The sequence below is a fragment of the Phyllobates terribilis genome, unplaced genomic scaffold, assembly GCF_046119375.1.
Source record: "Phyllobates terribilis strain yellow unplaced genomic scaffold, ASM4611937v1 Scaffold_4__5_contigs__length_816908805, whole genome shotgun sequence".
In the NCBI taxonomy this organism is placed as follows: domain Eukaryota; kingdom Metazoa; phylum Chordata; class Amphibia; order Anura; family Dendrobatidae; genus Phyllobates; species Phyllobates terribilis.
The window spans coordinates 673088958-673233136 of record NW_027362764.1 but is presented as its reverse complement, the minus strand read 5'-3'; the positions used below and the strand labels follow the sequence as shown (position 1 = coordinate 673233136).

At 48.1% G+C, this 144179-nt stretch overlaps 3 non-coding genes and 12 pseudogenes across 3 annotated transcripts; all 15 read right to left on the bottom strand.

The window, feature by feature from the left end:
• Positions 1-52457: 52457 nt before the first annotated feature.
• LOC141268568 (5S ribosomal RNA) lies at positions 52458-52577 on the bottom strand (annotated as a pseudogene).
• Positions 52578-53198: 621 nt separating this feature from the next.
• On the bottom strand, positions 53199-53317 carry LOC141269634 (5S ribosomal RNA; annotated as a pseudogene).
• Positions 53318-54261: 944 nt separating this feature from the next.
• Positions 54262-54381, bottom strand: LOC141267175 (5S ribosomal RNA). Its single transcript, XR_012321188.1, has one exon. It is a non-coding gene; the product is annotated as a 5S ribosomal RNA (ribosomal RNA).
• A 621-nt stretch (positions 54382-55002) lies between these two features.
• On the bottom strand, positions 55003-55111 carry LOC141269958 (5S ribosomal RNA; annotated as a pseudogene).
• Positions 55112-56052: 941 nt separating this feature from the next.
• On the bottom strand, positions 56053-56172 carry LOC141267912 (5S ribosomal RNA; annotated as a pseudogene).
• Positions 56173-64840: 8668 nt separating this feature from the next.
• On the bottom strand, positions 64841-64960 carry LOC141267396 (5S ribosomal RNA; annotated as a pseudogene).
• Positions 64961-65581: 621 nt separating this feature from the next.
• Positions 65582-65700, bottom strand: LOC141270313 (5S ribosomal RNA; annotated as a pseudogene).
• Positions 65701-66673: 973 nt separating this feature from the next.
• On the bottom strand, positions 66674-66793 carry LOC141268444 (5S ribosomal RNA; annotated as a pseudogene).
• Positions 66794-89876: 23083 nt separating this feature from the next.
• Positions 89877-89995, bottom strand: LOC141267419 (5S ribosomal RNA; annotated as a pseudogene).
• A 942-nt stretch (positions 89996-90937) lies between these two features.
• Positions 90938-91057, bottom strand: LOC141268774 (5S ribosomal RNA; annotated as a pseudogene).
• A 6162-nt stretch (positions 91058-97219) lies between these two features.
• LOC141269159 (5S ribosomal RNA) lies at positions 97220-97338 on the bottom strand (annotated as a pseudogene).
• A 943-nt stretch (positions 97339-98281) lies between these two features.
• LOC141268970 (5S ribosomal RNA) lies at positions 98282-98401 on the bottom strand (annotated as a pseudogene).
• A 1624-nt stretch (positions 98402-100025) lies between these two features.
• LOC141270427 (5S ribosomal RNA) lies at positions 100026-100144 on the bottom strand. Its single transcript, XR_012321663.1, has one exon. It is a non-coding gene; the product is annotated as a 5S ribosomal RNA (ribosomal RNA).
• A 942-nt stretch (positions 100145-101086) lies between these two features.
• LOC141269308 (5S ribosomal RNA) lies at positions 101087-101206 on the bottom strand (annotated as a pseudogene).
• Positions 101207-101827: 621 nt separating this feature from the next.
• Positions 101828-101946, bottom strand: LOC141267009 (5S ribosomal RNA). The gene has a single exon (XR_012321028.1). It is a non-coding gene; the product is annotated as a 5S ribosomal RNA (ribosomal RNA).
• Between the last annotated feature and the right edge of the window lie 42233 nt (positions 101947-144179).

The window sequence follows — 144179 nt, the reverse complement described above, 5'->3', positions numbered from 1 at the left end:
CATACTTCCACTCCTCAGTGTCTGGCTGTGACGGCATCCAGATGAGCCGACAATGAACTCGGCTCACCTCATGTACGTCACTGACAGCGTGGGAGAATTCTCCTGCACTCAGCGCTTCAGCGTGAGAATTTTCCCACGCTGTCAGTGACGTGCATGAGGTGAGGTCATGTCCCATGAACTCGGCGCACCTCATGCACGTCACTGACAGCGTGGGAGAATTCTCACGCTGAAGCGCTGAGTGCAGGAGAATTTTCCCACGCTGTCAGTGACGTGCATGAGGTGAGCTGAGTTCATTGGACATGACCTCGGCTCATCTGGATGACGTCACAGAAAGACACTGAGGAGCGCAAGCATGCCTGCGCTTCTCAGTGTCCGCGGGATGACAGGCTGGATGGCAGCGTTCTGCTGCGGTCCAGCCTGTCATCTCGATGTAGCAGAGCTGAAGCTGTCCTGGGAACCATGGAAAGGTAAGGATGAGGTTGCTTTATTATTTTACTTTTATTGCAGGAGATCGTTGGCTTCAGCTGGAATGGGTGTGGCGGTAAGTATGGTTTAATTTAGAACAATAAAGAATTGTGTCTTTATTTCAATTAAAGGACTTTTTTCTGGGTGTTTGTGTTTTTTTTAAATACTTTACTAGAAATTCATGGCGGTCATGTCTAATATTGGCGTGACCCCATGAATTTCGGGCTTAGGGCCAGCTGATAATGCCAAGCTGGCCTTAACCCCTTTATTACCCAGTGAGCCACCGCACCAGGGCCCTGGATGAGTTGGGTACAGCGCCAGAAGATGGCGCTTCTATGAACGCGCCATTTTCCGGGGCGGCTGCGGACTGCAATTTGCAGCGGGTGGGACCCAGAAAGCTTGGGTCTCCCTGCGCTGCAGATTCCAGCCCCCAGCTGCCTAGTTGTACCTGGCTGGACACAAAAATAGGGCGAAGCGCCACACATTTTTTTTTTTAATTATTTCATGAAATTCATGGAATAATTAAGAAAAAAAGGGCTTCCCTATATTGTTGTGTCCGGCTAGGTACAAATAGGCAGCTGGTGGTTGGGGGCAGCCCGTTCCTGCCTGCTGTACCTGGCTGGACACAATTATAGGGCGAAGCCCCACATAATTTTTTTTTAATTATTTCATGAATTTCCTGAAATAATTAAAAAAAAATTGACGTGGGGCTTCACACTATATTTGTGTCCAGCCAGGTACAGCAGGCAGGAATGGGCTGCCCCCAACCACCAGCTGCCTATTTGTACCTAGCCGGACACAACAATATAGGGAAGCCCTTTTTTTCTTAATTATTCCATGAATTTCATGAAATAATTAAAAAAAAAAAAACGTGGAGCTTCTCCTTATTTTTGTGTCCAGCCAGGTACAACTAGGCAGCTGGGGGATGGAATCTGCAGCGCAGGGAGGCCCAAGCTTTTTGCCCTCCCCCCCCCGCTGAAAATTGCAGTCCGCGGCCGCCCCGGAAAATGGCGCGTTCATAGAAGCTGGATGCTGTACCTGGCTGGCATACAAAAATATGGCGAAGCCCACGTCAAAAGTTTTGGGAAAAATTTATTAAAAAATAAATAATAATTTAGGGACTGCATCTTTATTAAGTCCTCAAATGTCATTTAGTGTTAAAATAAAGGATTTATTTAAAAAAAAAATGGCGTGGGATCCCCCATAATTTTAGTCTCTAGCGGAGGTTAAGCAGACGGCTGGGGCAGATGTTTGAAGCCTGGGAAGGGGGTAAAACCCACGGAGCTTCCCAGGCTACTAATATCAGCCCCCAGCTGAATACCTAGCCTTTACTAGCTATTAAAATGGGGGACCCCCCAAAAAAAAATGACGTGGGGTCCCCTCTATTTTAATAGCTAGCAAAGGCTAGGCAGACAGCTGGGGGCTGATATTAATAGCTCAGGAAGGGTGCCATGAATATTGGCCCCCTCCCAGGCTAGAAACACCAGCCGTCAGCCGCCCCAGAAATGGCGCATCCATAGGATGCGCCAATTCTGGCACTTAGCCTCGCTCTTCCACGCTGCCCTGGTGCGGTGGCAGGGGGTAATAGTGGTGGGGTTCATGTCAGCGCCAGCTGCCATGAAGCCCAGGTTAGTAATGATGGCCGTCTATATGACACCCCCATTACTAACCTACAAAGTGTTAAAAAGAAAAAACACACTACACCCAGAAAAAAATAATTTATTTGAAATAAAACACCATTTTATTTAATTCTTAGTTTACTAAAAAAAAAATAGTTACCTGTCCACGTTCCTGCGCTGATCTCCCATGCACAGCTGTCACATCTGGAGATGGTGACAGCTGTGCATGGCTGCTGTAAGCTCACGCTGCCGGGAACACGTCCGCTCCCGGCAGCGGGAGCCACTGACTGAGGTCACCGGAGTGCATTCAGGCAGCGCAGCTCCGGAGACCTCCTTTACGGCAGTGCTGTACCGTGGGAATTTCTCACGATACAGCAGTGCCGTAAAGGAGCTAACCGGAGCAGCGCTGCCTGAACTCCGGTGAACCCTTACGGCCCCGTCATTCTAGCGGCGGCAGCGGTTCAGAGCGGTCACATTCTATGTGGCTGCTCTGAACTGGAGATCTTCGTGGGACACTCGTGGACTGCTACGGAGGGGTAAGGATAAGGTTGTGGTTTATTATTTTATATTTTATTACAGGAGATCGATGGCTTCGGGGAATTAGGTGTCTTGGTGAGTATAGGTGTAGTTTTTTATTTTTTACTTTATTTTAGGTGGCGATCGGCGGGGACAGGTAATGTATGAACTAATTTCTTTTAGGTAACCACTGGCCACCAATGACATGTATCTAACATTTATTGGGGACACAGTAGGGCAATTTAAATAGCAGGATCAGGCTGATGGGAACTACTGCTCCCATCGAGCTGATCCTGCTGGCAGGAGTGGACGGGGGACAGACATAGGCCGATGGGAGTAGTAGTGTCACATCGGCCTATGTCTGCCCGCACACACACCCGCACACATCGCACAGACACCGCACACACACCCCGCACACATCGCACAGACACCCCGCACACACACCCCGCACACACACCCGCACACACACACACCCGCACACATCGCACAGACACCGCACACACACCCCGCACACATCGCACAGACACCCCGCACACACACCCCGCACACACACCCCGCACACACACACACCCGCACACACACACCCCGCACACACACACCCCGCACACACACTAATCATGACGGGTCCGGGAGGTGAGGCTGACCTGTGCGGCCGTGGGAAAGTTGATGTGAGTTCATGCAGTCAAGCATGAACTCACATGAACCCTCTGAGGGCACCGCGGCTACTTCAAATGAACAGCTGATCGGCATCACCTGATACCTCAGCTGTTCATTTGAAATAACCGGCGGGAAAGCGCAGCACAGAACGGGAAAGCCGGCGGTGAAGTCTTTTCACTGCCGGCTTCCCCGCCCGGGTCCTTCGCTCCCCGCTCCTTGGTGCTGTGCTCCCCGCCCGGTCCTAATTTACGATCGGGATGGGAGGTGGCGAGGGGAGCGGAGGATCGGGGTGGGAGGCTGCGGGGAAGCAGTATGGGGCTGCGTGATTGTTTAAAAGCCGGCGGCTTTTTACCGCGCGCCGGCTTTTAAACAATCAGGAGAATTCTCCCACGCTGGGATGGCATTCTGATGACAAGCTGGATCGCAGCTGAGCGCTGCCATCCAGCTTGTCATCCTTCAGAGACACTGCAGAGCGCAGGCATTATGGGAACTTCCGATTCCGGTATTCGATATTATAAAAGTATCGGAATTAAGTATCGGAATTCCGATACAGTGAATATCGGCCGATACCCGATATTTCAGTATCGGAATGCTCAACACTAGTTATAAGCCATATCAGCCAGTGCAAAGATCCATCTCTCCACAGAATGAGTTAATTCTCAGTCAGAACTGTGATTCTCTGAAAAGGAAAAAGACTGAAACTGATGGACAGAGACAGGTGAGACGACCAACTCACAGTGACGTCATGGAATGTGGACAGAAGAACAAGCAGTTCTCTGAGGTTTTGAAGGATAGAAAAATGTCTTTCCTAAATAGGGCGTTCCTGGAGATATTTGAGAGAGACAGAAGATTTGGTTTAGGGAGTGGCTAAGGAAAAACTGTAATTATAATGTTGTATCAAAATGTAATACAATGTCTCAATATTTATTTATAATCTTATACAGTAAAATTGTAGTTACATAGTTTCTAATAGTTCATATATATATATTATATATATATATATATATATATATATATCACTTGTCTAAGTAGAGATTGCATATAATTGTATTTATATATACGTTTATAAAATATATATATATATATATTAATTAATAAATTAGAACTTCATATATATAAATTTAAGTAGCAATATTTTGAATTACATTAGAACCAACCAATATATGTATAAGATATTTAAATAATTCTGTTTCTGTATGAATTTGATATTTAATTTTATTTTCTTATATTTCCTTAGAGTTTTCATTCCAAAGCAGGATTTGATCAAAGAACTCTAAAATGGATTTATTTCTTTATTCACACAGGAAGTGAAAAAATTGCATGATTCTATGTGTATAACATTTTAAAATAATAACAATATATCTAGTTGAACTATAATATATATGTAATACTTATTAATTCTTTTGTGTTGCAAATATTTTCTGTGCATGAAGTGTTCATGCAAATTAAAGTAGCTTTACAGCATGACGTGTGACAGCTGCGGCCTTTGAACTTTGAGCTAATAGTATAGGATCCCATTCATTCTATTTTCAACTGATGTAACTTAAGACCGGGCAGCCAGTGAAAAAAGAATCTAAGACAAGAGTTTTTTCAAGTGTCTGAAATTCCAGTGACTTACTCTCATATTATATAATATGTACTTGGGGAATATTCAAAGAAATATAAAGATATTCAATTGATATGGCAATGCGCATTAATAAATTGGGATACAACAATTTTGGGTTAAATATATATATCTAAAACTTCATATGTGGAATGTTTGAGTTGAACAGATCTGTGAATGTCAGAGTGAAGGTGACAGATGAGTAAATCAGCAGCTGCTAAGTGTGATTGATGTGACAGAGGCCTCGTATGTTTGTATGTTTTAAAAAAAAAAATGTTTCTTTATGTGAAGGTACAAAAATATATTTAATTCTGAGGAAATTATAATACATAATTAGGTATTACAGTGCCTACAAGTAGTATTCAACCCCTTGCAGATTTAGGTGGTTGACACATGCGGAATTGGCATTGTGACATTTGTACTGTAGATCAGCCTGGAAGTGGGAAATGCACTGCAGCAACTTTTTTTTTGTTTTTTTGTTTTTTTAAAACGTTAAAAGTTAATTCAGAGTGTCATTTATTATTCAACCCCTCAAACCACAAGAATTCTGTTTGGTCCCCCTAAAGTATTAAGAAGTAGTTCAGGCACCAAGAATAATGAGCTTCACATGTGTGGATTAAAGATCTCTTTTGCCAGCCTTTTCTGACTATTTAAGACCCTCCCCTAACTTGTGAACAGCACTCAGACATGGTCAACATGGGAAAGACAAAAGAGCATTCCAAGGCCATCAGAGACAAGATCGTGGAGGGTCACAAGGCTGGCAAGGGGTACAAAACCCTTTCCAAGGAGTTGGGCCTACCTGTCTCCACTGTTGGGAGCATCATCCGTAAGTGGAAGGCTTATGGAACTACTGTTAGCCTTCCACGGCCTGGACAGCCTTTGAAAGTGTCCTCCCGTGCCGAGGCCAGGCTTGTCCGAAGAGTCAAGGCTAACCCAAGGACAACAAGGAAGGAGCTCCGGGAAGATCTCATGGCAGTGGGGACATTGGTTTCAGTCAATACCATAAGTAACGTACTCCACCGCAATGGTCTCCGTTCCAGACGAGCCCGTAAGGTACCTTTACTTTCAAAGCGTCATGTCAAGGCTCGTCTACAGTTTGCTCATGATCAGTTGGAGGACTCTGAGACAGACTGGTTCAAGGTTCTATGGTCTGATGAGACCAAGATCGAGATCTTTGGTGCCAACCACACACGTGACGCTTGGAGACTGGATGGCACTGCATACGACCCCAAGAATACCATCCCTACAGTCAAGCATGGTGGTGGCAGCATCATGCTGTGGGGCTGTTTCTCTGCCAAGGGGCCTGGCCATCTGGTCCGCATCCATGGGAAGATGGATAGCACGGCCTACCTGGAGATTTTGGCCAAGAACCTCCGCTCCTCCATCAAGGATCTTAAGATGGGTCGTAATTTCATCTTCCAACAAGACAACGACCCAAACACACAGCCAAGAAAACCAAGGCCTGGTTCAAGAGGGAAAAAGTCAAGGTGTTGGAGTGGCCTAGTCAGTCTCCTGACTAGAGATGAGCGTTGTTCTACTCGAACTGTTCGCCAATCTCAAATTCGAGCTGTTTTGGGCGGTGTTCGAGCCGTTCGGCGAACACGAACAATTTGAGAAAAATTCGGCTGTTCGAGGTTATGTTCGATAACTGTTCGTGCACCAAAATCATAACTGGATTTTTTCTCAGTAATGATGAAAATTAATGTTAATACGCAGTTTGAGTGTACAGCGGGGTGGGGGGAGGGGCAGGGGATGGATCTCTGCAGGAACAATGAAGATCTCCATTTTTTTTTCTCTTTCCCGCATTTACAGTGGGGAGGTACAATCTGTCAGCCTATCAGCAGCACACACACGGAGCGAAGTGTTTTTTTTCACACAAGCAAGGGCATGTGTCATTGGCAGTGTATGTCACATGTCCTTGCCCTATAAGACCAAGCCATTTTCCCCGTCGCCACCATTTTCTCACTGCTGCAGCTGCGTGTTAGACGGCACCGCTGTTGCTGTGTGCGCTATACCTTGTTAATTTCAAGCCAATTTTCGCACAAATATACAGATAGCTTGGGAGTAGGGAATAGTTGTGATTGCAGTCCTTTTAAGGGCTAGGTTACAGCATTTCCTACGACTTTTATCAGGCAGGTCTGTGCTCTTAAATAGATAGGTTGTGGGAGTAAAGACTAATTGTAATTGGAGTCCTTTTCAGGACTAGGTTACATCAGTTCCTATCAGTTTTTGCCAGGCAGGTCTGTGCCAGTGCTGTGCAAGTTTTTTTCACAGCATTTGGCTGAATCTAGCAAAGCTAATCCTTTTTGGCCAATTGCAGAGTGTGTTAGTCAGTGGAGTAGCCTATCTGTGTTGCAAGATATACCACCTGTGTATAGAATACCAATTTTTTTACTGCACCTAGTGAAGTAAAATCTTTTGGGCATAGCATCATTCTATTAGTCCATCTATACTGACCTCCATCAGGTTGCAAACTGAATCTAATTTTTTTCTGCATCTAGCTCTGAAAAAATATTTGGCCTTCTAGCAGTGTGTGGGACTTGTTCTATTAGACCACCTATACTGACCTCCATCAGGTTGCAAACTGAATATATTTTTTTCTGCATCTACCTCTGAAAAAATATTGGGCTTCTAGCTGTGTGTGGGTCTTGTTCTATTAATCCATCTATACTGACCTCCATCAGGTTGCAAACTGAATATAATTTTTTTCTGCATCTAGCTCTGAAAAAATATTTGGCCTTCTAGTAGTGTGTCGGACTTTCTCTATTAGTCCATCTATACTGACCTCCATCAGGTTGCAAATTAAAAATAATTTTTATCTGCATCTACAGTACCTCTGAAAAAATATTTGGGCTTCTAGCTGTGTGTGGGTCTTGTTCTATTAATCCATCTATACAGACCTCCATCAGGTTGCAAACTGAATATAATTTTTTTCTGCATCTACCTCTGAAAAAATATTGGGCTTCTAGCTGTGTGTGGGACTTTTTGTATTAGTCCATCTATACTGACCTCCATCAGGATGCAAACTGAATATATTTTTTTCTGCATCTACCTCTGAAAAAATATTGGGCTTCTAGCTGTGTGTGGGACTTGTTCTATTAATCCATCTATACAGACCTCCATCAGGTTGCAAACTGAATATATTTTTTTCTGCATCTACCTCTGAAAAAATATTGGGCTTCTAGCTGTGTGTGGGACTTGTTGTATTAGTCCATCTATACTGACCTCCATCAGGTTGCAAACTGAATATATTTTTTTCTGCATCTACCTCTGAAAAAATATTGGGCTTCTAGCTGTGTGTTGGTCTTGTTCTATTAATAGATCTATACTGACCTCCATCAGGTTGCAAACTGAATATAATTTTTTTCTGCATCTAGCGCTGAAAAAATATTTGGCCTTCTAGTAGTGTGTCGGACTTTCTCTATTAGTCCATCTATACTGACCTCCATCAGGTTGCAAATTAAAAATAATTTTTATCTGCATCTACAGTACCTCTGAAAAAATATTTGGGCTTCTAGCTGTGTGTGGGACTTGTTGTATTAGTCCATCTATACTGACCTCCATCAGGTTGCAAACTGAATATAATTTTTTTCTGCATCTACCTCTGAAAAAATATTTGGCCTTCTAGTAGTGTGTGGGACTTTCTCTGTTAGTCCATCTATACTGACCTCCATCAGGTTGCAAACTGAATATATTTTTTTCTGCATCTACCTCTGAAAAAATATTGGGCTTCTAGCTGTGTGTGGGTCTTGTTCTATTAATCCATCTATACTGACCTCCATCAGGTTGCAAACTGAATATAATTTTTTTCTGCATCTAGCTCTGAAAAATATTTGGCCTTCTAGTAGTGTGTCGGACTTTCTCTATTAGTCCATCTATACTGACCTCCATCAGGTTGCAAATTAAAAATAATTTTTATCTGCATCTACAGTACCTCTGAAAAAATATTTGGGCTTCTAGCTGTGTGTGGGTCTTGTTCTATTAATCCATCTATACAGTCCTCCATCAGGTTGCAAACTGAATATAATTTTTTTCTGCATCTACCTCTGAAAAAATATTGGGCTTCTAGCTGTGTGTGGGACTTGTTGTATTAGTCCATCTATACTGACCTCCATCAGGTTGCAAACTGAATATATTTTTTTCTGCATCTACCTCTGAAAAAATATTGGGCTTCTAGCTGTGTGTGGGACTTGTTCTATTAATCCATCTATACAGACCTCCATCAGGTTGCAAACTGAATATATTTTTTTCTGCATCTACCTCTGAAAAAATATTGGGCTTCTAGCTGTGTGTGGGTCTTGTTCTATTAATCCATCTATACTGACCTCCATCAGGTTGCAAACTGAATATAATTTTTTTCTGCATCTAGCTCTGAAAAAATATTTGGCCTTCTAGTAGTGTGTCGGACTTTCTCTATTAGTCCATCTATACTGACCTCCATCAGGTTGCAAATTAAAAATAATTTTTATCTGCATCTACAGTACCTCTGAAAAAATATTTGGGCTTCTAGCTGTGTGTGGGACTTGTTGTATTAGTCCATCTATACTGACCTCCATCAGGTTGCAAACTGAATATAATTTTTTTCTGCATCTAGCTCTGAAAAAATATTTGGCCTTCTAGTAGTGTGTGGGACTTTCTCTGTTAGTCCATCTATACTGACCTCCATCAGGTTGCAAACTGAATATATTTTTTTCTGCATCTACCTCTGAAAAAATATTGGGCTTCTAGCTGTGTGTGGGTCTTGTTCTATTAATCTGTCACGGGTGTGTCGCCACGAAGATCGTCACGATTACACAGCCTGACTTCTCGCAGCTGACTTTTTGGTGCTTTGTGTTTTTCGGCAGTGAGGGAGTTAATTCTCTCTCTCTCTGTGCTAGACGAGGTCCAGCCTCGCCCAGCTGCAATCAATGCTGCTGTAGTGAGACTCCTTCAAATGCCTGCTGGTCTGTTAGGGAAGTGTCGGTGAAAGCATTTCATGCAGACTAACAGAGCGGATCGTGGTATTTGGAGTTTCAGAGATAAGTGTATTTGGAGTGTTTTTTCCCTTCCTTGCTTTATCATTTATCTCCTTTCCCGTTGGTGTTCCCTCTGTTGTAGTTGTGTAGTTTTTGTATGCAAGGTGGTTTTGGTTTTTCCCTTGTACTGTCTCGTTCGTCTTAGTACTGTGTGTGGGCATATTATTACTTGTCCCCTTTTGTTGTGATCGGGGTCCTTCTCAGGACTAGATTACTTAGGTGCAGGGATCCTCAGGAGGTAGGGGTTACGCTGGCGGCCTGGACCTCTGTACCTTTAACAGTACCTCCAGGTTGAGGGATTAGTCAGGGCCCCAGCTTAGGGTCAGCTTAGGCCCCCTACCTCCAGTATACAGAGACAGTGTGACATAATCCATCTATACTGACCTCCATCAGGTTGCAAACTGAATATAATTTTTTTCTGCATCTAGCTCTGAAAAAATATTTGGCCTTCTAGTAGTGTGTCGGACTTTCTCTATTAGTCCATCTATACTGACCTCCATCAGGTTGCAAATTAAAAATAATTTTTATCTGCATCTACAGTACCTCTGAAAAAATATTTGGGCTTCTAGCTGTGTGTGGGTCTTGTTCTATTAATCCATCTATACAGACCTCCATCAGGTTGCAAACTGAATATAATTTTTTTCTGCATCTACCTCTGAAAAAATATTGGGCTTCTAGCTGTGTGTGGGACTTGTTGTATTAGTCCACCTATACTGACCTCCATCAGGTTGCAAACTGAATATAATTTTTTTCTGCATCTAACCCAGCCAATAGTTTTGGCCTAATACCACAGTTTGGCCACTCAGCTCTGCTCGGTTACCATCCATTGTTTTTTTGTGCAAACAACTCCAGAGTTGTGAATTAGTTAACCACCAAAATGAGTGGAAAAAGGCCTGCTGCTGGTGGAAAGGGGAATAGGCGTGTTGGGAAGGGGAAAAAAGGTTGTGTCCGTGGGGTATGTGTTAAAGCAACAGTAACATCTGCAGAAGAAAGACCATCTTCCAGCCAAACTAAAATGTCTACTTCTTTTAGCGGACAATGTGATAAGATCCCTTTCTTACGGCCACGCCAATCGCTACAAATTCCAGATGAGGCACAAAAACAGCAGGTGCTTCAACGGATATCAAGTGCTCCTTTAAGTGGGCTCTCCTCCACATCAACTTCAACATCACAAATACTCCAGTCCTCAAAGGTGTCACCCAAATCGCACTTGCTTCCTCACAGCTCCCAAATCTCCAGCTGCCCGTCTGAGTATGAGGTAGAACAGATGGTTGAGTCTGCAGAGCTGTTTACTCATACTATAGCCTGGGAATCAGAGGTCGACTCCAGCGCTTCTGTGAATCCAGACGAGGAAATGATCTGCACTGATGCCCAGAATCTTTATGAGTCGGATCCAGGACCAGACGCAGAAGGTTCTGACCATAATGTAGACCCTCATTCCCAAACTGTAACTCCTCTTGGTGGAGACAATGAGGAAGACGATGATAAGACTCAAATACCTGATTGGAGCGACAACTTTAGTTTTTTGTCAGGGCAGGAACAGGTTGGCTCTGAGGACGACGGGTGTGATAACACACAGGGTGATGATGATGAGGTTGGAGATCCCACTTACTGTCAACCCACAGTCAGCCAAGAGATGAGGTCAGCAGAGGAGGTGGAGGAAGATGCTAGTGACGACGAGGTCAGGTTGCGCCTTCCTGGACAGAGACGTAGTACTGGAAGCACGTCAACAACTGCATCCTCAAACACAACTCTGCCTCTCACCACAAGTCGTGGTGGCTCTTCAGGTCGCATGGGTGCTAAGCCTTGCATAGCCTGGGCATTTTTTCAGATCGAAAAAGATGACCCAACTCGTGTTATCTGTAACATTTGTCAGCAAAAGCTAAGTAGAGGCCAAAAAATACATAGCTTGAGTACTTCATGCATGAACCGGCACATGGACATGAAGCATAAGTTGCAGTGGGAAGCTCAGTGTGCTACAATTCGGCCTAGCCGGCCGGGCCAACCACCGTCTGCCATATCTTGTGCATCCGCGGCCTCTTCATCCTCTGTGACTGGGGGGACAGCAGTCACACCTGTTTTGGGGCGCAGACCTGCCACCTCTTTACCCGCAACAGCCAGCGTGATTGGCAGGTCATCATTTTCTTTGGAGGTGGTAACACCAGCTGGTGTTGAGCGCTGTCCGACATCGATAGCACCACCTTTGGATCAAGGCAACCTAACATGTCCGCCTGCATCTTCCTCACAGACCGGCAGTTTGCCGGGGACACCCTTATCAACCCCGTCTAAGCACAATAGCCAGCCCTCGGTCCCTCAGATGTGGACAAGTAAAAGACCATTTCCTCCTAGCCATGAGAAAGCTAAGAGGTTGAATTTCACCATCTGCAAGCTCTTGGCTACAGAAATGCTGCCTTTCCGCCTGGTGGACACAGAGGATTTTCGAGACCTTATGTCCGTCGCAGTGCCCCAGTACCAGATACCCAGTCGGCACTACTTCTCAAAGAAAGGTGTGCCTGCGCTCCACCAGCATGTCGCACACAACATCACCGCTTCTTTGAGAAACTCTGTGTGTGACAGGGTGCATTTCACCACAGACACTTGGACGAGTAGGCATGGACAGGGGCGTTACATGTCGCTGACTGGGCACTGGGTAACTATGGTGACAGCAGGACAAGGGGCTGCTGTCCAAGTCTTGCCGTCCCCACGAGTTGTGCGTCAATCCTCTTTATGTCAAAGTTCCTCCACTGCTTCTGCCTCCTCAACCTCCTCTCGGGCTTCCACCTGCACCCAAAGCCTGTCTGGTCATGCCACAAGCTTTCTAACTGCGCAGAAGGGATCCTGCACACCTCCTTACTATGCTGGCAGTAGGGCTCAACGTCATCAGGCGGTTTTTACATTGAAATGTCTGGGAAATGTGAGTCACACAGCTGAGGAGTAGTGTTGAGCCACCCCCGTAGTGTTCGAGTTCGGTTCGGTTCGTCGAACACCCGTGTGTTCGCCGAACTGTTCGTCGAACTGTTCGTCGAACACCTTCGAACACCGTTAAAAACAATGGCAGGCAAACAAAAACACATAGAAACACATAGAAAACACCTTCAAAGGTGTCCAAAAGCTGACAAACTGCTCAGAAGACATAACTAACACATGGAAAAGTGACAAGTACATATAGTCATGTGAAAATAAAAGAGGTGGAGGAGTAAAAGGAGGGGGAGACACAGATATAGGCATGTCATGCCCTTCTAAAATCCAAAAAGTGAGAAGCCGACACGGCCAGTCCGCTCCTGCCCGTGCCACCTCCGTGTCGCCGGGTTTGTGCCAGAGCCGCGGTGAACCCTGACGGCCAGCCCCCCTCTCCCAATACTGGTGCCTGTCCGCTGGTGGGTCGAGCGAGCCCCCCTGTGGTGGAGGCCGCTCTAAGCTTTTTAATTTAAATTGTCTCTCTAATTTGAATGAATACACTTTAAATCCATTTACAAGGATCTATTGGAGGGCAAGTCTCATGCCAGCAGCCGCGTAATTCCAGCTCCAGTAGAGTCCACTAAAGCTGCTGCAGTTAAAAAGCTTTTATAAGGATCGAGCTCGGCTGTCCACCGCAAGGCATCCTAATGCCAGTCCCAGCCCCTATGCCTTGGGGTGCCTCCTGATGCTCTTCACTAAGTATCCCATGGTCCCGAATCATTTCCTTTGAAAAAATTAAGTGTCTAAACTACAGGTGGTGTAGCTTGCTTAACAGCCGGGATAATCCGCTGACTAGCAGACACTGCTACTAGGCACAAAGTATTTCCTGGGCTAGATGCAGTTAAAAATTTGTAATTAGATACTCTCGTTGGATGCTGAGAAAGCATTCCATAGAGTCTCCTGGCACGCCATATATGATTCTCTTAAAAAGCTTGGGGTAGGGGTCTAGGGGACCCTTTTATAGCCAAAATCACGGCCCTGTATCGCAATACGTCACCTAGGCTGAAGATAAATGGAACTGTAGCACCCTGAGGGCTCGGTTGCTACAGACGTATTGCACCTCACCCAGAGGTGTGATATCTCACTCTCAGGTAAGGATGGAGTGTGGATCAGAACCCGACACCTGCATGCATTACACCACATTGCCGTGGGGCAGGGCGACCAATATGCCCCTGAGATGGGCACGACAGTCCCTGTCCCTGGCTGGAGTGGGGGGAGGGAACACTGAGGAAGGGGAACCCTGTAGTGCAGGAGCAGGGAGGAAGCAGTTCCTGGGTGCATTGAGAAGGGAGTATAAAAGGTGGGCACCATCTTAGTTCAGTGCAGAGAAGTCTGAGCAGAAGTGGCAGGGAGCAGGGGCTCTGCATGAGCTCTGCTCCGGAGGCGGGCCTAGTAACAGAGGCCCAGGCCTGGAAGAGGGAGAAGGAAGGAAGAGGAGCGGAGAAGGCTCCAGGAACGAGGAATGAAGGGATCCCAGGGGTGCGGACGGGCGAGTCGCCACCGCACGCCCGAATCCACCTGCGTGGAGGGGTCAGGCCAAAGGGGGATACCGGTCCCCGAACTAGTGGAGGCAGGAAACGACCCTCAGCTAGAAACCGGAGGCTCTGACATTTTATGTGGCGCAGCCCCTCGCTACACCCGCTAGGAAGGCACCACATAGGGTCAGGGAAACTGGCGCCAAGTTTACCAAGAGGAGGCCCGAGGCATCCGGACAGAAGTGTTGGTAAGAAAGGCCAGACAAAGGACACACAAAGGGGGTCCTGTGAAGTGCTCCAAAGTTATCTGGGAGTTGTCTGAGCCCCTCACCTGGTGAGCACAGTACGACGTGGGCAGCCGTTACCTGCAGACGTGGTCTGGATAATAAGAACTGTGAGTAAAGGCCCTGGACTGCATCACTGACTCCGTGTCGTTACTGCTGCTGCCCTGCACCATCACCCCCATCCTCCGCATACACTGCCCTGAGGCTATACTCCTCCCGTGGGGAGTTATGCTACGCTCTGCTGCACCCACAACACCAGCCTCAGCGGTCTGCCCTGTAGCAGCGGTTCACTCTGACCGCAATCCACGGGTGGCGTAGTCGGACATTTAAACATCAAAACCACATAAATAGTTCCGCCACTGGTTTGACCGCCCTGAGCCACGGAACCGGGTCGCCGCCACGAAGACTACAACCACCAGCATCCACCAAAAAGGGTCCGGCTCCGGGTGTCCCAAGGCCCAGGGGGTGCGTCAGAACATTTTCATCACCTTTCACAATCACCAATGGGACAAGGCAGGGATGTCCTCTGTCCCCTCTCTTATACATCCTAGTGACGGAGCACCTGCTCTCATCAATTCGCCATAACCCCAATATTAGGTGGATTGAGGTGGGAGGCACCGAGTACAAGTGCTCTCTATTTGCTGATGATGTCCTAGTATATATCACTCAATCACATATATCCATCCCTGCTGTTATGGCTGAAATAGATCACTTTGTTACATGGTAAAATTTTAAAATCAATGCAGCGAAGTCTGAGGCCCTCGATGTCTCCCTCCCCAAATCCATATAGGATTCCATCCAGTCCAACTTTCCCTTTGCCTGTCCCTCACAGGGTATCAAATACTTAGGAATTCCTATTCATAGAGACCTCTCCCATCTATGTTATCTTAATTTTGGGCCCTTTATTGAACAACTCCATACAGACCACGGTTGGCAAGTTAGAACTGTAAGATTCACTACGTGAACCGCTGGTGTTTTGTGGAAAAGCACATGTACACTGCGTTCCAAATTATTATGCAAAAAGTGTTTAGGAGTGATAAGGGAAGAATTTGTTTGTTTGTCAGTTAAACTCATTGATGGTGATGTGTGTCAGGGCTCTTTATATCACTGTAAGCAATTGCAGACACCTGTGCTAATTAGTTTGGCAGGTGTGTCCAATGAAAGGCAAGACTACTTAAGAAGGCTCTCTCACATTATTAAGCAGCCTACATTTTCTGCCAAAATGGGAAAGAAAAAGGATGTGTCGGCTGCTGAGAAGCAACAAATTGTGGAGTGTTTAGGTCAAGGCATGACTACAATCAACATTGTGCGATGATCAGGATGAAGTGTCTTGGCAATCAAGAAGTATGTAGCTGATTCACAGTACACACGTGTGCGTGCTGATAAGGGCAAATTGAGGACTCTTTCCTACAGGCAATTACGTCAGGTTGAAAGAGCAGCGGCAAAAAAGCCTTGTCATAGCAGCAGACAAGTTTTTGAAGCTGCTTGTGCCTCCAACGTCCCCCGAACAACAAGATGCAGGGTCCTTCAGAGGTTTGCAGCTGTGCATACGCCATCCTGTCGACCTCCTCTATCCACTTCACACAAGCAGAAACGGCTCCAGTGGGCCAAACATTACATGAAGACTGATTTCAAAACAGTTTTGTTCACGGATGAGTGCCGTGCAGCGCTCGATGGTCCAGATGGATGGAGTAGAGGGTGGCTGGTTGATGGACACCCCACGCAAACACGGCTACAGCGCCAACAAGGAGGAGGTGGAGTAATGTTTTGGGCTGGAATCATGGGGAGAGAGATTGTCGGCCCCTTTAGGATCCCTGAAGGCGCTAAAGATGAACTCCATAATGTATGTGGATTTTCTCAAACAGCACTTCCTGCCATGGTTCAAGAAGAAGAACCGTGTATTTCACAGCAAGATCATTTTTCTGCATGATAATGCACCATCTCATGCTGCACATAAAACATCTGCATCTCTGGCTGATATGGGCATAAAAGGGGACAAACTTATGGTGTGACCCCCATGCTCCCCTGACCTCTACCCCATTCAGAACCTTTGGAGCATCATTAAAAGGAGTGTCTATGATGGCGGGAGGCAGTTCACATCTAAGCAACAGCTCTGGGAGGGTATTCTGTCCTCATGCAAAACAATTGAAGCAGAAACCATCCAAAACCTGACAAATTCAATGGACGAGAGAGTTCAGAAGCTCCTTTCGAACAAGGGGTCCTATGTGAAAATGTAACATCACCTAGAATAAAGTTTTGAGTTGAAAACTGTTTGATTTCAGTTTCTAACAACCTGCTAATGCTTATAATTTCAAAAATGACCATTTTTTTGGTCTTTATTAAAATGAAAAGGTTGATCGAAAAGTTTGGGGGATCTAAGCGTGTGGCAACCCAGTAGTCATGATTACTTCGAATTCTGACAATATGAGGGTCATGCTGCAGGTAGTGCAGCAAGAAGGCACTTATGTGTCTTGCGCATCTCGGAGCCCCAAAATTATTTTCCGGGCTAGATGCAGCTAAAAATTATTTTTAATTTTAAATCTGGTGAAGCTTTAGTATAGATGGCCTAATAGGATCAGTGCTGCACACTGCTACAAAGCCCAAATTATTTTCCAGTCAAGATACAGATAAACATGATTAGTAATTTGAAAGCTTAAAACGGTTGGTAGGGTGATTTTAACCAATCATCAAGCTTTTACTCTCCCCAGGATGACACAGGGGTAGAAAAGTCGTTTCGGATCCATGATTTGTTCATCTTTATGAACGTGAGTCTGTCTACATTATCAGTGGAGAGCCGCGTGCGCTTATCTGTCAGCACACCACCAGCAGCGCTGAACACACGTTCAGACAGAACGCTGGCTGCGGGGCATGACAAGATCTCCAAGGCGTAAGTGGCTAGCTCCGGCCATTTATCCAGATTGGAAGCCCAAAAAGAGCAAGGGTCCAGTGACACAGTCGTGGCTTCAATGTTTACTTGGAGATACTCCTGTACCATCGTCTCTAGGCGTTGACTATGTGTCAGACTTCTTGTCTCCTGTGGCCTTGCAAAGGATGGGCTAAAAAAGTGGTGAAATGATTCCGCAAAATTGATGTTACCAGCAGATACTGTGGTTCTGTTACGGTTTGAGTGCTGAACACTTGACGGTCCCACGGTTGGCAAGTTGGAACTGTGAGATTCACTACGTGCACCACTGGTATTTTGTGGAAAAGCACATGTAAGATTCTGCAACAGTCTCTGCTGATACTCCTGCATGCGTGCATCCCTTTCTATGGCAGGAATAATTTCTGCAAATTTACTTTTGTACCGGGGATCTAACAGTGTGGCAACCCAGTAGTCAGGATTATTTCTAATTCTCACAATTCGAGGGTCATGTTGCAGGTAGTGCAGCAAGAAGGCACTCATGTGTGTTGCGCATCCAGGAGCACCAAGTCCCTGTTGTGTTGGTGGCGAGGTAACAATCATGCTTCCTTCCTCTGTCCTCTCCCCCCAACCTCGCACAACAGAAATGTGATCAAGGTCTCCCTCATCTGATGAGTCTTCCATCAGTTCGTCCTCCACTTCTTCCTGGGCTCCTGCACCTTCCTCACTAGTTTGGCTGCTACCATGCGCCCTGGTAAAACCATCTCCCTCACCCTCACATGCCTGCCGCCTTGGTGCTGCCGACCGTCTGGACCTTGCAGATGTTAGCCCTTCCGCATACAACTCCTCCTCCTCTACTTCCTCCACCTCCTCTTGTGCCACCACCTGACTCCGAATTCTGTTTAACATGTGCTCCAGCATGTAAATCACCGGAATAGTCATGCTGATAATGGCATCGTCAGCACTAAACATCTTCGTCGCCATTTCAAAACTGTGCAGAAGGGTGCATAGGTCCCTGATCTGAGACCACTCCTCCAGCGTGATTTGCCCCACCTCTGAATCTCGTTGGCCCAGGCTATACGTCAGAACGTATTGCACCAGGGCTTGTCGGTGCTGCCACAGTCGCTGCAACATGTGCAGAGTTGAATTCCACCGGGTAGGCACATCGCATTTTAGCCGGTGAAGTGGCAGGCCCAACGACTTCTGTAGAGATGTAAGTCGCTGAGCTGCGGGATGCGAAAGGCGGAAGTGAGCACACAGCGACCGTGCCCTCTGCAGAAGGCCATCTAGTCTGGGATAGTGGGCTAAAAATTGCTGGACAACCAGGTTCAACACGTGAGCCATACAAGGCACGTGTGTGACATTGCCCCGGCGAAGGGCCGCACGCAGGTTTGCAGCATTGTCGCACACGGCCTTCCCTGGTTTCAGGTCCAGTGGAGACAACCATTCATGAAATTGGTTCTCCAGAGCTGACCACAACTCCTCAGCTGTGTGACTCACATTTCCCAGACATTTCAATGTAAAAACCGCCTGATGACGTTGAGCCCTACTGCCAGCATAGTAAGGAGGTGTGCAGGATCCCTTCTGTGCAGTTAGAAAGCTTGTGGCATGACCAGACAGGCTTTGGGTGCAGGTGGAAGACCGAGAGGAGGTTGAGGAGGCAGAAGCAGTGGAGGAACTTTGACATAAAGAGGATTGACGCACAACTCGTGGGGACGGCAAGACTTGGACAGCAGCCCCTTGTCCTGCTGTCACCATAGTTACCCAGTGCCCAGTCAGCGACATGTAACGCCCCTGTCCATGCCTACTCGTCCAAGTGTCTGTGGTGAAATGCACCCTGTCACACACAGAGTTTCTCAAAGAAGCGGTGATGTTGTGTGCGACATGCTGGTGGAGCGCAGGCACACCTTTTTTTGAGAAGTAGTGCCGACTGGGCATCTGGTACTGGGGCACTGCGACGGACATAAGGTCTCAAAAATCCTCTGTGTCCACCAGGCGGAAAGGCAGCATTTCTGTAGCCAAGAGCTTGCAGATGGTGAAATTCAACCTCTTAGCTTTCTCATGGCTAGGAGGAAATGGTCTTTTACTTGTCCACATCTGAGGGACCGAGGGCTGGCTATTGTGCTTAGACGGGGTTGATAAGGGTGTCCCCGGCAAACTGCCGGTCTGTGAGGAAGATGCAGGCGGACATGTTAGGTTGCCTTGATCCAAAGGTGGTGCTATCGATGTCGGACAGCGCTCAACACCAGCTGGTGTTACCACCTCCAAAGAAAATGATGACCTGCCAATCACGCTGGCTGTTGCGGGTAAAGAGGTGGCAGGTCTGCGCCCCAAAACAGGTGTGACTGCTGTCCCCCCAGTCACAGAGGATGAAGAGGCCGCGGATGCACAAGATATGGCAGACGGTGGTTGGCCCGGCCGGCTAGGCCGCATTGTAGCACACTGAGCTTCCCACTGCAACTTATGCTTCATGTCCATGTGCCGGTTCATGCATGAAGTACTCAAACTATGTATTTTTTGGCCTCTACTTAGCTTTTGCTGACAAATGTTACAGATAACACGAGTTGGGTCATCTTTATCGATCTGAAAAAATGCCCAGGCTATGCAAGGCTTAGCACCCATGCGACCTGAAGAGCCACCACGACTTGTGGTGAGAGGCAGAGTTGTGTTTGAGGATGCAGTTGTTGACGTGCTTCCAGTACTACGTCTCTGTCCAGGAAGGCGCAACCTGACCTCGTCGTCACTAGCATCTTCCTCCACCTCCTCTGCTGACCTCATCTCTTGGCTGACTGTGGGTTGACAGTAAGTGGGATCTCCAACCTCATCATCATCACCCTGTGTGTTATCACACCCGTCGTCCTCAGAGCCAACCTGTTCCTGCCCTGACAAAAAACTAAAGTTGTCGCTCCAATCAGGTATTTGAGTCTTATCATCGTCTTCCTCATTGTCTCCACCAACAGGAGTTACAGTTTGGGAATGAGGGTCTACATTATGGTCAGAACCTTCTGCGTCTGGTCCTGGATCCGACTCATAAAGATTCTGGGCATCAGTGCAGATCATTTCCTCGTCTGGATTCACAGAAGCGCTGGAGTCGACCTCTGATTCCCAGGCTATAGTATGAGTAAACAGCTCTGCAGACTCAACCATCTGTTCTACCTCATACTCAGACGGGCAGCTGGAGATTTGGGAGCTGTGAGGAAGCAAGTGCGATTTGGGTGACACCTTTGAGGACTGGAGTATTTGTGATGTTGAAGTTGATGTGGAGGAGAGCCCACTTAAAGGAGCACTTGATATCCGTTGAAGCACCTGCTGTTTTTGTGCCTCATCTGGAATTTGTAGCGATTGGCGTGGCCGTAAGAAAGGGATCTTATCACATTGTCCGCTAAAAGAAGTAGACATTTTAGTTTGGCTGGAAGATGGTCTTTCTTCTGCAGATGTTACTGTTGCTTTAACACCTACCCCACGGACACAACCTTTTTTCCCCTTCCCAACACGCCTATTCCCCTTTCCACCAGCAGCAGGCCTTTTTCCACTCATTTTGGTGGTTAACTAATTCACAACTCTGGAGTTGTTTGCACAAAAAAACAATGGATGGTAACCGAGCAGAGCTGAGTGGCCAAACTGTGGTATTAGGCCAAAACTATTGGCTGGGTTAGATGCAGAAAAAAATTATATTCAATTTGCAACCTGATGGAGGTCAGTATAGATGGACTAATACAACAAGTCCCACACACAGCTAGAAGCCCAATATTTTTTCAGAGGTAGATGCAGAAAAAATTATATTCAGTTTGCAACCTGATGGAGGTCAGTATAGATGGATTAATAGAACAAGACCCACACACAGCTAGAAGCCCAATATTTTTTCAGAGCTAGATGCAGAAAAAAATTATATTCAGTTTGCAACCTGATGGAGGTCAGTATAGATGGATTAATAGAACAAGACCCACACACAGCTAGAAGCCCAATATTTTTTCAGAGGTAGATGCAGAAAAAAATATATTCAGTTTGCAACCTGATGGAGGTCAGTATAGGTGGACTAATAGAACAAGTCCCACACACTGCTAGAAGGCCAAATATTTTTTCAGAGCTAGAGGCAGAAAAAAATTATATTCAGTTTGCAACCTAATGGAGGTCAGTATAGATGGATTAATAGAACAAGACCCACACACAGCTAGAAGCCCAATATTTTTTCAGAGCTAGATGCAGAAAAAAATTATATTCAGTTTGCAACCTGATGGAGGTCAGTATAGATGGATTAATAGAACAAGACCCACACACAGCTAGAAGCCCAATATTTTTTCAGAGCTAGATGCAGAAAAAAATTATATTCAGTTTGCAACCTGATGGAGGTCAGTATAGATGGATTAATAGAACAAGACCCACACACAGCTAGAAGCCCAATATTTTTTCAGAGCTAGATGCAGAAAAAAATGATATTCAGTTTGCAACCTGATGGAGGTCAGTATAGATGGATTAATAGAACAAGACCCACACACAGCTAGAAGCCCAATATTTTTTCAGAGCTAGATGCAGAAAAAAATTATATTCAGTTTGCAACCTGATGGAGGTCAGTATAGATGGATTAATAGAACAAGACCCACATACAGCTAGAAGCCCAATATTTTTTCAGAGCTAGATGCAGAAAAAAATTATATTCAGTTTGCAACCTGATGGAGGTCAGTATAGATGGATTAATAGAACAAGACCCACACACAGCTAGAAGCCCAATATTTTTTCAGAGCTAGATGCAGAAAAAATTATATTCAGTTTGCAACCTGATGGAGGTCAGTATAGATGGATTAATAGAACAATACCCACACACAGCTAGAAGCCCAATATTTTTTCAGAGCTAGATGCAGAAAAAAATTATATTCAGTTTGCAACCTGATGGAGGTCAGTATAGATGGATTAATAGAACAAGACCCACACACAGCTAGAAGCCCAATATTTTTTCAGAGCTAGTTGCAGAAAAAAATATATTCAGTTTGCAACCTGATGGAGGTCAGTATAGATGGACTAATACAACAAGTCCCACACACAGCTAGAAGCCCAATATTTTATCAGAGGTAGATGCAGAAAAAAATATATTCAGTTTGCAACCTGATGGAGGTCAGTATAGGTGGACTAATAGAACAAGTCCCACACACTGCTAGAAGGCCAAATATTTTTTCAGAGCTAGATGCAGAAAAAAATTATATTCAGTTTGCAACCTGATGGAGGTCAGTATAGATGGATTAATAGAACAAGACCCACACACAGCTAGAATCCCAATATTTTTTCAGAGCTAGATGCAGAAAAAAATTATATTCAGTTTGCAACCTGATGGAGGTCAGTATAGATGGATTAATAGAACAAGACCCACACACAGCTAGAAGCCCAATATTTTTTCAGAGCTAGATGCAGAAAAAAATTATATTCAGTTTGCAACCTGATGGAGGTCAGTATAGATGGATTAATAGAACAAGACCCACACACAGCTAGAAGCCCAATATTTTTTCAGAGCTAGATGCAGAAAAAAATTAGATTCAGTTTGCAACCTGATGGAGGTCAGTATAGATGGACTAATAGAATGATGCTATGCCCAAAAGATTTTACTTCACTAGGTGCAGTAAAAAAATTGGTATTATATACACAGGTGGTATATCTTGCAACACAGATAGGCTACTCCACTGACTAACACACTCTGCAATAGGCCAAAAAGGATTAGCTTTGCTAGATTCAGCCAAATGCTGTGAAAAAAACTTGCACAGCACTGGCACAGACCTGCCTGGCAAAAACTGATAGGAACTGATGTAACCTAGTCCTGAAAAGGACTCCAATTACAATTAGTCTTTACTCCCACAACCTATCTATTTAAGAGCACAGACCTGCCGGATAAAAGTCGTAGGAAATGCTGTAACCTAGTCCTTAAAAGGACTGCAATCACAACTATTCCCTACTCCCAAGCTATCTGTATATTTGTGCGAAAATTGGCTTGAAATTAACAAGGTATAGCGCACACAGCAACAGCGGTGCCGTCTAACACGCAGCTGCAGCAGTGAGAAAATGTTGGCGACGGGGAAAATGGCTTGGTCTTATAGGGCAAGGACATGTGACATACACCGCCAATGACACATGCCCTTGCTTGTGTGAAAAAAAACACTTCGCTCCGTGTGTGCGCTGCTGATAGGCTGACAGATTGCACCTCCCCACTGTAAATGCGGGAAAGAGAAAAAAAAATGGAGATCTTCATTGTTCCTGCAGAGATCCATCCCCTGCCCCTCCCCCCACCCCGCTGTACACTCAAACTGCGTATTAACATTAATTTTCATCATTACTGAGAAAAAATCCAGTTATGATTTTGGTGCACGAACAGTTATCGAACATAACCTCGAACAGCCGAATTTTTCTCAAATTGTTCGTGTTCGCCGAACGGCTCGAACACCGCCCAAAACAGCTCGAATTTTAGATTGGCGAACAATTCGAGTAGAACAACGCTCATCTCTAATAGACACTCCTTTTAATGATGCTCCAAAGGTTCTGAATAGTGTTGAGCCACCCCCGTAGTGTTCGAGTTCGGTTCGGTTCGTCGAACACCCGTGTGTTCGCCGAACTGTTCGTCGAACTGTTCGTCGAACACCTTCGAACACCGTTAAAACCAATGGCAGGCAAACAAAAACACATAGAAACACATAGAAAACACCTTCAAAGGTGTCCAAAAGCTGACAAACTGCTCAGAAGACACAACTAACACATGGAAAAGTGACAAGTACATATAGTCATGCGAAAAGAAAAGAGGTGGAGGAGTAAAAGGAGGGGGAGACACAGATATAGGCATGTCATGCCCTTCTAAAATCCAAAAAGTGAGAAGCCGAGACGGCCAGTCCGCTCCTGCCCGTGCCACCTCCGTGTCGCCGGGTTTGTGCCAGAGCCGCGGTGAACCCTGACGGCCAGCCCCCCTCTCCCAATACTGGTGCCTGTCCGCTGGTGGGTCGAGAGAGCCCCCCTGTGGTGGAGGCAGCTCTAAGCTTTTTAATTTAAATTGTCCCTCTAATTTGAATGAATACACTTTAAATCCATTTACAAGGATCTATTGGAGGGCAAGTCTCATGCCAGCAGCCGCGTAATTCCAGCTCCAGTAGCGTCCACTAAAGCTGCTGCAGTTAAAAAGCTTTTATAAGGATCGAGCTCGGCTGTCCACCGCAAGGCATCCTAGTGCCAGTCCCAGCCCCTATGCCTTGGGGTGCCTCCTGATGCTCTTCACTAAGTATCCCGTGGTCCCGAAGCATTTCCTTTGAAAAAATTAAGTGTCCAAACTACAGGTGGTGTAGCTTGCTTAACAGCCGGGATAATCCGCTGACTAGCAGACACTGCTACTAGGCACAAAGTATTTCCTGGGCTAGATGCAGTTTAAAATTTGTAAGTAGATACTCTCGTTGGATGCTGAGAAAGCATTCCATAGAGTCTCCTGGCACGCCATATATGATTCTCTTAAAAAGCTTGGGGTAGGGGTCTAGGGGACCCTTTTATAGCCAAAATCACGGCCCTGTATCACAATACGTCACCTAGGCTGAAGATAAATGGAACTGTAGCACCGAGGGCTCGGTTGCTACAGACGTATTGCACCTCACCCAGAGGTGTGATATCTCACTCTCAGATGAGGATGGAGTGTGGATCAGGACCCGACACCTGCATGCATTACACCACATTGCCGTGGGGCAGGGCGACCAATATGCCCCTGAGATGGGCACGACAGTCCCTGTCCCTGGCTGGAGTGGGGGGAGGGAACACTGAGGAAGGGGAACCCTGCAGTGCAGGAGCAGGGAGGAAGCAGTTCCTGGGTGCATTGAGAAGGGAGTATAAAAGGTGGGCACCATCTTAGTTCAGTGCAGAGAAGTCTGAGCAGAAGTGGCAGGGAGCAGGGGCTCTGCATGAGCTCTGCTCCGGAGGCGGGCCTAGTAACAGAGGCCCAGGCCTGCAAGAGGGAGAAGGAAGGAAGAGGAGCGGAGAAGGCTCCAGGAACGAGGAATGAAGGGATCCCAGGGGTGCGGACGGGCGAGTCGCCACCGCATGCCCGAATCCACCTGCGTGGAGGGGTCAGGCCAAAGGGGGAGACCGGTCCCCGAACTAGTGGAGGCAGGAAACGACCCTCAGCTAGAAACCGGAGGCTCTGACATTTTATGTGGCGCAGCCCCTTGCTCCACCCGCTAGGAAGGCACCACATAGGGTCAGGGAAACTGGCGCCAAGTTTACCAAGAGGAGGCCCGAGGCAGCCGGACAGAAGTGTTGGTAAGAAAGGCCAGACAAAGGACACACAAAGGGGGTCCTGTGAAGCGCTCCAAAGTTATCTGGGAGTTGTCTGAGCCCCTCACCTGGTGAGCACAGTACGACGTGGGCAGCCGTTACCTGCAGACGTGGTCTGGATAATAAGAACTGTGAGTAAAGGCCCTGAACTGAATCACTGACTCCGTGTCGCTACTGCTGCTGCCCTGCACCATCACCCCCATCCTCCGCATACACTGCCCTGAGGCTATACTCCTCCCGTGGGGAGTTATGCTACGCTCTGCTGCACCCACAACACCAGCCTTAACGGTCTGCCCTGTAGCGGCGGTTCACTCTGACCGCAATCCACGGGTGGCGTAGTCGGACATTTAAACATCAAAACCACATAAATAGTTCCGCCACTGGTTTGATCGCCCTGAGCCACGGAACCGGATCGCCGCCACGAAGACTACAACCACCAGCATCCACCAAAAAGGGTCCGGCTCCGGGTGTCCCAAGGCCCAGGGGGTGCGTCAGAACATTTTCATCACCTTTCACAATCACCAATGGGACAAGGCAGGGATGTCCTCTGTCCCCTCTCTTATACATCCTAGTGACGGAGCACCTGCTCTCATCAATTCGCCATAACCCCAATATTAGGTGGATTGAGGTGGGAGGCACCGAGTACAAGTGCTCTCTATTTGCTGATGATGTCCTAGTATATATCACTCAATCACATATATCCATCCCTGCTGTTATGGCTGAAATAGATCACTTTGTTACATGGTAAAATTTTAAAATCAATGCAGCGAAGTCTGAGGCCCTCGATGTCTCCCTCCCTAAATCCATATAGGATTCCATCCAGTCCAACTTTCCCTTTGCCTGGCCCTCACAGGGTATCAAATACTTAGGAATTCCTATTCATAGAGACCTCTCCCATCTATGTTATCTTAATTTTGGGCCCTTTATTGAACAATTCCATACAGACCACGGTTGGCAAGTTAGAACTGTAAGATTCACTACGTGAACCACTGGTGTTTTGTGGAAAAGCACATGTACACCGCGTTCCAAATTATTATGCAAAAAGTGTTTAGGAGTGATAAGGGAAGAATTTGTTTGTTTGTCAGTTAAACTCATTGATGGTGATGTGTGTCAGGGCTCTTTATATCACTGTAAGCAATTGCAGACACCTGTGCTAATTAGTTTGGCAGGTGTGTCCAATGAAAGGCAAGACTACTTAAGAAGGCTCTCTCACATTATTAAGCAGCCTACATTTTCTGCCAAAATGGGAAAGAAAAAGGATGTGTCGGCTGCTGAGAAGCAACAAATTGTGGAGTGTTTAGGTCAAGGCATGACTACAATCAACATTGTGCGATGATCAGGATGAAGTGTCTTGGCAATCAAGAAGTATGTAGCTGATTCACAGTACACACGTGTGCGTGCTGATAAGGGCAAATTGAGGACTCTTTCCTACAGGCAATTACGTCAGGTTGAAACAGCAGCGGCAAAAAAGCCTTGTCATAGCAGCAGACAAGTTTTTGAAGCTGCTTGTGCCTCCAACGTCCCCCAAACAACAAGATGCAGGGTCCTTCAGAGGTTTGCAGCTGTGCATATGCCATCCTGTCGACCTCCTCTATCCACTTCACACAAGCAGAAACGGCTCCAGTGGGCCAAACATTACATGAAGACTGATTTCAAAACTGTTTTGTTCACGGATGAGTGCCGTGCAGCGCTCGATGGTCCAGATGAATGGAGTGGAGGATGGCTGGTTGATGGACACCCCACGCAAACACGGCTACAGCGCCAACAAGGAGGAGGTGGAGTAATGTTTTGGGCTGGAATCATGGGGAGAGAGATTGTCGGCCCCTTTAGGATCCCTGAAGGCGCTAAAGATGAACTCCATAATGTATGTGGATTTTCTCAAACAGCACTTCCTGCCATGGTTCAAGAAGAAGAACCGTGTATTTCACAGCAAGATCATTTTTCTGCATGATAATGCACCATCTCATGCTGCACATAAAACATCTGCATCTCTGGCTGATATGGGCATAAAAGGGGACAAACTTATGGTGTGACCCCCATGCTCCCCTGACCTCTACCCCATTCAGAACCTTTGGAGCATCATTAAAATGAGTGTCTATGATGGCGGGAGGCAGTTCACATCTAAGCAACAGCTCTGGGAGGGTATTCTGTCCTCATGCAAAACAATTGAAGCAGAAACCATCCAAAACCTGACAAATTCAATGGACGAGAGAGTTCAGAAGCTCCTTTCGAACAAGGGGTCCTATGTGAAAATGTAACATCACCTAGAATAAAGTTTTGAGTTGAAAACTTTTTGATTTCAGTTTCTAACAACCTGCTAATGCTTATAATTTCAAAAATGACCATTTTTTTGGTCTTTATTAAAATGAAAAGGTTGATCGAAAAGTTTGGGGGATCTAAGAGTGTGGCAACCCAGTAGTCATGATTACTTCGAATTCTGACAATATGAGGGTCATGCTGCAGGTAGTGCAGCAAGAAGGCACTTATGTGTCTTGCGCATCTCGGAGCCCCAAAATTATTTTCCGGGCTAGATGCAGCTAAAAATTATTTTTAATTTTAAATCTGGTGAAGCTTATTATAGATGGCCTAATAGGATCAGTGCTGCACACTGCTACAAAGCCCAAATTATTTTCCAGTCAAGATACAGATAAACATGATTAGTAATTTGAAAGCTTAAAACGGTTGGTAGGGTGATTTTAACCAATCATCAAGCTTTTACTCTCCCCAGGATGACACAGGGGTAGAAAAGTCGTTTCGGATCCATGATTTGTTCATCTTTATGAACGTGAGTCTGTCTACATTATCAGTGGAGAGCCGCGTGCGCTTATCTGTCAGCACACCACCAGCAGCGCTGAACACACGTTCAGACAGAACGCTGGCTGCGGGGCATGACAAGATCTCCAAGGCGTAAGTGGCTAGCTCCGGCCATTTATCCAGATTGGAAGCCCAAAAAGAGCAAGGGTCCAGTGACACAGTCGTGGCTTCAATGTTTACTTGGAGATACTCCTGTACCATCGTCTCTAGGCGTTGACTATGTGTCAGACTTCTTGTCTCCTGTGGCCTTGCAAAGGATGGGCTAAAAAAGTGGTGAAATGATTTCGCAAAATTGATGTTACCAGCAGATACTGTGGTTCTGTTACGGTTTGAGTGCTGAACACTTGACGGTCCCACGGTTGGCAAGTTGGAACTGTGAGATTCACTACGTGCACCACTGGTATTTTGTGGAAAAGCACATGTAAGATTCTGCAACAGTCTCTGCTGATACTCCTGTATGCGTGCATCCCTTTCTATGGCAGGAATAATTTCTGCAAATTTACTTTTGTACCGGGGATCTAACAGTGTGGCAACCCAGTAGTCAGGATTATTTCTAATTCTCACAATTCGAGGGTCATGTTGCAGGTAGTGCAGCAAGAAGGCACTCATGTGTGTTGCGCATCCAGGAGCACCAAGTCCCTGTTGTGTTGGTGGCGAGGTAACAATCATGCTTCCTTCCTCTGTCCTCTCCCCCCAACCTCGCACAACAGAAATGTGATCAAGGTCTCCCTCATCTGATGAGTCTTCCATCAGTTCGTCCTCCACTTCTTCCTGGGCTCCTGCACCTTCCTCACTAGTTTGGCTGCTACCATGCGCCCTGGTAAAACCATCTCCCCCACCCTCACATGCCTGCCGCCTTGGTGCTGCCGACCGTCTGGACCTTGCAGATGTTAGCCCTTCCGCATACAACTCCTCCTCCTCTACTTCCTCCACCTCCTCTTGTGCCACCACCTGACTCCGAATTCTGTTTAACATGTGCTCCAGCATGTAAATCACCGGAATAGTCATGCTGATAATGGCATCGTCAGCACTAAACATCTTCGTCGCCATTTCAAAACTGTGCAGAAGGGTGCATAGGTTCCTGATCTGAGACCACTCCTCCAGCGTGATTTGCCCCACCTCTGAATCTCGTTGGCCCAGGCTATACGTCAGAACGTATTGCACCAGGGCTTGTCGGTGCTGCCACCGTCGCTGCAACATGTGCAGAGTTGAATTCCACCGGGTAGGCACATCGCATTTTAGCCGGTGAAGTGGCAGGCCCAACGACTTCTGTAGAGATGTAAGTCGCTGAGCTGCGGGATGCGAACGGCGGAAGTGAGCACACAGCGACCGTGCCCTCTGCAGAAGGCCATCTAGTCTGGGATAGTGGGCTAAAAATTGCTGGACAACCAGGTTCAACACGTGAGCCATACAAGGCACGTGTGTGACATTGCCCCGGCGAAGGGCCGCACCCAGGTTTGCAGCATTGTCGCACACGGCCTTCCCTGGTTTCAGGTCCAGTGGAGACAACCATTCATGAAATTGGTTCTCCAGAGCTGACCACAACTCCTCAGCTGTGTGACTCACATTTCCCAGACATTTCAATGTAAAAACCGCCTGATGACGTTGAGCCCTACTGCCAGCATAGTAAGGAGGTGTGCAGGATCCCTTCTGCGCAGTTAGAAAGCTTGTGGCATGACCAGACAGGCTTTGGGTGCAGGTGGAAGACCGAGAGGAGGTTGAGGAGGCAGAAGCAGTGGAGGAACTTTGACATAAAGAGGATTGACGCACAACTCGTGGGGACGGCAAGACTTGGACAGCAGCCCCTTGTCCTGCTGTCACCATAGTTACCCAGTGCCCAGTCAGCGACATATAACGCCCCTGTCCATGCCTACTCGTCCAAGTGTCTGTGGTGAAATGCACCCTGTCACACACAGAGTTTCTCAAAGAAGCGGTGATGTTGTGTGCGACATGCTGGTGGAGCGCAGGCACACCTTTCTTTGAGAAGTAGTGCCGACTGGGCATCTGGTACTGGGGCACTGCGACGGACATAAGGTCTCGAAAATCCTCTGTGTCCACCAGGCGGAAAGGCAGCATTTCTGTAGCCAAGAGCTTGCAGATGGTGAAATTCAACCTCTTAGCTTTCTCATGGCTAGGAGGAAATGGTCTTTTACTTGTCCACATCTGAGGGACCGAGGGCTGGCTATTGTGCTTAGACGGGGTTGATAAGGGTGTCCCCGGCAAACTGCCGGTCTGTGAGGAAGATGCAGGCGGACATGTTAGGTTGCCTTGATCCAAAGGTGGTGCTATCGATGTCGGACAGCGCTCAACACCAGCTGGTGTTACCACCTCCAAAGAAAATGATGACCTGCCAATCACGCTGGCTGTTGCGGGTAAAGAGGTGGCAGGTCTGCGCCCCAAAACAGGTGTGACTGCTGTCCCCCCAGTCACAGAGGATGAAGAGGCCGCGGATGCACAAGATATGGCAGACGGTGATTGGCCCGGCCGGCTAGGCCGCATTGTAGCACACTGAGCTTCCCACTGCAACTTATGCTTCATGTCCATGTGCCGGTTCATGCATGAAGTACTCAAACTATGTATTTTTTGGCCTCTACTTAGCTTTTGCTGACAAATGTTACAGATAACACGAGTTGGGTCATCTTTATCGATCTGAAAAAATGCCCAGGCTATGCAAGGCTTAGCACCCATGCGACCTGAAGAGCCACCACGACTTGTGGTGAGAGGCAGAGTTGTGTTTGAGGATGCAGTTGTTGACGTGCTTCCAGTACTACGTCTCTGTCCAGGAAGGCGCAACCTGACCTCGTCGTCACTAGCATCTTCCTCCACCTCCTCTGCTGACCTCATCTCTTGGCTGACTGTGGGTTGACAGTAAGTGGGATCTCCGACCTCATCATCATCACCCTGTGCGTTATCACACCCGTCGTCCTCAGAGCCAACCTGTTCCTGCCCTGACAAAAAACTAAAGTTGTCGCTCCAATCAGGTATTTGAGTCTTATCATCGTCTTCCTCATTGTCTCCACCAACAGGAGTTACAGTTTGGGAATGAGGGTCTACATTATGGTCAGAACCTTCTGCGTCTGGTCCTGGATCCGACTCATAAAGATTCTGGGCATCAGTGCAGATCATTTCCTCGTCTGGATTCACAGAAGCGCTGGAGTCGACCTCTGATTCCCAGGCTATAGTATGAGTAAACAGCTCTGCAGACTCAACCATCTGTTCTACCTCATACTCAGACGGGCAGCTGGAGATTTGGGAGCTGTGAGGAAGCAAGTGCGATTTGGGTGACACCTTTGAGGACTGGAGTATTTGTGATGTTGAAGTTGATGTGGAGGAGAGCCCACTTAAAGGAGCACTTGATATCCGTTGAAGCACCTGCTGTTTTTGTGCCTCATCTGGAATTTGTAGCGATTGGCGTGGCCGTAAGAAAGGGATCTTATCACATTGTCCGCTAAAAGAAGTAGACATTTTAGTTTGGCTGGAAGATGGTCTTTCTTCTGCACCTACCCCACGGACACAACCTTTTTTCCCCTTCCCAACACGCCTATTCCCCTTTCCACCAGCAGCAGGCCTTTTTCCACTCATTTTGGTGGTTAACTAATTCACAACTCTGGAGTTGTTTGCACAAAAAAACAATGGATGGTAACCGAGCAGAGCTGAGTGGCCAAACTGTGGTATTAGGCCAAAACTATTGGCTGGGCTAGATGCAGAAAAAAATTATTTTTAATTTGCAACCTGATGGAGGTCAGTATAGATGGACTAATAGACCAAGTCCCACACACTGCTAGAAGCCCAAATATTTTTTCAGAGCTAGATGCAGAAAAAAATTATTTTTAATTTGCAACCTGATGGAGGTCAGTATAGAAGGACTAATAGACCAAGTCCCACACACTGCTAGAAGCCCAAATATTTTTTCAGAGCTAGATGCAGAAAAAAAATATTTTTAATTTGCAACCTGATGGAGGTCAGTATAGATGGACTAATAGACCAAGTCCCACACACCACTAGAAGCCCAAATATTTTTTCAGAGCTAGATGCAGAAAAAAATTATTTTTAATTTGCAACCTGATGGAGGTCAGTATAGATGGACTAATAGACCAAGTCCCACACACTGCTAGAAGCCCAAATATTTTTTCAGAGCTAGATGCAGAAAAAAATTATTTTTAATTTGCAACCTGATGGAGGTCAGTATAGATGGACTAATAGAACAAGTCCCACACGCTGCTAGAAGCCCAAATATTTTTTCAGAGATAAATGAAGAAAAAAATTATTTTTAATTTGCAACCTGATGGAGGTCAGTATAGATGGACTAATAGACCAAGTCCCACACACTGCTAGAAGCCCAAATATTTTTTCAGAGCTAGATGCAGAAAAAAATTATTTTTAATTTGCAACCTGATGGAGGTCAGTATAGATGGACTAATAGACCAAGTCCCACACACTGCTAGAAGCCCAAATATTTTTTCAGAGCTAGATGCAGAAAAAAATTATTTTTAATTTGCAACCTGATGGAGGTCAGTATAGATGGACTAATAGACCAAGTCCCACACACCGCTAGAAGCCCAAATATTTTTTCAGAGCTAGATGCAGAAAATTTTTTTATTCAATTTGCAACCTGATGGAGGTCAGTATAGATGGACTAATAGACCAAGTCCCACACACTGCTAGAAGCCCAAATATTTTTTCAGAGCTAGATGCAGAAAAAAATTATTTTTAATTTGCAACCTGATGGAGGTCAGTATAGATGGACTAATAGACCAAGTCCCACACACTGCTAGAAGCCCAAATATTTTTTCAGAGCTAGATGCAGAAAAAAATTATTTTTAATTTGCAACCTGATGGAGGTCAGTATAGATGGACTAATAGACCAAGTCCCACACACCGCTAGAAGCCCAAATATTTTTTCAGAGCTAGATGCAGAAAATTTTTTTATTCAATTTGCAACCTGATGGAGGTCAGTATAGATGGACTAATAGACCAAGTCCCACACACTGCTAGAAGCCCAAATATTTTTTCAGAGCTAGATGCAGAAAAAAATTATTTTTAATTTGCAACCTGATGGAGGTCAGTATAGATGGACTAATAGACCAAGTCCCACACACTGCTAGAAGCCCAAATATTTTTTCAGAGCTAGATGCAGAAAAAAATTATTTTTAATTTGCAACCTGATGGAGGTCAGTATAGATGGACTAATAGAACAAGTCCCACACGTTGCTAGAAGCCCAAATATTTTTTCAGAGATAAATGAAGAAAAAAATTATTTTTAATTTGCAACCTGATGGAGTTCAGTATAGATGGACTAATAGACCAAGTCCCACACACTGCTAGAAGCCCAAATATTTTTTCAGAGCTAGATGCAGAAAAAAAATATTTTTAATTTGCAACCTGATGGAGGTCAGTATAGATGGACTAATAGACCAAGTCCCACACACTGCTAGAAGCCCAAATATTTTTTCAGAGCTAGATGCAGAAAAAAATTATTTTTAATTTGCAACCTGATGGATGTCAGTATAGATGGACTAAGAGACCAAGTCCGACACACCGCTAGAAGCCCAAATATTTTTTCAGAGCTAGATGCAGAAAAAAATTATATTCAGTTTGCAACCTGATGGAGGTCAGTATAGATGGACTAATAGAATGATGCTATGCCCAAAAGATTTTACTTCACTAGGTGCAGTAAAAAAATTGGTATTCTATACACAGGTGGTATATCTTGCAACACAGATAGGCTACTCCACTGACTAACACACTCTGCAATAGGCCAAAAAGGATTAGCTTTGCTAGATTCAGCCAAATGCTGTGAAAAAAACTTGCACAGCACTGGCACAGACCTGCCTGGCAAAAACTGATAGGAACTGATGTAACCTAGTCCTGAAAAGGACTCCAATTACAATTAGTCTTTACTACCACAATCTATCTATTTAAGAGCACAGACCTGCCTGATAAAAGTCGTAGGAAATGCTGTAACCTAGTCCTTAAAAGGACTGCAATCACAACTATTCCCTACTCCCAAGCTATCTGTATATTTGTGCGAAAATTGGCTTGAAATTAACAAGGTATAGCGCACACAGCAACAGCGGTGCCGTCTAACACGCAGCTGCAGCAGTGAGAAATTGGTGGCGACGGGGAAAATGGCTTGGTCTTATAGGGCAAGGACATGTGACATACACTGCCAATCACACATGCCCTTGCTTGTGTGAAAAAAAGCACTTCGCTCCGTGTGTGCGCTGCTGATAGGCTGACAGATTGCACCTCCCCACTGCAAATGCGGGAAAGAGAAAAAAAAATGGAGATCTTCATTGTTCCTGCAGAGATCCATCCCCTGCCCCTCCCCCCGCCCCGCTGTACACTCAAACTGCGTATTAACATTAATTTTCATCATTACTGAGAAAAAATCCAGTTATGATTTTGGTGCACGAACAGTTATCGAACATAACCTCGAACAGCCGAATTTTTCTCAAATTGTTCGTGTTCGCCGACCGGCTCGAACACCGCCCAAAACAGCTCGAATTTGAGATTGGCGAACAGTTCGAGTAGAACAACGCTCATCTCTAGTTCTGAATGGGGTAGAGGTCAGGGGAGCATGGGGGTCACACCATAAGTTTGTCCCCTTTTATGCCCATATCAGCCATAGATGCAGATTGTAACATACCTGGCGGCGTCCTTGCATGGTGGTCCATCTCCCACTGTGCAAGAGGGCGCACTTGGTCTCCTGTCCAGAATGTCTCTCTGGCTTCCCTCCATGCTGTCTGTTTGTGTCTGTTTCTGCTGCTTAAGGGCGGCGCCCGATCACTTCCTGCCTTTTGTACCTGCTGTGGGTCACACCCCTTGTGCGTCCTCAGCCTATTGCTGTCTGTCACTTGGTATATAGCTCAGCAGCTCCCTTCTATCCCTGCCTGAGCATAGTGTTTCCTTCAGTGTGTGCTTGCACTCTGAAGGTGCCAGGTCCCGTCTCTTGTCTCCTGCTTTTTGTATCAGTTCCCGTGTCTGAACTGAGTCCTGTATGTCTCCTGCTTTGCGGTATCAGCTCCCGTGTCTGAACTGAGTCCTTTCTGTGTTCTCTTGTCTGTCCTGTCTGAACACGCTCCTAGCCTGTTCCTCCTGCCTTCTAGGGGCCGATTACCTAGACCCGTTCCTGTATCTTGTCTGACCTGTCTGTACTCGCTCCTAGCCTGTTCCTCTCGCCTTCTAGTGGCCGATTTCCTAGACCCGCTCCTGTGTCTGGTCTGTCCTGTCTGAACACGCTCCTTGCCTGTTCGTTCCGCCTTTTAGTGGCCGATTTCCTAGACCCGCTCCTGTGTCTGGTCTGTCCTGTCTGAACACGCTCCTTGCCTGTTCGTTCCGCCTTCTAGTGGCCGATTTCCTAGACCCGCTCCTGTGTCTGGTCTGTCCTGTCTGAACACGCTCCTTGCCTGTTCGTCCCGACTCTCTGGGGGCCGTATTCCCAGACCCGCTCCTGTATCCCTCTGCAGTGTCGGTCTCCTCCGTACACTCAGTTCCAGTCTGAACTCTCTCCTGTCCTTTACCTGTTTTGCCTCTATGTCCGTTCCCTTCCTTTTTCTGCAGAGTCTGAACTCGTACCTAACTCCTGCTTGTTGTCTCTGCAAGTACTGTGTGAGTATCTGGCTCTGTCTTTCCCTTCCTGTCTGTTCCGTGTGAACAGAGCCCTGTCCTCCCTGCTCAGCCTTGTCTGCACTCTAGCTGTGCTTGCCTGTAACCCTCTGCCTGTATTGTTCCTGAGTCCCGGTGTGTACTGGGTCCTATCCCGCCTGTGTTCCTACCTGCTAGTGCCTCCCTGTCTGCACTCTAGCTGTGCTTGTCTTTACCCCCCTGCCTGCATACCCGCCTGCCTGCATACCAGTCGTGCCTGCCTATACCCACCAGTCTGTGTGCCAGCCTACCAGCCTGTTCCTGTATTCCCCTGTGTGGGTCAACAGCCGTGTCCGGGGTCTGTCCTGGAGTAGCACCTGGTCCCTCTGCTCGGTTCCTCCTTGGTGCACTGGCGTCGTATGCCGTCGTGCGACCCTGGTCGGATCGGGTGAATACTTAGTCACGCCCCTCCAGGCATTCACTCTCCGGCACGGTCCAGTGGAATCACTACCAATCACACGCACACGCCGCTTAGCCCGGGCGTGTGCATAACAGCATGCTCAGGCCATGGTTCCCGTTGAGCCCCACGGCCTTCGCTCTTTGAGAAGTTTTTCCAGCGAATACATGCATTAAAATAAAATAAATAAATTTTTTTCCCCCTTTAGCTGAGTTCCAGGCGAGTTACGCACCCGTCCAGATGGATCTATCAGCCCTCATTCCTGCGGATCCGCCACGTTACTATGGGGATCCAAGACAGTGTCGTGCATTTGTGGAGCAATGCATGCTACACTTTAAGGCCTACCCTCTCTATTTTCCTTCCGATTGGGCTAAAGTGGCCTTTATGATTGACTACCTAGCGGGTGATGCCTTGAAATGGGTCACCCCCCTATGGGAAGCATGGGATCCTGTCATCCTTGACCTGCAGGCCTTCCTGGTGGCCTTTCGTATGGTCTTCGAGGACCCTAACTCTGAAGCCCCTGCTGAAGCTTCACTTCCCAATATCCCGGAGCAGCCCCGACGGGTAATGTGTGTGGGTAGCGCAATAGTCCTCCAGCCCAATGAGACTACTGCCCACCCAGAATCCTCACAGGGTGACTACGCTTTCCGGAATACTTCTCTCAACCTCAAGAGGCAGTCCAGACGTGCTAGACTTAGAGGCAAGCCGTCACGCCAGGGTCTGTCCTCCCTGAGACCTCCTGACCCCAGCCTTGGAGTCCCTACTGAAGCTTCATCTCCCTGTATCCCGGAGAAACCCCAATGGGTAATGTGCGTGGGTAGTGCACCAGTTCTCCTGGCCGAAGAGACTTCTGCCCATCCAGACTCCACACAGGAGAACTTCCTGCACCCGGCATCAGATGCTTCTTTCTCTTTAACCGGTGTGCATGTCCAAGGATGCTCCAAAGCTGTGGTTACCTCAGAGTCTGTGCACCTCTACTACCTGGCGGAGGATCCCCTGTTGCCTCCTGAACCCTCCGGGATACCACTCGATGACAAATGGAGAGAAACTTCTCTACACCCGGTACTCAATACTTTGTCCGCTTCGTCCTGTGAGCCTGACAATGGGTACCCCAAAGTGGTAGTTACCTCCGAGTCTCTACACCCCTCCGACCAGGCGGAGGATCTCCAGTTGTCTCCTGAACCCTTCGGGGTGCTACCTGGTAGCGAAAGGACAGAGACTCTCCTATACTCTGTACCTGATACCTCGCTCGCTTCGTCCAGTGAGTCCAACTTAGTGTACTCCGAAGCAGAGGTTACTCCTGAGTCTCTACACCCCTCCGACCAGGCGGAGGACCTCCAGTTGTGTTCAGAATCCTTCGGGGTGCCACCTGGTGGTGAATGGACAGAGACTTTCCTATATCCTGGATCTGATACCTCGCTTGCTTCGTCCAGTGAGTCCGACCTAGTGTACTCTGAAGCAGAGGTTACCCGTGAGTCTCTACACCCCTCTGACCAGGCGGAGGACCGCCAGCTGTCTCCAGAACCCTTCGGGGTGCCACCTGGTGGTGAATGGACAGAGACTTTCCTATACTCGGTACCCGATACCTCGCCTGCTTCCTCCAGTGAGTCCGACCTAGTGTACTCTGAAGCTGAGGTTACCCGTGAGTCTCTACACCCCTCTGACCAGGCGGAGGACCGCCAGCTGTCTCCAGAACCCTTCGGGGTGCCACCTGGTGGTGAATGGACAGAGACTTTCCTATACTCGGTACCCGATACCTCGCCTGCTTCCTCCAGTGAGTCCGACCTAGTGTACTCTGAAGCAGTTGTTTTCTCTGAGCCTCTGCATTCTTCTGACCCGGCGGAGGACCTCCAGTTGTTTCCTGAATCCTCCGGGATACCACCAGATAACAAAGAGACAGTGACTTTTCCTCATTATGTACGTGATAACCCGTCTATTTCTTCCTGTGAGCTTGACAAGATGTACCTCGAAGCAGAGATTACCCTTAAGTCTCTGTCCCCCTCCAACCCAGTGAACGACTGGCCCTCGAATTCCCTGCGGAAGATTCTGGCAGGCCTGAAGAAGAGGGGGCGTAAGGGGGGAGGTACTGTAACATACCTGGCGGCGTCCTTGCATGGTGGTCCATCTCCCACTGTGCAAGAGGGCGCACTTGGTCTCCTGTCCAGAATGTCTCTCTGGCTTCCCTCCATGCTGTCTGTTTGTGTCTGTTTCTGCTGCTTAAGGGCGGCGCCCGATCACTTCCTGCCTTTTGTACCTGCTGTGGGTCACACCCCTTGTGCGTCCTCAGCCTATTGCTGTCTGTCACTTGGTATATAGCTCAGCAGCTCCCTTCTATCCCTGCCTGAGCATAGTGTTTCCTTCAGTGTGTGCTTGCACTCTGAAGGTGCCAGGTCCCGTCTCTTGTCTCCTGCTTTTTGTATCAGTTCCCGTGTCTGAACTGAGTCCTGTATGTCTCCTGCTTTGCGGTATCAGCTCCCGTGTCTGAACTGAGTCCTTTCTGTGTTCTCTTGTCTGTCCTGTCTGAACACGCTCCTAGCCTGTTCCTCCTGCCTTCTAGGGGCCGATTACCTAGACCCGTTCCTGTATCTTGTCTGACCTGTCTGTACTCGCTCCTAGCCTGTTCCTCTCGCCTTCTAGTGGCCGATTTCCTAGACCCGCTCCTGTGTCTGGTCTGTCCTGTCTGAACACGCTCCTTGCCTGTTCGTTCCGCCTTTTAGTGGCCGATTTCCTAGACCCGCTCCTGTGTCTGGTCTGTCCTGTCTGAACACGCTCCTTGCCTGTTCGTTCCGCCTTCTAGTGGCCGATTTCCTAGACCCGCTCCTGTGTCTCGTCTGTCCTGTCTGAACACGCTCCTTGCCTGTTCGTCCCGCCTCTCTGGGGGCCGTATTCCCAGACCCGCTCCTGTATCCCTCTGCAGTGTCGGTCTCCTCCGTACACTCAGTTCCAGTCTGAACTCTCTCCTGTCCTTTACCTGTTTTGCCTCTATGTCCGTTCCCTTCCTTTTTCTGCAGAGTCTGAACTCGTACCTAACTCCTGCTTGTTGTCTCTGCAAGTACTGTGTGAGTATCTGGCTCTGTCTTTCCCTTCCTGTCTGTTCCGTGTGAACAGAGCCCTGTCCTCCCTGCTCAGCCTTGTCTGCACTCTAGCTGTGCTTGCCTGTAACCCTCTGCCTGTATTGTTCCTGAGTCCCGGTGTGTACTGGGTCCTATCCCGCCTGTGTTCCTACCTGCTAGTGCCTCCCTGTCTGCACTCTAGCTGTGCTTGTCTTTACCCCCCTGCCTGCATACCCGCCTGCCTGCATACCAGTCGTGCCTGCCTATACCCACCAGTCTGTGTGCCAGCCTACCAGCCTGTTCCTGTATTCCCCTGTGTGGGTCAACAGCCGTGTCCGGGGTCTGTCCTGGAGTAGCACCTGGTCCCTCTGCTCGGTTCCTCCTTGGTGCACTGGCGTCGTATGCCGTCGTGCGACCCTGGTCGGATCGGGTGAATACTTAGTCACGCCCCTCCAGGCATTCACTCTCCGGCACGGTCCAGTGGAATCACTACCAATCACACGCACACGCCGCTTAGCCCGGGCGTGTGCATAACAGCATGCTCAGGCCATGGTTCCCGTTGAGCCCCACGGCCTTCGCTCTTTGAGAAGTTTTTCCAGCGAATACATGCATTAAAATAAAATAAATAAATTTTTTTCCCCCTTTAGCTGAGTTCCAGGCGAGTTACGCACCCGTCCAGATGGATCTATCAGCCCTCATTCCTGCGGATCCGCCACGTTACTATGGGGATCCAAGACAGTGTCGTGCATTTGTGGAGCAATGCATGCTACACTTTAAGGCCTACCCTCTCTATTTTCCTTCCGATTGGGCTAAAGTGGCCTTTATGATTGACTACCTAGCGGGTGATGCCTTGAAATGGGTCACCCCCCTATGGGAAGCATGGGATCCTGTCATCCTTGACCTGCAGGCCTTCCTGGTGGCCTTTCGTATGGTCTTCGAGGACCCTAACTCTGAAGCCCCTGCTGAAGCTTCACTTCCCAATATCCCGGAGCAGCCCCGACGGGTAATGTGTGTGGGTAGCGCAATAGTCCTCCAGCCCAATGAGACTACTGCCCACCCAGAATCCTCACAGGGTGACTACGCTTTCCGGAATACTTCTCTCAACCTCAAGAGGCAGTCCAGACGTGCTAGACTTAGAGGCAAGCCGTCACGCCAGGGTCTGTCCTCCCTGAGACCTCCTGACCCCAGCCTTGGAGTCCCTACTGAAGCTTCATCTCCCTGTATCCCGGAGAAACCCCAATGGGTAATGTGCGTGGGTAGTGCACCAGTTCTCCTGGCCGAAGAGACTTCTGCCCATCCAGACTCCACACAGGAGAACTTCCTGCACCCGGCATCAGATGCTTCTTTCTCTTTAACCGGTGTGCATGTCCAAGGATGCTCCAAAGCTGTGGTTACCTCAGAGTCTGTGCACCTCTACTACCTGGCGGAGGATCCCCTGTTGCCTCCTGAACCCTCCGGGATACCACTCGATGACAAATGGAGAGAAACTTCTCTACACCCGGTACTCAATACTTTGTCCGCTTCGTCCTGTGAGCCTGACAATGGGTACCCCAAAGTGGTAGTTACCTCCGAGTCTCTACACCCCTCCGACCAGGCGGAGGATCTCCAGTTGTCTCCTGAACCCTTCGGGGTGCTACCTGGTAGCGAAAGGACAGAGACTCTCCTATACTCTGTACCTGATACCTCGCTCGCTTCGTCCAGTGAGTCCAACTTAGTGTACTCCGAAGCAGAGGTTACTCCTGAGTCTCTACACCCCTCCGACCAGGCGGAGGACCTCCAGTTGTGTTCAGAATCCTTCGGGGTGCCACCTGGTGGTGAATGGACAGAGACTTTCCTATATCCTGGATCTGATACCTCGCTTGCTTCGTCCAGTGAGTCCGACCTAGTGTACTCTGAAGCAGAGGTTACCCGTGAGTCTCTACACCCCTCTGACCAGGCGGAGGACCGCCAGCTGTCTCCAGAACCCTTCGGGGTGCCACCTGGTGGTGAATGGACAGAGACTTTCCTATACTCGGTACCCGATACCTCGCCTGCTTCCTCCAGTGAGTCCGACCTAGTGTACTCTGAAGCTGAGGTTACCCGTGAGTCTCTACACCCCTCTGACCAGGCGGAGGACCGCCAGCTGTCTCCAGAACCCTTCGGGGTGCCACCTGGTGGTGAATGGACAGAGACTTTCCTATACTCGGTACCCGATACCTCGCCTGCTTCCTCCAGTGAGTCCGACCTAGTGTACTCTGAAGCAGTTGTTTTCTCTGAGCCTCTGCATTCTTCTGACCCGGCGGAGGACCTCCAGTTGTTTCCTGAATCCTCCGGGATACCACCAGATAACAAAGAGACAGTGACTTTTCCTCATTATGTACGTGATAACCCGTCTATTTCTTCCTGTGAGCTTGACAAGATGTACCTCGAAGCAGAGATTACCCTTAAGTCTCTGTCCCCCTCCAACCCAGTGAACGACTGGCCCTCGAATTCCCTGCGGAAGATTCTGGCAGGCCTGAAGAAGAGGGGGCGTAAGGGGGGAGGTACTGTAACATACCTGGCGGCGTCCTTGCATGGTGGTCCATCTCCCACTGTGCAAGAGGGCGCACTTGGTCTCCTGTCCAGAATGTCTCTCTGGCTTCCCTCCATGCTGTCTGTTTGTGTCTGTTTCTGCTGCTTAAGGGCGGCGCCCGATCACTTCCTGCCTTTTGTACCTGCTGTGGGTCACACCCCTTGTGCGTCCTCAGCCTATTGCTGTCTGTCACTTGGTATATAGCTCAGCAGCTCCCTTCTATCCCTGCCTGAGCATAGTGTTTCCTTCAGTGTGTGCTTGCACTCTGAAGGTGCCAGGTCCCGTCTCTTGTCTCCTGCTTTTTGTATCAGTTCCCGTGTCTGAACTGAGTCCTGTATGTCTCCTGCTTTGCGGTATCAGCTCCCGTGTCTGAACTGAGTCCTTTCTGTGTTCTCTTGTCTGTCCTGTCTGAACACGCTCCTAGCCTGTTCCTCCTGCCTTCTAGGGGCCGATTACCTAGACCCGTTCCTGTATCTTGTCTGACCTGTCTGTACTCGCTCCTAGCCTGTTCCTCTCGCCTTCTAGTGGCCGATTTCCTAGACCCGCTCCTGTGTCTGGTCTGTCCTGTCTGAACACGCTCCTTGCCTGTTCGTTCCGCCTTTTAGTGGCCGATTTCCTAGACCCGCTCCTGTGTCTGGTCTGTCCTGTCTGAACACGCTCCTTGCCTGTTCGTTCCGCCTTCTAGTGGCCGATTTCCTAGACCCGCTCCTGTGTCTCGTCTGTCCTGTCTGAACACGCTCCTTGCCTGTTCGTCCCGCCTCTCTGGGGGCCGTATTCCCAGACCCGCTCCTGTATCCCTCTGCAGTGTCGGTCTCCTCCGTACACTCAGTTCCAGTCTGAACTCTCTCCTGTCCTTTACCTGTTTTGCCTCTATGTCCGTTCCCTTCCTTTTTCTGCAGAGTCTGAACTCGTACCTAACTCCTGCTTGTTGTCTCTGCAAGTACTGTGTGAGTATCTGGCTCTGTCTTTCCCTTCCTGTCTGTTCCGTGTGAACAGAGCCCTGTCCTCCCTGCTCAGCCTTGTCTGCACTCTAGCTGTGCTTGCCTGTAACCCTCTGCCTGTATTGTTCCTGAGTCCCGGTGTGTACTGGGTCCTATCCCGCCTGTGTTCCTACCTGCTAGTGCCTCCCTGTCTGCACTCTAGCTGTGCTTGTCTTTACCCCCCTGCCTGCATACCCGCCTGCCTGCATACCAGTCGTGCCTGCCTATACCCACCAGTCTGTGTGCCAGCCTACCAGCCTGTTCCTGTATTCCCCTGTGTGGGTCAACAGCCGTGTCCGGGGTCTGTCCTGGAGTAGCACCTGGTCCCTCTGCTCGGTTCCTCCTTGGTGCACTGGCGTCGTATGCCGTCGTGCGACCCTGGTCGGATCGGGTGAATACTTAGTCACGCCCCTCCAGGCATTCACTCTCCGGCACGGTCCAGTGGAATCACTACCAATCACACGCACACGCCGCTTAGCCCGGGCGTGTGCATAACAGCATGCTCAGGCCATGGTTCCCGTTGAGCCCCACGGCCTTCGCTCTTTGAGAAGTTTTTCCAGCGAATACATGCATTAAAATAAAATAAATAAATTTTTTTCCCCCTTTAGCTGAGTTCCAGGCGAGTTACGCACCCGTCCAGATGGATCTATCAGCCCTCATTCCTGCGGATCCGCCACGTTACTATGGGGATCCAAGACAGTGTCGTGCATTTGTGGAGCAATGCATGCTACACTTTAAGGCCTACCCTCTCTATTTTCCTTCCGATTGGGCTAAAGTGGCCTTTATGATTGACTACCTAGCGGGTGATGCCTTGAAATGGGTCACCCCCCTATGGGAAGCATGGGATCCTGTCATCCTTGACCTGCAGGCCTTCCTGGTGGCCTTTCGTATGGTCTTCGAGGACCCTAACTCTGAAGCCCCTGCTGAAGCTTCACTTCCCAATATCCCGGAGCAGCCCCGACGGGTAATGTGTGTGGGTAGCGCAATAGTCCTCCAGCCCAATGAGACTACTGCCCACCCAGAATCCTCACAGGGTGACTACGCTTTCCGGAATACTTCTCTCAACCTCAAGAGGCAGTCCAGACGTGCTAGACTTAGAGGCAAGCCGTCACGCCAGGGTCTGTCCTCCCTGAGACCTCCTGACCCCAGCCTTGGAGTCCCTACTGAAGCTTCATCTCCCTGTATCCCGGAGAAACCCCAATGGGTAATGTGCGTGGGTAGTGCACCAGTTCTCCTGGCCGAAGAGACTTCTGCCCATCCAGACTCCACACAGGAGAACTTCCTGCACCCGGCATCAGATGCTTCTTTCTCTTTAACCGGTGTGCATGTCCAAGGATGCTCCAAAGCTGTGGTTACCTCAGAGTCTGTGCACCTCTACTACCTGGCGGAGGATCCCCTGTTGCCTCCTGAACCCTCCGGGATACCACTCGATGACAAATGGAGAGAAACTTCTCTACACCCGGTACTCAATACTTTGTCCGCTTCGTCCTGTGAGCCTGACAATGGGTACCCCAAAGTGGTAGTTACCTCCGAGTCTCTACACCCCTCCGACCAGGCGGAGGATCTCCAGTTGTCTCCTGAACCCTTCGGGGTGCTACCTGGTAGCGAAAGGACAGAGACTCTCCTATACTCTGTACCTGATACCTCGCTCGCTTCGTCCAGTGAGTCCAACTTAGTGTACTCCGAAGCAGAGGTTACTCCTGAGTCTCTACACCCCTCCGACCAGGCGGAGGACCTCCAGTTGTGTTCAGAATCCTTCGGGGTGCCACCTGGTGGTGAATGGACAGAGACTTTCCTATATCCTGGATCTGATACCTCGCTTGCTTCGTCCAGTGAGTCCGACCTAGTGTACTCTGAAGCAGAGGTTACCCGTGAGTCTCTACACCCCTCTGACCAGGCGGAGGACCGCCAGCTGTCTCCAGAACCCTTCGGGGTGCCACCTGGTGGTGAATGGACAGAGACTTTCCTATACTCGGTACCCGATACCTCGCCTGCTTCCTCCAGTGAGTCCGACCTAGTGTACTCTGAAGCTGAGGTTACCCGTGAGTCTCTACACCCCTCTGACCAGGCGGAGGACCGCCAGCTGTCTCCAGAACCCTTCGGGGTGCCACCTGGTGGTGAATGGACAGAGACTTTCCTATACTCGGTACCCGATACCTCGCCTGCTTCCTCCAGTGAGTCCGACCTAGTGTACTCTGAAGCAGTTGTTTTCTCTGAGCCTCTGCATTCTTCTGACCCGGCGGAGGACCTCCAGTTGTTTCCTGAATCCTCCGGGATACCACCAGATAACAAAGAGACAGTGACTTTTCCTCATTATGTACGTGATAACCCGTCTATTTCTTCCTGTGAGCTTGACAAGATGTACCTCGAAGCAGAGATTACCCTTAAGTCTCTGTCCCCCTCCAACCCAGTGAACGACTGGCCCTCGAATTCCCTGCGGAAGATTCTGGCAGGCCTGAAGAAGAGGGGGCGTAAGGGGGGAGGTACTGTAACATACCTGGCGGCGTCCTTGCATGGTGGTCCATCTCCCACTGTGCAAGAGGGCGCACTTGGTCTCCTGTCCAGAATGTCTCTCTGGCTTCCCTCCATGCTGTCTGTTTGTGTCTGTTTCTGCTGCTTAAGGGCGGCGCCCGATCACTTCCTGCCTTTTGTACCTGCTGTGGGTCACACCCCTTGTGCGTCCTCAGCCTATTGCTGTCTGTCACTTGGTATATAGCTCAGCAGCTCCCTTCTATCCCTGCCTGAGCATAGTGTTTCCTTCAGTGTGTGCTTGCACTCTGAAGGTGCCAGGTCCCGTCTCTTGTCTCCTGCTTTTTGTATCAGTTCCCGTGTCTGAACTGAGTCCTGTATGTCTCCTGCTTTGCGGTATCAGCTCCCGTGTCTGAACTGAGTCCTTTCTGTGTTCTCTTGTCTGTCCTGTCTGAACACGCTCCTAGCCTGTTCCTCCTGCCTTCTAGGGGCCGATTACCTAGACCCGTTCCTGTATCTTGTCTGACCTGTCTGTACTCGCTCCTAGCCTGTTCCTCTCGCCTTCTAGTGGCCGATTTCCTAGACCCGCTCCTGTGTCTGGTCTGTCCTGTCTGAACACGCTCCTTGCCTGTTCGTTCCGCCTTTTAGTGGCCGATTTCCTAGACCCGCTCCTGTGTCTGGTCTGTCCTGTCTGAACACGCTCCTTGCCTGTTCGTTCCGCCTTCTAGTGGCCGATTTCCTAGACCCGCTCCTGTGTCTCGTCTGTCCTGTCTGAACACGCTCCTTGCCTGTTCGTCCCGCCTCTCTGGGGGCCGTATTCCCAGACCCGCTCCTGTATCCCTCTGCAGTGTCGGTCTCCTCCGTACACTCAGTTCCAGTCTGAACTCTCTCCTGTCCTTTACCTGTTTTGCCTCTATGTCCGTTCCCTTCCTTTTTCTGCAGAGTCTGAACTCGTACCTAACTCCTGCTTGTTGTCTCTGCAAGTACTGTGTGAGTATCTGGCTCTGTCTTTCCCTTCCTGTCTGTTCCGTGTGAACAGAGCCCTGTCCTCCCTGCTCAGCCTTGTCTGCACTCTAGCTGTGCTTGCCTGTAACCCTCTGCCTGTATTGTTCCTGAGTCCCGGTGTGTACTGGGTCCTATCCCGCCTGTGTTCCTACCTGCTAGTGCCTCCCTGTCTGCACTCTAGCTGTGCTTGTCTTTACCCCCCTGCCTGCATACCCGCCTGCCTGCATACCAGTCGTGCCTGCCTATACCCACCAGTCTGTGTGCCAGCCTACCAGCCTGTTCCTGTATTCCCCTGTGTGGGTCAACAGCCGTGTCCGGGGTCTGTCCTGGAGTAGCACCTGGTCCCTCTGCTCGGTTCCTCCTTGGTGCACTGGCGTCGTATGCCGTCGTGCGACCCTGGTCGGATCGGGTGAATACTTAGTCACGCCCCTCCAGGCATTCACTCTCCGGCACGGTCCAGTGGAATCACTACCAATCACACGCACACGCCGCTTAGCCCGGGCGTGTGCATAACACAGATGTTTTATGTGCAGCATGAGATGGTGCATTATCATGCAGAAAAATGATCTTGCTGTGAAATACACGGTTCTTCTTCTTGAACCATGGCAGGAAGTGCTGTTTGAGAAAATCCACATACATTATGGAGTTCATCTTTAGCGCCTTCAGGGATCCTAAAGGGGCTGACCATCTCTCTCCCCATGATTCCAGCCCAAAACATTACTCCACCTCCTCCTTGTTGGCGCTGTAGCCGTGTTTGCGTGGGGTGTCCATCAACCAGCCATCCTCCACTCCATCCATCTGAACCATCGAGCGCTGAACGGCACTCATCTGTGAACAAAACAGTTTTGAAATCAGTCTTCATGTAATGTTTGGCCCACTGGAGCCGTTTCTGCTTGTGTGAAGTGGATAGAGGAGGTCGACAGGATGGCGTATGCACAGCTGCAAACCTCTGAAGGACCCTGCATCTTGTTGTTCGGGGGACGTTGGAGGCACAAGCAGCTTCAAAAACTTGTCTGCTGCTATGACAAGGCTTTTTTGCCGCTGCTCTTTCAACCTGACGTAATTGCCTGTAGGAAAGAGTCCTCAATTTGCCCTTATCAGCACGCACACGTGTGTACTGTGAATCAGCTACATACTTCTTGATTGCCAAGACACTTCATCCTGATCATCGCACAATGTTGAATGTAGTCATGCCTTGACCTAAACACTCCACAATTTGTTGCTTCTCAGCAGCCGACACATCCTTTTTCTTTCCCATTTTGGCAGAAAATGTAGGCTGCTTAATAATGTGAGACAGCCTTCTTAAGTAGTCTTGCCTTTCATTGGACACACCTGCCAAACTAATTAGCACAGGTGTCTGCAATTGCTTACAGTGATATAAAGAGCCCTGACACACATCACCATCAATGAGTTTAACTGACAAACAAACAAATTCTTCCCTTATCACTCCTAAACACTTTTTGCATAATAATTTGGAACGCAGTGTACATGTGCTTTTCCACAAAACACCAGTGGTTCACGTAGTGAATCTTACAGTTCTAACTTGCCAACCGTGGTCTGTATGGAGTTGTTCAATAAAGGGCCCAAAATTAAGATAACATAGATGGGAGAGGTCTCTATGAATAGGAATTCCTAAGTATTTGATACCCTGTGAGGGCGAGGCAAAGGGAAAGTTGGACTGGATGGAATCCTATATGGATTTGGGGAGGGAGACATCGAGGGCCTCAGACTTCGCTGCATTGATTTTAAAATTTGACCATGTAACAAAGTGATCTATTTCAGCCATAACAGCATGGATGGATATATGTGATTGAGTGATATATACTAGCACATCATCAGCAAATAGAGAGCACTTGTACTCGGTGCCTCCCACCTCAATCCACCTAATATTGGGGTTATGGCGAATTGATGAGAGCAGGTGCTCCGTCACTAGGATGTATAAGAGAGGGGACAGAGAACATCCCTGCCTTGTCCCATTGGTGATTGTGAAAGGTGATGAAAATGTTCTGACGCGCCCCCTGGGCCTCTGTTACTAGGCCCGCCTCCGGAGCAGAGCTCATGCAGAGCCCCTGCTCCCTGCCACTTCTGCTCAGACTTCTCTGCACTGAACTAAGATGGTGCCCACCTTTTATTCTCCCTTCTCAATGCACCCAGGAACTGCTTCCTCCCTGCTCCTGCACTACAGGGTTCCCCTTCCTCAGTGTTCCCTCCCCCCACTCCAGCCAGGGACAGGGACTGTCGTGCCCATCTCTGGGGCATATTGGTCGCCCTGCCCCACGGCAATGTGGTGTAATGCATGCAGGTTTAGGGTCCTGATCCACACTACATCCTTACCTGAGAGTGAGATATCACACCTCTGGGTGAGGTGCAATACCTCTGTAGCAACCGAGCCCTCAGGGTGCTACAGTTCCATTTATCTTCAGCCTAGGTGACGTATTGCGATACAGGGCCGTGATTTTGGCTATAAAAGGGTCCCCTAGACCCCTACCCCAAGCTTTTTAAGAGAATCATATATGGCGTGCCAGGAGACTCTATGGAATGCTTTCTCAGCATCCAACGAGAGTATCTAATTACAAATTTTTAACTGCATCTAGCCCAGGAAATACTTTGTGCCTAGTAGCAGGGTCTGCTAGTCAGCGGATTATCCCGGCTGTTAAGCAAGCTACACCACCTGTAGTTTGGACACTTCATTTTTTCAAAGGAAATGCTTCGGGACCACGGGATACTCAGTGAAGAGCATCAGGAGGCACCCCAAGGCATAGGGGCTGGGACTGGCAGTAGGATGCCTTGCGGTGGACAGCCGAGCTCGATCCTTATAAAAGCTTTTTAACTGCAGCAGCTTTAGTGGACGCTACTGGAGCTGGAATTACGCGGCTGCTGGCATGAGACTTGCCCTCCAATAGATCCTTGTAAATGGATTTAAAGTGAATTTATTCAAATTAGAGAGACAATTTAAATTAAAAAGCTTAGAGCTGCCTCCACCACAGGGGGGCTCGCTCGACCCACCAGCGGACAGGCACCAGTATTGGGAGAGGGGGGCTGGCCGCCAGGGTTCACCGTGGCTCTGGCACAAACCCGGTGACACGGAGGTGGCATGGGCAGGAGCGGACTGAACGTGTCGGCTTCTCACTTTTTGGATTTTAGAAGGGCATGACATGCCTATATCTGTGTCTCCCCCTCCTTTTACTCCTCCACCTCTTTTCTTTTCGCATGACTATATGTACTTGTCACTTTTCCATGTGTTAGTTGTGTCTTCTGAGCAGTTTGTCAGCTTTTGGACACCTTTGAAGGTGTTTTCTATGTGTTTCTATGTGTTTTTGTTTGCCTGCCATTGGTTTTAACGGTGTTCGAAGGTGTTCGACGAACAGTTCGACGAACAGTTCGGCGAACACACGGGTGTTCGACGAACCGAACCGAACACGAACACTACGGGGGTGGCTCAACACTACTGATCACCAGGACGGCAGAGGACGATGATCCTATATGTACTGTGTTGTGTTCAAGTTTCATCACGTTCCAGTGGTTTCTTATCACCTGCAACGCTTCAATGAAAGCTGGTGAACAGGTAATACCTGGCATATGTGTCCTGTATATAAAGGACTGAGTACTGGTTATGGTGCTATATAAAGCAGGAAAGTGTCAAGTTAACCCTTGTTTTACTGACCAAAGACGTCACATCTGTTCGAAAAGTGACACGAGACCAGTGCGGACACACGGAAGATTCCAAAGACGATCCAACGTAAGTCCAGGTGACACTGCACAGATATTAAAGCTACATTTCATCCATGGACTTTGTTTTCTTATCAACTGACACACATGATCTTTCTAATAAAGAGTACAGTTTATGGACTGAACAATAATGAACACAATTATGGACTGTACAATATCTACATGCTGTAATTTATTTCAAAGGAGTTTTCATCTAAAGACTGTGTTATAAAAGAACCAAGAAGAAGACGAGACGGCGACCCGATGACATCAGATGATGACGATTGAACCCGCGATTGCTTCAATTTAGATATAGGGAAGTATAATTATACATATTAAATGAATATTAGTCACGGCTTACCATAACATGAATTCACATCATTATATAACAATAATCCGATATTGATACTATTATTACTATTATTATTATTATGGAAATTTAATGATATTGCCAAGGAAGAAGGAAAGAAAAAATGATTGATGAATGTATCTTCTTTTGAGATTTTTCAGTTAAAGTCCTTTTATTCTCAAAAAAGGGGGAAATGTTAAATGGTTAATTATGGAAATTCATTTGGAATGTTAATCGATAATCATTTTTCTGAGTTCTATGCCTCAGCCATCGTGTCTAGTTGACATGTGCTATTTGTGTGTGTATTTTTGGTTCACTACCATATGTAGAACAGGTGTCCATACGACTGGCTATAAAAGCCCATGGTACAGAAAGGGGGGGCTCTCTTGCTCTGCCCACCCCACAAGACACAGAATCTTCATGCTGAGAAGCAGATGACATGTAGGCCTGGACACATGCTGGACAAAGACATGATTTACCAGCCAGGATCCAAGGAAAGATGGGTGATTCTCAACAATTAAGCTAATTATGGACAAATGTACAATTACTTTCTAACTAATTATTGTATGTACCTGCTGCAATCTGATTCTTTTTAATGGACAATCCAAGAATAAATAGATACATTTTTTTATAAGAATATCGTGATATTGATACTTTGAGAAGTCCTCAGTAGAAAAAAATAATACAGGAAGAGTATTATTTTACAGTCTCCCATCCAAGTACTAACCAGGCCCAACCCTGCTTAGCATCCAAGATCAGATGAGATCGGGCGTGTTCAGGGTGGTGTGGCCGTAGGCAGAGACAAGCCTTTCACTTGCTGCTTTTCTACTTTGAAGTCTGGCTGCCGGCTGCCCTTTCCAGTGCTCAGCAAGACCAGGTCCTTTTGTGCTTTCCCTTCTCTTCAATTTTTTTGCTGGCTTCCTTAAAAGGTCTTGTAGACACAACGCCCCACTCAGAGCCGCTGAGCTCACTGATCGGCTGCAGCGCTGTCGACGGAACGTCAGCTTCACGGCCAATGCCACAGGCCGGGAGCAGAGGCGAGACTCACCGGTAGACCCGGGTAGGGTGAGTACAGCGCGGATAGTTGCTTTCTAATAGCCTGCAGCCGGGGATTAACTTTTAATGAAAGGGAACAATCCCTTTGACTGTCTGCAGCGCGCCACACCTAGGAAGCGCACTCTCACACACAAGCCAGCATGCACACGTGCTCGCAAGTGATAACACCCCCTATCTGCCCCTACAACCTCTCCGTCACCATGCGTCAGACTCTCCTGCCTGTTTTATGATTTCAGGGCCCTAGCAGGAATCACCCCCCCCCCTCCCCAAATCCTTCCGCACCTTCCTTACCTTCCTTGCCTTCCTTGCACTGAGGTTAGCTCTTTGTCAGCCGTCTGGCTTGGTTACACAAGCTTCTTTGCAGAGAAACATGTTACTTCTGCTGGCCCTCGCTAGGCGACCGGCATCCAAAACCTTCCCTGGGCACCTGCTGAAAGCCTGGCCCCTTCACGGCCCCGGGTGCTTTTAACGCCATCATTTCCACACGGCGAGCTGCGGAGTCAATAAGCACTCCTAGCCGTGGCAAGGAGCTCGGTGTCAGGCCTGCGTGAAGGCGGCGGGGTAACGTACTTAGCTGCCAACTGGCTCAGAGGCCTTTGGGCTTCCATCATCTAAGTTACTTTGGGTCGGTGTCCGGCAAAGCGCCGTTCCATGCTAGCCGAGCTGGGCAGTAGGGAAAAACGTCATCAAAATGGTCTACAGCACCCAGTGATCCCAGGAGGTCTCCCATCCAAGTGCTGTCTGAGCCCAGCCCTGCTTTGCTTCCGAGATCAGATGAGATCAGGCGTATCCAAGGTGGTATGGCCAGTAGAAGCTGCTTGATCCATCGCCCGGCCAGCCTTTCTCAGGATCGCTTGGTGGAAAGCAATCTGGCCGTGACGGGGCGGGCTCCGAAGGGTCCATGCAAAGTCTGTGCCGTCCCTACAGGTGTGGTTTGTTTAGCAGTGATTCACCCGCCGCATCAGGTGTCTTCAAAAATGGCTCGGCGCAGGGTCTCCTGCAGGCTAAACCCTTCATCGCGGTAATGTGACAGAAAGAGCAAGCTGGACCCGTAACTTGGGGGCGGAGCGAGACGTCCAGGGGTGAATGAAGGAAGAGGGTGAGATGGTTGCCAGTGACTTTGAGCTGCTCTTCAGGGGGGAGGGTCGTGTTGCCTGCAAAGGTCTTCTGCTTGGGGTTACCAGTGGTTGCCTCCAGCCACGCGGGAGACACTGGTCCTGGTGAAAAGGAGCCTAGTATTAAAAGTAAAGAAGCAACAATGCTGGAGGCCCACGGTGATCAGAAGGATGCTGGTATTTTGCAGAGATGAAATAGCGCAAGGGAGAATGCAAATGAAAAAAAGAAAAGAGAATGATTGTGTGCACTTGTGAAAGGGAATGGAAAAAAGGCATAGAAGAGAGTACCCCCTGCTGGTGGAAGGAAAGAAAAAGCAAAAGCCAACAGCACCCAGTATTCCCAGGTGGGCTCCCATCCAAGTACTAACCAGGCCTGACCCTGCTTAGCTTCCAAGATCACACAAGATTGAGTGTGTTCACGGTGGTGTGGCCCTAGGCAGAAACAAGCCTCTCACTTGCTGCTTTTCTACTTTGACGTCTGGCTGCCGGCTCCCCTTTTCCAGTGCTCAGCAAGACCAGGTCCTTTTGTGCTTTCCCTTCTCTTCAATTTTTTTGCTGGCTTCCTTAAAAGGTCTTGTAGACACAACGCCCCACTCGGAGCCGCTGAGCTCACTGATCGGCTGCAGCGCTGTCGACGGAACGTCAGCTTCACGGCCAATGCCACAGGCCGGGAGCAGAGGCGAGACTCACCGGTAGACCCGGGTAGGGTGAGTAGAGCGCGGTTAGTTGCTTTCTAATAGCCTGCAGCCGGGGATTAACTTTTAATGAAAGGGAACAATCCCTTTGACTGTCTGCAGCGCGCCACACCTAGGAAGCGCACTCTCACACACAAGCCAGCATGCACACGTGCTCGCACGTGACAACACCCCCTATCTGCCCATACAACCTCTCCGTCACCATGCGTCAGACTCTCCTGCCTGTTTTATGATTTCAGGGCCCTAGCAGGAATCACCCCCCCCTTCCCCAATTCCTTCCGCACCTTCCTTGCCTTCCTTGCACTGAGGTTAGCTCTTTGTCAGCCGTCTGGCTTGGTTACACAAGCTTCTTTGCAGAGAAACATGTTACTTCTGCTGGCCCTCGCTAGACGGCCGGCATCCAAAACCTTCCCTGGGCACCTGCTGAAAGCCTGGCCCCTTCACGGCCCCGGGTGCTTTTAACGACATCATTTCCACACGACGAGCTGCGGAGTCAATAAGCACTGCTAGCCGTGGCAAGGAGCTCGGTGTCAGGCCTGCGTGAAGGGCGGCGGGGTAGCATACTTAGCTGCCAACTGGCTCAGAGGCCTTGGGGCTTCCATCATCTAAGTTACTTAAGGTCGGTGTCCGGCAAGGCGCCGTTCCATGCTAGCCGAGCTGGGCAGTAGGGCAAAACGTCATCAAAATGGTCTACAGCACCTGGTGTTCCCAGGAGGTATCCCATCCAAGTACTGTCCGAGCCCAGCCCTGCTTTGCTTCCGAGATCGGACGAGATCAGGCGTATCCAAGGTGGTATGGCCAGTAGACGCTGCTCGATCCATCGCCCGGCCAGCCTTTCTCAGGATCACTTGGTGGCGAGCAATCTGGCCGTGACGGGGCGGGCTCCGAAGGGTCCATGCAAAGGCTGTGCCGTCCCTACAGGTGTGGTTTGTTTAGCAGTGATTCACCCGCCGCATCAGGTGTCTTCAAAAATGTCTCGGCACAGGGTCTCCTGCAGGCTAAACCCTTCATCGCGGTAATGTGACAGAAAGAGCAAGCTGGACCCGTAACTTGGGGGCGGAGCGAGACGTCCAGGGGTGAATGAAGGAAGAGGGTGAGATGGTTGCCAGTGACTTTGAGCTGCTCTTCAGGGGGGAGGGTCGTGTTGCCTGCAAAGGTCTTCTGCTTGGGGTTACCGGTGTTTGCCTCCAGCCACGCGGGAGACGCTGGTCCTGGTGAAAAGGAGCCTAGTATTAAAAGTAAAGAAGCAACAATGCTGGAGGCCCACGGTGATCAAAAGGATGCTGGTATTTTGCAGAGATGAAATAGCGCAAGAGAGAAAGCAAATGAAAAAAAGAAAAGAGAATGAATGTGTGCACTTGTGAAAGGGAATGGAAAAAAGGCATAGAAGAGAGTGCCCCCTGCTGGTGGAAGGAAAGAAAAAGCAAAAGCCTACAGCACCTGGTATTCCCAGGTGGTCTCCCGTCCAAGTACTAACCAGACCCATCCATGCTTACCTTCTTAGATCAGGCGAGTTCAGGGTGGTGTGGCCGTAGGCACAGACAAGCCTCTCACTTGCTGCTTTTCTACTTTGAAGTTTGGCTGCCGGCTGCCCTTTCCAGTGCTCAGCAAGACCAGGTCCTTTTGTGCTTTCCCTTCTCTTCAATTTTTTGCTGGCTTCCTTAAAAGGTCGTGTAGACACAACGCCCCACTCAGAGCCGCTGAGCTCACTGATCGGCTGCAGCGCTGTCGACGGAACGTCAGCTTCACGGCCAATGCCACAGGCCGGGAGCAGAGGCGAGACTCACCGGTAGACCCGGGTAGGGTGAGTAGAGCGCGGTTACTTGCTTTCTAATAGCCTGCAGCCGGGGATTAACTTTTAATGAAAGGGAACAATCCCTTTGACTGTCTGCAGCACGCCACACCAAGGAAGCGCACTCTCAAACACAAGCCAGCATGCACACGTGCTCGCACGTGACAACACCCCCTATCTGCCTCTACAACCTCTCGGTCACCATGCGTCAGACTCTCCTGCCTGTTTTATGATTTCAGGTCCCTAGCAGGAATCACCCCCCCCTCCCCAATTCCTTCCGCACCTTCCTTGCCTTCCTTGCACTGAGGTTAGCTCTTTGTCAGCCGTCTGGGTTGGTTACACAAGCTTCTTTGCAGAGAAACATGTTACTTCTGCTGGCCCTCGCTAGGCGGCCAGCATCCAAAACCTTCCCTGGGCACCTGCTGAAAGCCTGGCCCCTTCACTGCCCCGGGTGCTTTTAACGCCATCATTTCCACACGGCGAGCTGTGGAGTCAATAAGCACTCCTAGCCGTGGCAAGGAGCTCGGTCTCAGGCCTGCGTGAAGGGCGGCGGGGTAACGTACTTAGCTGCCAACTGTCTCAGAGGCCTTGGGGCTTCCATCATCTAAGTTAATTAAGGTCGGTGTCCGGCAAGGCGCCGTTCCATGCTAGCCGAGCTGGGCAGTAGGGCAAAACGTCATCAAAATGGTCTACAGCACTCGGTGTTCCCAGGAGGTATCCCATCCAAGTACTGTCCGAGCCCAGCCCTGCTTTGCTTCCGAGATTGGACGAGATCAGGCGTATCCAAGGTGGTATGGCCAGTAGACGCTGCTCGATCCATCGCCCGGCCAGCCTTTCTCAGGATCGCTTGGTGGCGAGCAATCTGGCCGTGACGGGGCGGGCTCCGAAGGGTCCATGCAAAGGCTGTGCCGTCACTACAGGTGTGGTTTGTTTAGCAGTGATTCACCCGCCGCATCAGGTGTCTTCAAAAATGTCTCGGCGCAGGGTCTCCTGCAGGCTAAACCCTTCATCGCGGTAATGTGACAGAAAGAGCAAGCTGGACCCGTAACTTGGGGACGGAGCGAGACGTCCAGGGGTGAATGAAGGAAGAGGGTGAGATGGTTGCCAGTGACTTTGAGCTGCTCTTCAGGGGGGAGGGTCGTGTTGCCTGCAAAGGTCTTCTGCTTGAGGCTGCCGGTGGTTGCCTCCAGACACGGGGGAGACGCTGGTCCTGGTGAAAAGGAGCCTAGTATTAAAAGTAAAGAAGCAACAATGCTGGAGGCCCACGGTGATCAGAAGGATGCTGGTATTTTGTAGAGATGAAATAGCGCAAGAGAGAAAGCAAATGAAAAAAAGAAAAGAGAATGAATGTGTGCACTTGTGAAAGGGAATGGAAAAAAGGCATAGAAGAGAGTGCCCCCTGCTGGTGGAAGGAAGGAAAAAGCAAAGGCCTACAGCACCTGGCATTCCCAGGCGGTCTCTGTTAAATGGTTAATTATGGAAATTCATTTGGAATGTTAATCGATAATCATTTTTCTGAGTTCTATGCCTCAGCCATCGTGTCTAGTTGACATGCACTATTTGTGTGTGTATTTTTGGTTCACTACCATATGTAGAACAGGTGTCCATACGACTGGCTGTAAAAGCCCATGGTACAGAAAGGGGGGCTCTCTTGCTCTGCCCACCCCACAAGACACAGAATCTTCATGCTGAGAAGCAGATGACATGTAGGCCTGGACACATGCTGGACAAAGACATGATTTACCAGCCAGGATCCAAGGAAAGATGGGTGAATCTCAACAATTAAGCTAATTATGGACAAATGGACAATTACTTTATAACTAATTATTGTATGTACCTGCTGCAATCTGATTCTTTTTAATGGACAATCCAAGAATAAATAGATACATTTTTTCATAAGAATATCGTGATATTGATACTTTGAGAAGTCCTCAGTAGAAAAAAATAATACAGGAAGAGTATTATTTTACAATGGTGAGCCAGCCAGTCCTGTTTTTTTGTTTTTTAAATTAAGTAAGTGAATTTCTTCCGTGAACAAGGGGGGAGTCCTGACGAGCTGAACAGCTGTTGTTCACGTGTCAGTAAATTCACTAGTTTGTCACGAGAAGCAGAAAGGACCTACAGACTGAGGAAAGACAGGAAGCAGAGGTACTAACAAGGAACAGAATCACACAGGAAAAGAATCAGACGAACTGAAGACAGGACGTGCTGATAAAGAGAAGCCAAGGAATCTTAAGGTAAGCAAAATATGGATATAATTTCTTCTTTTGCTAAACAAAGTAATATTAATTTCAAAGTTAATGTAGGAGATGACATAGAAGTTTTGTGGCTCAGTTTATACAAAGAATGTGAATTGCAGAATTTACAGTTAACTTCTAAATTGGTAAATAGAGACAAACAGAAATTGAGAAATATTCTACATTTGGTAGATTTTTTTCATAGTCTTGTGTTAGAGATTTCTAAGCAGGAAAATAGTGTAGAAGTGTCAGACGGTGATACTGATTCTGACTGTAATGTGGAAAATGAACAAGAAGTAAGACACGTGTCTGTAACTGAAGGTGACCTTGGGTCTGACCAAGAGATGAACATACAGAAACCTGACATGGGAGGAGACATGACTGACATACGAGAAACCGATATACTAGGTGATGTGGGAGGAGACGTGAGTGACGTAGGAGGAACGGACGTACAAGAGCCACTAAAAATATCAGAGAATTCTGGAATTACCCAGGCTCAACTCCAAATTAAAATGAGGAAAAATTTGCTGAAATTATACAAAATCATGCCAAAATATGATGTCAAAATCCATGCCTGTAGAAATTCAGAGACATTTGAGAGCTTCTCTGATAAGTTTGATTTATCCAATGAGGAGAGGAATCAATTATTTAAAATATGGATTCCTGTGACATTGTCCAGACGTTTACATTTAATGCTCTGTGAAAATGACTCTCCTAATGGATGGGAAAATGATTCGGACAGATTAAGATATTTGATTTATTGTGTCACAAAGGATTTTCCCAACATAGAAGATCTGCAGAAACTAAGGATTGGTAGGAAGGAATGTACATATACATTCATGTCCATATTTGAACGGTTGTACAAAGCTCTCATCAAAAATGGAAAAGTACAACATATGATAACAACTTTTGTACAAAAATTCAAATTCCTAAATTCAGTTTCCCAAGTTATGGCATCACAAAAAAATTCATTATTTGAATGTGCGCAGATGCTGGATTTTGTTAGAAAACATGAGAATCGTGAAAAGAAAATTAATCAAGCTAAATTTATAAAACCAGGAAAGGTAAAATCTTACCAAAATCCAATATCAAACTCTCCTAGACTGAGTCATCCCCATAGTGAACTCTATCAAATACGCAGAAGATTTCATATATGTTATAAGCCATATCAGCCAGTGCAAAGATCCATCTCTCCATAGAATGAGTTAATTCTCAGTCATAACTGTGATTCTCTAAAAAGGAAAATGGCTGAAACTGATGGACAGAGACAGGTGAGACGACCAACTCACAGTGACGTCATGGAATGTGGACAGAAGAACAGGCAGTTCTCTGAGGTTTTGAAGGATAGAAAAATGTCTTTCCTAAATAGGGCGTTCCTGGAGATATTTGAGAGAGACAGAAGATTTGGTTTAGGGAGTGGCTAAGGAAAAACTGTAATTATAATGTTGTATCAAAATGTAATACAATGTCTCAATATTTATTTATAATCTTATACAGTAAAATTGCAGTTACATAGTTTCTAATAGTTCATATATATATATATATATATATATACACTTGTCTAAGTAGAGATTGCGTATAATTGTATTTATATATACGTTTATAAAATATATATATATATATTAATTAATAAATTAGAACTTCATATATATAAATTTAAGTAGCAATATTTTGAATTACATTAGAACCAACCAATATATGTATAAGATATTTAAATAATTCTGTTTCTGTATGAATTTGATATTTAATTTTATTTTCTTATATTTCCTTAGAGTTTTCATTCCAAAGCAGGTGTAACGGGTCTGGGAGGCGGAACCTCTGAGCTACTATACAAGGGGGCGGTCCTTGTAAGGGAGCGGGTGGCGACCAGGGTAGACGGGCAGGCAGTCACAGCAGGTGACCGGGACAGTCTCTGAATGAACGGGCAGGAGGTCACGGCAAGTGACCGGGGCAGTCTCTGGATGAACGGGCAGGAGGTCACGGCAAGTGACCGGGGCAGTCTCTGGGTAAACGGGCAGGAGGTCACGGCAAGTGACCGGGGCAGTCTCTGGGTAAAGGATTGGTACGACCTGTGGCGGCAGATGATAGACGTGAGCTCCCAGGTGAGCAGGCGAGAGTCTCTGGATAATCGGGTGGTCACAGCATGTGACGGCGGAGCCTCCAGGAAGTCCAACAGACAGGTAGCAGATGAGCGCTCCCAGGTGAGCGGGCAAGAGTCTCTGGAATAGCAGGTGGTCACAGCACGTGACGGCGGAGCCTCCAGGTAGGCAAGCAGGCAGGTAGCGGAGGAGCGCTCCCAGGTGAGCGGGCAGGAGTCTCTGGAATAACAGGTGGTCACAGCACGTGACGGCGGAGCCTCCAGGAAGGCTAGCAGGCAGGTAGCGGATGTGCGCTCCCAGGTGAGCGGCCAAGCTGGTCCATAGACAGACTGACAGGAGTAGGAAGGCAGACCGTCGGACCTCAGGCTAGCAAGCAGGTAGCAGGAATATCAGGCAGGAAACAGACAGCAAACTGGCAGGACTCTGGCAGGAATCAGGCAGGTAACTGGCAACGGGACCTGAGGGCTGAAGCAGAGTAGTAAACAGTGCAACAACATTGCTCGGGCACCTCCATTTTGGAGGAGGTGCCTTATATATGGTGAAGTCCTCCGGCCATTGGCCGGGGACTCCTTAGGACGACGCGCGCGGCCCCTTTAAGAGGGAGGAAGCGCGCGCGCGCCCTAAGCACAGTGACCGGGAAGGAGCGCGCGCTGCCAGCAGAGCGGGAGGAGGACGCCGGGCTCGGAGCAGAGAGGTGAGGGGAACAGCGTCCCTGCCTAGCAGAGGGCAGGGACGCCAACGCTACAGCAGGATTTGATCAAAGAACTCTAAAATGGATTTATTTCTTTAATCACACAGGAAGTGAAAAAATTGCTTGATTTTATGTGTATAACATTTTAAAATAATAACAATATATCTAGTTGAACTATAATATATATGTAATACTTATTAATTCTTTTGTGTTGCTAATATTTTCTGTGCATGAAGTGTTCGTGAAAATTAAAGTAGCTTTACAGCATGACGTGTGACAGCTGCGGCCTTTGAACTTTGAGCTAATAGTATAGGATCCCATTCATTCTATTTTCAACTGATGTAACTTAAGACCGGGCAGCCAGTGAAAAAAGAATCTAAGACAAGAGTTTTTTCAAGTGTCTGAAATTCCAGTGACTTACTCTCATATTATATAATATGTACTTGGGGAATATTCAAAGAAATATAAAGATATTCAATTGATATGGCAATGCGCATTAATAAATTGGGATACAACAATTTTGGGTTAAATATATATATATATATCTAAAACTTCATATGTGGAATGTTTGAGTTGAACAGATCTGTGAATGTCAGAGTGAAGGTGACAGATGAGTAAATCAGCAGCTGCTGTGATTGATGTGACAGAGGCCTCGTATGTTTGTATGTTTGGAAAAAAAAAATGTTTCTTTATGTGAAGGTACAAAAATATATTTAATTCTGAGGAAATTATAATAGGTATTATCTACATCTATATATTTCTATATTTCTTTAATAATTATTATTTCTTGATTTAACTAATAGTGGATAAGGGCAACCACACATCAAAATGGTTTACAAAGCAAATTTATATTTAGAATAATTTTCCACATGATAATATTCTTGAATAACTATAATATTATTTTTAATGGCTACCTAAATAGGTACACACCTCTCTTTAGTCAAATCTATGCTACTCATCGATATGAAATTTATGCACAATATTTCTAGAAGAATAATTATTTTTAATTTGGTTCTGATATATACATAAATTTTATAAAATAATATTTTTGGTATTAAGGGGGAAAATGTGTTTTTGATCCTGATTACATAATCACTTTTGATCAATACTTATTTTCCACACATTTTAATAAAGAAGAAATAATAATAAGGTACTATGGTATAATTAAGAAGGGTATTACATGCAAAGTTGCATAATTTAATATTTTTTGGTGGTACAAGGTTATGACAAATATGAAATCATCCAGATAATGGAGATATAAGGGTATTTTTTATGGAGAATATAATTACTCTGCATTTGTCATTAAGATTTAAAGGCCTTATTTTTATTTTTATTCTTATTTTTACTCTTAATTTTATTTTTCATTTTTAAAATTTTATTCTTACTTTATACTTCTTATTTTTCTATTTTTTCATTTTTTAATTCTCATTTGATTTTATTTGAGTTCAATATCTCAATTGAGAAAACACATTAATATTTAATAAAGTAATGTCTAATACAAGAGTATTGCTTCATTAAATATATATTGCTAAGGAAAAAAATGTTTCCATTTTCTGAGTAAACACAACAATACATTCATTCATTTATTCATTCATTCATTCATTCATACATTCATATATTCATATATTTATTCATTTTGGTTCAGGAGTATACATTCTTTGATATTATTGGTTTAATAAAGATATAAAAACTTGTTTTTTCAAAATACACTGACACCTATGGGTTGGAAAAGGTAATTACACCTATGACATAAAAATGTTCTATCATATGGAGAACTTGATTGATAATGAATTATCTATTATTGTTTATTATTCCAAACATAATTTATTTTAATATTTTGATAATAATTAGATGGATATTACTGATTGCTATGGTACGCTGTGATATTACAGGTTAGGAAAAACTGCCAGATTTGGTATCAGATTAGGGAATGAAGACTTCAATCAAGACATCGCAATTATGAATTCTATCTTAATAAAGACTTTTAATTTTTATAAATCAAAGAGATTCTCAAAAGTTACAAGAAGAAGCAACTGACATCCGGACGTCTCAGAAGGTAACAGGTGTGAATGCTGAGTGTTATAATAGACTGTGTCCATTACATACAATACAATTCACACCACTGATCACCAGGACGGCAGAGGACGATGATCCTATATGTACTGTGTTGTGTTTAAGTTTCATCACGTTCCAGTGGTTTCTTATCACCTGCAACGCTTCAATGAAAGCTGGTGAACAGGTAATACCTGGCATATGTGTCCTGTATATAAAGGACTGAGTACTGGTCATGGTGCTATATAAAGCAGGAAAGTGTCAAGTTAACCCTTGCTTTACTGACCAAAGACGTCACATCTGATCCAAAAGTGACACGAGACCAGTGCGGACACACGGAAGATTCCAAAGACGATCCAACGTAAGTCCAGGTGACACTGCACAGATATTAAAGCTACATTTCATCCATGGACTTTGTTTTCTTATCAACTGACACACATGATCTTTCTAATAAAGAGTACAGTTTATGGACTGAACAATAATGAACACAATTATGGACTGTACAATATCTACATGCTGTAATTTATTTCAAAGGAGTTTTCATCTAAAGACTGTGTTATAAAAGATGACATCAGATGATGACGATTGAACCCGCGATTGCTTCAATTTAGATATAGGGAAGTATAATTATACATATTAAATGAATATTAGTCACGGCTTACCATAACATGAATTCACATCGTTATATAGCAATAATCCGATATTGATACTATTATTACTATTATTATTATTATGGAAATTTAATGATATTGCCAAGGAAGAAGGAAAGAAAAAATGATTGATGAATGTATCTTCTTTTGAGTATTTTCAGTTAAAGTCCTTTTATTCTCAAAAAAGGGGGATATGTTAAATGGTTAAATGGTTAATTATGGAAATTCATTTGGAATGTTAATCGATAATCATTTTTTCTGAGTTCTATGCCTCAGCCATCGTGTCTAGTTGACATGCGCTATTTGTGTGTGTATTTTTGGCTCACTACCATATGTAGAACAGGTGTCCATACGACTGGCTATAAAAGCCCATGGTACAGAAAGGGGGGGCTCTCTTGCTCTGCCCACCCAACAAGACACAGAAACTTCATGCTGAGAAGCAGATGACATGTAGGCCTGGACACATGCTGGACAAACATGATTTACCAGCCAGGATCCTAGGAAAGATGGGTGAATCTCAACAGTTAAGCTAATTATGGACAAATGGACAATTACTTTATAACTAATTACTGTATGTACCTGCTGCAATCTAATTCTTTTTAATGGACAATCCAAGAATAAAAGATAAATTTTTTTATAAGAATATCGTGATATTGATACTTTGAGAAGTCCTCAGTAGAAAAAAAATAATAAAGGAAGAGTATTATTTTACAGTCTCCCATCCAAGTACTAACCAGGCCCAACCCTGCTTAGCTTCCGAGATCAAATGAGATCGGGCGTGTTCAGGGTGGTGTGGCAGTAGGCAGAGACAAGCCTCTCACTTGCTGCTTTTCTACTTTGACATCTGGCTGCCGGCTGCCCTTTCCAGTGCTCAGCAAGACCAGGTCCTTTTGTGCTTTCCCTTCTCTTCAATTTTTTTGCTGGCTTCCTTAAAAGGTCTTGTAGACACAACGCCCCACTCAGAGCCGCTGAGCTCACTGATCGGCTGCAGCGCTGTCGACAGAACGTCAGCTTCACGGCCAATGCCACAGGCCGGTAGCAGAAGCGAGACTCACCGGTAGACCCGGGTAGGGTGAGTAGAGCGCGATTAGTTGCTTTCTAATAGCCTGCAGCCGGGGATTAACTTTTAATGAAAGGGAACAATCCCTTTGACTGTCTGCAGCGCGCCACACCTAGGAAGCGCACTCTCACACACAAGCCAGCATGCACACGTGCTCGCACGTGACAACACCCCCTATCTGCCCCTACAACCTCTCCGTCACCATGCGTCAGACTCTCCTGCCTGTTTTATGATTTCAGGGCCCTAGCAGGAATCACCCCCCCCTCCCCGATTCCTTCCGCACCTTCCTTGCCTTCCTTGCACTGAGGTTAGCTCTTTTTCAGCCGTCTGGCTTGGTTACACAAGCTTCTTTGCAGAGAAACATGTTACTTCTGCTGGCCCTCGCTAGACGGCCGGCATCCAAAACCTTCCCTGGGCACCTGCTGAAAGCCTGGACCCTTCACGGCGCCGGGTGCTTTTAACGCCATGATTTCCACACGCTGAACTGCGGAGTCAAAAAGCACTCCTAGCCGTGGCAAGGAGCTCGGTGTCAGGCCTCCGTGAAGGCGGCGGGGTAGCGTACTTAGCTGCCAACTGGCTCAGAGGCCTTGGGGCTTCCATCATCTAAGTTACTTAAGGTCGGTGTCCGGCAAGGCGCCGTTCCATGCTAGCCAAGCTGGGCAGTAGGTAAAAACATCATCAAAATGGTCTACAGCACCCGGTGTTCCCAGGAGATCTCCCATCCAAGTACTGTCCGAGCCCAGCCCTGCTTTGCTTCCGAGATCAGATGAGATCGGGCGTATCCAAGGTGGTATGGCCAGTAGAAGTTGCTCGATCCATTGCCCGGCCAGCCTTTCTCAGGATCGCTTGGTGGCGAGCAATCTGGCCGTGACGGGGTGGGCTCCGAAGGGTCCATGCAAAGTCTGTGCCGTCCCTACAGGTGTGGTATGTTTAGCAGTGATTCACCCTCCGCATCAGGTGTCTTCAAAAATGGCTCGGCGCAGGGTCTCCTGCAGGCTAAACCCTTCATCGCGGTAATGTGACAGAAAGAGCAAGCTGGACCCGTAACTTGGGGGCAGAGCGAGACGTCCAGGGGTGAATGAAGGAAGAGGGTGAGATGGTTGCCAGTGACTTTGAGCTGCTCTTCAGGGGGGAGGGTCGTGTTGCCTGCAAAGGTCTTCTGCTTGGGGTTACCGGTGGTTGCCTCCAGCCACGCGGGAGACGCTGGTCCTGGTGAAAAGGAGCCTAGTATTAAAAGTAAAGAAGCAACAATGCTGGAGGCCCACGGTGATCAGAAGGATGCTGGTATTTTGCAGAGATGAAATAGCGCAAGAGAGAAAGCAAATGAAAGAAAGAAAAGAGAATGAATGTGTGCACTTGTGAAAGGGAATGGAAAAAAGGCATAGAAGAGAGTGCCCCCTGCTGGTGGAAGGAAGGAAAAAGCAAAAGCCTACAACACCTGGTATTCCCAGGTGGTCTCCCATCCAAGTACTAACCAGGTGCAGTCCTGCTTAGTTTTTGAGATCAGACAAGATTGGGCGTGTTCATGGTGGTGTGGCCGTAGGCAGAGACTAGCCTCTCACTTGCTGCTTTTCTACTTTGAAGGCACAGACAAGCCTCTCACTTGCTGCTTTTCTACTTTGACGTCTTGCTGCTGGCTGCCCTTTCCAGTGCTCAGCAAGACCAGGTCCTTTTGTGCTTTCCCTTTTCTTCAATTTTTTGCTGGCTTCCTTAAAAGGTCTTGTAGACTCAACGCCCCACTCAGAGCCGCTGAGCTCACTGATCGGCTGCAGCGCTGTAGACGGAACGTCAGCTTCCAGGCCAATGCCACAGGCCGGGAGCAGAGGCGAGATTCACTGGTAGACCCGGGTAGGGTGAGTAGAGCGCGGTTAGTTGCTTTCTAATAGCCTGCAGCCGGGGATTAACTTTTAATGAAAGGGAACAATCCCTTTGACTGTCTGCAGCGCGCCACACCTAGGAAGCGCACTCTCACACACAAGCCAGCATGCACACGTGCTCGCACGTGACAACACACCCTATCTGCCCCTACAAACTCTACGTCACCATGCGTCAGACTCTCCTGCCTGTTTTATGATTTCAGGGCCCTAGCAGGAATCACCCCCCCCTCCCCAATTCCTTCCGCACCTTCCTTGCCCTGAGGTTAGATCTTTGGCAGACGTCTGGCTTGGTTACACAAGCTTCTTTGCAGAGAAACATGTTACTTCTGCTGGCCCTCGCTAGGCGGCCGGCATCCAAAACCTTCCCTGGGCACCTGCTGAAAGCCTGGCCACTTCACGGCCCCGGGTGCTTTTAACGCCATCATTTCCACACGACGAGCTGCGGAGTCAATAATCACTCCTAACCGTGGTAAGGAGCTCGGTGTCAGGCCTGCGTGAAGGGTGGCGTGGTAGCGTACTTAGCTGCCAACTGGTTCAGAGGACTTGGTGCTTCCATCATCTAAGTTACTTAAGGTCGGTGTCTGGCAAGGCGCCGTTCCATGCTAGCCGAGCTGGGCAGTAGGGCAAAACTTCATCAAAATGGTCTACAGCACCCAGTGTTCCCAGGAGGTCTCCCATTCAAATACTGTCCAAGCCCCACCCTGCTTTGCTTCCGAGATCAGACGAGATCGGGCGTATCCAAGGTGGTATGGCCAGTAGGCGCTGCTCAATCCATCGCCCGGCCAGCCTTTTTCAGGATCGCTTGATGGCGAGCAATCTGGCCGTGACGGGGCGGGCTCCGAAGGGTCCATGCAAAGGCTGTGCCGTCCCTACAGGTGTGGTTTGTTTAGCAGTGATTCACCCGCCGCATCAGATGTTTTCAAAAATGGCTCGGCGCAGGGTCTCCTGCAGGCTAAACCCTTCATCGCGGTAATGTGACAGAAAGAGCAAGTTGGACCCGTAACTTGGGGGCGGAGCGAGACGTCCAGGGGTGAATGAAGGAAGAGGGTGAGATGGTTGCCAGTGACTTTGAGCTGCTCTTCATGGTGGATGGTCGTGTTGCCTGCAAAGGTCTTCTGCTTGGGGTTACCGGTGGTTGCCTCCAGCCACCCGGGAGACGCTGGTCCTGGTGAAAAGGAGCCTAGTATTAAAAGTAAATAAGCAACAATGCTGGAGGCCCACGGTGATCAGAAGGATGCTGGTATTTTGCAGAGGTGAAATAGCGCAAGAGAGAAAGCAAATGAAAAAAAGAAAAGAGAATGAATGTGTGCACTTGTGAAAGGGAATGGAAAAAAGGCATAGAAGAGAGTGCCCCCTGCTGGTGGAAGGAAGGAAAAAGCAAAAGCCTACAGCACCTGGCATTCCCAGGCGGTCTCTGTTAAATGGTTAATTATGGAAATTCATTTGGAATGTTAATCGATAATCATTTTTCTGAGTTCTATGCCTCAGCCATCGTGTCTAGTTGACATGCGCTATTTGTGTGTGTATTTTTGGTTCACTACCATATGTACAACAGGTGTCCATACGACTGGCTATAAAAGCCCATGGTACAGAAAGGGGGGGCTCTCTTGTGTAGCACCCTGAGGATTCGGCTGCTACAGGGGTATTGCACCTCAACCCAGAGGTGTGATATTCCACTCCCGGGTAAGGATGGAGTGTGGAACTGAGCTCAGTTAGCTGCATGCACTACACACATCCCATTTCCGGGGAACAGACCGATGGTACTCCCACTAGAGAAATGTGCAGGTACGACAGAGTCTGTTCCTGGCTGGAGTGGGAGGGGGGTGGAGCATCCCAGTAGTGTAGGGGCAGATAGGGGGAGCAGCCTGGGTAAAGGTAGGAGCTCATTGGGTGCTGGTCACCTGAGCTCACACATAGAGGGAGTATAAAAGGTGGGAACCATCTAAGATCAGGGTCAGACAGTCAGTCAGCCACAGTCAGTCAGTCTGTGAGTCTTTTGCAGAGCAGTGGAGGAAAGCAGAGGAGCAGAGCAGCCCCAAGGCCCAGAGTGAGAGAGGAGAGAACGAAAGACCCAGAGGGGGAGAAAGAAGGAACTCTGAGAGCCCAAATACAACCACAGGGTGAAGAGTTGGCAACAGGGTACCGGATCCCAAACTGGTGGGGGCTACAGCATACCTCAGCCAGAGACCGGAGGCCGTGGGCAGCATCTGCCACGGCCACCCACCATATCCACCCGGAAGGCAGACCACGCGAAGGGTCAGGGAACCCAGAGTCAAGGGTTTTACCAATAGAAGGCCCGAGGGAGCCGGACTTAGGTGGATCCCTGGTGGGGAAGGCCAGAGACGAGGACAGGACAGAACGGGAGCTCAGAACCACGCTCCAGAACTACTTGGGGGTTAGCCGAGTCCAGGACCTGGTGGACGCAGCACGGCTCGGGTGGTCACTCAAGGCCGGAGTGACCGGAACATCTGCAGTAAGTAAAAACCCTGAACTGCACAACCCGACTCTGTCTCTGATTACCATCCTCCCTGCACCTCCACAACCACCATCCTCTGCACCTGACCCCCTGAGGCTATACCCCTCCCGTTGGGGGTTATACTACTTAAGCTGCACCAACACCATCAGCCTTAGTGGACCCTGCTGCTGCGGCGGCCGAAGTGACCGCAATTCAACGGGTGGCGTAGTCGACATAAAGAACTTTAGTAACATCAGTAAGGACTGCCACACACTGAGCTTGACACCCTGGGCACGGACCGGGTCACAGCCACTCGGAGACTACAACCCCCATCTGATCCGGCTCCGGGTATTCCCCTAAAGAATATGGCCCAGGGGGTGCATCAACTTTGGCGTAGCCGGCAGGATCTCGTGCCCGCAACACCCGGGTACTGCGTGCCTGAAGAAAAGAACAAGTTTACCTCAAAAAGAAGTCTCCCGCCGGTCCCGGAGGGTCCCCGCCATCGGACTCCATCACAGATCGATTCCCGCCGGTTGTCCGCCATTAACAGCTTTTTCCCGCCATCTGCAGAGTTTCCCGCCACTGGGAGATGATTCCCGCCATTTCCAAAGGTTTCCCGCCTTGTCAGAGCGGACGCCATTATGGGCGTACCAGAGGATGGCAAGAGGCCGCCTCCCATCGTGGGCCAGGACCGAAAATGGCGCCAAAAGTGGAAACCGCCCCCACCAACAGAGACTGTGATGCTAGAGGTGTCTGTCAGCGTGAAAGAACTGCCCCTGGAGCTGACAATCACCAAGTGGCCCCGGGACCGCCCTCGAAGTGGGAGGACTGAGAACAAGAGAGCAAAGATGGGTGTCGCCTGGAGCAGTCTGGAGAGAGCGCACCCGGAGACAAGAAGCCTGGAGCAGAGTCCAGAAAGAGCCTACCCGGAGATGGAGGGAGAGCCAGGCAGCACCGACCCAGTGGTCAGGAGCCTGATGCGGGCCGCCACTCCAGGCAGCACCGACCCAGTGGTCAGGAGCCTGTTGCCGGTCGCCACTCCAGAAGGCCTGCTGGAGACAACGGGAGGAGAGCAGAGCAGCACCGACCCGTTGGTCAGGAGCCTGCTAGAAGCAACGACCCCACTAGGCTTAGTGGAGGTCTTGGCACAGCTCCCCCGAGATCGGGAGTGTGCACAGACTGCGCTGGAGGGCCTCGCACGGAGGATGGCCCGGGTGCAGCGAGAGACGTTAGCAGAATGGAGCCGTGAGATGGCCCAGCAGACAAGAACCCGTCAGCGGAGCACGCCACCCGGGATGAGGAGACAGACCGCCTCTGAGGATGGCGCAGGAAGACTGAAGGCCGGAGACGGCGCCGAGGAGGGAGCCGAACGAAAGGAGGCAGGTAAAGAGGACGTCTCTACCCCAAACCGGGAAACCGCGTACCTGCCCCAGCTCCCCGTCGCAGAGCCCGAAGTATCCCCTGCCGTGCCCGTCGCCGCAACGTCACCGCCGCAGACTAGGCCTCAAACGGGAGCCGCGACCCCTGTGACGTCACACGCCTCGACCCCGAGCGTGACCAAGCAGGAAGTACCATCGGCCTGGTCGCAAGGCCTAGTACCCCCGGGCGCCGCAATACCAACAGCGCCCCCTACCTCCGCGGAGCCACCGGCCTGGTCGCAGGGCCAAGTAACACAGGGCGCCGCCGTTCTTACGGTGCCCTTTACTTTCAAGGTGCCCCAGGCCTGGTCGCAAGGCCTGGTTAACCCGGGCGCCGCTACCACCACGGCGCCCATAACACCTAAAGTACCGCACCTGGGTGAGGACCTGTTCGCCCAGCATACGTGCCCAGATGGGCAGCCCTTCGTATGGCCCCAGGAATACATCCAGCTGGAGCTGCAAAAAGCAAGGGCCATGTGCGAACCCCTGATCCCGGCTCCAAAGCCCATGAAGAGGATCTCGCCCCCACTAGAAGAGACCCAGTTTGAGTGGGATCCCATCGGAGAAGACCTCATGGGGTTCACTCAGGAGACTCGGGCAGCCGCAGCGGAGCGTGCAGAGTGCTGCCGCCAGCAGCTCGAGGTCTTTGAGAGGGAGCGGAGAGAGAGGCGGGTCCGGGAACAACAAGCCCAAATAAGGAGCGCGGAGCAGAAGAGCCGGACCAGGAGAGACCCCCGTGCAGCGCATGGTCCCCGTACCATCGGGACTGTGATAAAGTTCAATCTGCAGCATGGGTGGGGTTTCATCAGGGATCACCGCACCCCAGGCGACGTCTTCGTGACCAGGAGAGACGTTGAGTCCCACCTACCGGAGGGACACAGAGGTCGTGACCTGTATTTAGGGGACGAGGTCACCTTCACCCGGCACAAGTGTGCCAAAGGACCCTACGCCCTCCATGTGCATCGCCTGACGGAGGAGGAGCTGCGGTGTGAGGAGGAGCAAGAGGACCCGGACGGGTCTGAAACTGAAACTGTCCACAAAGAAAGAGCAGGAGGACGCCGTCGTTGAGTACGGTAGTGAAGAGAGTGTATAAAGTTACCCGTCAGGGTATAAGAACTGTTACTGCTGCTAGTTAAAATATAGTCCCCGTTGGGACCAGCCAAAAGTGAACTGTTAACCCCGTGTGTCCCTATTCCCACTGACCGAGGACTGAGAGCGGTCATTCCTTTCCTAATACCTGGCCGAGGACTGAGAGCGGCCATATCCCCTTGTATATAGTTGCGCTTCCTAAAGCGCCCCCTACCGGTTTTATAGGAAACTGTTTTTCTTCAAGAGACTGTCGCACTTTACCCGGTCACAAGTTGCACAGTGACCGGAGGAGCTAGAAGCAAGAAACGACTACGAGAAAGTTTTATATGAAAAGTTTTATGATGCTGCTAATATATGTTGTTTTATATGTTTATTATGTTTATATAAAAAAATTGTATGTTTTGGTGTTTTATCTCTTACAGCCCGAGGACGTGCTGTGATTTACCAGGGGGGAATGTAGCACCCTGAGGATTCGGCTGCTACAGGGGTATTGCACCTCAACCCAGAGGTGTGATATTCCACTCCCGGGTAAGGATGGAGTGTGGAACTGAGCTCAGTTAGCTGCATGCACTACACACATCCCATTTCCGGGGAACAGACCGATGGTACTCCCACTAGAGAAATGTGCAGGTACGACAGAGTCTGTTCCTGGCTGGAGTGGGAGGGGGGTGGAGCATCCCAGTAGTGTAGGGGCAGATAGGGGGAGCAGCCTGGGTAAAGGTAGGAGCTCATTGGGTGCTGGTCACCTGAGCTCACACATAGAGGGAGTATAAAAGGTGGGAACCATCTAAGATCAGGGTCAGACAGTCAGTCAGCCACAGTCAGTCAGTCTGTGAGTCTTTTGCAGAGCAGTGGAGGAAAGCAGAGGAGCAGAGCAGCCCCAAGGCCCAGAGTGAGAGAGGAGAGAACGAAAGACCCAGAGGGGGAGAAAGAAGGAACTCTGAGAGCCCAAATACAACCACAGGGTGAAGAGTTGGCAACAGGGTACCGGATCCCAAACTGGTGGGGGCTACAGCATACCTCAGCCAGAGACCGGAGGCCGTGGGCAGCATCTGCCACGGCCACCCACCATATCCACCCGGAAGGCAGACCACGCGAAGGGTCAGGGAACCCAGAGTCAAGGGTTTTACCAATAGAAGGCCCGAGGGAGCCGGACTTAGGTGGATCCCTGGTGGGGAAGGCCAGAGACGAGGACAGGACAGAACGGGAGCTCAGAACCACGCTCCAGAACTACTTGGGGGTTGGCCGAGTCCAGGACCTGGTGGACGCAGCACGGCTCGGTTGGTCACTCAAGGCCAGAGTGACCGGAACATCTGCAGTAAGTAAAAACCCTGAACTGCACAACCCGACTCTGTCTCTGATTACCATCCTCCCTGCACCTCCACAACCACCATCTTCTGCACCTGACCCCCTGAGGCTATACCCCTCCCGTTGGGGGTTATACTACCTAAGCTGCACCAACACCATCAGCCTCAGCGGACCCTGCTGCAGCGGCGGCCGAAGTGACCGCAATTCAACGGGTGGCGTAGTCGACATAAAGAACTTTAGTAACATCAGTAAGGACTGCCACACACTGAGCTTGACACCCTGGGCACGGACCGGGTCACAGCCACTCGGAGACTACAACCCCCATCTGATCCGGCTCCGGGTATTCCCCTAAAGAATATGGCCCAGGGGGTGCGTCACTTGCTCTGCCCACCCCACAAGACACAGAATCTTCATGCTGAGAAGCAGATGACATGTAGGCCTGGACACATGCTGGACAAAGACATGGTTTACCAGCCAGGATCCAAGGAAAGATGGGTGAATCTCAACAATTAAGCTAATTATGGACAAATGGACAATTACTTTATAACTAATTATTGTATGTACCTGCTGCAATCTGATTCTTTTTAATGGACAATCCAAGAATAAATAGATACATTTTTTTATAAGAATATCGTGATATTGATACTTTGAGAAGTCCTCAGTAGAAAAAAATAATACAGGAAGAGTATTATTTTACAATGGTGAGCCAGCCAGTCCTGTTTTTTTGTTTTTTAAATTAAGTAAGTGAATTTCTTCCGTGAACAAGGGGGGAGCCCTGACGAGCTGAACAGCTGTTGTTCACGTGTCAGTAAATTCACTAGTTTGTCATGAGAAGCAGAAAGAACCTACAGACTGAGGAAAGACAGGAAGCAGAGGTACTAACAAGGAACAGAATCACACAGGAAAAGAATCAGACGAACTGAAGACAGGACGTGCTGATAAAGAGAAGCCAAGGAATCTTAAGGTAAGCAAAATATGGATATAATTTCTTCTTTTGCTAAACAAAGAAATATTAATTTCAAAGTTAATGTAGGAGATGACATAGAAGTTTTGTGGCTCAGTTTATACAAAGAATATGAATTGCAGAATTTACAGTTAACTTCTAAATTGGTAAATAGAGACAAACAGAAATTGAGAAATATTCTACATTTGGTAGATTTTTTTCATAGTCTTGTGTTAGAGATTTCTAAGCAGGAAAATAGTGTAGAAGTATCAGACGGTGATACTGATTCTGACTGTAATGTGGAAAATGAACAAGAAGTAAGACACATGTCTGTAACTGAAGGTGACCTTGGGTCTGACCAAGAGACGGACATACAGAAACCTGACATGGGAGGAGACATGACTGACATACGAGAAACCGATATACTAGGTGATGTGGGAGGAGACGTGAGTGACGTAGGAGGAACGGACGTACAAGAGCCACTAAAAATATCAGAGAATTCTGGAATTACCCAGGCTCAACTCCAAATTAAAATGAGGAAAAATTTGCTGAAATTATACAAAATCATGCCAAAATATGATGTCAAAATCCATGCCTGTAGAAATTCAGAGACAGTTGAGAGCTTCTCTGATAAGTTTGATTTATCCAATGAGGAGAGGAATCAATTATTTAAAATATGGATTCCTGTGACATTGTCCAGACGTTTACATTTAATGCCCTGTGAAAATGACTCTCCTAATGGATGGGAAAATGATTCGGACAGATTAAGATATTTGATTTATTGTGTCACAAAGGATTTTCCCAACATAGAAGATCTGCAGAAACTAAGGATTGGTAGGAAGGAATGTACATATACATTCATGTGCATATTTGAACGGTTGTACAAAGCTCTCATCAAAAATGGAAAAGTACAACATATGATAACAACTTTTGTACAAAAATTCAAATTCCTAAATTCAGTTTCCCAAGTTATGGCATCACAAAAAAATTCATTATTTGAATGTGCGCAGATGCTGGATTTTGTTAGAAAACATGAGAATCGTGAAAAGAAAATAAATCAAGCTAAATTTATAAAACCAGGAAAGGTAAAATCTTACCAAAAGCCAATATCAAACTCTCCTAGACTGAGTCATCCCCATAGTGAACTCTATGAAATACGCAGAAGATTTCATATATGTTATAAGCCATATCAGCCAGTGCAAAGATCCATCTCTCCACAGAATGAGTTAATTCTCAGTCAGAACTGTGATTCTCTAAAAAGGAAAATGGCTGAAACTGATGGACAGAGACAGGTGAGACGACCAACTCACAGTGACGTCATGGAATGTGGACAGAAGAACAGGCAGTTATCTGAGGTTTTGAAGGATAGAAAAATGTCTTTCCTAAATAGGGCGTTCCTGGAGATATTTGAGAGAGACAGAAGATTTGGTTTAGGGAGTGGCTAAGGAAAAGCTGTAATTATAATGTTGTATCAAAATGTAATACAATGTCTCAATATTTATTTATAATCTTATACAGTAAAATTGTAGTTACATAGTTTCTAATAGTTCATATATATATATATATATATATATATATATATATATATATATATATATATATACACTTGTCTAAGTAGAGATTGCGTATAATTGTATTTATATATACGTTTATAAAATATATATATATATATATATATTAATTAATAAATTAGAACTTCATATATATAAATTTAAGTAGCAATATTTTGAATTACATTAGAACCAACCAAAATATGTATAAGATATTTAAATAATTCTGTTTCTGTATGAATTTGATATTTAATTTATATTTAATTTTATTTTCTTATATTTCCTTAGAGTTTTCATTCCAAAGCAGGATTTTATCAAAGAACTCTAAAATGGATTTATTTCTTTATTCACACAGGAAGTGAAAAAATTGCATGATTTTTTGTGTATAACATTTTAAAATAATAACAATATATCTAGTTGAACTATAATATATATGTAATACTTATTAATTCTTTTGTGTTGCTAATATTTTCTGTGCATGAAGTGTTCGTGCAAATTAAAGTAGCTTTACAGCATGACGTGTGACAGCTGCGGCCTTTGAACTTTGAGCTAATAGTATAGGATCCCATTCATTCTATTTTCAACTGACGTAACTTAAGACCGGACAGCCAGTGAAAAAAGAATCTAAGACAAGAGTTTTTTCAAGTGTCTGAAATTCCAATGACTTACTCTCATATTATATAATATGTATTTGGGGAATATTCAAAGAAATATAAAGATATTCAATTGATATGGCAATGCGCATTAATAAATTGGGATACAACAATTTTGGGTTAAATATATATATATCTAAAACTTCATATGTGGAATGTTTGAGTTGAACAGATCTGTGAATGTCAGAGTGAAGGTGACAGATGAGTAAATCAGCAGCTGCTAAGTGTGATTGATGTGACAGAGGCCTCGTATGTTTGTATGTTTGAAACAAAAAATGTTTCTTTATGTGAAGGTACAAAAATATATTTAATTCTGAGGAAATTATAATACATAATTAGGTATTATCTACATATATATATATTTCTATATTTCTTTAATAATTATTATTTCTTGATTTAACTAATAGTGGATAAGGGCAACCACACATCAAAATGGTTTACAAAGCAAATTTATATTTAGAATAATTTTCCACATGATAATATTCTTGAATAATTATAATATTATTTTTAATGGTTACCTAAATAGGTACACACCTCTCTTTAGTCAAATCTATGCTACTCATCGATATGAAATTTATGCACAATATTTCAAGAAGAATAATTATTTTTAATTTGGTTCTGATATATACATAAATTTTATAAAATAATATTTTTGGTATTAAGGGGGAAAATATGTTTTTGATCCTGATTACATAATCACTTTTGATCAATACTTATTTTCCACACATTTTAATAAAGAAGAAATAATAATAAGGTACTATGGTATAATTAAGAAGAGTATTACATGCAAAGTTGCATAATTTAATATTTTTTGGTGGTACAAGGTTATGACAAATATGAAATCATCCAGATAATGGAGATATAAGGGTATTTTTTATGGAGAATATAATTACTCTGCATTTGTCATTAAAATTTAAAGGCCTTATTTTTATTTTTATTCTTATTTTTACTCTTAATTTTATTTTTCATTTTTAAAATTTTATTCTTACTTTATACTTCTTATTTTTCTATTTTTTCATTTTTTAATTCTCATTTGATTTTATTTGAGTTCAATATCTCAATTGAGAAAACACATTAATATTTAATAAAGTAATGTCTAATACAAGAGTATTGCTTCATTAAATATATATTGCTAAGGAAAAAAATGTTTACATTTTCTGAGTAAACACAACAGTTCATTCATTCATTTATTCATTCATTCATTCATTCATACATTCATATATTTATTCATTTTGGTTCAGGAGTATACATTCTTTGATATTATTGGTTTAATAAAGATATAAAAACTTGTTTTTCAAAATACACTGACACCTATGGGTTGGAAAAGGTGATTACACCTATGACATAAAAATGTTCTATCATATGGAGAACTTGATTGATAATGAATTATTATCTATTATTGTTTATTATTCCAAACATAATTTATTTTAATATTTTGATAATAATTAGATGGATATTACTGATTGCTATGGTACGCTGTGATATTATAGGTTAGGAAAAACTGCCAGATTTGGTATCAGATTAGGGAATGAAGACTTCAATCAAGACATCGCAATTATGAATTCTATCCTAATAAAGACTTTTAATTTTTATAAATCAAAGAGATTCTCAAAAGTTACAAGAAGAAGCAACTGATATCCGGACGTCTCAGAAGGTAACAGGTGTGAATGCTGAGTGTTATAATAGACTGTGTCCATTACATACAATACAATTCACACCACTGATCACCAGGACGGCAGAGGACGATGATCCTATATGTACTGTGTTGTGTTCAAGTTTCATCACGTTCCACTGGTTTCTTATCACCTGCAACGCTTCAATGAAAGCTGGTGAACAGGTAATACCTGACATATGTGTCCTGTATATAAAGGACTGAGTACTGGTTATGGTGCTATATAAAGCAGGGAAGTGTCAAGTTAACCCTTGCTTTACTGACCAAAGACGTCACATCTGTTCCAAAAGTGACACGAGACCAGTGTGGACACACGGAAGATTCCAAAGACAATCCAACGTAAGTCCAGGTGACACTGCACAGATATTAAAGCTACATTTCATCCATGGACTTTGTTTTCTTATCAACTGACACACATGATCTTTCTAATAAAGAGTACAGTTTATGGACTGAACAATAATGAACACAATTATGGACTGTACAATATCTACATGCTGTAATTTATTTCAAAGGAGTTTTCATCTAAAGACTGTGTTATAAAAGAACCAAGAAGAAGACGAGATGACGACCCGATGACATCAGATGATGACGATTGAACCCGCGATTGCTTCAATTTAGATATAGGGAAGTATAATTATACATATTAAATGAATATTAGTCACGGCTTACCATAACATGAATTCACATCATTATATAACAATAATCTGATATTGATACTATTATTACTATTATTATTATTATGGAAATTTAATGATATTGCCAAGGAAGAAGGAAAGAAAAAATGATTGATGAATGTATCTTCTTTTGAGTATTTTCAGTTAAAGTCCTTTTATTCTCAAAAAAGGGGGAAATGTTAAATGGTTAATTATGGAAATTCATTTGGAATGTTAATCGATAATCATTTTTCTGAGTTCTATGCCTCAGCCATCGTGTCTAGTTGACATGCGCTATTTGTGTGTGTATTTTTGGTTCACTACCATATGTAGAACAGGTGTCCATACGACTGGCTATAAAAGCCCATGGTACAGAAAGGGGGGGCTCTCTTGCTCTGCCCACCCCACAAGACACAGAATCTTCATGCTGAGAAGCAGATGACATTTATGCCTGGACACATGCTGGACAAAGACTTGATTTACCAGCCAGGATCCAAGGAAAGATGGGTGAATCTCAACAATTAAGTTAATTATGGACAAATGGACAATTACTTTATAACTAATTATTGTATGTACCTGCTGCAATCTGATTCTTTTTAATGGACAATCCAAGAATAAATAGATACATTTTTTTATAAGAATATCGTGATATTGATACTTTGAGAAGTCCTTAGTAGAAAAAAATAATACAGTTAGAGTATTATTTTACAGTCTCCCATCCAAGTACTAACCAGGCCCAACCCTGCTTAGCTTTAGAGATGAGCGTTGTTCTACTCGAACTGTTCGCCAATCTCAAATTCGAGCTGTTTTGGGCGGTGTTCGAGCCGGTCGGCGAACACGAACAATTTGAGAAAAATTCGGCTGTTCGAGGTTATGTTCGATAACTGTTCGTGCACCAAAATCATAACTGGATTTTTTCTCAGTAATGATGAAAATTAATGTTAATACGCAGTTTGAGTGTACAGCGGGGCGGGGGGAGGGGCAGGGGATGGATCTCTGCAGGAACAATGAAGATCTCCATTTTTTTTTCTCTTTCCCGCATTTGCAGTGGGGAGGTGCAATCTGTCAGCCTATCAGCAGCGCACACACGGAGCGAAGTGCTTTTTTTCACACAAGCAAGGGCATGTGTGATTGGCAGTGTATGTCACATGTCCTTGCCCTATAAGACCAAGCCATTTTCCCCGTCGCCACCATTTTCTCACTGCTGCAGCTGCGTGTTAGACGGCACCGCTGTTGCTGTGTGCGCTATACCTTGTTAATTTCAAGCCAATTTTCGCACAAATATACAGATAGCTTGGGAGTAGGGAATAGTTGTGATTGCAGTCCTTTTAAGGACTAGGTTACAGCATTTCCTACGACTTTTATCAGGCAGGTCTGTGCTCTTAAATAGATAGATTGTGGGAGTAAAGACTAATTGTAATTGGAGTCCTTTTCAGGACTAGGTTACATCGGTTCCTATCAGTTTTTGCCAGGCAGGTCTGTGCCAGTGCTGTGCAAGTTTTTTTCACAGCATTTGGCTGAATCTAGCAAAGCTAATCCTTTTTGGCCTATTGCAGAGTGTGTTAGTCAGTGGAGTAGCCTATCTGTGTTGCAAGATATACCACCTGTGTATAGAATACCAATTTTTTTACTGCACCTAGTGAAGTAAAATCTTTTGGGCATAGCATCATTCTATTAGTCCATCTATACTGACCTCCATCAGGTTGCAAACTGAATATAATTTTTTTCTGCATCTAGCTCTGAAAAAATATTTGGGCTTCTAGCAGTGTGTGGGACTTGGTCTATTAGTCCATCTATACTGACCTCCATCAGGTTGCAAATTAAAAATAATTTTTTTCTGCATCTAGCTCTGAAAAAATATTTGGGCTTCTAGCAGTGTGTGGGACTTGGTCTATTAGTCCATCTATACTGACCTCCATCAGGTTGCAAATTAAAAATAATTTTTTTCTGCATCTAGCTCTGAAAAAATATTTGGGCTTCTAGCAGTGTGTGGGACTTGGTCTATTAGTCCATCTATACTGACCTCCATCAGGTTGCAAATTGAATAAAAAAAATTTCTGCATCTAGCTCTGAAAAAATATTTGGGCTTCTAGCGGTGTGTGGGACTTGGTCTATTAGTCCATCTATACTGACCTCCATCAGGTTGCAAATTAAAAATAATTTTTTTCTGCATCTAGCTCTGAAAAAATATTTGGGCTTCTAGCAGTGTGTGGGACTTGGTCTATTAGTCCATCTATACTGACCTCCATCAGGTTGCAAATTAAAAATAATTTTTTTCTTCATTTAGCTCTGAAAAAATATTTGGGCTTCTAGCAGTGTGTGGGACTTGTTCTATTAGTCCTTCTATACTGATGTCCAGCAGGTTGCAAATTGAATATAATTTTTTTCTGCATCTAGCTCTGAAAAAATATTTGGGCTTCTAGCGGTGTGTGGGACTTGGTCTATTAGTCCATCTATACTGACCTCCATCAGGTTGCAAATTAAAAATAATTTTTTTCTGCATCTAGCTCTGAAAAAATATTTGGGCTTCTAGCAGTGTGTGGGACTTGGTCTATTAGTCCATCTATACTGACCTCCATCAGGTTGCAAATTAAAAATAATTTTTTTCTTCATTTAGCTCTGAAAAAATATTTGGGCTTCTAGCAGTGTGTGGGACTTGTTCTATTAGTCCTTCTATACTGACCTCCAGCAGGTTGCAAATTGAATATAATTTTTTTCTGCATCTAGCTCTGAAAAAATATTTGGGCTTCTAGCGGTGTGTGGGACTTGGTCTATTAGTCCATCTATACTGACCTCCATCAGGTTGCAAATTAAAAATAATTTTTTTCTGCATCTAGCTCTGAAAAAATATTTGGGCTTCTAGCGGTGTGTGGGACTTGGTCTATTAGTCCTTCTATACTGACCTCCATCAGGTTGCAAATTAAAAATAATTTTTTTCTGCATCTAGCTCTGAAAAAATATTTGGGCTTCTAGCAGTGTGTGGGACTTGGTCTATTAGTCCATCTATACTGACCTCCATCAGGTTGCAAATTGAATAAAAAAATTTTCTGCATCTAGCTCTGAAAAAATATTTGGGCTTCTAGCGGTGTGTGGGACTTGGTCTATTAGTCCATCTACACTGACCTCCATCAGGTTGCAAATTAAAAATAATTTTTTTCTGCATCTAACCCAGCCAATAGTTTTGGCCTAATACCACAGTTTGGCCACTCAGCTCTGCTCGGTTACCATCCATTGTTTTTTTGTGCAAACAACTCCAGAGTTGTGAATTAGTTAACCACCAAAATGAGTGGAAAAAGGCCTGCTGCTGGTGGAAAGGGGAATAGGCGTGTTGGGAAGGGGAAAAAAGGTTGTGTCCGTGGGGTAGGTGCAGAAGAAAGACCATCTTCCAGCCAAACTAAAATGTCTACTTCTTTTAGCGGACAATGTGATAAGATCCCTTTCTTACGGCCACGCCAATCGCTACAAATTCCAGATGAGGCACAAAAACAGCAGGTGCTTCAACGGATATCAAGTGCTCCTTTAAGTGGGCTCTCCTCCACATCAACTTCAACATCACAAATACTCCAGTCCTCAAAGGTGTCACCCAAATCGCACTTGCTTCCTCACAGCTCCCAAATCTCCAGCTGCCCGTCTGAGTATGAGGTAGAACAGATGGTTGAGTCTGCAGAGCTGTTTACTCATACTATAGCCTGGGAATCAGAGGTCGACTCCAGCGCTTCTGTGAATCCAGACGAGGAAATGATCTGCACTGATGCCCAGAATCTTTATGAGTCGGATCCAGGACCAGACGCAGAAGGTTCTGACCATAATGTAGACCCTCATTCCCAAACTGTAACTCCTGTTGGTGGAGACAATGAGGAAGACGATGATAAGACTCAAATACCTGATTGGAGCGACAACTTTAGTTTTTTGTCAGGGCAGGAACAGGTTGGCTCTGAGGACGACGGGTGTGATAACGCACAGGGTGATGATGATGAGGTCGGAGATCCCACTTACTGTCAACCCACAGTCAGCCAAGAGATGAGGTCAGCAGAGGAGGTGGAGGAAGATGCTAGTGACGACGAGGTCAGGTTGCGCCTTCCTGGACAGAGACGTAGTACTGGAAGCACGTCAACAACTGCATCCTCAAACACAACTCTGCCTCTCACCACAAGTCGTGGTGGCTCTTCAGGTCGCATGGGTGCTAAGCCTTGCATAGCCTGGGCATTTTTTCAGATCGATAAAGATGACCCAACTCGTGTTATCTGTAACATTTGTCAGCAAAAGCTAAGTAGAGGCCAAAAAATACATAGTTTGAGTACTTCATGCATGAACCGGCACATGGACATGAAGCATAAGTTGCAGTGGGAAGCTCAGTGTGCTACAATGCGGTCTAGCCGGCCGGGCCAACCACCGTCTGCCATATCTTGTGCATCCGCGGCCTCTTCATCCTCTGTGACTGGGGGGACAGCAGTCACACCTGTTTTGGGGCGCAGACCTGCCAACTCTTTACCCGCAACAGCCAGCGTGATTGGCAGGTCATCATTTTCTTTGGAGGTGGTAACACCAGCTGGTCTTGAGCGCTGTCCGACATCGATAGCACCACCTTTGGATCAAGGCAACCTAACATGTCCGCCTGCATCTTCCTCACAGACCGGCAGTTTGCCGGGGACACCCTTATCAACCCCATCTAAGCACAATAGCCAGCCCTCGGTCCCTCAGATGTGGACAAGTAAAAGACCATTTCCTCCTAGCCATGAGAAAGCTAAGAGGTTGAATTTCACCATCTGCAAGCTCTTGGCTACAGAAATGCTGCCTTTCCGCCTGGTGGACACAGAGGATTTTCGAGACCTTATGTCCGTCGCAGTGCCCCAGTACCAGATGCCCAGTCGGCACTACTTCTCAAAGAAAGGTGTGCCTGCGCTCCACCAGCATGTCGCACACAACATCACCGCTTCTTTGAGAAACTCTGTGTGTGACAGGGTGCATTTCACCACAGACACTTGGACGAGTAGGCATGGACAGGGGCGTTACATGTCGCTGACTGGGCACTGGGTAACTATGGTGACAGCAGGACAAGGGGCTGCTGTCCAAGTCTTGCCGTCCCCACGAGTTGTGCGTCAATCCTCTTTATGTCATTTTTCCTCCACTGCTTCTGCCTCCTCAACCTCCTCTCGGTCTTCCACCTGCACCCAAAGCCTGTCTGGTCATGCCACAAGCTTTCTAACTGCGCAGAAGGGATCCTGCACACCTCCTTACTATGCTGGCAGTAGGGCTCAACGTCATCAGGCGGTTTTTACATTGAAATGTCTGGGAAATGTGAGTCACACAGCTGAGGAGTTGTGGTCAGCTCTGGAGAACCAATTTCATGAATGGTTGTCTCCACTGGACCTGAAACCAGGGAAGGCCGTGTGCGACAATGCTGCAAACCTGGGTGCGGCCCTTCTCCGGGGCAATGTCACACACGTGCCTTGTATGGCTCACGTGTTGAACCTGGTTGTCCAGCAATTTTTAGCCCACTATCCCAGACTAGATGGCCTTCTGCAGAGGGCACGGTCGCTGTGTGCTCACTTCCGCCGTTCGCATCCCGCAGCTCAGCGACTTACATCTCTACAGAAGTCGTTGGGCCTGCCACTTCACCGGCTAAAATGCGATGTGCCTACCCGGTGGAATTCAACTCTGCACATGTTGCAGCGACTGTGGCAGCACCGACAAGCCCTGGTGCAATACGTTCTGACGTATAGCCTGGGCCAACGAGATTCAGAGGTGGGGCAAATCACGCTGGAGGAGTGGTCTCAGATCAGGGACCTATGCACCCTTCTGCACAGTTTTGAAATGGCGACGAAGATGTTTAGTGCTGACGATGCCATTATCAGCATGACTATTCCGGTGATTTACATGCTGGAGCACATGTTAAACAGAATTCGGAGTCAGGTGGTGGCACAAGAGGAGGTGGAGGAAGTAGAGGAGGAGGAGTTGTATGCGGAAGGGCTAACATCTGCAAGGTCCAGACGGTCGGCAGCACCAGGGCGGCAGGCATGTGAGGGTGGGGGAGATGATTTTACCAGGGCGCATGGTAGCAGCCAAACTAGTGAGGAAGGTGCAGGAGCCCAGGAAGAAGTGGAGGACGAACTGATGGAAGACTCATCAGATGAGGGAGACCTTGATCACATTTCTGTTGTGCGAGGTTGGGGGGAGAGGACAGAGGAAGGAAGCATGATTGTTACCTCGCCACCAACACAACAGGGACTTGGTGCTCCTGGATGCGCAACACACATGAGTGCCTTCTTGCTGCACTACCTGCAACATGACCCTCGAATTGTGAGAATTAGAAATAATCCTGACTACTGGGTTGCCACACTGTTAGATCCCCGGTACAAAAGTAAATTTGCAGAAATTATTCCTGCCATAGAAAGGGATGCACGCATGCAGGAGTATCAGCAGAGACTGTTGCAGAATCTTACATGTGCTTTTCCACAAAATACCAGTGGTGCACGTAGTGAATCTCACAGTTCCAACTTGCCAACCGTGGGACCGTCAAGTGTTCAGCACTCAAACCGTAACAGAACCACAGTATCTGCTGGTAACATCAATTTTGCGGAATCATTTCACCACTTTTTTAGCCCATCCTTTGCAAGGCCACAGGAGACAAGAAGTCTGACACATAGTCAACGCCTAGAGACGATGGTACAGGAGTATCTCCAAGTAAACATTGAAGCCACGACTGTGTCACTGGACCCTTGCTCTTTTTGGGCTTCCAATCTGGATAAATGGCCGGAGCTAGCCACTTACGCCTTGGAGATCTTGTCATGCCCCGCAGCCAGCGTTCTGTCTGAACGTGTGTTCAGCGCTGCTGGTGGTGTGCTGACAGATAAGCGCACGCGGCTCTCCACTGATAATGTAGACAGACTCACGTTCATAAAGATGAACAAATCATGGATCCGAAACGACTTTTCTACCCCTGTGTCATCCTGGGGAGAGTAAAAGCTTGATGATTGGTTAAAATCACCCTACCAACCGTTTTAAGCTTTCAAATTACTAATCATGTTTATCTGTATCTTGACTGGAAAATAATTTGGGCTTTGTAGCAGTGTGCAGCACTGATCCTATTAGGCCATCTATAATAAGCTTCACCAGATTTAAAATTAAAAATAATTTTTAGCTGCATCTAGCCTGGAAAATAATTTTGGGGCTCCGAGATGCGCAAGACACATAAGTGCCTTCTTGCTGCACTACCTGCAGCATGACCCTCATATTGTCAGAATTCGAAGTAATCATGACTACTGGGTTGCCACACTCTTAGATCCCCCAAACTTTTCGATCAACCTTTTCATTTTAATAAAGACCAAAAAAATGGTCATTTTTGAAATTATAAGCATTAGCAGGTTGTTAGAAACTGAAATCAAACAGTTTTCAACTCAAAACTTTATTCTAGGTGATGTTACATTTTCACATAGGACCCCTTGTTCGAAAGGAGCTTCTGAACTCTCTCGTCCATTGAATTTGTCAGGTTTTGGATGATTTCTGCTTCAATTGTTTTGCATGAGGACAGAATACCCTCCCAGAGCTGTTGCTTAGATGTGAACTGCCTCCCGCCATCATAGACACTCCTTTTAATGATGCTCCAAAGGTTCTGAATGGGGTAGAGGTCAGGGGAGCATGGGGGTCACACCATAAGTTTGTCCCCTTTTATGCCCATATCAGCCAGAGATGCAGATGTTTTATGTGCAGCATGAGATGGTGCATTATCATGCAGAAAAATGATCTTGCTGTGAAATACACGGTTCTTCTTCTTGAACCATGGCAGGAAGTGCTGTTTGAGAAAATCCACATACATTATGGAGTTCATCTTTAGCGCCTTCAGGGATCCTAAAGGGGCCGACAATCTCTCTCCCCATGATTTCAGCCCAAAACATTACTCCACCTCCTCCTTGTTGGCGCTGTAGCCGTGTTTGCGTGGGGTGTCCATCAACCAGCCATCCTCCACTCCATTCATCTGGACCATCGAGCGCTGCACGGCACTCATCCGTGAACAAAACAGTTTTGAAATCAGTCTTCATGTAATGTTTGGCCCACTGGAGCCGTTTCTGCTTGTGTGAAGTGGATAGAGGAGGTCGACAGGATGGCGTATGCACAGCTGCAAACCTCTGAAGGACCCTGCATCTTGTTGTTCGGGGGACGTTGGAGGCACAAGCAGCTTCAAAAACTTGTCTGCTGCTATGACAAGGCTTTTTTGCCGCTGCTCTTTCAACCTGACGTAATTGCCTGTAGGAAAGAGTCCTCAATTTGCCCTTATCAGCACGCACACGTGTGTACTGTGAATCAGCTACATACTTCTTGATTGCCAAGACACTTCATCCTGATCATCGCACAATGTTGATTGTAGTCATGCCTTGACCTAAACACTCCACAATTTGTTGCTTCTCAGCAGCCGACACATCCTTTTTCTTTCCCATTTTGGCAGAAAATGTAGGCTGCTTAATAATGTGAGAGAGCCTTCTTAAGTAGTCTTGCCTTTCATTGGACACACCTGCCAAACTAATTAGCACAGGTGTCTGCAATTGCTTACAGTGATATAAAGAGCCCTGACACACATCACCATCAATGAGTTTAACTGACAAACAAACAAATTCTTCCCTTATCACTCCTAAACACTTTTTGCATAATAATTTGGAACGCGGTGTACATGTGCTTTTCCACAAAACACCAGTGGTTCACGTAGTGAATCTTACAGTTCTAACTTGCCAACCGTGGTCTGTATGGAATTGTTCAATAAAGGGCCCAAAATTAAGATAACATAGATGGGAGAGGTCTCTATGAATAGGAATTCCTAAGTATTTGATACCCTGTGAGGGCCAGGCAAAGGGAAAGTTGGACTGGATGGAATCCTATATGGATTTAGGGAGGGAGACATCGAGGGCCTCAGACTTCGCTGCATTGATTTTAAAATTTTACCATGTAACAAAGTGATCTATTTCAGCCATAACAGCAGGGATGGATATATGTGATTGAGTGATATATACTAGGACATCATCAGCAAATAGAGAGCACTTGTACTCGGTGCCTCCCACCTCAATCCACCTAATATTGGGGTTATGGCGAATTGATGAGAGCAGGTGCTCCGTCACTAGGATGTATAAGAGAGGGGACAGAGGACATCCCTGCCTTGTCCCATTGGTGATTGTGAAAGGTGATGAAAATGTTCTGACGCACCCCCTGGGCCTTGGGACACCCGGAGCCGGACCCTTTTTGGTGGATGCTGGTGGTTGTAGTCTTCGTGGCGGCGATCCGGTTCCGTGGCTCAGGGCGGTCAAACCAGTGGCGGAACTATTTATGTGGTTTTGATGTTTAAATGTCCGACTACGCCACCCGTGGATTGCGGTCAGAGTGAACCGCCGCTACAGGGCAGACCGCTAAGGCTGGTGTTGTGGGTGCAGCAGAGCGTAGCATAACTCCCCACGGGAGGAGTATAGCCTCAGGGCAGTGTATGCGGAGGATGGGGGTGATGGTGCAGGGCAGCAGCAGTAACGACACGGAGTCAGTGATGCAGTTCAGGGCCTTTACTCACAGTTCTTATTATCCAGACCACGTCTGCAGGTAACGGCTGCCCACGTCGTACTGTGCTTACCAGGTGAGGGGCTCAGACAACTCCCAGATAACTTTGGAGCGCTTCACAGGACCCCCTTTGTGTGTCCTTTGTCTGGCCTTTCTTACCAACACTTCTGTCCGGCTGCCTCGGGCCTCCTCTTGGTAAACTTGGCGCCAGTTTCCCTGACCCTATGTGGTGCCTTCCTAGCGGGTGGAGCAAGGGGCTGCGCCACATAAAATGTCAGAGCCTCCGGTTTCTAGCTGAGGGTCGTTTCCTGCCTCCACTAGTTCAGGGACCGGTCTCCCCCTTTGGCCTGACCCCTCCACGCAGGTGGATTCGGGCGTGCGGTGGCGACTCGCCCGTCCGCACCCCTGGGATCCCTTCATTCCTCGTTCCTGGAGCCTTCTCCGCTCCTCTTCCTTCCTTCTCCCTCTTGCAGGCCTGGGCCTCTGTTACTAGGCCCGCCTCCGGAGCAGAGCTCATGCAGAGCCCCTGCTCCCTGCCACTTCTGCTCAGACTTCTCTGCACTGAACTAAGATGGTGCCCACCTTTTATACTCCCTTCTCAATGCACCCAGGAACTGCTTCCTCCCTGCTCCTGCACTGCAGGGTTCCCCTTCCTCAGTGTTCCCTCCCCCCACTCCAGCCAGGGACAGGGACTGTCGTGCCCATCTCAGGGGCATATTGGTCGCCCTGCCCCACGGCAATGTGGTGTAATGCATGCAGGTGTCGGGTCCTGATCCACACTCCATCCTTATCTGAGAGTGAGATATCACACCTCTGGGTGAGGTGCAATACGTCTGTAGCAACCGAGCCCTCGGTGCTACAGTTCCATTTATCTTCAGCCTAGGTGACGTATTGTGATACAGGGCCGTGATTTTGGCTATAAAAGGGTCCCCTAGACCCCTACCCCAAGCTTTTTAAGAGAATCATATATGGCGTGCCAGGAGACTCTATGGAATGCTTTCTCAGCATCCAACGAGAGTATCTACTTACAAATTTTTAACTGCATCTAGCCCAGGAAATACTTTGTGCCTAGTAGCAGTGTCTGCTAGTCAGCGGATTATCCCGGCTGTTAAGCAAGCTACACCACCTGTAGTTTGGACACTTAATTTTTTCAAAGGAAATGCTTCGGGACCACGGGATACTTAGTGAAGAGCATCAGGAGGCACCCCAAGGCATAGGGGCTGGGACTGGCACTAGAATGCCTTGCGGTGGACAGCCGAGCTCGATCCTTATAAAAGCTTTTTAACTGCAGCAGCTTTAGTGGACGCTACTGGAGCTGGAATCACGCGGCTGCTGGCATGAGACTTGCCCTCCAATAGATCCTTGTAAATGGATTTAAAGTGTATTCATTCAAATTAGAGGGACAATTTAAATTAAAAAGCTTAGAGCTGCCTCCACCACAGGGGGGCTCTCTCGACCCACCAGCGGACAGGCACCAGTATTGGGAGAGGGGGGCTGGCCGTCAGGGTTCACAGCGGCTCTGGCACAAACCCGGCGACACGGAGGTGGCACGGGCAGGAGCGGACTGGCCGTCTCGGCTTCTCACTTTTTGGATTTTAGAAGGGCATGACATGCCTATATCTGTGTCTCCCCCTCCTTTTACTCCTCCACCTCTTTTCTTTTCGCATGACTATATGTACTTGTCACTTTTCCATGTGTTAGTTGTGTCTTCTGAGCAGTTTGTCAGCTTTTGGACACCTTTGAAGGTGTTTTCTATGTGTTTCTATGTGTTTTTGTTTGCCTGCCATTGGTTTTAATGGTGTTCGAAGGTGTTCGACGAACAGTTCGGCGAACACACGGGTGTTCGACGAACCGAACCGAACTCGAACACTACGGGGGTGGCTCAACACTACTTAGCTTCTGAGATCAGATGAGATCGGGCGTATCCAAGGTGGTATGGCCAGTAGAAGCTGCTCGATCCATCGCCCGGCCAGCCTTTCTCAGGATCGCTTGGTGGCGAGCAATCTGGCCGTGACGGGGCGGGCTCCGAAGGGTCCATGCAAAGTCTGTGCCGTCCCTACAGGTGTGGTCTGTTTAACTGTGATTCACCCGCCACATCAGGTGTCTTCAAAAATGGCTCGGCGCAGGGTCTCCTGCAGGCTAAACCCTTCATCGCGGTAATGTGACAGAAAGAGCAAGCTGGACCCGTAACTTGGGGGCGGAGCGAGACGTCCAGGGGTGAATGAAGGAAGAGGGTGAGATGGTTGCTAGTGACTTTGAGCTGCTCTTCAGGGGGGAGGGTCGTGTTGCCTGCAAAGGTCTTCTGCTTGGGGTTACCGGTGGTTGCCTCCAGCCACGCGGGAGACGCTGGTCCTGGTGAAAAGAAGCCTAGCATTAAAAGTAAAGAAGCAACAATGCTGGAGGCCCACGGTGATCAGAAGGATGCTGGTATTTTGCAGAGATGAAATAGCGCAAGAGAGAAAGCAAATGAAAAAAAGAAAAGAGAATGAATGTGTGCACTTGTGAAAGGGAATGGAAAAAAGGCATAGAAGAGAGTGCCCCCTGCTGGTGGAAGGAAGGAAAAAGCAAAAGCCTACAGCACCCAGTATTCCCAGGTGGTCTCCCATCCAAGTACTAACCAGGCCCAACCCTACTTAGCTTTCGAGATCAGACGAGATTGGGCAAGTTCAGGGTGGTGTGGCTGTAGGCAGAGACTAGCCTCTCACTTGCTGCTTTTCTTCTTTGACGTCTGGCTGCCGGCTGCCCTTTCCAGTGCTCAGCAAAACCAGGTCCTTTTGTGCTTTCCCTTCTCTTCAATTTTCTTGCTGGCTTCCTTAAAAGGTCTTGTAGACACAACGCCCCACTCAGAGCCGCTGAGCTCACTGATCGGCTGCAGCGCTGTCGACGGAACGTCAGCTTCACGGCCAATGCCACAGGCCGGGAGCAGAGGCGAGACTCACCGGTAGACCCGGGTAGGGTGAGTAGAGCGCGGTTAGTTGCTTTCTAATAGCCTGCAGCCGGGGATTAACTTTTAATGAAAGGGAACAATCCCTTTGACTGTCTGCAGTGCGCCACACCTAGGAAGCGCACTCTCACACACAAGCCAGCATGCACACGTGCTCGCACATGACAACACCCCCTATCTGCCCCTACAACCTCTCCGTCACCATGCGTCAGACTTTCCTGCCTGTTTTATGATTTCAGGGCCCTAGCAGGAATCACTCCCCCCCTCCCCACTTCCTTCCGCACCTTCCTTGCCTTCCTTGCACTGAGGTTAGCTCTTTGTCAGCCGTCTGGCTTGGTTACACAAGCTTCTTTGCAGAGAAACATGTTACTTCTGCTGGCCCTCGCTAGGCGGCCGGCATCCAAAACCTTCCCTGGGCACCTGCTGAAAGCCTGGCCCCTTCACGGCCCCGGGTGCTTTTAACGCCATCATTTCCACACGGCGAGCTGCGGAGTCAATAAGCACTCCTAGCCGTGGCAAGGAGCTCGGTGTCAGGCCTGCGTGAAGGCGGCGGGGTAGCGTACTTAGCTGCCAACTGGCTCAGAGGCCTTGGGGCTTCCATCATCTAAGTTACTTAAGGTCGGTGTCCGGCAAGGCGCCGTTCCATGCTAGCCGAGCTGGGCAGTAGGGCAAAACTTCATCAAAATGGTCTACAGCACCCGGTGTTCCCATGAGGTCTCCCATCCAAGTACTGTTTGAGCCCAGCCCTGCTTTGCTTCCGAGATCAGACGAGATCCGGCATATCCAAGGTGGTATGGCCAGTAGACGCTGCTCGATCCATCGCCCGGCCAGCCTTTCTCAGGATCGCTTGGTGGCGAGCAATCTGGCCGTGACGGGGCGGGCTCCGAAGGGTCCATGCAAAGGCTGTGCCGTCCCTACAGGTGTGGTTTGTTTAGCAGTGATTCACCCGCCGCATCAGGTGTCTTCAAAAATGGCTTGGCGCAGGGTCTCCTGCAGGCTAAACCCTTCATCGCGGTAATGTGACAGAAAGAGCAAGCTGGACCCGTAACTTGGGGGCGGAGCGAGACGTCCAGGGGTGAATGAAGGAAGAGGGTGAGATGGTTGCCAGTAGTGTTGAGCCACCCCCGTAGTGTTCGGGTTCGGTTCGGTTCGTCGAACACCGGGATGTTCGAGGAACTGTTCGTCGAACTGTTCGTCGAACACCTTAGAACACCGTCGAACACCGTTAAAACCAATGACAGGCAAACAAAAACACATAGAAACACATAGAAAACACCTTCAAAGGTGTCCAAAAGCTGACAAACTGCTCAGAAGACGCTTTCTTTAAAAAAGCCGGCCGGCAATTCAGCAGCGGCATACACCGGTACCCGACAATTTAGACAGGAAGGAATAGAGCCTCACACATAGATTAGATAGATAGAAACATGTCAGTCACATATATATGAAGTACAGTGACAGTGTTGCTTACTGTACTTGTCATTTAGTGTAAAGGATTTATTAATAAATATATTAGTGTTTTCATGCACTGTCTCTTTATAAAAGCCGGCCGGCAATTCAGCATCTGTACCCGACAATTTATAACAGACAGAATAGAGCTTCACACATAGATTAGATAGATAGAAACATGTCAGTCACATATATATGAAGTACAGTGACAATGTTGCTTACTGTACTTGTCATTTAGTGTAAAGGATTTATTAAAAAAAATAATAGTGTTTTCATGCACCGTCTCTTTAAAAAAGCCGGCCGGCAATTCAGCATCTGTACCCGACAATTTATAACAGACAGAATAGAGATTCACACATAGATTAGATAGATAGAAACATGTCAGTCACATATATATGAAGTACAGTGATAGTGTTGGTTACTGTACTTGTCATTTAGTATTAAAATAAAAGATTTATTATTAAAAAAAATTGGCGTGGGGTTCCCCTTAATTTTAGTCTCTAGCGGAGGTTAAGCAGACAGCTGGGGCAGATGTTTGAAGCCTGGGAAGGGGGTAATACCCACGGAGCTTCCCAGGCTACTAATATGAGCCCCCAGCTGAATACATAGCCTTTACTAGCTATTAAAATGGGGGACCCCCCCAAAAAAATGACGTGGGGTCCCCCCTAATTTAATAGCTAGCAAAGGCTAGGCAGACAGCTGGGGGCTGATATTAATAGCCCAGGAAGGGAGCCATGAATATTGGCCCCCTCCCAGGCTAGAAACACCAGCCGTCAGCCGCCCCAGAAATGGCGCATTCGTAGGATGCGCCAATTCTGGCACTTAGCCTCGCTCTTCCACGCTGCCCTGTAGCGGTGGCAGGGGGTAATAGGGCTGGGGTTGATGTCAGCTTATAATGCCAGCTGACATCAAGCCCAGGTTAGTAATGGAGAGGCGTCTATAAGACACCCCCATTACTAACCCCATAGTCAAAGTTAAAAGAAAACACAAACACCCAGAATAAAGTCCTTTAATTGAAATAAAGACACAATCCTTTATTGTTCTAAATTAAACCATACTTACCATCACGCCCATTCCAGCTGAAGCCAACGATCTCCTGCAATAAAAGTTAAATAATAAAGCAACATCATCCTTACCTTTCCATGGTTCCCACGACAGCTTCAGCTCTGCTACATCGAGATGACAGGCTGGACCGCAGCAGAACGCTGCCATCCAGCCTGTCATCCCGCAGACACTGAGAAGCGCAGGCATGCTTGCGCTCTGCAGTGTCTGGCTGTGACGGCATAAAGATGAGACGAGTTCATGTCCAATGAACTCGGCGCACCTCATGCACGTCACTGACAGCGTGGGAAAATTCTCACGCTGAAGCGCTGAGTGCAGGAGAATTCTCCCACGCTGTCAGTGACGTGCATAAGGTGAGCTCATGTCCAATGAACTCAGCTCACCTCCTGCACGTCACTGACAGCGTGGGAGAATTCTCCTGCACTCAGCGCTTCAGCGTGAGAATTCTCCCACGCTGAAGCGCTGAGTGCAGGAGAATTTTCCCACGCTGTCAGTGATGTGCATAAGGTGAGCTCATGTCCAATGAACTCAGCTCACCTCCTGCATGTCACTGACAGCGTGGGAGAATTCTCCTGCACTCAGCGCTTCAGTGTGAGAATTCTCCCACGCTGAAGCGCTGAGTGCAGGAGAATTTTCCCACACTGTCAGTGACGTGCATGAGGTGAGCCCAGTTCATTGGACATTAACTCGGCTCATCTGGATGCCCTCACAGAGAGACACTGTGGAGCGCAAGCAAGCCTGCGCTTCTCAGTGTCTGCGGGATGACAGGCTGGATGGCAGCGTTCTGCTGCGGTCCAGCCTGTCATCTCGATGTAGCAGAGCTGAAGCTGTCATGGGAACCATGGAAAGGTAAGGATGATGTTGCTTTATTATTTTTCTTTTATTTCAGGAGATCGTTGGCTTCAGCTGGAATGGGCGTGACGGTAAGTATGGTTTAATTTAGAACAATAAAGAATTGTGTGTTTATTTCAATTAAAGGACTTTTTTCTGGGTGTTGTGTTTTTTTTAAATACTTTACTAGAAATTCATGGTGGTCATGTCTAATATTGGCGTGACCCCATGAATTTTGGGCTTAGGGCCAGCTGATAATGCCAAGCTGGCCCTAACCCCTTTATTACCCAGTGAGCCACCGCATCAGGGCCCTGGATGAGTTGGGTACAGCGCCAGAAGATGGCGCTTCTATGAACGCGCCATTTTCCGGGCTGGCTGCGGACTGCAATTTGCAGCGGGGGTGGCCCAGAAAGCTTGGGCCTCCCTGCGCTGCGGATTCCAGCCCCCAGCTGCCTAGTTGTACCTGGCTGGACACAAAAACAGGGCGAAGCCCCACGTCAATTTTCTTTAAATTATTTCATGAAATAATTAAGAAAAAAAGGGCTTCCCTATATTGTTGTGTCCGGCCAGGTACAAATAGGCAGCTGGTGGTTGGGGGCAGCCCGTTCCTGCCTGCTGCACCTGACTGGACACAGATATAGTGCGAAGCCCCACGTCAATTTTTTTTTAATTATTTCATGAATTTCCTGAAATAATTTAAAAAAATTGAAGTGGGGCTTCGCACTATATTTGTGTCCAGCCAGGTACAGCAGGCAGGAACGGGCTGCCCCCAACCACCAGCTGACTATTTGTACCTGGCCGGACACAACAATATAGGGAAGGCCTTTTTTTCTTAATTATTTCATGAATTTCATGAAATAATTAAAAAAAAAATACGTGGGGCTTCGCCCTATTTTTGTGTCCAGCCAGGTACAACTAGGCAGCTGGGGGCTGGAATCTGCAGCGCAGGGAGGCCCAAGCTTTCTGGGCCCCCACCCCCGCTGCAAATTGCAGTCCGCAGCCACCCCGGAAAATGGCGCGTTCATAGAAGCGCCATCTTCTGGCGCTGTACCCAACTCATCCAGGGCCCTGGTGCGGTGGCTCACTGGGTAATAAAGGGGTTAGGGCCAGCTTGGTATTATCAGCTGGGCCCAAGCCCAAAATTCATGGGGTCACGCCAGTATTAGACATGACCGCCATGAATTTCTAGTAAAGTATTTAAAAAAAACACAACACCCAGAATAAAGTCCTTTAATTGAAATAAACACACAATTCTTTATTGTTCTAAATTAAACTATACTTACCATCACGCCCATTCCAGCAGAAGCCAACGATCTCCTGCAATAAAAGAAAAATAATAAACCAACCTCATCCTTACCTTTCCATGGTTCCCACGACAGCTTCAGCTCTGCTACATCGAGATGACAGGCTGGACCGCAGCAGAACGCTGCCATCCAGCCTGTCATGCCGCAGACACTGAGAAGAGCAGGCATGCTTGCGCTCCTCAGTGTCTGGCTGTGACGGCATCCAGATGAGCCGAGGTCATGTCCAATGAACTCGGCTCACCTCATGCACGTCACTGACAGCGTGGGAAAATTCTCACGCTGAAGTGCTGAGTGCAGGAGAATTCTCCCACGCTGTCAGTGACGTGCATGAGGTGAGCTCATGTCCAATGAACTCAGCTCACCTCATGCACCTCTCTGACAGCGTGGGAAAATTCTCCTGCACTCAGCGCTTCAGCGTGAGAATTCTCCCACGCTGTCAGTGACGTGCATGAGGTGAGCCGAGTTCATTGGACATGACCTCGGCTCATCTTTATGCCGTCACAGAGAGACAATGTGGAGCGCAAGCAAGCCCCCTGCCACCGCACCAGGGCAGCGTGGAAGAGCGAGGCTAAGTGCCAGAATTGGCGCATCCTATGAATGCGCCATTTCTGGGGCGGCTGACGGCTGGTGTTTCTAGCCTGGGAGGGGGCCAATATTCATGGCTCCCTTCCTGGGCTATTAATATCAGCCCCCAGCTGTCTGCCTAGCCTTTGCTAGCTATTAAATTAGGGGGGACCCCACGTCATTTTTTTGGGGGGGTCCCCCATTTTAATAGCTAGTAAAGGCTATGTATTCAGCTGGGGGCTGATATTAGTAGCCTGGGAAGCTCCGTGGGTATTACCCCCTTCCCAGGCTTCAAACATCTGCCCCAGATGTCTGCTTAACCTCCGCTAGAGCCTAAAATTAAGGGGAACCCCACGCCAATTTTTTTAATAATAAATCCTTTATTTTAATACTAAATGACAAGTACAGTAACCAACACTATCACTGTACTTCATATATATGTGACTGACATGTTTCTATCTATCTAATCTATGTGTGAAGCTCTATTCTGTCTGTTATAAATTGTTGGGTACAGATGCTGAATTGCCGGCCGGCTTTCTTAAAGAGACGGTGCATGAAAACACTATTATTTTTTTTAATAAATCCTTTACAATAAATGACAAGTACAGTAAGCAACACTGTCACTGTACTTCATATATATGTGACTGACATGTTTCTATCTATCTAATCTATGTGTGATTCTCTATTCCTTCTATTCTAAATTGTTGGGTACAGATGCTGAATTGCCGGCCGGCTTTTTTAAAGAGACGGTGCATGAAAACACTATTATTTTTTTTGACAAATCCTTTACACTAAATGACAAGTACAGTAATCAACACTGTCACTGTACTTCATATATATGTGACTGACATGTTTCTATCTATCTAATCTATGTGTGATTCTCTATTCCTTCTATTCTAAATTGTCGGGTACCGCTGCTGAATTGCCGGCCGGCTTTTTTAAAGAGACGGTGCATGAAAACACTATTATTTTTTTTGATAAATCCTTTACGCTAAATGACAAGTACAGTAAGCAGCACTTTCACTGTACTTCGTATATATGTGGCTGACATGTTTATATCTATCTAATCTATGTGTGAAGCTCTATTCTTTCGGTTCTAAATTGTCGGGTACCGGTGTATGCCGCTGCTGAATTGCCGGCTTTTCATGTTTCACTGTTGGCACTGTTCCCATCGATTTGGGCAATCACTGTAATGCCACAACCAACATGGCTGTGGCATTACAGTGAGTGGCAGACAATCCCTGCATGATTGGTGCTCTAAATAGCACCAGACATGCAGGACACGCTTTTGGTGCACGAAGAGTTATCGAACATAACCTCGAACAGCCGAATTTTTTGCAAATCGTTCGGGTTCGTCGAACAACTCGAACACCGCCCAAAACAGCTCGAATTTGAGATTGGCGAACAGTTCTAGTCGAACACCGCTCATCTCTAGTTGCCAGTGACTTTGAGCTGCTCTTCAGGGGGGAGGGTCGTGTTGCCTGCAAAGGTCTTCTGCTTGGGGTTACCGGTTGTTGCCTCCAGCCACCCGGGAGACGCTGCTCCTGGTGAAAAGGAGCCTAGAATTAAAAGTAAATAAGCAACAATGCTGGAGGCCCACGGTGATCAGAAGGATGCTGGTATTTTGCAGAGATGAAATAGCGCAAGAGAGAAAGCAAATGAAAAAAAGAAAAGAGAATGAATGAGTGCACTTGTGAAAGGGAATGGAAAAAAGGCATAGAAGAGAGTGCCCCCTGCTGGTGGAAGGAAAGAAAAAGTAAAAGATTACAGCACCTGGTAGTCCCAGGCGGTCTCCCATCCAAGTACTACCCAGGCCCAACACTGCTTAGCTTCTGAGATCAGACAAGATCGGGCGTGTTCAGGGTTGTGTGGCCGTATGCAGAGACTAGCTTCTCACTTGCTGCTTTTCTACTTTGAAGGCTGGCTGCCGGCTGTCCTTTCCATTGCTCAGCAAGACCAGGTCCTTTTGTGCTTTCCCTTCTCTTCAATTTTTTTGCTGGCTTCCTTAAAAGGTCTTGTAGACAGAAGGCCCCACTCAGAGCCGCTGAGCTCACTGATCGGCTGCAGCGCTGTCGACGGAACGTCAGCTTCGCGGCCAATGCCACAGGCCGGGAGCTGAGGCGAGACTCACCGGTAGACCCGGGTAGGGTGAGTAGAGCGCGGTTAGTTGCTTTCTAATAGCCTGCAGCCGGGGATTAACTTTTAATGAAAGGGAACAATCCCTTTGACTGTCTGCAGCGCGCCACACCTAGGAAGCGCACTCTCACACACAAGCCAGCATGCACACGTGCTCGCACATGACAACACCCCCTATCTGCCCCTACAACCTCTCCGTCACCATGCGTCAGACTCTCCTGCCTGTTTTATGATTTCAGGGCCCTAGCAGGAATCACACCCCCCCCTCCCCAATTCCTTCCGCACCTTCCTTGCCTTCCTTGCACTGAGGTTAGCTCTTTGTCAGCCGTCTGGCTTGGTTACACAAGCTTCTTTGCAGAGAAACATGTTACTTCTGCTGACCCTCGCTAGGCGGACGGCATCCAAAACCTTCCCTGGGCACCTGCTGAAAGCCTGGCCCCTTCACGGCCCCGGGTGCTTTTAACGCCATCATTTCCACACGGCGAGCTGTGAAGTCAATGAGCACTCCTAGCCGTGGCAAGGAGCTCGGTGTCAAGCCTGCGTGAAGGCAACGGGGTAGCGTACTTAGCTGCCAACTGGCTCAGAGGCCTTGGGGCTTCCATCATCTAAGTTACTTAAGGTCGGTGTCCGGCAAGGCGCCGTTCCATGCTAGCCGAGCTGGGCAGTAGGGTAAAACGTCATCAAAATGGTCTACAGCACCCGGTGTTCCCAGGAGGTATCACATCCAAGTACTGTCCGAGCCCAGCCCTGCTTTGCTTCCGAGAACAGACGAGATCAGGCGCATCCAAGGTGGTATGGCCAGTAGACGCTGCTCGATCCATCGCCCGGCCAGCCTTTCTCAGGATCGCTTGGTGGCGAGCAATCTGGCCGTGACGGGGCGGGCTCCGAAGGGTCCATGCAAAGGCTGTGCCGTCCCTACAGGTGTGGTTTGTTTAGCAGTGATTCACCCGCCGCATCAGGTGTCTTCAAAAATGGCTCTGTGCAGGGTCTCCTGCAGGCTAAACCCTTCATCGCGGTAATGTGACAGAAAGAGCAAGCTGGACCCGTAACTTGGGGGCGGAGCGAGACGTCCAGGGGTGAATGAAGGAAGAGGGTGAGATGGTTGCCAGTGACTTTGAGCTGCTCTTCAGGGGGGAGGGTCGTGTAGCCTGCAAAGGTCTTCTGCTTGGGGTTACCGGTGGTTGCCTCCAGCCACGCGGGAGACGCTGGTCCTGGTGAAAAGGAGCCTAGTATTAAAAGTAAATGTGGCACCCCAGGGGTCTGGTTTCCACAGTAACGGCAATGTTATGTCTGAGAGCAGGTGGGAGGTCTCTTGGTCAGGGATCCTATGCATGCCACACCTCCTGCCCAGTCCTGGGAGGGGAAGAACTTCCCCTATATAAACCTAGGGCTGAGGCAGGGTTAGTGTGTAGAGAAGAAGTAGAGACAGAGAAGAGCAGCAGATATAGGAGAAGAACATCAGGAGCTCTGTGGGAGCAGTGCTATAAAGAGTCAGGGGCTGGCAGCTGCAGAGCTCGCCCTGACTGAGAAGCTATCACCGGACCCGGAGTCCGAGGCTGTGGGGACTAATCTTTACCCAGCAGCAGAAACCGCCCGGCAGGGGATTTCAGGTCCTCTGGCCAAGAAACCCGAAGGCATGGTCACACGCGTGGGACCAGCACCGCCGTCGTGGAGCGGACGCCACTAGAAGGCCCCGAGTCACCGGCCATACGGGTGAGCACCACACGGTACACTCAGGGACGTGGGCTACTTATACCCGCCTCTAGCAAGGTAGCCAGAAGAGTACAGTCAGTTTGGGAGGCCTACAAATCCGCCTGGCCAGGGGAGATCCCATCTGCTCAAGGACTAACCAGGCCCCGATCGCTAGCCAGTACTCCGGGAGGGTCTATCTTTATCACCAGTAAAGACCCTGAACTACACCGCATCGTCTCTGAGTGATTCCTGCTACCCCCATCATCCACGTCGGCTGCCCTGAGGCCATACCCCTCCCGTTGGGGGTGATACTACCACGCTGCACAATCCTACCACCGGCCTCAGCGGTCTGCCCTGCAGCGGCAGCTCCTACGCTGCATTCAACGGGTGGCGTAGTCGTCCAACATCTACCGCTAATACAACGCCACTTAGTCTGACTCCCTGGGCACGGACCGGGTCACCACCACGAGACTACAACCCTCAACAGATCCGGCTCCGGGTAAGCTCCTGCATGCGCAACGCTGTGCGACACAGGCCCAGGGGTGCGTAATAAAGAAGCAACAATGCTGAAGGCCCACGGTGATCAGAAGGATGCTGGTATTTTGCAGAGATGAAATAGCGCAAGAGAGAAAGCAAATGAATAAAAGAAAATAGAATGAATGTGTGCACTTGTGAAAGGGAATGGAAAAAAGGCATAGAAGAGAGTGCCCCCTGCTGGTGGAAGGAAGGAAAAAGCAAAAGCCTTCAGCACCTGGTATTCCCAGGCGGTCTCCCATCCAAGTACTAACCAGGCCCAACCCTGCTTAGTTTCTGAGATCAGATGAGATCAGGCGTGTTCAGGGTGGTGTGGCCGTAGGCAGAGACAAGCCTCTCACTTGCTGTTTTTCTACTTTGAAGTCTGGCTGCCGGCTGCCCTTTCCAGTGCTCAGCAAGACCAGGTCCTTTTGTGCTTTCCCTTCTCTTCAATTTTTTTGCTGGCTTCCTTAAAAGGTCTTGTAGACACAACGCCCCACTCAGAGCCGCTGAGCTCACTGATCGGCTGCAGCGCTGTCGACGGAACGTCAGCTTCACGGCCAATGCCACAGGCCGGGAGCAGAGGCGAGACTCACCGGTAGACCCAGGTAGGGTTAGTAAAGCGCGGTTAGTTGCTTTCTAATAGCCTGCAGCCGGGGATTAACTTTTAATGAAAGGGAACAATCCCTTTGACTGTCTGCAGCGCGCCACACCTAGGAAGCGCACTCTCACACACAAGCCAGCATGCACACGTGCTCGCACGTGACAACACCCCCTATCTGCCCCTACAACCTCTCCGTCACCATGCGTCAGACTCTCCTGCCTGTTTTATGATTTCAGGGCCCTAGCAGGAATCACCCCCCACCTCCCCAATTCCTTCCGCACCTTCCTTGCCTTCCTTGCACTGAGGTTAGCTCTTTGTCAGCTGTCTGGCTTGGTTACACAAGCTTCTTTGCAGAGAAACATGTTACTTCTGCTGGCCCTCGCTAGACGGCCGGCATCCAAAACCTTCCCTGGGCACCTGCTGAAAGCCTGGCCCCTTCACGGCCCCGGGTGCTTTTAACGCCATCATTTCCACACGGCGAGCTGCGGAGTCAATAAGCACTCCTAGCCGTGGAAAGGAGCTTGGTGTCAGGCCTGCGTGAAAGCGGCGGGGTAGCGTACTTAGCTGCCAACTGGCTCAGAGGCCTTGGGGCTTCCATCATCTAAGTTACTTAAGGTCGGTGTCCGGCAAGGCGCCGTTCCATGCTAGCCGAGCTGGACAGTAGGGCAAAACGTCATCAAAATGGTCTACAGCACCCGGTTTTCCCAGGAGGTATCCCATCCAAGTACTGTCCGAACCCAGCCCTGCTTTGCTTCCAAGATTGGACGAGATCAGGCGTATCCAAGGTGGTATGGCCAGTAGACACAGCTTGATCCATCGCCCGGCCAGCCTTTCTCAGGATCGCTTGGTGGCGAGCAATATGGCCGTGACGGGGCGGGCTCCGAAGGGTCCATGCAAAGGCTGTGCCGTCCCTACAGGTGTGGTTTGTTTAGCAGTGATTCACCCGCCGCATCAGGTGTCTTCAAAAATGTCTCGGCGCAGGGTCTCCTGCAGGCTAAACCCTTCATAGCTGTAATGTGACAGAAAGAGCAAGCTGTACCCGTAACTTGGGGGCGGAGCGAGACGTCCAGGGGTGAATGAAGGAAGAGGGTGAGATGGTTGCCAGTGACTTTGAGCTGCTCTTCAGGGGGGAGGGTCATGTTGCCTGCAAAGGTCTTCTGCTTGGGGTTACCGGTGGTTGCCTCCAGCCACGCGGGAGACGCTGGTCCTGGTGAAAAGGAGCCTAATATTAAAAGTAAAGAAGCAACAATGCTGGAGGCCCACGATGATCAGAAGGATGCTGGTATTTTGCAGAGATGAAATAGCGCAAGAGAGAAAGCAAATGAAAAAAAGAAAAGAGAATGAATGTGTGCACTTGTGAAAGGGAATGGAAAAAAGGCATAGAAGAGAGTGCGCCCTGCTGGTGGAAGGAAGGAAAAAGAAAAAGCCTACAGCACCTGGTATTCCCAGGTGGTCTCCCATCCAAGTACTAAACAGGCCCAACCCTGCTTAGCTTCTGAGATCAGACAAGATCGGGCATGTTCAGAGTGGTGTGGCCATAGGCAGAGACATGCCTCTCACTTGCTGCTTTTCTACTTTGACGTCTGGCTGCCGGCTGCCCTTTCCAGTGCTCAGCAAGACCAGGTCCTTTTGTGCTTTCCCTTCTCTTCAATTTTTTTGCTGGCTTCCTTAAAGGGTCTTGTAGACACAACGCCCCACTCAGAGCCGCTGAGCTCACTGATCGGCTGCAGCGCTGTCGACGGAACGTCAGCTTTACGGCCAATACCACAGGCCGGGAGCAGAGGCGAGACTCACCGGTAGACCCGGGTAGGGTGAGCAGAGAACGGTTAGTTGCTTTCTAATAGCCTGCAGCTGGGGATTAACTTTTAATGAAAGGGAACAATCCCTTTTACTGTCTACAGCGCGCCACACCTAGGAAGCGCACTCTCACACACAAGCCAGCATGCACACGTGCTCACACGTGACAACACCCACTATCTGCCCCTACACCATCTCCGTCACCATGCGTCAGACTCTCCTGCCTGTTTTATTATTTCAGGGCCCTAGCAGGAATCACACCCCCCCTCCCCAATTCCTTCCGCACCTTCCTTGCACTGAGGTTATCTCTTGGGCAGCCGTCTGGCTTGGTTACACAAGCTTCTTTGCAGAGAAACATGTTACTTCTGCTGGCCCTCGCTAGGCGGCCGGCATCCAAAACCTTCCCCTGGGCACCTGCTGATAGCCTGGCCCCTTCACGGCCCCGGGTGCTTTTAACGCCATCATTTCCACATGGCAAGCTGCTGAGTCAATAAGCACTCCTAACCGTGGCAAGGATCTCGGTGTGAGGCCTGCGTGAAGGCGGCAGGGTAGCGTTCTTAGCTGCCAACTGGCTCAGAGGCCTTGGGGCTTACATCATTTAAGTTACTTAAGGTCGGTGTCCGGCAAGGCGCCGTTCCATGCTAGCCAAGCTGGGCAGTAGGGCAAAACGTCATCAAAATGGTGTACAGCACCCGGTGTTTCCAGGCGGTCTCCCATCCAAGTACTGTCCGAGCCCAGCCCTGCTTTGTTTCCGAGATCAGACAAGATGGGGTGTATCCAATATGCTATGGCTAGTAGACGCTGCTCAGTTCATCACCCTGCCAGCCTTCCTCAGGATCGCGTGGTGGCCATGACGGGGCGGGCTCCGATGGGTCCACGCAAAGGCTGTGCCTTCCCTACAGGTGTGGTTTGTTTAGCTGTGAATCATCCGCCGCATGAGGTGTCTTTAAAAATGGCTCGGCGCAGGGTCTTCTGCAGGCTAAACCCTTCATCACGGTAATGTGACAAAACGAGCAAGCTGGACCCGCAACTTGGGGCGGAGCGAGACGTCCAGGGGTGAATGAAGGAAGAGGGTGAGATGGTTGCCAGTGACTTTGAGCTGCTCTTCGGGGGGGTCGTGTTGCCTGCAAAGGTCTTCTGCTTGGGGTTACCGGTGGTTGCCTCCAGCCACGCGGGAGACGCTGGTCCTGGTGAAAAGGAGCCTAGTATTAAAAGTAAATAAGCAACAATGCTGGAGGCCCACGGTGATCAGAAGGATGCTGGTATTTTGCAGAGATGAAATAGTGCAAGAGAGAAAGCAAATGAAAAAAAGAAAGGAGCATGTGTGCACTTGTGAAAGGGAATGGAAAAAAGGCATAGAAGAGAGTGCCCCCTGCTGGTGGAAGGAAGGAAAAAGCAAAAGCCTACAGCACCTAGGATTCCCAAGCGGTCTCCCATCCAAGTACTAACCAGGCCTGATCCTGCTAAGGTTCCAAGATCAGAAGAGATCGGATGTGTTCAAGGTGGTATGGCAAGTGTTCGGCCGGTTTATGTGGTTGCGAGAAATCTGGTCGTGCGGGGACGGGCTCCGAAGGGTCGATGCTTAAGTTGGGCCGCCTTTACAGGTATATTTTCTTGAGCTATATAATGGCCCCCGCATTAGTGCCCAAGCTAAGTAATGGTCCCCACACTTTATGAGGGCCCCCCACAATAGTCTCTGCAATGTATGAGTGCCCCCTACACTGTTTTAGGGTCCCCCACAGTAAACCCCAATCTGTGTAAGGGTCCCCTATACTCTATGATGTCCTCACATCACACAAGTTTTAATTTAAAAAAAAAAATCATATACTCACCTTTCAGGATCCTGACGAGTCCACCGCCAGGGCCGAGGTATACAAATGCGCTGATGTCATAGCGCTGACGCATACACATGTCATCCTGTTTGTGCTCCTCTGCCAGTGCATTATCCTGCCGTTCTATAGACCGCATGCTTAAAGGGACCTGCGGTCTACACAACGGAGAGTGGTAGTGCGGGAAGATCGTGTCTCCCTGCTCTACCTCAGAGCTTAACCATATTTGCATGCTGCGCACACAAATATAGTTAAGGGAAGCAGTAGTTCTAGTTCCAGGTAGGCCCCCCTTGTCGCCGGGCCCTGGATGACCCCATTTTCCTCCTCTCCGGTAGGTACTTTACTGCTGGGAAGTGATAAATGTTAACTCATTGCTTTAATATAAAGTGGATGGTATTTAGCTAATAGATTAAGATTAATTTATACAGCAATATTACAGTATATATATAAATGTATCTATACTGTATGTAATCACTCAGCTTTCCAACTGTGTGAGAAATCTTACCTCCTCTGTTCACTAACCTGGTATGTTTGTAAGCGGACCCTGTATGACCCCTGATCAGCACTTTTCTTTATGACTAGCTTGATTTACTTTATTTGTGTTTTATACCCTGTATCTGGCTCAATTTGTAATTATCTGATACAGATGGGTCAGAGGCCTCTCCCCTCTGCTCCACACCTGAATGCATTTGCTAGCATATATATTGTTAGTAGTCAGTCTGCTGACATAGTCTGGCCAGTGTGTATCATACAAGTGTGATGCATTAATTAGACCTGAATTGAACCTGAAGGGAACTGGATACCCAGGCAAAGTAAACAATGTTTCTGTTTGTTTTCACTCTCTCCCCTATAGTCCTCCACTTTCTACTAACCCCTAATCCCTATACTTAGAAATGAACTCTTCATCTCTCCCTAAATCCTCCCCATTCATTTCACCTCCTCCTCAGAGCTATTCCTTAACATTCAATCCTGTGTCTCCAAACACAGACAGCCACCTCATGCCCTCGCCTGCTCCCACCTGCTAACACTTTCCTTTCTCCTCCTCACTGCCGGCGATATGTCTCGAAACCTAAAATGCTCAGGTGCTCGAAGCTCGGGCCAAGCTCACCGTGATACTCGGGTGCTCGACCCGAGCAACAAGCCCAATGTTAGTCTATGGGAGACCCGAGCATTTTTGCGGCGGCACCCCCGGCAGTCTGTAGAAAGCCTAAAAAGTGCCCAAAACGATAGTGACAGTGCTCAAATGACATGGGGACAGCATGGGGATTGCCCCAGGAAGCATTTCTGACCACCAGGTCACTGCTGTCGACAACGTGGTCAGAGGTATTAAGCCACTTTTACGGGCTCACAATAAAACGTTCAAAAACGAAACTGAAACTGTTTTCCTGTGAAATATGTTAAGGAACATCCTTTCCAGGGTAAAGACTTGTGTATAAGGTAAAATAAGGCTGTGTGCCCACGATGCGTTTTTTAAGCGTTTCTGCAGTGGCAAAAACGCTGCAGAAATGCTTAAAAAATGCATGGTAGAAGGCCTGCCATGTTCCCCAATGATAATCCGCATGTGCTATGCACATGCTGCGGAAATTTCCCCTGCGGATTATCATTGCGGAAAAAAACGCAGCACTGCCAATTATTTTGCGGAAGCGCGGCATTTTCACCGCCATTGACTTGCATTGGAACGCATAGATTCTGCATCACTGTATATGTAGATGCGCATTCCATGCGTTCCAATGTGCGGATGGTACCCAGGTGTGGAGGAGAGGAGACAAAAAGAAAAAAAGAATAAAATAAAAAATAAATGTTATGCTTACCTTCTGATGGCCCCCGATGCGCTCGTCCTCCCATGCCGGCAGCTAGCGATGGACTGAAGGACCTGCGCTGACATCATAGTCATGTGACGGGTCACGCGATGCTGACTTCGGCAGGTCCTTCAGTGTACCGCGATCTGCCGGCAGCCAGGACGCATCGAAGCAAGACTGCGGGGGCCATCGGAAGGTAAGTATAGATTTCTTTTTTTTATTTTTAACCATTCTTTAGGTCACACTATATAAATCCATGCCATTTGCATGGATTTATATAGTGTGACCAAGTTGACAAGTACTTTCCAAGTGATGCTAAAATCGCTTGGAAAGCGCTTGTCAACCCGCATGCGGAAATGCAAGTGAAGAACGCTTCACATCCGCATGTCCCTGGCAGGAAAAACGCATGCACAATCCGCATGCGTTTTTTCTGCCAGGGGAGATGCAGAAACGCTCAGGAAAAATCCGGAGCATTTCTGCATCATGGGCACATAACCTAAATAACCAAAAACAAAAATACTCCTCCACACCTTGGGCTATGTTCACAAGTAGCATTTTTTATGCGTTTTTGCACTTTTGTATTGCTTTCAACCGTGACAAATGCATTCACCGGGAAATGTCATTTTAACATTTTAAAACCTTATCTGGCCATGTGCTGTGTGACACATGCATACAGTGCTGAAGAGACATGGGAACAGCATGGGGAAGACCCCTGGAAGCATCTCTGACACCCAGGTCACTTCCTAAAAGTGTGCCCATCAGAAGTGATCCTTGCCGCATCAGAAGATGCAGACTTGCAACTATCCCCGTGCAAGTCCTTGTCCCAGGGCAGTGTTCAATTGTACCTCCCCCATTCCTTGCAATGCAAGCACAAATATGCAGCCAACCACCCACCCACCCACAGGCTGCAATACTATACTGCTAGCTTGCACTTGAAATGGGGCCTTTTAGTTTGGAGGAGGCCGAAACTGGCCACTACCTCATGGCTGCGTCGGCGGCGAGGTCTCCATACTCAGTCCCCAGCCGCCACTATTTGTCCCGGGAACCTTCCCCACACTTTTCTTAGCCTGGCCTGCAGCATTGGACGAGCCCACCAGACAACCAGAGACTCCTCCGGTGGGCCCTGGCTTCTCCATCAGGGGAGTTGAGAGTACCAAGGTGAGGAGCATGATGATGATGATAGAAGTTAGCATCTGCTTTGCTTTCTTGGAATGCAAGCGTAAGTGTGCAGCCTGCCACCCACCCACCCCCAAGCTGCAATACAATACTGCTAGCTTGCTTGCACTTGAAATGAGGCCTTTTAGGCTTGTGGAGGCAGACGCCGGCCACCATGTCATGGCTGCGTCAGCGGCCTGGTATCCATACTCAGTCCCCAGCCGCCCGGCGGCCGGGTGTCCACACTCGGTCCCCAGCCGCCAGGGGGCGGCCGGGTGTCCATACTCTGTCCCCAGCTGCCCCTATTTGTCCCGGTGCGCCTTATACACAAGCGCGCATACCAAAACATTGCCCTCCCCAGTGCATTTAGTGGGAAGGACAGCCTATTCCGCTGTAGTGTGTGCATGCCAACCCCCTGTTCATGGCACATGCGAAGATGCCTCCCGCCCTGCACCTGTCGTTGCAGACTTGCAACTATCCCCGTTCAAGTCCTTGTCCCAGGGCAGTGTTCAATTGTACCTCCCCATTCCTTGCAATGCAAGCGCAAGTATGCAGCCTGCCACCCACCCACCCCCAGGCAGGCTGCAATATCATACTGCTTGCCTGCTTGCACTTGAAATTGGGCCTTTTAGGCATGTGGAGGCGGAATCTGGCCACCACGTCATGGCTGCATCGGCAGCCTGGTATCCATGCTCAGTCCCCAGCCGCCCGGCAGCCAGGTGTCCCCGCTTGGTCCCCAGCCACCAGGGGGCGGCTGGGTGTCCATACTCGGTCCCCAACTGCCCCACGGCCGGGTGACCACACACGGTCCCCAGCCGCCTGGGGGCGGCCGGGTGTCCATAAACGGTCCCCAGCCGCCCCTATTTGTCCCGGTGCACCTTATACACAAGCACACATACCAAAACATTACCTGTGCCCTCCCCAGTGCATTTAGTGGGACGGACAGCCTAACCACAAACACGTGGACAAGTGAATGTGGCCAGGGATGGTCCATCTCACTGACGCCTTCACACTGGGTTAATATTGTGGAAGCCGGGACACAGTTGGACACTGGGATGCAACACGTCCTCCAGACATAGAGGTTTGCGGGTCCTGGGTCAATCAGGCTTCAACACAAAGTTCAGACGGTAGACAGCAGCAGTGGTCGGCCCCCACACAATGAGTAAATTATTCATGATCATGAGGCCATCCATCTCCTTAGCTTTCTGTTCCTTGGACTGCAAGCACATGTATGTAGTAGTGGCTAGGCCTGAGGTGGTCAGCGTTTTGGCGCTTATCCTACCTCCTCCCAGCATTGCTGGATGTTTTCCTGCTACTATCCCAGTTCTATGACTCCGTTAAAACAAAGCTTCAGGTGATGAATGATGGATGAGGTGGTGGCAAAGGAGAAAGAGCAGGAGGAACAGGGACCATTCACATCAATATCAGTCCAGTCAACCACACATGTCTTGTAGGATATGTTTCTGTACCAAAAGGAGCGGTTCGGCTACACAGTTATAGGGCATACAGTGAGTGCAATGCCTACCAAAAATTTCGAGGCACTCCAATGCCCCTTGGAAGTGACATGGCGGTCAGAGGGCCTTAACTAAACCGTTTTTTCCATTTATAGCAACTGGGTCTCCTGTACACTGTTGGCCTAAGCAGTGAATGGAAGGCTTTCCAAAAATTATGAGGAACTGCAATGCCCCTTGAAACAGACGTGGATTACAGCGTACTAAAAACCTTCTACCCATTATTGGGGAGTGGGTCTCCCTTAGTGTTCGCTTATGCATTGAAAAGCAAAAGCTGACTAAAATAAGGAGGAAATGCAATGCCCGTTGGAAGAGTTGTGTAGTTTAGAGGTAATTAAAAACAACATTTCAATGCCCCTTGGAAGAGTTGTGGAGTTCAGAGTGGTTTAACAAGATGGTTTTAATGCCCCTTGGAAGAGATGTGGAGATCACAGTAGCTTAACAAGACGGTTTTAATGCCCCTTGGAAGAGACGTGGAGTTCAGAGTGGTTTAACAAGACGGTTTTAATGCCCCTTGGAAGAGACGTGGAGGTCCCAGTGGAATAAAAAGACAATATCAATGCCCCTTGGAAGAGTGGTGGATGTCCCAGTGGAATAAAAAGACAATATCAATGCCCCTTGGAAGAGTGGTGGAGGTTACAGTGGAATAAGAAGACAATATCAATGCCCCTTGGAAGAGTGGTGGAGGTCGCAATGGAATAAAAAGACAATATCAATGCCCCTTGGAAGAGTGGTGGAGGTCCCAGTGGAATAAAAAGACAATATTAATGACCCTTGGAAGAGACGTGGAGGTCACCGTAGCTTAACAAGACGATTTTAATGACTCTTGGAAGAGACGTGGAGTTCAGAGTGGTTTAACAAGACAGTTTTAATTCCCCTTGGAAGAGACGTGGATGTCACAGTAGCTTAACAAGATGGTATTAATGCCCCTTGGAAGAGACGTGGAGTTCAGAGTGGTTTAACAAGACGGTTTTAATGCCCCTTGGAAGAGACGTGGAGGTCCCAGTGGAATAAAAAGACAATATCAATGCCCCTTGGAAGAGTGGTGGAGGTCCCAGTGGAATAAAAAGACAATATCAATGTCCCTCGGAAGAGTGGTGGAGGTCGCAGTGGAATTAAAAGACAATATCAATGCCCCTTGGAAGAGTGGTGGAGGTCACAGTGGAATAAAAAGACAATATCAATGCCCCTTGGAAGAGTCGTGGCAGTCCCAGTGGAATAAAAAGACAATATCAATGACCCTTGAAAGAGACGTGGAAGTCACAGTGGAATAAAAAGACAATATTAATGCCCCTTGGAAGAGACGTGGAGTTCAGAGTGGTTTAACAAGACGGTTTTAATGCCCCCTGGAAGAGACGTAGAGGTCACAGTAGCTTAACAAGACAGTTTTAATGCCCCTTGGAAGAGACGTGGAGGTCACAGTGGAATAAAAAGACAATATCAATGCCCCTTGGAAGAGACGTGGCGGTCCCAGTGGAATAAAAAGACAATATCAATGACCCTTGGAAGAGACGTGGAGGTCACAGTAGCTTAACAAGACAATTTTAATGCCCCTTACAAGAGCCATGCAGTACAGCATATTAAAAACATTATTCCCATTATTGGGGAGTGGGTCTCCCATAGTCTTTGCCTATGCCTTCCAAGCAAAAGCTGCCAAAAATTAGGACGGAAGAACTTGCAATGCCCCTTACAAGAGCCATGCAGTACAGCATATTACGAACATTATTCCCATTATTGGGGAGTGGGTCTCCCATAGTCTTTGCCTATGCCTTCCAAGCAAAAGCTGCCAAAAATTAGGACGGAGGAACTTGCAATGCCCCTTACAACAGCCATGCAGTACAGCATATTAAAAACATTATTCCCATTATTGGGGAGTGGGTCTCCCATAGTCTTTGCCTATGCCTTCCAAGCAACAGCTGCCAAAAATTAGGACAGAGGAACTTGCAATGCTGGCAACACAGACCACGGTCACCCTGGTGGTATAGTGGTGGTGGAGGCTGAGGATAAGTAAAAGAGCAAAAAGCAGCCGAAATAAGGAAGCATATACCCATGTGTGGGTGTGAAGCGGTGCATGGGAATACACCTCCCGAAATAACACAGTGGATTTGACTTTATGTTACTCTGCTGTCATTTGGTGGTGATGAGAAGTCTGGCCCAATCCAGCCCTTGTTCATTTTGATAAGGGTCAGCTTGTCAGCATTGTCAGTTGACAGGCGAGTGCACTCATCAGTTATAATTCCCCCAGCGGCACTAAAAACACGCTCTGATAACATGCTAGCAGCAGGGCAGGCCAGGACCTCCGAGGCGTACAGAGCGAGTTCATTCCAAGTGTCCAGCTTGGATACCCAATAATTAAAAGGCACAGAGGAATCCGGAGGATGCTGATACGGTCGGCAAGGTACTCCCTCACCATCTTTTGAAACTTTCCACTCCTTGTGAGAGTACCCCGCGCCTCAGGGCTTGTAAGCTGGGTGGGTCTCAGAAAACTGTCCCAGAACGTTGACAGTGTTCCCCTGCCTCTGCTGGATTGAAGTTGCGTCTCTCTCACCTGTACGCCTTGGTTGGGCAACGAACTGTGACCTCTGCCGCTAGCGTGTTCAGATGGGAATTTTTTTAACAGTTCTGCAGCAAGGGCCTTCTGGTACTGCCCCATTTTTGTAGACCTCTCCACCTCAGGAATAAGAGAGTGAAAATTCTCCTTGTAGTGGGCGTCTAAAAGTGTCACCAACCAGTAATGACTGTCACCCAACATATTGACAATGCGAGGGTCACGTTTAAGGCAGCGTAACATAAAGTCAGCCATGCGTGCCAGACTGGTAACGGGCAAGACTTCCGTGTCCTCACCAAGATGACGACTGACCATGCTCTCCTCCCCCTCCTCCTCCTCCCCCCTGTCCTCAGGCCACCCACGCTGAACCGACGGTATGACAGTTGTACAGTTACTACCGTCTACAGCGCATGATACCAGCTCCTGTTCTTCCTCCTCCTCCTCCTCTCCCTCATTGTCCCCCAATGCACGTTGGGATGAGATGAGGCTGGGCTGTGTGTAATCGCCCGCTACGGCTTCTTGATGAATCTCATCATACTCTGGCTGCAATGCCTCCTCTTTAATTCTCTGCAGAAAGCGTTGCAAAAGACAGACAAGTGGGATGCTGATGCTAATGAAGGCGTCATCGCCACTCACCATCTTGGTGGACTCCTCAAAGATGGTCAGGATGGTACATATGTCAGACATGCAGGTCCACTCCTGATTTCTTATGTGTGGAGTCTGACCTGAATATCGACGGCCTTGTTGCAGCTGGTACTCCACAACTGCTCTCTTCTGCTCACAAATCCTTTGCAACATGTGGAGGGTGGAGTTCCAATGTGTGTGGACATCACACACCAGTCGGTCTGCCGGAAGCTGCAAACGCTGCTGCAACACAGCAAGGGTGACGGAAGCTGTAGCCGACTTCCGAAAATAAGCTGACAGGCGGCGTACTTTGACGAGCAGATGTGGCAACTCAGGGTACCTTTTAAGAAACCGCTGAACCAGGTTAAGCACATGAGCCAGGCATGGTACGTGTGTGATCTCGCCTCAGAGCCGCCACCAGGTTACGGCCATTGTCACACACGACCATGCCTGGATGTAGGTTCAGCAGTCTGAGCCACAGATCTGCCTGCTCTTTCACAGCTGTCCAAAGCTCAAAAGCAGTGTGAGGTTTATCACCTAAGCTTATGAGTTTCAGCACAGCCTGTTGCCGCTTGGCTGAGGCAGTACTGCAGTGCTTCCAGCTTGTAACTGATGTGGTGATATCTGAGATGGAGGCTGAACATGAGGAGGAGGAGGAAGATGATGCGCAGGAGCTGTACACTGCGGGGGCAACTATGACTGACATAGGGCCCGCAATCTTCGGTGTGGGGAGGATGTGTTCCGTCCCAAGGTCCGACTGGGTCCCAGCTTCCTCTATGTTTGTAATGCACACGCCCGGGCTGAGCAGCGTGTGCGTGTGATTCCACTGGACCGTGCCGGAGAGTGAATGCCTGGAGGGGCGTAACTAGGTATTCACCCGATCCGACCAGGGTCGCACGACGGCATACGACGCCAGTGCACCAAGGAGGAACCGAGCAGAGGGACCAGGTGCTACTCCAGGACAGACACCGGACATGGCTGTTGACCCACACAGGGGAATACAGGAACAGACTGGCTAGGCTGGCACACAGACTGGTGGGAATAGGCAGGCACGACTGGTATGCAGGCAGGCGGGTATACAGGCAGGGGGGTACAGGCAAGCACGGCTAGAGTGCAGACAGGGAGGCACTAGCAGGTAGGAACACAGGCGGGATAGGACCCAGTACACACTGGGACTCAGGAACAGAACCACAGATGTGGCGGACAAACACAGCAGAGTGAGGCCGCCCAGAGAGGTGAGCGAGAGCAGGGCAGGACGAGACCACCTGGAGCGGTGAGCAAGAGTAGAGCAGGACGAGGCCACCTGGAGCGGTGAGCAAAGGGTCAGAGCTGAGCGAGACTGCCGGAGCAGTGAGCAAAGGGTCAGAGCTGAGCGAGACTGCCGGAGCAGTGAGCAAGGAGTCAGAGCCGAGCGAGACTGCCGGGGCAGTGAGAAAAGGAGTCAGAGCAGAGCGAGACTGCAGGAGCAGTGAGCAAAGGAGTCAGAGCAGAGCGAGACTGCTGGAGCAGTGAGCAAAGGCAGAGCAGGCTAGAACCACCGGAGCGGTGAGCAAAGGCAGAGCAGGCTAGAACCGCCGGAGCGATGAGCAAGGGCAGAGCAGGCTAGAACCGCCGGAGCAGTGAGCAAAGGCAGAGCAGGCTAGAACCGCCGGAGCGGTGAGCAAAGGCAGAGCAGGCTAGAACCGCCGGAGCGGTGAGCAAAGGCAGAGCAGGCTAGAACCGCCGGAGCGGTGAGCAAAGGCAGAGCAGGCTAGAACCGCCGGAGCGGTGAGCAAAGGCAGAGCAGGCTAGAACCGCCGGAGCGGTGAGCAAAGGCAGAGCAGGCTAGAACCGCTGGAGCGGTGAGCAAAGGCAGAGCAGGCTAGAACCGCCGGAGCGGTGAGCAAAGGCAGAGCAGGCTAGAACCGCCGGAGCGGTGAGCAAAGGCAGAGCAGGCTAGAACCGCCAGAGCGGTGAGCAAAGGCAGAGCAGGGGGGACAGGGCTCTGTTCACACAGAACAGACAGGAAGGGAAAGGCAGAACCAGATACCCACAGGGTACTTGCAGTGAAGTAGCGAGTGGACCACAAACTCCCAAACGGGAGTACAGTGACAACGAGCAGGAGTTCAGACTCTGTAGAAAAAGGAAAGGTACGGACATAGAGAAACACGGGAAACAGGCTAGAAGAGTATACAGACAAAAAAAAAAACAGTAGCAAGATACAGGAGCGGGTCTAGGTAGCAGCCCCTAGAAGGCGGGAGGAACAGGCTAGGAGCGTGTTCAGACAGGACAGACAAGATACAGGAGCGGGTCTAGGTAATCGGCCCCTAGAAGGCAGGAGGAACAGGCTAGGAGCGTATTCAGACAGGACAGACTAGATACAGGAGTGGGTTTAGGAATGCAGCCCCTAGAGGGCGGGAGGAACAGGCTAGGAGCGTGTTCAGACTGACCTGGAAATACAGCCTCCAGGATAGGCAGACAAGAGAACACAGAAGGGACTTGGCACATTCAGAGTGCAAGAGCACACTAAATGAAACACAATACTCAGGCAGGGATTGATTGGAGCAGCTGGGTTAAATACCAGGTGACAGACAGCAATAGGCTGAGGACGCACAAGGGGTGTGCCTGCAGCAGGTACAAAAAGCAGGAAGTGATCGGGCGCCGCCCTTAAGCAGCAGAAACAGACACAAACAGACAGCATGGAGGGAAGCCAGAGAGACATTCTGGACTGGAGATCAAGTGCGCGCTCTTGCACAGTGGGAGATGGACCACTATGCAAGGACGCCGCCAGGTATGTTACAGTACCCCCCCCTTACGCCCCCTCTTCTTCAGGCCTGCCAGAATGTTCCGCAGGGAATTCGAGGGCCAATCCTTCACTTCAAGGAGATCACTTCCACTGTCCACCGGAAAAACTGGTCTCCTCTGGGTAGCTAGGATGCTACCTCCTATCCAGCCATTCTCAGCAACAGACGAAATAGGTGGAGTACCAGGAACAGCACACAAGGAAGTCTCTCTCCATATATTTTCAGGTGGCACCCCAGAGGGTACAGGAGACAACTGGAAGTCCTCCACCGGGTTGGAGGGGAGCAGAGACTTGGGGGTAATCTCTGCTTCGAGGTACATCTTGTCAAACTCACAGGAAGAAATAGACGGGTTATCAGGTACAGGGTGAGGAAAAGTGACTGTCTCTTTGTTATCTGGTGGTACCCCGGAGGATTCAGGAAACAACTGGAGGTCCTCCGCCGGGTCAGAAGAGTGAAGAGGCTCGGGGAAAACATCTGCTTCAGAGTACACTAGGTCGGACTCACTGGACAAAGCAGGCGAGGTATCGGGTGCCGAGTATAGGAAAGTCTCTGTCCATTCACCACCAGGTGGCACCCCGAAGGGTTCTGGAGACAGCTGGAGGTCCTCCGCCTGGTCGGAGGGGTGTAGAGACTCGGGAATAACCTCTGCTTCAGAGTACACTAGGTTAGACTCACTAGGCGAAGCGAGCGAGGTATCAGATCCAGGATATAGGAAAGTCTCTGTCCATTCACCACCAGGTGGCACCCCGAAGGGTTCTGGAGACAGCTGGAGGTCCTCCGCCTGGTCGGAGGGGTGTAGAGACTCGGGAGTAACCTCTGCTTCGGAGTATGCTAGGTTGGACTCACTGGACGAAGCGAGCGAGGTATCAGGTACAGAGTATAGGAGAGTCTCTGTCCATTCACCACCAGGTGGCACCCCGAAGGGTTCTGGAGACAACTGGAGGTCCTCCGCCTGGTCGGAGGGGTGTAGAGACTCATGGGTAACCTCTGCTTCGGAGTACACTAGGTTGGACTCACTGGACGAAGCGAGCAAGGTATCAGGTACAGAGTATAGGAGAGTCTCTGTCCTTTCGCTACCAGGTAGCACCCCGAAGGGCTCAGGAGACAACTGGAGGTCCTCCGCCAGGTCGGAGGGGTGAAGAGACTCATGGGTAACCTCTGCTTTGGAGTACACTAGGTCGGACTCACTGGATGAAGCAGCTGAGGTATCAGGTACCGAGTATAGGAAAGTCTCTGTCCATTCGCTACCAGGTAGCACCCCGAAGGGTTCAGGAGACAACTGGAGATCCTCCGCCTGATCGGAGGGGTGTAGAGACTCGTGGGTAACCTCTACTTCGGGGAACACTAGGTCGGACTCACTGGACGAAGTGGGCGAGGTATCAGGTGCAGAGTATAGGGAAGTCTCTCTCCAATTGTCATCAAGTGGTATCCCGGGGGATTCAGGAGGCAACAGGGGGTCCTCCGGTGTGGATTCTGGGTGGGCAGCAGTCTCTTCGGGCAGGAGAACTGGTGCACTACCCACGTACATTACCCGTTGGGGCTTCTCCGGGATACAGGGAGATGAACCTTCAGTAGGGACTTCAAGGTTGGGGTCAGGAGGTCTCAGGGAGGACAGACCCTGGCGTGACGGCTTGCCTCTACGTCCAGCACGTCTGGACTGCCTCTTGAGGCTGGGAGAAGTATTCCGGAGAGCGTAGTCACCCTGTGAGGATTCTGGGTGGGCAGTAGTCTCATTGGGCTGGAGGACTATTGCGCTACCCACACACATTACCCATCGGGGCTGCTCCGGGATATTGGGAAGTGAAGCTTCAGCAGGAGCCTCCGGGTTAGGATCATAGAAGACCATTAGAAAGGCCACCAGGAAGGCCATTATGTCCAGGACGATAGGATCCTGTGCGTCCCATAGGGGGGTGATCCAATTCAAGGCATCACCCGCTAGGTAAGACATCAAGAATCCCACCTTAGCCCGATCTGTGGGAAAACATAGAGGGTAGAACTTGAAGTGTAGTATGCATTGCTCCACAAATGCACGACTCTGTCTTGGATCCCCATAGTAACGTGGCGGATTCGCAGGAACGAGAGCTGATAGATCCATCTGGACGGGTGCGTAATTCGCCTGGAACTCAGCTAAGGAAAAAAAAAATTATTTATTTATTTTTAATGCATGTATTCGCTGGAAAACGTCTCAGAGAGCGAAGGCCATGGGGCTCAACGGTAACCATGGCCTGAGCATGCTGTAATGCACACGCCCGGGCTGAGCGGCGTGTGCGTGTGATTCCACTGGACCGTGCCGGAGAGTGAATGCCTGGAGGGGCGTAACTAGGTATTCACCCGATCCGACCAGGGTCGCACGACGGCATACGACGCCAGTGCACCAAGGAGGAACCGAGCAGAGGAACCAGGTGCTACTCCAGGACAGAACCCGGACACGGCTGTTGACCCACACAGGGGAATACAGGAACAGACTGGTTAGGCTGGCACACAGACTGGTGGGAATAGGCAGGCACGACTGGTATGCAGGCAGGCGGGTATGCAGGCAGGGGGGTACAGGCAAGCACGGCTAGAGTGCAGACAGGGAGGCACTAGCAGGTAGGAACACAGGCGGGATAGGACCCAGTACACACTGGACTCAGGAACAGAACCACAGATGTGGCGGACAAACACAGCAGAGTGAGGCCGCCCAGAGAGGTGAGCGAGAGCAGGGCAGGACGAGACCGCCTGGAGCGGTGAGCAAGAGTAGAGCAGGACGAGGCCGCCTGGAGCGGTGAGCAAAGGGTCAGAGCTGAGCGAGACTGCCGGAGCAGTGAGCAAAGGGTCAGAGCTGAGCGAGACTGCCGGAGCAGTGAGCAAGGAGTCAGAGCAGAGCGAGACTGCCTGGGCAGTGAGCAAAGGAGTCAGAGCAGAGCGAGACTGCAGGAGCAGTGAGCAAAGGAGTCAGAGCAGAGCGAGACTGCCGGAGCAGTGAGCAAAGGCAGAGCAGGCTAGAACCGCCGGAGCGGTGAGCAAAGGCAGAGCAGTCTAGAACCGCCGGAGCAGTGAGCAAAGGCAGAGCAGGCTAGAACCGCCGGAGCGGTGAGCAAAGGCAGAGCAGGCTAGAACCGCCGATGCGGTGAGCAAAGGCAGAGCAGGATAGAACCGCCGGAGCGGTGAGCAAAGGCAGAGCAGGCTAGAACCGCCGGAGCGGTGAGCAAAGGCAGAGCAGGCTAGAACCGCCAGAGTGGTGAGCAAAGGCAGAGCAGGGGGGACAGGGCTCTGTTCACACGGAACAGACAGGAAGGGAAAGGCAGAACCAGATACCCACAGGGTACTTGCAGTGAAGTAGCGATTGGACCACAAACTCCCAAACAGTACAGTTACAACGAGCAGGAGTTAGGTACGAGTTCAGACTCTGCAGAAAAAGGAAAGGTACGGACATAGAGAAACACGGGAAACAGGCTAGAAGAGTATACAGACAAGAACAGACACAGTAGCAAGATACAGGAGCGGGTCTAGGTAGCAGCCCCTAGAAGGCGGGTGGAACAGGCTAGGAGCGTGTTCAGACAGGACAGACTAGATACAGGAGTGGGTCTAGGAATGCAGCCCCTAGAGGGCGGGAGGAACAGGCTAGGAGCGTGTTCAGACTGACCTGGAAATACAGCCTCCAGGATAGACAGACAAGAGAACACAGAAGGGACCTGGCACATTCGGAGTGCAAGAGCACACTAAATGAAACACAATGCTCAGGCAGGGATTGATTGGAGCAGCTGGGTTAAATACCAGGTGAAAGACAGCAATAGGCTGAGGACGCACAAGGGGTGTGCCTGCAGCAGGTACAAAAAGCAGGAAGTGATCGGGCGCCGCCCTTAAGCAGCAGAAACAGACACAAACAGACAGCATGGAGGGAAGCCAGAGAGACATTCTGGACTGGAGATCAAGTGCGCACTCTTGCACAGTGGGAGATGGACCACTAAGCAAGGACGCCGCCAGGTATGTTACAATGTTTACCTAGTGTGCCGTCAGGAAGATGTACCGTCCCTGGTCACAAGCACTCGTCCACGTGTCCGTTGTCAGGTGGATTCTCCCAGTAACTTCATTGTTGAGGGCACATCAGATGCTTGTGTAGTGCGGGGATGGCACACCGGGCAAAATAGTGTCGGCTGGGGACTGAGTACCGAGGGACGGCCACCGCCATAAGGTTGCTGAAGGATTCCGTCTCCACCAGCCTAAAAGGCAGCATTTCCAGCGCAAGCAGTCGTGAAATGTGCAAATTTAGGACTGTGGCCTGTGGGGCGTTGGCTGTGAATTTGCACTTTCGTTCAAAAGTCTGGGATATGGACAATTGAACGCTGAGGTGGGACGTGGACGTGGACGTTGATGCTGTTTCTTGAGAAACTGCCATAACAAGTGAAGACTGAGCAGAGGGGGGCATCTTTGCATGCAGTATGGACAGGGGATTGCCTTGCACGCACAACAGGGGTTCTCTTACACGCACAACAGCGGAAGAAGCAGTGGTGACACCCGCTGACACTGGTCGTGGACCCTGGGCGAAAGTCGGGTGCTTTGCTGACATGTGCCTGATCATGCTGGTGGTGGTCAGGCTGTTAGTTTTGTCACCCCTGCTGATGCTGGCCTGGCAGGTGGTACAAATGGCCTTTTTGGGGTTATCAGCAGTCTTGAAAAAAAATTCCAGACTCTGGAAGACCTACTGGTTGTACTGGCAACGTCCCTCGTGTTGCTGTTACGGGGAACGGTTGCCCGCTTCTTCTTGCCTGCTGGGGTACTCTGCCTCCCCCCCCCCTGTGTGCTGCTGGCCTCGCTCTGCGTGTCCTCCTGCCATGTTGGGTCAGTTACTAGATCATCCACCACCTCCTCCTCTTCCACTTCCGCACCACGGTCCTCCTCCTCACTTCGTGGCAATTGTGTCTCGTCATCGTCCACCTCTTGTGACAAATTGCGAGCATCGCCTTCCTGTGGCTGTGGCTGTTGAAATATTTGGCCATCGCTACATGGGATCTCCTCTTCCATCACTTCAAGCGGAGCAGGCGAGGGGCCCAAATATGGAAATGGACCAGTGAACAGCTCTTCAGAGTGTCCAACTGTGGGATCAGTTGCTGTCTGACGACACTCGGCATGGTGGGAGGAAGGAGCATCAGGGTGAGGAGGAGTATGTGGTCGAGACTCACGGCTACTAAGACTTGACCATGTGGAAGACAGACCGGAGGTGGTGGTGCCCAGGTGACTGGAAGTATTATCTGCTATCCAATTAATAACCTGTTCACACTGATCAGTTGGCAATAGTGGTGTTGTGTGCTTCCCTAGTAATTCGGTCAAGAACTGGAAGCGAGTGTTATGATCTGCTACAAGCACTAAGGAAAGACAGGAGATCTGTCCCTACAATAGAACTAAACTGGATCCCTACGATGTAACGGGGAACCTGATCCTGCGATCAGACCCGCTAAAGTCCTCAGCTAGTCTGTACGAAGACCTATAGATGCAAGGGAGGGATCCCTACAAGAACTAGGGACTGGGATAAAGTTGGACACCTCCTAGCAGAAATTGTAGCAGTAAAAGACAAACACACAACATAGAACATAGAGGTCAGAAGACCTAGCGAAACTAACAGAGAAAGGTAACAGAGCACCAAGCTAGCTCAAGAGTAGAAATTACAATGAAGTCCAGCAAGGCCAGGAGGGCGGAGCCGGATTAAATAGGCAAAAAAGGTCATGTGACCAGCAAACAAGAAAAAAAACAACAGGAGAGTTCTAACAGTACCCCCTCTTCTAAGATGATCCTCCGGATCCCCTAGGCCCGGGGTTATCAGGAAACCTCCTGTGAAACGCTCTCATAAGTCTGGAAGCAGAAACATCATCCGCCCTCACCCATGAGTTATCCTCGGGTCCGAAACCCTTCCAAGCGACGAGATACTGCAAACTCCCTCTATACCATCTAGAATTTAGGATGCGGGAAATTTCATATTCCCCGTCCTCCACCACCGGAGGAACAGTGGCAGAGGCGTCACCAACCGACACATCAGCTGTTTTCAACAGAGAAACATGAAACACCGGATTAATCTTCCAGGAGGTAGGAACCTCCAACCTAACAGCAGATTGGTTAACTATCTGAAGCACCTTAAAGGGCCCTACAAACTTGGGACCCAATTTTTCAGAAGGAATCCTCAATCGCAGATTCTTAGAGGACAACCAAACCATGTCACCAATAGCAAACAAAACCTCTTGCCGTTTCCTATCAAAGTACCTCTTAGATTTTTTGTTAGCCTCCTGAAGATTATCACGCACATCCATCCAAACTCTCTCCAAATCACTGGAAAAACTCTCCTCCTCAGGCACAGCCGATACCAATTTGGAGAATGACCCAAAAGACGGATGTCTCCCAGAACAACAAAAAAAAGGCGAACACCCAGCAGAAGAGGATGTATGGTTGTTAAGAGCAAATTCAGCAAGCGGCAGAAACTCAGACCACCCCTCTTGATTGTCTGCCACAAAGCAACGCAAGAACTGCTCAACATCCTGGTTCTTTCTTTCTGTCTGGCCATTAGACTCAGGATGATATCCGGATGAAAACGACAAATGAACTCCCAACCTGTCACAAAAGGCATGCCAAAAACGAGCCACGAACTGAGGTCCCCTATCAGAAACAATGTCAGTAGGAACGCCATGTAATCTGACAATTTCCTTGACAAAGGCCTTAGCGAATGTCTTAGCGCAAGGCAGTTTGATGAAGGGAACCAAGTGACACATCTTGCTAAAACGGTCCACGACCACCCAGATGACTGTGAAACCTTCAGAGGGGGGAAGGTCAGTAATAAAGTCCATAGCCAGATGTGTCCAAGGTGCACTAGGAACCTCCAGAGGGCAAAGCAACCCCGCAGCAGGAGCATGCGAAGACTTAGATCTAGCACACACAGTACATTGACGCACCCACTTAATGACTTCCTTCTGCCATCCAGGCCACCAAAAACTGCGACCCACAAGTCTCTTGGTCTCAGAAATTCCTGGATGACCTGCCAACCGAGACTCATGACACTCAACAAACAAATCTCTCCTAAAGGTACTAGGCACAAACAACCTCCCATGGGGAGTGTTAGATGGGGCATTCTCCTGAGCTTTAAGAATCTCATCCTCCAAAACAGAGTCCAAAGCTGCAATCACAACACCTTCTTGTAAAATGCTCTCCTCCTCCTCAGCACCGACCATGGGAGAAAAGCTGCGAGACAAAGCATCCGCTTTAACATTCTTGGTACCCGGGATGTAAGTAACGGAAAAATTAAACCGCTAGAAAAAAAGTGCCCACCTAGCCTGATGGGCATTCAAGTGCTTGGCAGCATCAAGATAGATCAGATTTTTATGATCAGTGAAAACCTGAGTGGGAAATTCAGCACCTTCCAAGAGATGACGCCAGTGTTGAAATGCGAGTTTAATAGCCAGCAATTCCCGATTACCAATATCGTTATTAAGTTCAGTCTCAGAAAATTTTTTTGAAAAAAAGGCACAGGGATGTACTCCATCCTTGATTTCCTGAGACAACACCGCACCGACCCCCACAGAAGAAGCATCAACCTTAACCAAAAACGGCTTAGTCACATCAGGCTGCATAAGGATGGGAGCAGAGGTGAACCTCTCCTTTAGAAACACAAAAGCTTCAATGGCCTCAGAAGTCCACTGAACCGCATTAGCACCTTTCCTGGTGAGATCGGTCAGCGGTTTGACAATAATAGAAATTTTTTTTATGAATTTTCTGTAATAATTGGCGAAACCCAAAAACCTCTGTATCGATTTCAAACCAATAGGCCTAGGCCATTCCTGCACAGCTTGAACTTTAACCAGGTCCATCTCAATGCCTTTGCTGGAGATAATGTAACCCAAAAAACTAATTCTCTGTACAGCAAACTCACATTTCTCTAGCTTAGCAAAAAGCGAATTGTCCATTAATAACTGTAAAACCTCACGTACTCTCCGTCAATGAGACTCCAGATCAGGCGAATAAATCAGAATGTCATCCAAATACACAACCACATTTTTGCCGATCAAAGGTCTAAGGATGTCATTAATAAGATTCTGAAAAAATGCTGGAGCATTTGTAAGACCAAAAGGCATAACCAGATTCTCAAAATGACCCACAGGAGTGTTAAAAGCAGTCTTCCATTCATCACCCTCCTTCATGCGCAACAAATTGTATGCCCCCCGGAGATCAATTTTAGAGAACCACTTGGCCCCCACTAACTGGTTAAACAAATCAGGAATCAATGGCAGTGGGTAAGGATTGCGTACAGTAATTTTATTAATCTCACGAAAGTCCAGACAAGGACGTAAACCGCCATCTTTTTTTTTACAAAAAAAAATCCAACAGCCACAGGAGACTTGGAAGGCCTAATGTGACCGGCGGCCAAGCTTGTCTGTATGTATTCATCCAAAGCCTTTCTCTCAGGAATAGTAAGATTAAATAAACGACTATTAGGAAGAGTCGCTCCAGGGACAAATTCAATGGTACAATCATAGTCTCTATGGGGAGGCAAAATTTGTGACTCCTCCTCAGAAAAAACTCTCCAAAAATCCTGAATAGGTACAGGTAATTCCCCTTTTTCCACCGCAGCAATACGTCCGTTACAACACTTGTCATAACATTTAGGGCTCCAGGACTTAATTTCATTGGTAGACAAATCCAGTACAGGATTGTGCAATTTTAACCAGGGCAACCCCAAAATTACTGGGGAAGGCAAATTATTTAATACTACCAAATCCAAATTCTCTTGATGAATACCATTAATAGTGAGGGGAAATTCACAAACCTTGTGAGTAGCACTCTTCAAGGGAGAGCCATCAACAGAAACCACAGCAATAGGGGATGACAAAGGTTTAGGTTTTAATTTAAGTTTTTCCAAGAATCCCCCATCAATCACATTCAGAGTAGAACCACAATCCACAAATACCCGAAATTCAATTAATTCTTCCTGAGCAGCGGTAGTAGCAGATAGGAATACTCCCTTAGTATTTAAACAGGCTATACGTGCATGACTGACCATTTTTTTTTCTTTGTTCATACGAAACACACAGTTCTTAATGAAATGACCAGAATTTCCGCAATAGAAGCACAAACCTCCAGAAAGCCTGCGGTCTTTTCCTGAGAGCGGGGTGCCATCGCTCCAATCTCCATCGGCTCTCCTTTGTCAGCACAGACCCTCTCAAGACTCGGAGCTGACATGGCAGAGGATTTACTCTCATTAACCCTTGCACGCCGTCTCCTGTCCACCCGTATAGCTAATTGCATTGCCTCCTGCAAGTTTCCAGGTGTGGGATAAGCAATCAGCAAATCCTTAACCCTTTCACCTAGCCCTGCAAGAAACAAACTTTTCAAAGCTGAATCGTTCCACCCCACCTGGGCAGACCACCGACGGAGGTGAGAACAATATTTTTCCACATTACCTGATCCCTGTCTCAAAAGTCTCAATTCCGTCTCAGCTGATGAGACACGATCAGGATCATCATACAACAACCCCAAAGCAGAAAAAGAACTATCCACTGATCTAAAGCACGGATCACTAGGTTGGAGAGAAAAGGCCCATCCCTGAGGATCTTTACGCAAAAGTGACATTATGAACCCTATGCGCTGTGATTCATCACCAGAGGATCCGGGTCTTAAACGAAAATACAATAAACAAGCATTTTTAAAAGAAAAAAAATCTTGTTGTTCACCAAAAAATAGATCAGGCAGATGTACCTTCGGCTCCACAAAATGTGCTCCAGAACAGCTACTCACATGTTGTTGGAGCTTGGCCACCTCCAGAGAGAGTCCCTGCAAGCATTGAGCCAAATCTTGAACCGAGACCATGACGGAAACTGGAGGTCTTTCCTTAGAGAATTTTTTTTTTTTTTTTTGGGCTGGACTTACTGTTATGATCTGCTACAAGCACTAAGAAAAGACAGGAGATCTGTCCCTACAATAGAACTAAACTGGATCCCTACGATGTAACGGGGAACCTGATCCTGCGATCAGACCCGCTAAAGTCCTCAGCTAGTCTGTACGAAGACCTATAGATGCAAGGGAGGGATCCCTACAAGAACTAGGGACTGGGATAAAGTTGGACACCTCCTAGCAGAAATTGTTGCAATAAAAGACAAACACACAACATAGAACATAGAGGTCAGAAGACCTAGCAAAACTAACAGAGAAAGGTAACAGAGCACCAAGCTAGCTCAAGAGTAGAAATTACAATGAAGTCCAGCAAGGCAAGGAGGGCGGAGCCGGATTAAATAGGCAAAAAAGGTCATGTGACCAGCAAACAAGAAAAAAACCAACAGGAGAGTTCTAACAGCGAGAAGATGTGGCTGTTGGTTGTGGCACATTTTCACCTTGGCCACGGCCCCCTCCTCTGCACGCACCATCACCAGAATGTCCAGTTCCACCTCCCTTGCCACGTGCCTTGCCCATTGTAAATGAAGTAAAATAGATTACACTCGCACTATCAATGGCAAAAGGGTAATAAAAAGTAGATTAGAACCGTGGAAGAGGAAAACCACAGTTCTATTTCTCTGGCCTACACCAGAATCTTTTAAACAGATATATTTGTGTCTGAACAGTCAGCGACACACTCACACTATTTTTTTTTATGTAAAAAAGGCAAAAAGGTGGATTACATCCAGATTTGAACCGTGAAAGAGGAAAACCACAGTTCTAGTTCTCTGGTCTACACCAGAATCTTTTAAATAGATATATTGGTGTCTGAACAGTCAGCGAGACACTCAAACTGTTTTTTTTTATGGAAAAAAAGGCAAAAAGGTAGAGAACACTCAGATTTGAACCGTGGAAGAGGAAAACCACAGTTCTAATTTCCTGGCGTATACCAGACTTTTTTAAATAGATATATTTGTGTCTGAACAGTCAGCGAGACACTCAAACTGTTTTTTTTATGGAAAAAAGGCAAAAAGGTAGATAACACCCAGATTTGAACCGTGGAACTGCAAAACCACAGTTCTAGTTATCTGGCCGAAACCAGACTCTTTTAAACAGATATATTTGTGTCTAAACACTCACAGACACACTCAATTTTTTTTTGGGGGGGGTGGAAATACCAAAAGGTTAATAAGATGGGTATTTGTACAGTCTGACTGAGGAGAAAAAAAAATAAAAGAGGATTTAGATGAAAAAAAAAGGATTTTTCCTGGCCCCTGAGACCTGGGGCTAAGTCTAGCAATTTGAGCAGCAGCAGCACACAGGACTGTAATGCAGTGTTTGTTGGTATAACCCAGGGGTCTCAAACTCAGCTGGGCATATGGGCCGCACACGGAAAAACAATTAATTTGGGGGGCCACATTATTTGCATGACAAAGTGACATTTTTAGTGATACCATTTTATTTTCTATACACCTTTTGAACTGGTCCTCATCTTGTAGACATGGTCTCCCCTCCAGGTCCCCCATATTGCAGACATGGTCTCCCCTCCAGGTCCCCCATATTGCAGACATGGTCTCCCCTCCAGGTCCCCCATATTGCAGACATGGTCTCCCCTCCAGGTCCCCCATATTGCAGACATGGTCTCCCCTCCAGGTCCCCCATATTGCAGACATGGTCTCCACTCCCGGTCCCCCATATTGCAGACATGGTCTCCCCTCCAGGTCTCCCATATTGCAGACACGGTCTCCCCTCCAGGTCCCACATATTGCAGACACGGTCTCCCATCCAGGTCCCCCATATTGCAGACATGGTCCTCCATCCAGGTCCCCCATATTGCAGACATGGTCTCCCATCCAGGTCCCCCATATTGCAGACACTGTCTCCCGTCCAGGTCCCCCATATTGCAGACATGGTCTCCCATCCACGTCCCCCATATTGCAGACATGGTCCCTCATCCAGGTCCCCCATCCAGCAGACATGGTCTCCCATCCAGCTTCCCCATATTGCAGACATGGTCCCCCATCCTGGTCCTTATGTTGCAGACATGTCCCCCATTCCGGTCCCCATGTTGCAGACATGTCCCCCATCCAGGCCCCCCCCCCATACTGCACACAGGGCCGCCCCCCCATACTGCGCACAGGGTCCCCGTCCCCCCCCATACTGCGCTCAGGGTCCCTGTCCCCCCATACTGCACTCAGGGTTCCTGGCTCCGCCCCCCCATACTTCGCTCAGGGTCCCCGTCCCCCCATACTGCGCTCAGGGTCCCTGTCCCCGCCCCCCCATACTGCTCTTAGGGTCTCCGTCCCCCCCATACTGCGCTCAGGGTCCCCATCCCCCCATACAGTGCTCAGGGTCCCCATCCCCCCTATACTATGCACAGTGCCCCCCCCTATACTGAGCACAGGTCCCCTGTGCTGTATTTCACATGACAGAGAAAAAAAAAAAGATTCTCACCTGTCCTCCGTTCCCTCGGCATCCTTTCTGCACCTGATGTCGGCGGCTGCTGGAGAGAGCCGCGATAGTTACGGGGTCTGTGCTTGCGAGCCACAAGAAGCAGCCGGAGGGGCCGCATGCGGCCCGCGTGTTTGAGACCCCTGGTATAACCACGGCGTCTCCTATACAGCCTGCCTGCCTGATATCTGCGATGGATATTAGTCCTCAGGAGGACTGTTTGTTTGATTTTTCAGGCTTTAGAGATCCTACACTACCTATTTTGCAGTATAAATCTCTCCCTAGCTCAGCAGCACTCTCCCTACACTGTCTGATCCGGAGCGACTGTGTCCAAGATGGCGGCGCCCGGTTTTAAATACTTGAGGTGACGCTGTGCGGCCAGCCAATCACTGTAATGCCCACAATCAACATGGCTGCGGCATTACAGTGACTGGCTGGCAATCCCTGCATGTTCATTGGCTCTGTAAAGAGCACCAGACATGCAGGGTGGAGACCTGAGCTCCTGCCTGAGTAACTCGAAAATGCTCGGTGCTCGCCGAACATCCCGAGTAGTGAGATGCACGGGCGAGTACCCAGCAGTGTCGAGCATGCTCGCTCAACACTACTCATTGCTAACCAGAATCCCACAATGTCTGTCTGATATTTATTATTATTATTATTTATTATTACAGCGCCATTTATTCCATGGTGCTTTACATGTGAAAAAGGGGTATAATACAAGAAAAATTACAATAATCTTGAACACAATGTGACAGCGACTGGTACAGGAGGAGCGAGGACCCTGCCCGCGAGGGCTCACAAACTACGAGGGATGGGTGAGGATACAGTAGGTGAGGGTAGAGCTAGTCGTGCAGCGGTATGGTCGAGCGGTGGTTACTGCAGGTTGTAGGCTTGTCGGAAGAGGTGGGTCTTCAGCAGAGATGAGCGTTGTTCTACTCGGACTGTTCGCCAATCTCAAATTCGAGCTGTTTTGGGCGGTGTTCGAGCCGTTCGGCGAACACGAACAATTTGAGAAAAATTCGGCTGTTCGAGGTTATGTTCGATAACTGTTCGTGCACCAAAATCATAACTGGATTTTTTCTCAGTAATGATGAAAATTAATGTTAATACGCAGTTTGAGTGTACAGCGGGGTGGGGGGAGGGGCAGGGGATGGATCTCTGCAGGAACAATGAAGATCTCCATTTTTTTTTCTCTTTCCCGCATTTACAGTGGGGAGGTGCAATCTGTCAGCCTATCAGCAGAGCACACACGGAGCGAAGTGCTTTTTTTCACACAAGCAAGGGCATGTGTCATTGGCAGTGTATGTCACATGTCCTTGCCCTATAAGACCAAGCCATTTTCCCCGTCGCCACCATTTTCTCACTGCTGCAGCTGCGTGTTAGACGGCACCGCTGTTGCTGTGTGCGCTATACCTTGTTAATTTCAAGCCAATTTTCGCACAAATATACAGATAGCTTGGGAGTAGGGAATAGTTGTGATTGCAGTCCTTTTAAGGACTAGGTTACAGCATTTCCTACGACTTTTATCAGGCAGGTCTGTGCTCTTAAATAGTCCTTTTCAGGACTAGGTTACATCAGTTCCTATCAGTTTTTGCCAGGCAGGTCTGTGCCAGTGCTGTGCAAGTTTTTTTCACAGCATTTGGCTGAATCTAGCAAAGCTAATCCTTTTTGGCCTATTGCAGAGTGTGTTAGTCAGTGGAGTAGCCTATCTGTGTTGCAAGATATACCACCTGTGTATAGAATACCAATTTTTTTACTGCACCTAGTGAAGTAAAATCTTTTGGGCATAGCATCATTCTATTAGTCCATCTATACTGACCTCCATCAGGTTGCAAACTGAATCTAATTTTTTTCTGCATCTAGCTCTGAAAAAATATTTGGCCTTCTAGCAGTGTGTGGGACTTGTTCTATTAGTCCACCTATACTGACCTCCATCAGGTTGCAAACTGAATATATTTTTTTCTGCATCTACCTCTGAAAAAATATTGGGCTTCTAGCTGTGTGTGGGACTTGTTGTATTAGTCCATCTATACTGACCTCCATCAGGTTGCAAACTGAATATATTTTTTTCTGCATCTACCTCTGAAAAAATATTGGGCTTCTAGCTGTGTGTGGGTCTTGTTCTATTAATCCATCTATACAGACCTCCATCAGGTTGCAAACTGAATATAATTTTTTTCTGCATCTAGCTCTGAAAAAATATTTGGCCTTCTAGTAGTGTGTGGGACTTTCTCTGTTAGTCCATCTATACTGACCTCCATCAGGTTGCAAACTGAATATATTTTTTTCTGCATCTACCTCTGAAAAAATATTGGGCTTCTAGCTGTGTGTGGGTCTTGTTCTATTAATCCATCTATACTGACCTCCATCAGGTTGCAAACTGAATATAATTTTTTTCTGCATCTAGCTCTGAAAAAATATTGGGCTTCTAGCTGTGTGTGGGTCTTGTTCTATTAATCCATCTATACTGACCTCCATCAGGTTGCAAACTGAATATATTTTTTTCTGCATCTACCTCTGAAAAAATATTGGGCTTCTAGCTGTGTGTGGGTCTTGTTCTATTAATCCATCTATACTGACCTCCATCAGGTTGCAAACTGAATATAATTTTTTTCTGCATCTAGCTCTGAAAAAATATTTAGCCTTCTAGTAGTGTGTCGGACTTTCTCTATTAGTCCATCTATACTGACCTCCATCAGGTTGCAAATTAAAAATAATTTTTATCTGCATCTACAGTACCTCTGAAAAAATATTTGGGCTTCTAGCTGTGTGTGGGACTTGTTGTATTAGACCATCTATACTGACCTCCATCAGGTTGCAAACTGAATATAATTTTTTTCTGCATCTAGCTCTGAAAAAATATTTGGCCTTCTAGTAGTGTGTGGGACTTTCTCTGTTAGTCCATCTATACTGACCTCCATCAGGTTGCAAACTGAATATATTTTTTTCTGCATCTACCTCTGAAAAAATATTGGGCTTCTAGCTGTGTGTGGGTCTTGTTCTATTAATCCATCTATACTGACCTCCATCAGGTTGCAAACTGAATATAATTTTTTTCTGCATCTAGCTCTGAAAAAATATTTGGCCTTCTAGTAGTGTGTCGGACTTTCTCTATTAGTCCATCTATACTGACCTCCATCAGGTTGCAAATTAAAAATAATTTTTATCTGCATCTACAGTACCTCTGAAAAAATATTTGGGCTTCTAGCTGTGTGTGGGACTTGTTGTATTAGTCCATCTATACTGACCTCCATCAGGTTGCAAACTGAATATATTTTTTTCTGCATCTACAGTACCTCTGAAAAAATATTGGGCTTCTAGCTGTGTGTGGGACTTGTTGTATTAGTCCATCTATACTGACCTCCATCAGGTTGCAAACTGAATATATTTTTTTCTGCATCTACCTCTGAAAAAATATTGGGCTTCTAGCTGTGTGTGGGACTTGTTGTATTAGTCCATCTATACTGACCTCCATCAGGTTGCAAATTGAATATAATTTTTTTCTGCATCTAACTCAGCCAATAGTTTTGGCCTAATACCACAGTTTGGCCACTCAGCTCTGCTCGGTTACCATCCATTGTTTTTTTGTGCAAACAACTCCAGAGTTGTGAATTAGTTAACCACCAAAATGAGTGGAAAAAGGCCTGCTGCTGGTGGAAAGGGGAATAGGCGTGTTGGGAAGGGGAAAAAAGGTTGTGTCCGTGGGGTAGGTGTTAAAGCAACAGTAACATCTGCAGAAGAAAGACCATCTTCCAGCCAAACTAAAATGTCTACTTCTTTTAGTGGACAATGTGATAAGATCCCTTTCTTGCGGCCACGCCAATCGCTACAAATTCCAGATGAGGCACAAAAACAGCAGGTGCTTCAACGGATATCAAGTGCTCCTTTAAGTGGGCTCTCCTCCACATCAACTTCAACATCACAAATACTCCAGTCCTCAAAGGTGTCACCCAAATCGCACTTGCTTCCTCACAGCTCCCAAATCTCCAGCTGCCCGTCTGAGTATGAGGTAGAACAGATGGTTGAGTCTGCAGAGCTGTTTACTCATACTATAGCCTGGGAATCAGAGGTCGACTCCAGCGCTTCTGTGAATCCAGACGAGGAAATGATCTGCACTGATGCCCAGAATCTTTATGAGTCGGATCCAGGACCAGACGCAGAAGGTTCTGACCATAATGTAGACCCTCATTCCCAAACTGTAACTCCTGTTGGTGGAGACAATGAGGAAGACGATGATAAGACTCAAATACCTGATTGGAGCGACAACTTTAGTTTTTTGTCAGGGCAGGAACAGGTTGGCTCTGAGGACGACGGGTGTGATAACACACAGGGTGATGATGATGAGGTTGGAGATCCCACTTACTGTCAACCCACAGTCAGCCAAGAGATGAGGTCAGCAGAGGAGGTGGAGGAAGATGCTAGTGACGACGAGGTCAGGTTGCGCCTTCCTGGACAGAGACGTAGTACTGGAAGCACGTCAACAACTGCATCCTCAAACACAACTCTGCCTCTCACCACAAGTCGTGGTGGCTCTTCAGGTCGCATGGGTGCTAAGCCTTGCATAGCCTGGGCATTTTTTCAGATCGATAAAGATGACCCAACTCGTGTTATCTGTAACATTTGTCAGCAAAAGCTAAGTAGAGGCCAAAAAATACATAGTTTGAGTACTTCATGCATGAACCGGCACATGGACATGAAGCATAAGTTGCAGTGGGAAGCTCAGTGTGCTACAATGCGGCCTAGCCGGCCGGGCCAACCACCGTCTGCCATATCTTGTGCATCCGCGGCCTCTTCATCCTCTGTGACTGGGGGGACAGCAGTCACACCTGTTTTGGGGCGCAGACCTGCCACCTCTTTACCCGCAACAGCCAGCGTGATTGGCAGGTCATCATTTTCTTTGGAGGTGGTAACACCAGCTGGTGTTGAGCGCTGTCCGACATCGATAGCACCACCTTTGGATCAAGGCAACCTAACATGTCCGCCTGCATCTTCCTCACAGACCGGCAGTTTGCCGGGGACACCCTTATCAACCCCGTCTAAGCACAATAGCCAGCCCTCGGTCCCTCAGATGTGGACAAGTAAAAGACCATTTCCTCCTAGCCATGAGAAAGCTAAGAGGTTGAATTTCACCATCTGCAAGCTCTTGGCTACAGAAATGCTGCCTTTCCGCCTGGTGGACACAGAGGATTTTCGAGACCTTATGTCCGTCGCAGTGCCCCAGTACCAGATGCCCAGTCGGCACTACTTCTCAAAGAAAGGTGTGCCTGCGCTCCACCAGCATGTCGCACACAACATCACCGCTTCTTTGAGAAACTCTGTGTGTGACAGGGTGCATTTCACCACAGACACTTGGACGAGTAGGCATGGACAGGGGCGTTACATGTCGCTGACTGGGCACTGGGTAACTATGGTGACAGCAGGACAAGGGGCTGCTGTCCAAGTCTTGCCGTCCCCACGAGTTGTGCGTCAATCCTCTTTATGTCAAAGTTCCTCCACTGCTTCTGCCTCCTCAACCTCCTCTCGGTCTTCCACCTGCACCCAAAGCCTGTCTGGTCATGCCACAAGCTTTCTAACTGCGCAGAAGGGATCCTGCACACCTCCTTACTATGCTGGCAGTAGGGCTCAACGTCATCAGGCGGTTTTTACTTTGAAATGTCTGGGAAATGTGAGTCACACAGCTGAGGAGTTGTGGTCAGCTCTGGAGAACCAATTTCATGAATGGCTGTCTCCACTGGACCTGAAACCAGGGAAGGCCGTGTGCGACAGTGCTGCAAACCTGGGTGCGGCCCTTCGCCGGGGCAATGTCACACACGTGCCTTGTATGGCTCACGTGTTGAACCTGGTTGTCCAGCAATTTTTAGCCCACTATCCCAGACTAGATGGCCTTCTGCAGAGGGCACGGTCGCTGTGTGCTCACTTCCGCCGTTCGCATCCCGCAGCTCAGCGACTTACATCTCTACAGAAGTCATTGGGCCTGCCACTTCACCGGCTAAAATGCGATGTGCCTACCCGGTGGAATTCAACTCTGCACATGTTGCAGCGACTGTGGCAGCACCGACAAGCCCTGGTGCAATACGTTCTGACGTATAGCCTGGGCCAACGAGATTCAGAGGTGGGGCAAATCACGCTGGAGGAGTGGTCTCAGATCAGGGACCTATGCACCCTTCTGCACAGTTTTGAAATGGCGACGAAGATGTTTAGTGCTGATGATGCCATTATCAGCATGACTATTCCGGTGATTTACATGCTGGAGCACATGTTAAACAGAATTCGGAGTCAGGTGGTGGCACAAGAGGAGGTGGAGGAAGTAGAGGAGGAGGAGTTGTATGCGGAAGGGCTAACATCTGCAAGGTCCAGACGGTCGGCAGCACCAAGGCGGCAGGCATGTGAGGGTGAGGGAGATGGTTTTACCAGGGCGCATGGTAGCAGCCAAACTAGTGAGGAAGGTGCAGGAGCCCAGGAAGAAGTGGAGGACGAACTGATGGAAGACTCATCAGATGAGGGAGACCTTGATCACATTTCTGTTGTGCGAGGTTGGGGGGAGAGGACAGAGGAAGGAAGCATGATTGTTACCTCGCCACCAACTTGGTGCTCCTGGATGCGCAACACACATGAGTGCCTTCTTGCTGCACTACCTGCAACATGACCCTCGAATTGTGAGAATTAGAAATAATCCTGACTACTGGGTTGCCACACTGTTAGATCCCCGGTACAAAAGTAAATTTGCCGAAATTATTCCTGCCACAGAAAGGGATGCACGCATGCAGGAGTATCAGCAGAGACTGTTGCAGAATCTTACATGTGCTTTTCCACAAAACACCAGTGGTGCACGTAGTGAATCTCACAGTTCCAACTTGCCAACCGTGGGACCGTCAAGTGTTCAGCACTCAAACCGTAACAGAACCACAGTATCTGCTGGTAACATCAATTTTTCGGAATCATTTCACCACTTTTTTAGCCCATCCTTTGCAAGGCCACAGGAGACAAGAAGTCTGACACATAGTCAACGCCTAGAGACGATGGTACAGGAGTATCTCCAAGTAAACATTGAAGCCACGACTGTGTCACTGGACCCTTGCTCTTTTTGGGCTTCCAATCTGGATAAATGGCCGGAGCTAGCCACTTACGCCTTGGAGATCTTGTCATGCCCCGCAGCCAGCGTTCTGTCTGAACGTGTGTTCAGCGCTGCTGGTGGTGTGCTGACAGATAAGCGCACGCAGCTCTCCACTGATAATGTAGACAGACTCACGTTCATAAAGATGAACAAATCATGGATCCGAAACGATTTTTCTACCCCTGTGTCATCCTGGGGAGAGAAAAAGCTTGATGATTGGTTAAAATCACCCTACCAACCGTTTTAAGCTTTCAAATTACTAATCATGTTTATCTGTATCTTGACTGGAAAATAATTTGGGCTTTGTAGCAGTGTGCAGCACTGATCCTATTAGGCCATCTATAATAAGCTCCACCAGATTTAAAATTAAAAATAATTTTTAGCTGCATCTAGCCCGGAAAATAATTTTGGGGCTCCGAGATGCGCAAGACACATAAGTGCCTTCTTGCTGCACTACCTGCAGCATGACCCTCATATTGTCAGAATTCGAAGTAATCATGACTACTGGGTTGCCACACTCTTAGATCCCCCAAACTTTTCGATCAACCTTTTCATTTTAATAAAGACCAAAAAAATGGTCATTTTTGAAATTATAAGCATTAGCAGGTTGTTAGAAACTGAAATCAAACAGTTTTCAACTCAAAACTTTATTCTAGGTGATGTTACATTTTCACATAGGACCCCTTGTTCGAAAGGAGCTTCTGAACTCTCTCGTCCATTGAATTTGTCAGGTTTTGGATGGTTTCTGCTTCAATTGTTTTGCATGAGGACAGAATACCCTCCCAGAGCTGTTGCTTAGATGTGAACTGCCTCCCGCCATCATATACACTCCTTTTAATGATGCTCCAAAGGTTCTGAATGGGGTAGAGGTCAGGGGAGCATGGGGGTCACACCATAAGTTTGTCCCCTTTTATGCCCATATCAGCCAGAGATGCAGATGTTTTATGTGCAGCATGAGATGGTGCATTATCATGCAGAAAAATGATCTTGCTGTGAAATACACGGTTCTTCTTCTTGAACCATGGCAGGAAGTGCTGTTTGAGAAAATCCACATACATTATGGAGTTCATCTTTAGCGCCTTCAGGGATCCTAAAGGGGCCGACAATCTCTCTCCCCATGATTCCAGCCCAAAACATTACTCCACCTCCTCCTTGTTGGCGCTGTAGCCGTGTTTGCGTGGGGTGTCCATCAACCAGCCATCCTCCACTCCATCCATCTGGACCATCGAGCGCTGCACGGCACTCATCCGTGAACAAAACAGTTTTGAAATCAGTCTTCATGTAATGTTTGGCCCACTGGAGCCGTTTCTGCTTGTGTGAAGTGGATAGAGGAGGTCGACAGGATGGCGTATGCACAGCTGCAAACCTCTGAAGGACCCTGCATCTTGTTGTTCGGGGGACGTTGGAGGCACAAGCAGCTTCAAAAACTTGTCTGCTGCTATGACAAGGCTTTTTTGCCGCTGCTCTTTGAACCTGACGTAATTGCCTGTAGGAAAGAGTCCTCAATTTGCCCTTATCAGCACGCACACGTGTGTACTGTGAATCAGCTACATACTTCTTGATTGCCAAGACACTTCATCCTGATCATCGCACAATGTTGATTGTAGTCATGCCTTGACCTAAACACTCCACAATTTGTTGCTTCTCAGCAGCCGACACATCCTTTTTCTTTCCCATTTTGGCAGAAAATGTAGGCTGCTTAATAATGTGAGAGAGCCTTCTTAAGTAGTCTTGCCTTTCATTGGACACACCTGCCAAACTAATTAGCACAGGTGTCTGCAATTGCTTACAGTGATATAAAGAGCCCTGACACACATCACCATCAATGAGTTTAACTGACAAACAAACAAATTCTTCCCTTATCACTCCTAAACACTTTTTGCATAATAATTTGGAACGCAGTGTACATGTGCTTTTCCACAAAACACCAGTGGTTCACGTAGTGAATCTTACAGTTCTAACTTGCCAACCGTGGTCTGTATGGAATTGTTCAATAAAGGGCCCAAAATTAAGATAACATAGATGGGAGAGGTCTCTATGAATAGGAATTCCTAAGTATTTGATACCCTGTGAGGGCCAGGCAAAGGGAAAGTTGGACTGGATGGAATCCTATATGGATTTGGGGAGGGAGACATCGAGGGCCTCAGACTTCGCTGCATTGATTTTAAAATTTTACCATGTAACAAAGTGATCTATTTCAGCCATAACAGCAGGGATGGATATATGTGATTGAGTGATATATACTAGGACATCATCAGCAAATAGAGAGCACTTGTACTCGGTGCCTCCCACCTCAATCCACCTAATATTGGGGTTATGGCGAATTGATGAGAGCAGGTGCTCCGTCACTAGGATGTATAAGAGAGGGGACAGAGGACATCCCTGCCTTGTCACATTGGTGATTGTGAAAGGTGATGAAAATGTTCTGACGCACCCCCTGGGCCTTGGGACACCCGGAGCCGGACCCTTTTTGGTGGATGCTGGTGGTTGTAGTCTTCGTGGCGGCGACCCGGTTCCGTGGCTCAGGGCGGTCAAACCAGTGGCGGAACTATTTATGTGGTTTTGATGTTTAAATGTCCGACTACGCCACCCGTGGATTGCGGTCAGAGTGAACCGCCGCTACAGGGCAGACCGCTGAGGCTGGTGTTGTGGGTGCAGCAGAGCGTAGCATAACTCCCCACGGGAGGAGTATTGCCTCAGGGCAGTGTATGCGGAGGATGGGGGAGATGGTGCAGGGCAGCAGCAGTAACGACACGGAGTCAGTGATGCAGTCCAGGGCCTTTACTCACAGTTCTTATTATCCAGACCACGTCTGCAGGTAACGGCTGCCCACGTCGTACTGTGCTCACCAGGTGAGGGGCTCAGACAACTCCCAGATAACTTTGGAGCACTTCACAGGACCCCCTTTGTGTGTCCTTTGTCTGGCCTTTCTTACCAACACTTCTGTCCGGCTGCCTCGGGCCTCCTCTTGGTAAACTTGGCGCCAGTTTCCCTGACCCTATGTGGTGCCTTCCTAGCGGGTGTAGCGAGGGGCTGCGCCACATAAAATGTCAGAGCCTCCGGTTTCTAGCTGAGGGTTGTTTCCTGCCTCCACTAGTTCGGGGACCGGTCTCCCCCTTTGGCCTGACCCCTCCACACAGGTGGATTCGGGCGTGCGGTGGCGACTCGCCCGTCCGCACCCCTGGGATCCCTTCATTCCTCGTTCCTGGAGCCTTCTCCGCTCCTCTTTCTTCCTTCTCCCTCTTCCAGGCCTGGGCCTCTGTTACTAGGCCCGCCTCCGGAGCAGAGCTCATGCAGAGCCCCTGCTCCCTGCCACTTCTGCTCAGACTTCTCTGCACTGAACTAAGATGGTGCCCACCTTTTATACTCCCTTCTCAATGCACCCAGGAACTGCTTCCTCCCTGCTCCTGCACTACAGGGTTCCCCTTCCTCAGTGTTCCCTCCCCCCACTCCAGCCAGGGACAGGGACTGTCGTGCCCATCTCAGGGGCATATTGGTCGCCCTGCCCCACGGCAATGTGGTGTAATGCATGCAGGTGTCGGGTCCTGATCCACACTCCATCCTTACCTGAGAGTGAGATATCACACCTCTGGGTGAGGTGCAATACGTCTGTAGCAACCGAGCCCTCAGGGTGCTACAGTTCCATTTATCTTCAGCCTAGGTGACGTATTGTGATACAGGGCCGTGATTTTGGCTATAAAAGGGTCCCCTAGACCCCTACCCCAAGCTTTTTAAGAGAATCATATATGGCGTGCCAGGAGACTCTATGGAATGCTTTCTCAGCATCCAACGAGAGTATCTAATTACAAATTTTTAACTGCATCTAGCCCAGGAAATACTTTGTGCCTAGTAGCAGTGTCTGCTAGTCAGCGGATTATCCCGGCTGTTAAGCAAGCTACACCACCTGTAGTTTAGACACTTAATTTTTTCAAAGGAAATGCTTCGGGACCATGGGATACTTAGTGAAGAGCATCAGGAGGCACCCCAAGGCATAGGGAATTAAAAAGCTTAGAGCTGCCTCCACCACAGGGGGGCTCGCTCGACCCACCAGCGGACAGGCACCAGTATTGGGAGAGGGGTGCTGGCCGTCAGGGTTCACCGCGGCTCTGGCACAAACCCGGCGACACGGAGGTGGCACGGGCAGGAGCGGACTGGCCGTGTCGGCTTCTCACTTTTTGGATTTTAGAAGGGCATGACATGCCTATATCTGTGTCTCCCCCTCCTTTTACTCCTCCACCTCTTTTATTTTCGCATGACTATATGTACTTGTCACTTTTCCATGTGTTAGTTATGTCTTCTGAGCAGTTTGTCAGCTTTTGGACACCTTTGAAGGTGTTTTCTATGTGTTTCTATGTGTTTTTGTTTGCCTGCCATTGGTTTTAACGGTGTTCGAAGGTGTTCGACGAACAGTTCGACGAACAGTTCGGCGAACACACGGGTGTTCGAAGAACCGAACCGAACTCGAACACTACGGGGGTGGCTCAACACTAGTCTTCAGGTTCCTTTTGAAGGTTTCCACGGTAGGCGAGAGTCTGATACGTTGGGGTAGAGAGTTCCAGAGTAGGGCGGAAGCATGGGAGAAATCTTGTATACAGTTGTGGGAGGAGGAGATAAGAGGGGAGTAGAGCAGGAGATCTTGTGAGGATCGGAGGTTGCGTGCAGGTATGTAACGGGAGACTAGGTCGGAGATATATGGAGGAGACAGGTTGTGGATGGCTTTGTATGTCATGGTTAGGGTTTTGAACTGGAGTCTCTGAGCAATGGGGAGCCAGTGAAGAGATTGACAGAGAGGAGAGGCCGGGGAATAGCGGGGCGACAGGTTGATTAGTCGAGCAGCAGAGTTTAGGATAGATTGGAGGGGTGCAAGAGTGTTGGATGGGAGGCCACAGAGCAGGAGGTTGCAGTAGTCAAGGCGGGAGATGATGAGGGCGTGCACTAGTGTTTTTGCAGGTTCATGGTTTAGGAATGTGCGGATCCGGGAGATATTTTTGAGTTGGAGTCGGCAGGAAGTGGAAAGGGCTTGGATGTGTGGTTTGAAGGAGATTTCCGAGTCCAGGGTTACCCCAAGGCAGCGAGCTTGAGGGACTGGGGAGAGTGGGCAGCCATTGATGTTGAGAGATAGGTCAGTTGGGAGGGTTGAATGAGATGGTGGAAAGATGATGAATTCTGTTTTGTCCATGTTAAGTTTTAGAAATCTGGCAGAGAAGAAGGATGAAATAGCAGACAGACATTGTGGAATTTTGGTTAATAAGGAGGTGATATCGGGTCCAGAGAGGTAGATCTGTGTGTCATCAGCATAGAGGTGATAATGAAAGCCATGAGACTCTATGAGCTGTCCCAGGCCTAAGGTGTAGATGGAGAAGAGCAGGGGTCCTAGAACTGAACCTTGGGGGACACCGACAGATAGGGGGCGAGATGAGGAGGTGGTGTGTGAGTGGGAGACACTGAATGTCCGGTCTGTTAGGTATGAGGAGATCCAGGATAGGGCCAAGTCAGTGATGCCGAGAGATGAGAGAGTCTGGAGTAAGAGGGAATGGTCCACTGTGTCAAAGGCAGATGACTGGTCTAGGAGGAGGAGGACAGAGTAGTGTCGCTTAGATTTGGCGGTTAGTAGGTCGTTTGTGACTTTAGTCAGTGCAGTTTCAGTAGAATGGTGCGGTCAGAAACCAGATTGTAGGCGGTCAAAGAGGGAGCAGGAGGAGAGGTGGGAGGACAGTTCAGAATGGACGTGTTGTTCCAGTAGTTTTGAGGCATAGGGGAGAAGTGATATGGGGCGATAGCTAGACACGGAGGATGGGTCGAGGGAGGGCTTTTTGAGGATGGGTGTGATTGAGGCATGTTTGAAGCATGAGGAGAAGACACCAGTTGTTAGTGATAGGTTGAAGAGGTGGGCTAGGGCTGGGATGAAGATAGTGGTAAGGTTTGGGATGAGGTGGGACGGGATTGGGTCAAGTTTACAGGTGGTGAGGTGTGATTTGAAGAGTAAGGAGGAAAGTTGATCTTCAGAAATGGTGGAGAATGTAGTTTTGGAGGAGGAGGGTTGAGTAGGTGTGGGGGGGGCTGTGGGGGCTTTAGGCAAAAACTTTGTCTGATGGTGTCAATCTTCTGCTTGAAGAACGAGGCAAAGTCTTCGGCTGAAATAAGAGGAGAAGGAGGAGGCACTGGGGGACGGAGGAGAGAATTGAAGGTGTTGAATAGTTGTTTAGGGTTGTGAGACAGGGAGGATATGAGAGATGCAAAGTATGTCTGTTTTGCTGCAGTGAGTGTGGACTTGAAGGTAGTGAGGGACTGTTTGAATGCGATGAAGTGCTCATGGGAGTGGGACCTTTTCCATATACGTTCAGCAACCCTGGAGGCCCGTCACAGTTCTTTAGTTAGGCTGGTGTGCCAGGGTTGTCTGTTGATTGTGCGAGCCTTGGTATGCGTGAGGAGGGCGACCGAATCGAGAGCTGCAGCTGTTGTGGTGTTGTATAAAGCGGCAGCAGCATCTGCATCATGTAAGGAACTAATGTCTGTAAGAGGGAGGAGGGATTCAGAGAGAGAGTGTAGGTCAAGGTGTTTGAGATTTCTGCGAGGGTATGCAAGTTTGTGGAGTGGGGATTGTTGCCCCGGGGAGGAGAGAGAAGAGAATGTGAGTAGGTTGTGGTCAGAGAGAGGGAGAGGTGAGTTAGAGAGGTTAGATAGGGAACAGAGGTGGGTGAAGATGAGGTCCAGCGTGTGGCCGCCTTTGTGGGTGGGTGTGGAAGACCACTGAGTAAGACCAAAGGAGGAAGTGAGGGATAGAAGCTTAGAGGCAGCTGAGAGGGAAGTGTCAATGGGGATGTTAAAGTCGCCCATGAGGATAGTGAGGATGTCAACGGAGAGGAAATGAAGTAGCCAGGTGGTGAAGTGGTCAAAGAAAGTGGTGGTTGATCCTGGGGGGCGGTAGATGACAGCCAGTTGGAGGTTGGATGGGGAGTAGATGCGCACGCAGTGCACTTCAAAAGAGGGGAGAGTAATTGAGGGCGGCAGTGGGATATGGGTGAAGGAGCAGTTTTCTGAGAGGAGGAAACCTATTCCTCCACCGTGCTTGCCGGTGGGGCGTTGGGTATGTGAGAGGTGGAATCCGCCATACGAAAGTGCAGCAGGAGAGGATGTGTCGGAGGGGGTGAGCCAGGTTTCAGTGATGCCGAGGAAGGAAAGCTTGTTAGTGATGAAGAGATCGTGAATGTAGTAAAGTTTATTGCAGACAGAGCGAGCGTTCCATAGAGCTCCTGTTAGTGGAACTGGGGAAGCGGGGGCTGGGCGGATGGGTATAAGGTTAGAAGGGTTACGAGAGTTTGGGATAGCTCGTGGGTAGGAGGTGGAAGTGATTGTAGGGATGTGGTGAGGAGGGCCGGGATTTGGAGAGATATCGCCGGCAGTAAGGAGGAGCAGAGAAAGCGTTATTCCATCCTTCTTCTCTGCTAGATGTCAAAAACTTAACATAGATAAAACTCAATTCATCATCTTTCCTCCATCTCACTCAACCCCCCCATCTGAGCTATCCATCAAAGTTAATAGCTGTCCACCCTCCCCAGTCCTGCAAGCTTGCTGTCTTGGGGTAACCCTGGACTCTAATCTCTCCTTCAAACCACATATCCAAGTCCTTTCCACTTCCTGCCGACTCCAACTCAAAAATATCTCCCGGATCCGAACATTCCTCAACCATGAATCTGCAAAAACACTAATGCATGCCCTCATCATATCCCACCTTGACTACTGCAACCTCCTCCTCTGTGGCCTCTCTTCTAACAGTATCGCACCCCTCCAATCTACCCTAAATTCTGCTGCCCGACTAAACCACCTGCCCCCCCACCTTTCCCGGCCTCTCCTTTGTCAATGCCTTCACTGGCTCCCCATTGCCCAAAGACTCCAGTTCAAAACCCTAACCTTGGCATACAAAGCCATCCACAGCCTGTCTTCTCCATACATCTGTGACCTAGTGTCCCGGTACTTACCTGCACGTAACCTCCGATCCTCACAAGATCTCCAGCTCTACTCCCCTCTTATCTCCTTTTTCCACAATCGTATACAAGATTTGTCCCATGCCTCTCCCCTACTCTCTACCCCAACATATCAGACTCTCTCCTACCGTGGAAACCTTCAAAAGGAACCTGAAGACCTACCTCTTCCGATAAGCCTACAACCTGCAGCAACCCTCACCCCACAATACCGTTGCACGACCAGCTCTACCCTTACTTACTGTATTCTCACCCATTCCTTGTAGATTGTGAGCCCTCGCGGGCTCTCTCCTCCTGTACCAATCGCCGTTGCATTTTTGTTCAAGATTATTGTAAGTGTTTTTGCTATGTATACCCCCTTTTTCACATGTAAAGTCCCATGGAATAAATTGCGCTATAATAATAAATAATAATAATACTGTAAGTGGACTATGATGTTTATGCATATGCAATAATTAGGAAAGAAGATACTCAAGCTAAACACATTATCAAAGTTTTGTGTGTCAAAACAAATGTTAATATTACAATGTGTATGTAAATTAATGAAACCCACATGTACATGGAATGAGTGCCCATGTTTTTGGCTTGTAAAATACAACTATGAATTTTGTAATGTTTAGCAATAACAAACAAATTTAACTCAGTTTTACAACTGTATTCAAACATTTTATTGTTTCGGAAAGTACAGAAGAGTCTTGAAAAGATATATACAAAATGACCTGATTATGCTTGTACCCTTTGTGTATACAAGGCCAATAAACAGGGGCCAGACATAGTCATGCACCAGTAATCTTGTTCACTAGCTTATAGGTTGTGCTGTAAAATTTAAGGTTAAGGGTACATTGGAGTAAAGTTTGTTTTATTACTTGTGTCTTTAAAGGAACATCATGTAAAATCAACATAAAAGTAGAAACACATTATACATTGCATTATTTTATTTCCTTATTTCTCATATAACATCTGCTGGAAAAATAAATTTGGTAATTTGACATCTCAAAGGCTCCTTAAACCATCACGTACATTGTTATTTTGCAGATATCATAGAAACCTTTAGGTAGTTCACACATTGCATTTTTCCGTGCATTTTTGCCGTGGAAAAAAATGCTGCGTATAACAGAACCAGCAAATTGAATGAGATTTCTGAAAATCTCATGCACATAATGCTTATTTTTTCCCTGCAGATTTTAACCATCAAATTTGCCGCATGTCAATTCATTCACCTTTTTTCACTCATTAAAAAAAAAGCTTAAAGGGAACCTGTCACCCCCTGACACTTATCTGACCTCTAATATGGGCACACTGGTACCTGTATGCCTCATAATATAGGTCTTATTGCTATGAAATGTCATTTTATTCCAACAAGTTTCTGATGCTTGCAGGCCTGGGGCCGGAAAGAAATCCCGCCTACTGTCTGAATTATAATGATTCCTCCCTCCCTCGCATGTCACAGTGCCCTGTGACGTGCAATTGCCACGGCCAGATCCCGCACCTGCACACTTCACCTTTTATGCAAGGCGCACTTCTTCCATTTGTCTATGTTCATTGTATTGCAGGGATCTTGTGTGCAGGCGCCGGCGAGTCACTGTGACTTCCCGGCGCCTACGCACAAGATCCCTGTAGTACAATGAACATAGACGGCAGGAAGAAGTGCGCCTTGCATAAAAGGTGAAGTGTGCAGGTGCGGGATCTGGCCGCGGCAATTGCACGTCACAGGGCACTGTGACGTGCAGGGTAGTGGGGAAATATTATAATTAACACAATAGGCGGGGCTTTCTTCCAGGCCCCGCGCCCGCAAGCATCAGAAACTTGATTGAATAAAAAGACATTTCACAGCAACAAGACCTCTAATATGAGGCATACAGGTAAGTATAGATTTACATTTCTATCACCTGTATGCATATATTAGAGGTCAGATAAGTGCCAGGGGCTGACAGATTCCCTTTAAGTAAAAATGTGGCAAAAATGCGAGTATTTTAAGTAGTGTTTTTCCTGCCGACCCTCTGGTTTTTGAAGCAGAAAAATATATTGCTACAAACATTCAATCTATGCACATAGCCTTATATAATTCTGTAAGCATTGCAAACATACAGGAAGGACTGTGCCTCTCATTTCTATAGCTGGGTCAGAATAATCTCTCAGTGCCCAAAGAAGAGATATCAGACCCTTTGTCCTTTGAAATCCTCTTTATTTGTGTTATGTCCCATGAGTGGGAATTTCATAGACTATAATGAACTTCTTACAGTTGCTATTAGTGTTGAGCATTCCGATACTGAAATATTGGGTATCGGCCGATAT